The sequence below is a fragment of the Euprymna scolopes genome, chromosome 7 (assembly GCF_053919585.1).
Source record: "Euprymna scolopes isolate OS-2025 chromosome 7, ASM5391958v1, whole genome shotgun sequence".
Taxonomy (NCBI): domain Eukaryota; kingdom Metazoa; phylum Mollusca; class Cephalopoda; order Sepiida; family Sepiolidae; genus Euprymna; species Euprymna scolopes.
The window spans coordinates 105,339,424-105,483,602 of NC_136488.1; the positions used below are offsets into that span (position 1 = coordinate 105,339,424).

At 35.5% G+C, this 144,179-nt stretch overlaps 2 protein-coding genes and 1 long non-coding RNA gene across 3 annotated transcripts in view; 1 reads left to right on the top strand and 2 right to left on the bottom strand.

Annotated features, from left to right (window-relative positions):
* Positions 1 to 16,062: 16,062 nt before the first annotated feature.
* On the bottom strand, positions 16,063 to 36,577 carry LOC145279877 (uncharacterized). Its single transcript, XR_013868479.1, has 2 exons — positions 36,027 to 36,577; positions 16,063 to 16,558 (listed from the first exon to the last, which is right to left on the bottom strand). It is a non-coding gene; the product is annotated as an uncharacterized LOC145279877 (long non-coding RNA).
* LOC145279876 (solute carrier family 35 member E1 homolog) lies at positions 33,180 to 117,451 on the top strand. The gene is made up of 6 exons (XM_080131335.1): positions 33,180 to 33,676; positions 93,075 to 93,145; positions 94,110 to 94,247; positions 113,480 to 113,608; positions 115,055 to 115,300; positions 117,114 to 117,451. The coding sequence occupies exons 1-6, from the start codon at positions 33,349 to 33,351 to the stop codon at positions 117,372 to 117,374; spliced, it is 1,173 nt and encodes a 390-aa protein (XP_079987461.1). The 5' UTR covers positions 33,180 to 33,348; the 3' UTR covers positions 117,375 to 117,451.
* Positions 117,452 to 141,739: 24,288 nt separating this feature from the next.
* LOC145279879 (uncharacterized) overlaps positions 141,740 to 144,179 on the bottom strand; it is a 65,818-nt gene continuing 63,378 nt past the window's right edge. The window contains exon 2 of the mRNA XM_080131338.1: positions 141,740 to 142,753. Within this exon, the coding sequence (XP_079987464.1) occupies positions 142,086 to 142,753 (668 nt within the window). The 3' untranslated portion in view covers positions 141,740 to 142,085. The remainder of the gene's footprint in view (positions 142,754 to 144,179) is intronic.

The following is a 144,179-nucleotide window of genomic DNA, read 5'->3' on the forward strand; positions in this document are numbered from 1 at the left end:
TATTTTTTTTTATATATATATAAGAGGTAAATACTTCGTTTTTTTTTTTTTTACTGTAATTGGAAAATGTTATTTGTTCTCGATGTTATGACAGTTGTTTTTAATTCTCGCCAAAAAGCATGAGAGGAAAAAAATTGTAGTCGGAGGATTAAAATGTTGAACGTGGCATTGGACACAAGACAAGTGATAGATGCAAGAGAGATGCGACAGAAATATATATTCCGCTTTCTTTTTGTTTCTTTATATTTTTTTTTAAATTCATTGTTAGGTTGCATTCGGCAGTGTATAATTACTACAGTGTTCATTACGATGATAATCGAGCAATTGAACCGTCGGAGGTCACCAGTTGTAGAGGAATTGAAAAGTTGCTTTGTTCTCAAACAAAGAATAATTAAAACAGGTTTGCCGAATGATATGATACAACCAAATATACATTTATTTACAAGATCAACACAACAGTTAAAAACAATTCCATACTGTACAAGATGTAAGAAGATTACTTGTATGTGTGTAGTATGCAAGAGTCTTTGCAGCAAATGCAGGAACGTTATTTTTTTTTGTCCGCATTGTCCTATATCCAGGGAAGAACAGAGAGATAGAAGAAAAAGCAGAAACAACATAAAATGCTAATGCCCCTTGGGGCAAAAATTTTGTTGCTGGAATTAAGGACCGATAATTTATGTATTCCTTATTGTCACAGGTTTTGTGTCCGTGTGTTCGATGTATGTGAAATGCAATTCCCACAATATTGTCCGATTGACTACCATACAATCATTAACCCTTATCCTCAAGTGACCTCCAGGCCTTGATAAGTGGTGACTCCTTTGTAAAAAAAAAAAATCAAAGAGGGAAGATATAACATATGAGAAATATTTGGAATCAAGTCTCCCCTTACTGTTATTTCAGATCATTTGAAACCATAGCCGCAAGTTTTAGTCTCCACTCCATCAAGGCCAGAGTTTTGGGGGAAACGGCTTGAATTAAAGTTTAAAATGCAGAAGTCCAGTATCATGGTTCAATTGTGCTCTAAACAGAAACAATGCGGCCTGGTGTTATCAAAGAATCTACTGTCGATTTTATATGCTGGGCTCTTCTGCTTGTGCAGTAACAAAACTTCTCAAATGCAGTTTTGATGTTAGGCTATATACAGCCATTAACTTTAATCAAAATCGGACTATTTCTTCTTTAATCGGATGTTTTCATTTATCGATTTCCAATACTTATCAGATACATTCCAATACAAAAACTATTTAAGAACACTCTGCAATCAGCTTATCAAAAAGAACAGTAACAATCAAATTGAAGAACTGACAACAAATCCACACAATAAATACCTATCATATAGCAAAACTAGAGATCTCATGTCAAACTTTACAGATGTTCATAATGAACAAATCTCAACAATCGGTCTGACAGTGACTTCGTTGAGCTGAGATATGATTCTTTGCAGTTCTAAGAAGTCCATTCTCTCAGGGATTACTTTCTTTCTGAGAAGGGTTGATTGATACTTTTACACTTTGCGCATCTGATTAACATGATGTTGGCTCAGATTCGACTGGCAGATGACATAAACCACTAGAATATGCTGAACACCGATCAAATTTTAAAATGCTATGAAACAAAAGATAAAAACATTTGGCGGATGCTAATTACAATGAAAATAAAAAATGGAAGAATAATAAAATATAACAACAACAACAACAACAACAACAACAACAACAACCTATTTTAAGTTTTATGAATAAATATTTATTTATTTTCAATAAATAGAAATATATTTTTTGTTTTTTTCTTTTCAAAGAATTTAAAGAAAAAATTTGAATTTGTAAATTTAAAAAATTTCTTTTTATGTTTTTTTCGTTTATGTTTCTTTTTGTTTATGTTTTTCTTTTCACGATAAGTTGTAAGAATTTTTAGGAAAACTGTTGACATTTTTTTAGGGATAAACTGATTAAATTTGTGTATGATTAAAAACTACATTTTTTATAGAGTTACTGTTTAGGTTACAGATGGACAGATTAAATTTGTACATGATTAAAAATTAACTTTGTTAGGATTAGGTTTAGAATTTAAGGTTGGGTTTAGTATTAGGGTTAAACTGATGAAATTTGTGCATGATTAAAAACTAAATTTTTTTTCTTTCAAGTTATTAAAAGTCGTCTGCTTTGCTTTTTATTGGCTAAGTGCATTTGTTATTACTCAGTATATTCTGGTGGCTTATGTCAGCTGCTGATTGAGCCTATTGCGGGGCCGATTATCCGGAGACAATCGACCCAACAACTAACAAGGTAGACACGGGCAAAAAGTAAACAGCAAAAAGGCAAAGAAGAATGACAGACACAGGTTGTTTGATTAAAGACGAGGGTTCACCTTTTATTTACAAAGGAAGCGAAAAATCGTATGATCTGGATGCTGGTTGTCCAGAAGTTCACACGTCACTGAAGGCTAAGGTCTGGAGGTCTGGAACAAGTACTCTAGATGTAGCATGGTTCAGGGTTGCTCACTGGGTCTGGAACGATCGGCTGGACGTCAGGGTGATCCTGAACGGACGGTGGACACTGAGAATGTGGAGGTCAGTGTTAAGGAATGGACGACACTGAGAACGTAGGAGTCAGTGTTAAGGAATGGACGACACTGAAAATGGAGGATCAGTGTTAAGGAATGGACAACATTGAGAACAGAGGATCAGTGTTAAGGAATGGACGGTCGGTAGGGAGCCAGGTGCAAGCGAGATTGCAGACTGGAGGAGTGAGGTGCAGGTGAGGTTGCAGGCAAGAGGAGCAAGGTGCAAGTGAGGTTGCAGACCAAAGAAACACGGTGCATGCGAGGTTGCAGTCCGGAGGAGCGAGGTGCAAGCGAGGTTGCAGGTCGGAGGAGCAAGGTTGCAGGTCGGAGGAGCGAGGTTGCAGGTTGGAGGAACGAGGTGCAAGTGAAGTTGCTGGAAAGCTGCTGGAGTGAGCTGGGAGCACCAAGGGTTGGAAGGCTTCAGGAGTGAGCTGGAGGCGCTGGAGTGAGCTGGAGGCACCAAGGGCTGGAAAGGCTGCAGGAATGAGCAGGAAGCCGCTGGAAGTGCTGGAGACTGGAAGTGAAGTTCGCTGCTGGTGGGTCTCAGAAGGCAAGCAGTAGTGAATTGCATTAACAGAAAAACTTATTAGCCTTAATAAGGGCTGGTTGTTTAGCTGTGATAAGGGCTGTCTGAACTGCTGCTGAGAGGCTGGTTTTGCTGGGAATCCTTCGGCTGGTGGAGTCGGTCAACATGACTGGTAGCGTCAGTCATCGATTTGGGAGCCTCCCCTCCCGGCCGGGACTGGCGCACGGCCGAAACTGTGTATTTATTTGCTTCCCCACTGAGCAAATTTGGCACAAGGCCGTTTTTTAATATGGAGAGATTGGGGAAATGGGGACCAACTCCCAAGGAGTAGGGGAGCTGGATAGTGACAATTGGTATGAAGGGTTGCCCCTACATTGACCAAGGTCTTATCTGTGGGGTTGCCCCCACATAGGGCCTTTGCTTGCAGTATCTGCCGGAACAGATACTACACTGTGATCTTGTCACCTGGGCCATGGAGGGCCGGGAATACTGATGGACCGGGCGAAACTGTCTGGATTTATTTGCTTCCCACTGAGCAAATTAGGCACAAGGCCGTTTTTTAATGTGGAGAGTGAAGGGGAAATGGGGACCAGCTCCCCATGGAGTAGGGGAGCTGGATAGTGACAATTGGTATGAAGGGTTTCCCTACATTGACCAATAACTGATTGCTACAAGAGCAATGGTCTTATATGTAGGGTCGCCCCCACATATGGTCTTTGAGATTCATGCCCAGCCCAACAGGGGCAGGGCGAAACTATCTGGTTGGGTCAAGGCTGGCTGTATTCATTTGGCCAGCATGATGTTAGAGGCATCGATCCCAATAAGACAAACAAACGACTCTAATTAATTCCAGCTCGAAATTTATGCAATCAAAAGTAGCTTGGGAGTTTGTTCATTCTATTTAAATTAATTTTGTCTAAAAGTAAAAGTCCATTGTCTGAATTATTAGCATTTTGTTTGATATATTTGAATTCTAACGTGCGTAGCGAAGTTGATGATGAAAAGAAAGGGAAAGTGAATGTATTTACTGAACCCGGATATATTCATACGTTTAGCCTACCGGGTCCTTTGTTAAAGGTGAAGAGAAACAATGGGGGTGGAGAAAGAAAGAAAAATGGAGTCTGTGATTTTGAAACCGTGACAAGCTCAAACCAACATTTACAGAAATCTGGTGTGCATAGTGCAAAAGTACTGATTAGTTTATTGCTAATCGCCTGCATCACCCTTCCAGAGGATGCTGATGGGAGTGCTCAAGTATGTTTTGTAGATCAGAATATGTGTATCCTAGTGTGCTGGATTTCCAAATTCACAATTACTGATAATGTGAAAATGTAAATCTATTTTTACATAAATCTCCACACATCCTTGCTCTTTGCAAGACTAATCTAGATGCTTGTTTTTTTCTGTTGCTAACAATGAATCTATATGGTAATGCCTATTTGGCCCCTTGTCTGCTTAGATTCTTCCACACATTTAGATTATCTTGCTCTTTTTTTTTTTTTACCAGGATCTTCCTATTGCACGTATCTCCAGTTTTGAATCCTTTTTTTATTTGTCTGAAGTTGTTTTTGCTACACCCTACTGAAATGTTGAAAAGCCCTGGCTAGTGGGTGTAAGGTTGCAAGAAAAGAGAACAGAATACAGATAGGTATTAACAGTGACACTTCATAACGGCGTTTCTTTTGGTTGTTATTCAACTTGTGGGTAATCCATTTATCAAGTTTTTTGTGTTTTCAATCTCTCTTAAGTGGGTGGAAATCGTTGTATATGTTACATCTAATTCAGAAGCAAGTTTTCGAACAGTGGTGCATCGATTGGCTTTGACTAAGGGTTTTACGAGGGGCGTGCAATAAGTAATGCCCCTGACCCACTTCCAGTTGTCTGATCTAGCTGAAATTTTGCATGTGCAATGATTTATATCTCTACGGGTTATGTAGCAAATTACAGCTCTAAACTAATTGTGGTTTCTGTTTTACAGGTGTTTGAACTGAGTTAGGTGTAAAATGGAGCCTGTTGAATGTCGAGCAGTGATTCGGTTTTTGTATTTGAAAGGACGTACGACACAGGAGACTTTTGATGAAATGAAAGAACTTATGGTGATAATGCCCCATCATATAACCTTGTAAAACGCTGGTATCGTGAATTCAAACATGGCCGGAAGTCTGTGGAAACAGCTCTCAGACCTGGTCGCCCCCTCCCCCTTCTGCCATTGATGAGGCATCTGTCCGTCAAGTTGAGGCTGCCATTTTGGAAGATCGGCGTATTACTATTCGCCAAATAGCCTAAGATGTCAAGATTAGTACAGGGTCCGTGGAAACTATCATTCATGACCATTTGCATATGCATAAGGTGTCTGCCAGATGGATTCCCAGGTTGCTCACACCATTCCAGAAGCGAAAATGTGTCAAGTGCTTGAGTATGAATTTGGAGATGTACCAAGAAGATGAGTCAAAGTTTTTCAAAAGACTGATTACATAGGATGAAACCTGGGTCCATTACTATGATCCAGAGACCAAAGTCCAGTCAATGCAGTGGAAGCACTTGGACTCACCACCTCCAAAGAAGGCAAGGGTGCAGCCCTCCACTGGCAAGGTCATGCTCACAGTCTTCTGGGACCAGGACTGAATAGTGATGACAAATTTCCTGGCAAAGGGTACCACAATTACAGGAGCCTATTATGCTTCACTTTTGAGGAAATTAAGGGAAGCTATGAAAATCAAGAGGCGGGGCAAGATCAGCAAAGGTACCCTCCTCCTGCAGGACAATGCTCGGGTCCACAACTCACATGTCGCCAGATCAGAAGCACGGGCGTGTGGTTATGAAATCCTTCCCCATCCTCCCTACTCTCCTGACCTTGCACCCTCTGACTTTCACCTCTTCCAGCCATGAAGTTGTTTTTGAAAGGAAAGCGTTTCCCAGATGATGCAGCCTTGATTTCTGCAGTCATGTCGTGGTTGGAGGACCAACTTGGGGTGTTCTACAAAAACGGTCTCCAGAGCTGCATCAAACGATGGGAGACATGTATAACTCTGGGTGGTTCCTATATAGAAAAAGACTAATAACTGTGTCAAGTTTCGTTGCTCTACTACTATGGGAAGTGGGTCAGGGGCATTACTTATTGCACGCCCCTCGTAATTGATCGTTGTCAGCAGACTTGAAGAGATGAAGAATGACATGAAGTATGATAAAGCATTTGAAGTGGTTTTAAAGGGCGTTTTTCGCTCTATCTAATCGTTTTAATGAAAATTGTTTTAATTAAAATCGTTTTAATTAAAATCGTTTTCATTAAAATCGTTTTAATTAAAATCATCTTAAAGCAATTATGTATTCATTTCAGAACATTAAATACAAGATGGAAAAAAAAGCAAATTCATACAATTTTCTTATTTTAATTCAAGCTAGGCCAAAAAGCTGCTGAAACAGCTCGCAATATTAATGAAGTGTTTGGCCCAGGAACCACTACTTAATGCACAGTACAATAGTGGTTTAAGAAATTTTGTGGCAGCGACGAGAGTTTTGAAGATGATGAGTGTAGTGGTCGGCCATCGAATGTTGACAACAATATTTCCTAAAGTTCATACATTAGTTGACTTGGTTTCGGTTGTGGATTGCGTACAAAATGGCCTGTTAAGACTCAGCTCGTATCTTTGAATTGTAGCCATGTTCCTTTTTTGCTGAAACTTCTTGATCTTTCTTTTTCATCAAATTTTTCCTGGAGTTTATATATTAAATCCCTTGCTCTTTCTTCTAATGCAGTTTTTTTTGCTTCAAATGCTTTATCATACTTCATGCTATTCTTCTTCAAGTCTTTTATCAGATCTTGTATGGAGTACTGCTATTATGGTTTAATTTGAGGGTTCATTTGAGGGTTCTGTATAAGGTTCAAATGTGTATCTGTAATTTGGTTGGACATGGCCTTTCTTATTCTCTGCCCCCCTCCTCTCTCTCTCTCTCTCTCACACACACACACACACACACACACACACACACACACACTTATTTCTTTCTGTCATGAGTATCACATTTATACATTAATTCTGTATACTCATTATTCCGTAGGTAGCTATAACATATACTGACCGAACGGGTCACGGATAGTCTAGGATGTATATATTATAATACTAACCGTGAGTTAATCAACGTTTATTTTTCCTACAGCATTTTTCCTATATTAATATGAAATAAATGATAAAAAAAACCTTAGTTCTGCGTTTAAGTTATGTTTGAAAATAGATCTGTTGTAATTGTTCTAATTAGAGATAATTTATAATTAACTGAATAAGTCACTTATATCTCACTTAACTATTTAGGTAATTCTTTGAACCCTCTCATTCAATGTTGATTCAACCCCTCTCTAATATTTCTTAATATCTATATGAGTATATGAGTTGTTTGGAGGTATAGGATAGACTCACGGCAGAGTCACCACTTATAGGATGTGAGGTCGGTAGGATAACCAATTTTTATCAATTTTGTGAACCGTGGTTGCATGTGTCACAATCTATTGATGTCAAATGTAGGAGTGTATCCATGGGACCATTAAAGGTAAATTTAACGGGATTGCCGATTAATAGAAAGGTTTTATCAATCCACATCCTTACATAAAAACAATAAAATTGAATACCGGAAAAGTATTTCTACGCGAGAAAGCATAACATAGTTCTTTTTTTTTATGTGTGTGCGGTGGTCGCATCACAACGTTGTGTTCTTATGCATTCTTCATATGTGTGGGCATTGAAACGGTGATCACTATGCCGGAGATTTGTTCCAGCTGGGCATAGCGGTTGCTGCAGGGTTAAAATAATTAGCTCTTTCAGCTCTACATCCAGAAAAGAATTTTTCTCTTTATTTTGGATGGAGGATTTTAGATATTATTAGGTATAAAAAAAAAAAAAAAAAAAAAAAAACATGTACATATAGCCAATAATAGGCCTTGTATTTTTCAAACGCATTCAGCAAAGAAAAATGAAAATTTAAACCTACAAAAAGAATGAAAAATAAGATGTCATCGGGAAATTTAGACAGAAAATTAAAATTAAGTACTTTACAATGCTTGATAAACAAAGAATTCAAGAAAATCAAACTTACCTTTTACAAGAGATTCTGACACTATTTTGGGTTCAGCTTTTGGTCAGCATATATGTGGGCGAGTGAAAATGATAATCTCCTTTGTCGTTTAACCATCGCTCAGTGTTTAAATATCTTAGCAGGAAGGGACGGGGCACTTTTAGTGGAATTACAGACTTATTATTTTTTGTTATGCAAAAACGATGTCTTAACAGATATGTCATTGTCACAGTTATGAAGTTTCAAATAAAATCAAGTGGAATAAAATCAGATTATGAAACAGATCAAATTCTCTTAAATATTTCCTCAAAACATTCACTAAAAGGCAATTATTACTTTATTCTTTTGCAATCGGTTCTAAATTTGAGTATATTGAAGTAATTGGCTCCAAAAATAACTACCAAATTTTATAGACTAGTTTTGTCTGTTTGTGATAGTGCTTACAGAACAAATTAATTATAATTAACTTGTTTTCTGGGTAGGGGGCAGATTATTTACAACTATTAATTGTTTTCTGATTTTTGTGGATTTTTATTTTATTTTACAAATATTAATTTGTTTTGGATTTTCTTATATTTTTTTTATTTTACAAATATTAATTTGTTTTTGGATTTTCTTATATTTTTTTATTTTACAAATATTAATTTGTTTTCTGATTTTTGTGGATTTTATTTTACAATTATTAAGTGTTTTCTGATTTTTGTGTTTTTTATTTTATTTTATATTTTACAAATATTAATTTGTTTTTTGATTTGCTTATAGTTTTTTATTTTACAAACATTAATTTGTTTTCAGATTTTCTTGGATTTCTTTTTTTATTTTACAAATATTAATTTGTTTCGGATTTTCTTAGATTTCTTTTTTACTTTATAAATATTAATTTGTTTTTTTTTAATTTTTTTGGAGTTCTTTTTTATTTAACGAATATTAATTTGTTTTTTTTATTTTTAAATTTCAGTATTTACCGTGTAGTGTTCTTTGCATGGTTTTGTATGAAAGACAATTTCTTTAGAATTATTTTATATTGGATACACTATTATTATGATGTTAGATTTGTAATATATTTCAATTTCATTTTAATAAACATTTTTTGATTTAATAGTTCTTTCTTACAAAAGAAAGCATACCTTACCACCAATCCCAAGTTTACATAGCAGCAAATGAATATTTGTGAAACAATTTAATATTTATTTGCAAAATAATTCGTAAAAATCAGAAAACAAATTAATATTTATAAAATAAAAATAAATAAATCCATAAAAATTAATGTTTGCGCAGATTTGTACACTGGATTAATTTAGTCTGTCATCACCGTGAAAAACAGGCAAAACTAATTGATAAAATTTAGCAGTCATCTTGGGAGCTAACCGCTTTAATATACCTCTAAATTCATTTAGTTTATTCTTTACGATTTCTACACGCATACTACTTTCTTGATGCAATAATGAATTCCAAAAACATTTTATTCTATTAGAAAAAGAAAACAAAATTGATTGAAAATGCAAATTCCTACTTTAGCTAACAAATTCATTCTGACCTCATTAAAAACTATTTTCATATAAGAATAACACCAATGCCATGCACACACATAGTAAGTAGAAAGAAAAACAAATTTGTTTAGGACAACAGCAAAACCAGGTCATAAAATCAGCTGTTCCAAAGAAACAGTTGATTATATAACATAGAAGTTATCTATACTCCTATAATTTTTTTTGTATATTTATATTCATATTAAAAACGCTTTCTTCTATTTATTTAAAAAGAAAATACAGTTTTGTAATATATGGGTCGTAGAATTGCATTCATCTGCAAAAGATCTAGCTAATTTGCATATTCTTTTAAATATTCATTTTAATTAATTCCCTATTAGAAAGTACTTAAATATAAAAATAAATCGGCAGACCGTAAAATTGTTACTCGATTCAGAAAGTGATATCTCTGTAATAAATGAACAAACTTGGAAAAATAGGTTTTCCACGGTTAATGAACACAGAAAAGATTGCCAGAGGGTGCATCAGGTACAAGATTAAAGTTCAGAGGAGAACTAAATTGTAACATTTCGTTCATGGGGAAAAACTCATAAATCGAAATGTACTTTCTCGTTCAGAAAATCTTTTTGGTCTAGACTGGATTGTACTGTTTAAGTTATGGGAATTAATGATTACTTCCTTCAGTAACAAAGTTAAAGTCATAGAGAAAAATAAGTCGAAGCAAACATGTTTTATTTTTACCAAATGAAAATGGTATATTGTATGGCGATGAATATCAGGATCATCCAGAGTGAGAGCAGGCGTTTCGTAGGGTTAGGAATCTTGCATCCCTGTGGTAGGGTGACATGCCTCAGGTTGATCTGAATCATACAGATGGGCTCTGATGCTAGAAACTGGTAGCTAAACATTGACGGGGTATTGTACATCGACAAGTGTTGGGACTGATAGCTGGACATCAGTGGACACTGTGACGGGACACCGGACGATGCCGGGTGTCCCCGTTCAGCTAGGTGAAGATAAGAATGCTTATGGCCGGGGGGGGGGGGCGTGCTGATACTGTGTCAAAGATTAAGACAAGCGTTTATGAGATCCTCGGGAGACATATCTGTTTTAATGGCGGAAAAAAAAGGAGATTATTTTTATAGTTGGATCTGGCGAGACTGAGTTTTAACTAACGTAATTGATTCAGACAGTCTTGAGAATTGGGTTCCAAAATGTCTGCTTGGAGTCGGGGACCCGTGGTGCTTTAACTCAGAGACCACCAAGCTAGTTTGACAGATATGTTCGCAAAACAATAGAGAAAAGGAAAAGAATAAGAAAATAGGGGGGATAGAGAAAGAAACTCACAAGAGAAGAAAGAGGGGGGGAATAGAAGATAATGGAGAAAAGGAAGGAAGATGTTTGATATAAACAACGATTGTCTACTCGAAAAAAGGAGATATAGAAGGGTTTTTGGCAGTCTTTGGCTAGCGAGCGAAGCGTACACATCGGCTCTCGCCCCGCCTGGAGTGAGAGGCAGGGGCAGAAATATCAGTAAGGACGAACTTAAAAAGATCTTGTTCTTAGCTAGAGAATTAACCTGATATCTCAAGTATACAACCTGCATCACGAAGCGCGGATAACGAAAACACGACGTTAAACAAATGTAGAATGATTGCAAATAATTATTTTATTTGGTTTAAACGAAAATGACCTCAGAGTTTTTTCTTTGTTTTTCGATTGCCGGCATAAGTGAAGATGCAGTTTATTTCAGGTATGCCCTGACGCCAGACGACGAAGACGCAGACATAAAACTAGAGTGACGGCCGAAGAAGACAATGTTGCCACACGGACTTGGGGTCATGCACGTTTAACGTGTCTGGAGCAGCGGAGGCATGTTTTCCAGGGACCAGTACGAGTTTGGTCACGCTGGAGGGGTCCACCACTGGACGACGCAGGCCCGGGACATCGTTCTCGTTACAACGTGATGCACGCGTGACGCGTCCGTTACAGCGTGGTGCCGATGACTTAGGACCATCACATCTGGAATGTGCACGAACGAGTTGCCACGAACACAGTTTGAAGCGTTTGGAACTCAGTTCTCTTGAAAAAAAAAATATATATAAAGGAAATGGAAAATAGCACGGAAAAATGTTTAGAAAAAAAAGAGAAAGAAAAAAAAATAGGAGAAAAAGAACGATTGAAAAGAAAACTTATCGAAGAGAAAAGAAAGACTGACATTGAACGTACCGAAGGGAAAAGAAAGAGTGAAATTGAACTTTGAGGGCATAAATAGCCGTCAGAATGCAGAAAAAAAATGTGCAGCGAGACAGGGAGTGGAGATATGGAAAGAAAGGAAGCAGACGAGAAAGGTAGGGGCAGATTTTTATTGGTTCCTATTTGCTTCGCCCAGATTTTTTTTTTAGGCGCTGTTGTCAGGGTGCTTTTCGTTGGTTACGTATTCTGTAAAGATTTTTTTTTTTTTCTTAATATTGCAAAGTATTGTTGATTTTTTTTTTGTCACCCCCAAAGAAAAAAAGTGAAAATGAAATATGTATTTGTTTAAACGGGTTGATACGTTATTGTATTGGGGTATTAAGAACAGTCGCGCATATGTTATCACTGATATGAGAGAGAGAGAGAGAGAGAGAGAGAGAGAGAGAGAGAGAGAGAGAGAGAGAAACCGGCAGTCGGGCAGTACCGATGCCATTCTAAGACCGTTAAATAGACGGTGGGTGGGAGAATTTTATTAAAACTAGAGAAAAGAAAGAGAAAGAAAAAAAAATTTAATTTGTTGACAATTAATTCCATTATTGAAATTTAGTTTTAAGTGTTTAAACTGCCGTATAGGAGTAGATTTGATCCAAGTATGTAGGTATGTGCAGGCGTGTGCGTGTGTATGCGCGTGTACGGGTGTATAGGTGTGGTTACCTAGATAGATAAATAAATAAAGAAATAAAAGGGAGGAAGAAAGAAAGAAAAAAAAAAAAAAGAAGAGACGCCATTTAGAGGCATATCAAACGGGTAGCAATAAAAACCAGACAACCCCTGATCATAAAGATGAGAATAGCCACGGTTAGGCACGCGTAGAGGCCAAGGAAAAGAAAGGAAGATAAGAAACAAAAAAAGGGGGAAAATAAAAAAAGAAGAGACGCTAATTAGAAACATATCAAACGGGTAGAAAAAAACAAACAAAAAAAAAAAACAAGATAGACAAGCAAACAGAGGAAGTCATAAATTATGAGACACGCGCCAGATGAAGGGAGAGAGGCGAACAGAATAAAACAGAATTGTAGCACCCTATTTTTATTGATTGATGTATATCCTGAATCGTTTATTTTTGAAAATCTATTCTTGCCCTAGTCAGGTATTCAAATCTTAAATTAGTCATTAAAAAAAATAAAAATAAATAAATAAAAATAAAATAATAATAATGATAATTATTATTGTAGTTAAGAAGAAGAAAAAAAAACAGCTTAATGATTGAGGGATGTCCTGTGTTTAAGGGTTTCTATTGGTCGCTCCGCGGCGAACTCCATTGCTCTTACGAAAAAAAATGGGCTTTAAGACATCTTAGTACCGAAGGGAACGGGTGGTTGGAAGACGTAAACCCAGTGCACGGTTTGCAAAATTATCAAAGGATGTGGCACGAGAAAACATAGTGTGAGGTTGTTGGAAAGTGTGCTGGTCGCGTGGGACGGCGTAAGTCCAGTGATGAAAAAAAAGGGGACCTGTGATTGTCAGGTATGGTAACACGAGGAAACATATTGTGAGATTATTGGAAAATATACTGGTCGCATAAGACGGCGTAAGTCCAGTGATGGGACACGAAAAAGGACCTGTGATTGTCAGGTGTGTTATACTAGGAGAAGGTAATTACTCCGTCAATTTTTTTTTTTTTCTGCCTCGTTGGAGGGCGAGGCTGAGTACCCTCCCTGGTATTCGAAGCAGTATACCAGCCGACCAGGAGCCTGGCGGAAAAGAAAATGCTTCACAAAGGGGGCATGGAGTTATTGTTCGCTGACGGCTGGGTGAGCACAGGATGCCTAGAAACGTTTGTTGTTACCAGTGAGAGTGAGAGAAGTAATAATCTAATTGATGGTAGTGTTAAATCATTGAAACTGTCGAGTAGAATATCTTAAAGAAACTAACGGTGCTGATATTGTGCTGTTTTGGAAAAGAGAAATTTAGAAATGCTCAGTCGAGAAGGATTTCTCCTTCACGGGACGGGGATTGAATACTGTTAGTGTAGCGTTGAAACAGTTGTTGCACTTGGTCTCTGACCAAAATGGCGCTGCTGGGACAAATTATGGGACTGAAGGGCAGGATTGCCTCGGTCGGGGAGGATCTCTCCTTCACTGGATGAGAATAGTGCATGTTGGGTGTGGCGTTAGGGCAGATGCTGTACCTTGTTCCGAGTGAGAGAATGCCTATGGGACAAGTGAAGGTAAAAAAAAAAAAAAAAAAGCTTGGGTATCGTAGAGTTTAATGAAAGCTGTACAGGAAAGTGCAACGTTGTGTAAGTATGGTTTGGAAAACGTATTAGCTGTGGAGGAAACTTAGTCTCCTTGCACCGGGGTACTTAGGAGAAACGATATGCACCCTCCCCAGCTGGCACACCTATGTTGTTTTATATTTGGGACCATGGGGAAGAAATTGAGATGAAAGATTTTGTTGCTGTCGGTTGGATCGATGCACTAGAAATGTACGTGTGTGTGTATCTGGTTGGTGTGCCTGGAAACTTTTGTTGATCTCGTAGGAGAAAGAATTAATTGTATTGGGAATTCTGTATTGTATTGTATTTGGGAAATTCTGGGAAAAAGAAAAAAAAAGAAACAGTTTAGTTGAGGACGGACTAGATTGGGAAAGGAAGGGGAGTGTCAGAAAAAAAAAGAAAAAAGAAGAAAAAAGAAAAATGGATATGTGGATAGGATTTGTTCAATGAGGTGTGAGAAAAAAAAATCTGGGGAGTGTTTTTTAATTTGCAGATAGCTGGATAAGGATGTGAGGGGGTCAATGATGAAGAGACCTCCCCAGTGTTAAGTGTAGGGAGAAATCAGGTGACCGTAAACCACTGACGGCAGCGCGCCTGGGCGGGGCAGGGATACCAATGAGTGCCCTCCACCAAAACCTGGATAGGGTGCATGGGCTGCAACTATCGACAAAACCCAAGGTTGCAGCACAGTCAATCCCTAAGCCATTATTAAAAAAAAAAAAAAGAAAAAAAAAGAATAGAAGAAAAAAACAAATATAAAAAGTGCAAATATTTTTCTGATTGTTTTATGAATTATGAGAAAGAGAAAATGAACAAGTAGTTAAAGGGTATATGAGCCCTCTTTTGATAGTGAACTGAGCATGGTTAGCTTTCCTCAGTTGCATGCACATAGATTAAGGCATAGAGAAGGACCGAATATTGAAAAAAAAAAAATGAAAAGAAAAGAGAAACTGTTTTGCATGTACATGGGTTAGTCACCTTAAAAGGACTAGTAGAGAAAAAAAAAATGAGAGTTTAACAATCGAAAAAAAAATATATGCATGTATACAATCTCATACACCGGGACAAGCAGAACCATTAGAGCGGAACATTTTTGCATACCAACCGGACCATTGATACAGGAACATTTTTGCATGCCGAATGGACAATTTTTGTTAGTTGTTGTTAATTGACCTAGACTGTAGAATTACTAGTTTCGGATCCGGCTTCTGATGCAGGTCGCGTATATGCCAATTATGGCTAATTGACAGGTGTAAGGGGAGGGCAGATGTGACGGGACACCGGACGATGCCGGGTGTCCCGTTCAGCTAGGTGAAGATAAGAATGCTTATAGCCGGGGGGGGGGGGGGCGTGCTGATACTGTGTCAAAGATTAAGACAAGCGTTTATGAGATCCTCGGGAGACATATCTGTTTTAATGGCGGAAAAAAAAGGAGATTATTTTTATAGTTGGATCTGGCGAGAATGAGTTTTAACTAACGTAATTGATTCGGACAGTCTTGAGAATTGGGTTCCAAAATGTCTACTCGGAGTCGGGGACCCATGGTGCTTTAACTCAGAGACCACCAAGCTAGTTTGACAGATATGTTCACAAAACAATAGAGAAATAAGAAAATAGAGGGATAGAAAAAGAAATTCACAAGAGAAGAAAGAGGGGGGAATAGAAGATAATGGAGAAAAGCAAGGAAGATGCTTTTGATATAAACAACGATTGTCTACTCGGAAAAAGGAGAGTTAGAAGGGTTTTGGCAGTCTTTGGTCAGCGAGCGAAGCGTACACATCGGCTCTCGCCCCGCCTGGGGTGAGAGGCAGGGGCAGAAATCTCAATAAGGACGAACTTGAAAAGAACTTGTTCTTAGCTAGAGAATTAACCTGATATCTCAAATATACAACCTGCATCACGAAGCACGGATAATGAAAACACGACTTTAAACAAATGTAGAATGATTGCAAATAATTATTTTATTTGGTTTAAACGAAAATGACCTCAGAGTTTTTTCTTTGTTTTTCGATTGCCGGCATAAGTGAAGATGCAGTTTATTTCAGGTATGCCCTGACGCCAGACGACGAAGACGCAGACATAAAACCAGAGTGACGGCCGAAGAGGACAATGTTACCACACGGACTTGGGGTCATGCACGTTTAACGTGCCTTGAGCAGCGGAGGTATGTTTTCCAGGGACCAGTACGAGTCTGGTCACGCTGGAGGGGTCCACCACTAGACGACGCATGCCCGGGACATCGTTCTCGTTACAACGTGATGCGTGTGAGATGTCCCGTTACAGACACTGAAAACTGATACCTTGTTAGTGGGCACTGAAAACTGATAGCTGGACTTCAGTGGACATTGAAACGGGTAGCTGGACGTCAGTGAGCACTGGAAAGGGTAGCCAAATACCAGTGAGCACTGGAAACAGGTAGCTGGACGTCAGTGGATACTGGAACGAGAAAGAAGCAGAACATTGATTAAAGTCATGCATTCTGATTCATGCAGAGGTTTTCTCACCATTCAGACCAGCCCTCATAATCACAATTCTTCATTTAATTTTTTATCAGCAACTATTTTAATTAACCATCACTGCAGTGTGTGTGTGTGTGTGTGTGTGTGTGTGTGTGTGTGTGTGTGTGTGTGTGTGTGTGGTCCTTTCAACTTTCTTGAAAACAATTCACCTACTTGATTTGCTTAAGAATTTGCCTAGTAACGTTAACAGTGCCCATAACTCATTATGCCAATAATTTGTGTCTGAATAACAGTCCGCTATTGTTTATCCTTGGTTTGATGACATCAGTCAAGGATCTAATGTTCCTGGTTTGGACACGGCTCTTATGACAGGACCACCTTGCCTAAACAAGAGCCATTATTCCATCACCAATCCTTGAAAGTGATTTTACTACCAAAGAATAAACTTTCACAAATCGTTGCCAAATTCCATTCCTCAAGTGACAATATTTCTCTCCTTCTTTTTATGATCAACAAGGCCACTTTGAGGAAGAAACAAGACATTTCGCTATGAATCATGTGGGGGTATGATTTCTATGAGTTTCTATTTTCTCTTTCCTTTCCATTTCTCTTTCTTCCTTTTCTTTCCTTTCTTTTCCACGGTGTAAATTTCGACATTTGTCTCTATCGCATATCAACCCCTTTTTTTTAACTTGCCAATATCGGCACATTAGTTTTTATTTGTCTCTGCTTCACCATCAAATGAGAACTTTATGGCCTGCATGCTCATAATTAAAGCATATTTTATCCTTAAAGAAACATGCTTTCCACCACATGCATTGCATATAAGATTTTTTCTTTATTAGGATTCAGATTTTGCCTTACAGTTTGTATCTGCGATATGCTTTTCTTTTCAATATGATTATTATCTTTTTAATATGATTATTATCTTTTCAATATGATTATTATCTTTTTAATATGATTATTATCTTTTCAATATGATTGTTATCTTTTTAATATGATTATTATCTTTTCAATATGATTATTATCTTTTTAATATGATTATTATCTTTTCAATATGATTATTATCTTTTTAATATGATTATTATCTTTTCAATATGATTATTATCTTTTTAATATGATTATTATCTTTTTAATATTTATTAGATGCTTGCATTCGTCTGTTACTTTTTACAGCATAACTTTTGGGTCCTGTTCCATAATACTAAGAATTCTTGATCTCATTTCTTCATCCTTCAGTGTCATTAGACCTTGGATAAAAATTAGATATTTAAACATGTCGCCTAATAATTTAAATGCCTCAAACTGTGTGTTAATCAATCATACCTGTATATATGACAAAACCATCATCCTCCTATTTTACGATATATAAACATTTGTATCGTGTATGAAGCAAACTATCTTTTTTATCAAAAAGTTTTGACAAAATTTCTATTGTTTCACTAAATGATATAATCCTCGTTTTTTTTTTTTGTTTTTTGAAAGGATTAAATTCGCGTAGTTAGTATTTTTTTTCTGTTCCCAACTTTTTGTAACAATAGTGTGATTGTTTTCGTTATCAAGACTATTGCTTGCATCTTTTCATAAATATTATTTCAAACCTATAAAAATAAGTTGGAAACCTTGAACCAAGATCCAGGTTGCATTTAAATTCCAAGAGTGAATTTGAAATTCCTTCAATTGAAAAATTCTCGAATCTGGTGATTTTGTGGTCTTAGATAATATGTCTTCCAAAAGCGATTTATTTTCTTTTGCCTGTTGTTTGAATAACTTTTCAAACATCTCCTGTTGTTAGAATTGCTTTGTTGTTCCAATTATTGTTGTTGTTGTTGTTGGAATTGTTTTTGTTATTCCAATTGTTGTTGTTATTTATGTTGGAATTGCTTTTTTAAAGTGGCTTGTAGCACTTTAGTTAATTTCAAAACCTGTTTCATTTTTTTAATGTATCCATGAAAAAATTTTTTCTCCTATTTATGTACATAATAACTTTTCTAAGTACAAACCACAGGAAGAGGTAAGTTCATTTTTTATATAAAAACTGAATGAAAAATATTTTTTATATAAAAATTGAATGAAAAATATTTTTTATATAAAAATTGAATGAAAAATATTTTATATAAAAACTGAATGAAAAATATTTTTTATATAAAAATTGAATGAAAAATATTTTTTATATAAAAATTGAATGAAACATATTTTTATATAAAAATTGAATGAAAAATATTTTTATATAAAAATTGAATGAAAAATATTTTTTATATAAAAATTGAATGAAAAATATTTTTATATAAAAACTGAATGAAAAATATTTTTTATATAAAAATTGAATGAAAAATATTTTTATATAAAAATCGAATGAAAAATATTTTTTATATAAAAATTGAATGAAAAATATTTTTATATAAAAATTGAATGAAAAATATTTTATATACATTCCTTGTTAAGTTAAAAAACTGAAGAGACAAAAAAGTTTACTCATTTTCTGTAAGTAGCGATAAGTCTTTTTAACATTCTCCATTAGTTTTTAGTTTTTTTTCAACTTGTGAGATCGTTTTAATTAGATCGTCATTAGACTTATTTTTTCTAAACTTGTGAGTTCCTTTCAAATCCTAAGTTGTCACTGATATGTCCCATAAAAGGTATATATATCGTTTAAAATAGTCGATCAGTTTTACTTTGGTTCAACTAATAATCTGGTAAGTTGCTGCAGGTATTTTTAGCATGAGACTTGTGGACCTTTCAACATCTCTCCTCCGGTGGCTCCACCAGTCAGTACTTATGGCTTAACTAGCCAATCACAATCTTGCAAGGAGGAAAGATCCGGATGTACTCATATTCATCACCTGAAAAACTAACTAATGATAAGTGTTATATTCCGATACAGAAAACAATTTCAAATGGAAAGCTATGTCAATATTATGCCCTTGAAAGCTCTTTATAACACTGCAAAAAAAATAGAAAATTAGAAAACATTTATTATTTGATATCTAATCCATGTTATATTAAAATTTCACCAAAACTGAAAGCATCTGGATTTCCGTGAAGAGCTTTCATACCTGCTTTATCCCCTTCACATAAAATGAAAATTATACTAAATTTATCTCACATTTGAACCCCTTACGACCAATAGTTGTGTTCCTAAATTTATAATGATCAGTCAATTAGTTTAGAAGTAGATCGTGTACATACAAATATATAAGCATACCTATCTTTATTATTGTCAATAATCCTACATATCCCAGAAGACAAGAAAAGGTTTAAGGCTCAAAAAATCATACTAATCTCACATGGATAAAGTACTAAGTATTAATCAGTTTTAAACTTCAGTTTCCTTCAAAGTTCAATCCTCAGTATAGGCGATACTAATTGAAAATAAAATAAAAATCACTTAAGACTTTCACCTGGTCCTGGTCGATGAAACAAGAACACTCTATTCGGGATCAATTAAACAGTTCAGTTTGAAATTCCAAAGCGATTTCTGAGTTCAACATAAATTTTGATAAGAAGCACCTGAAGAATTGAGAATAACATCCAAGATGAGAACAGTAGTCAGAATAAAACATTTTTTTAATTTACATAACAATAATTATTACTTTTGATGAAATTTGTACCACGTTGAACACAGGTTTTTGTCAGTTCATAAAAGTTAAGCAGTCTTAAGTCTGATCACCATTTAGATACAGGACTGTGGAGTAGTAGTCAGAATCGTATAGTTACAGTAACAAGCAATTAAAAAGTCATTGGAATCCGTGTCAAACTCGCTGGAATTATATCAATACCGGCACTAGTTAAATGTGCATTTTATAATGGCTCCTGTTTATTGATTTTTGGTGTAAACCAGTTTTACCGATAATAAACCGACTATGTATAGGCTTTATACGATTTGTAGATTTTAATTAGATAAAAAGGAGTCAGAGATGCCAAAATAAAGGAATCAAAGTCAAAGGCTTTGTGTTTTGACTCCCCGCCTTGTCTTGTCAGAAAGGAAATGATAAAAGACCAACTCAAACTTGGAGTGAATGGATAGACTTTGTAGGTTGTGGCGAATTACAAGAATAAAGAATACCTTTAGGAGATTTAGGTTTTATTCGACTAGAAGAACACACAATACATATACAAGATGGCGACTCGGTATATCAAATAAAGGGAGACAATTTCCTAGAAAGGGGCAGACTACTCTCAAGTGATTATTATTTTACCACAATCAAAAAGAAGTAAGGTGCAATGCAATGTCATTAAAATTACTAAACAAATGAATTGGTGTCTTTACAAGTCTAACCGATTAGAGGGGTTTATGACGTGAGTGGAACGACACAGGATTTGTGGGCTAGTTTTGTGTTTTTTCACAGTCGTTCACAGTTCTTTTAGGGGTGGTTCATGATTCTCCTTAGAGGACTAACTTCCTGGCTGAGCTGGTGTTGGCAAATCCACAGTAATGTGCATTTCCTGATCATTGTCTCTAGGGGGTAGACTTCCAGGCTGGGTTAATGTAGGTACATCCCTGGGAATATTCTCTTGTTGTGATTTATTATGGCCTCTGCCCTTGGGGGCTAGATGCTTAAGTAAAACAGTTACCTCACTACCATCTGATTTTCTAATATGGGCATATTGTGGATTTGCTTCTATCAGTTCGACCTCATTGATCAGTGGTTCATGTTTGTTGTTCCTGGGGTACCGTTTCATCAGTACTTTCACAGGGTGACTTAGCCAAACAGGTAAGGTGATCTCAGTGGTTGAGTGTCTGTTAAATTTGAATAGTCGTTCATGTGGTGTAGCGTTGGTTGATGTACACAGCAATGAATGACTAGCATGCAAAGCTTCAGCCAGGACTTCTTCCCAGCGTGACTCTGGTAGACCTTTAGTTTTTAAAGCTAGAAGGATTGACTGCCAGATAATGCCATTGTACCTTTCCACTTGGCCATTGCCTTCCGGATTATATGGAGTTGTTCTACTTGTGACAACTCCATGATTGTGTAGTAAAGTTCTTGTTTCTTGGGAAAAGAATGAAGATCCTCTGTCGCTGTGTATGTATGCCGGCATGCCAAAGATAGAGAATAGATTGGATAGGCAGCTGTTGACAGTTTTGGCTTCCATGTTTGAGCAGGTATAAGCAAAGGTAAACCTGGAAAATTCATCTCCAAGGGTTAGTAAATATCTGTTCCGAGATGAAGAAGGTAGTGGTCCCTTAAAGTCAATGCTTAGGCGATCAAATGGCTGAGTTGCTTTGTGGAAATTCGGTTTGATAATGTTGCATGTTTGGCAATTAGCTGTCACTGCGTGGATTTCTTCAACTAAGTATGGCAAGTTTCTACTTTGAATAAAGTGTGTCATTCTGGTTACACCTGGGTGACATAAGGATTTGTGTAATGCTAACAGTTTGTTGTCCATAAGTATAGCACAACTTGTTCACGTGAGAATGTCTGCTGCCACATTCTCTTTTCCCTCTTGGTACTGGATGTCAAAACTAAAAGATGCAAGATTGATTCTCCAGTGCAGTATCTTTTCATTTTTTATTTTGCCATGATTTTGTGTATCAAACATGAATCGGACAGATTTTTGGTCTGTTTTTAGAATGAAGTGCCTACCAATTAAGAAGTGTCTCCATTTCTCGACAGCATCAACTATTGCAAGAGCCTTTCTCTACTGATGCATAGTTTAATTCACTGCCTTGTAAAGATTTTGAGTGAAAGGCAACTGGTCGATTGTTCTTACTAAGTACGGTGGATATAGATTTGTGGGATGCATCGGTTTCCACGGCAAACATTAGATCATCGCTAATTACAGTTCGGCTGGTATTTATTATGGTCAGTTTTCAGTGTCTGGAAGGATGTTAAAGCCTCGCCTTATAATGGAAAGATTTTTGTGGATTTCAGATTTTTAATTTTGTCCAAAAACCTACTTATCAATTTTGCATAATATGTAAACATTCCAACCACACATTCCAACGACTTTGTATTTTGGGGTGCTGGTAATTCTACAAGTATGTGTAGACGTTCTGGGTCAGGCTTGATGGTTCCCTCAGATATCCGGTATCCCAACTGATCAATTGTTTGGATAGAGAATTTCCACTTCTCCTCATTGTAGGTCCAGTTATCCAGTCTGGCAGCCCTATGAAAATGCTGAAGATTGATCTTGTGTTTTCCAAGGTAGTGCCACAGATGATCAAATTGTCAACATATGCATAAGTTTCCTGTAAATAATGTTTTCCAATGAATTCATCCATTTTCCTTTGGAAACAAGCAGTCCCATTAGTCACTCCAAAAGGCATCCTAGTAAACTGGTACAGTTGACCCCCAGACTGGAAAGCAGTATAAGGCCTGTCATTGGGATGTAAGGGGATTTGGTGGTATGCACTTTTCAGATCTATTGTACTGAAGTATTTATACTGTGCAAGTTGGTTCACAGTGCTTACAATGTTGGCCATGGGGTATGCATCTAGCAGTGTATATTTATTGACTGTTTGCAAATAGTCAATAACCATTCTTTTTTTATGGTTACCATCCTCTTTCACGACCAATGGTTGTGCCCTCCATAATATAATCCCCTCCTTCAATAACCGTTGTGTCTCTGAGTCAATGAACTGCTGGTCTGGCTTTGAGAATCTACACGGTTTGGTTGCAATAGATTTGCAATTTTGGGATAAGTTAGCAAATAGGGTTGGAGGTTCAACATTGATAGTCGTGAGGGAACAGAATGTTAATGTTGGTTTGCTGCCACCATATTTGATGACAACACTTTCATGTTGTTCTTGGAAATCAGTACCAAGGATCACATCAGTACACAAATCATTAATTACATTTAAATTAAATTTCCTGTACTCACATCCAAGAAGGCTGAAGTCCACAACACAATATCCTGTAATTTTTGTGGTCTGTGCTCCTGCAGTCATGCGAATTGATCCTGTGTTGCTTCAGCTTAAATCTTTTGGCAACATTGTGGCTTATAAAGCTTCTATCAGTACTTCCACTGTCGATTAAGGCTTTCAGTTCATGTCCTTTCAGAAACAAATTAGTGGATACTTTAAACCCCGACTCAGTAGCAGCAGAAAAGATGGCTGAAAGTGCAGGGCCGTTACTATTTGATATTGACTGAATAGCATCGACAATTGCAGCTGAATGAATGCTGGAATTGCCTGAATGGCACAATTTTGAAAAATGTCCGATTTTTTAACATTTATGGCAAGTTACTTGCCTTGCTGGACACTTACTTTGTGGGTGGCATAGATTGCCACAAAACCAGCATCGTGATTTTGTAGCAGCAAACGTGGTTTCCATAGATGTCCCCTCTTCTCTAGCAGCAGCAGTCATAGTAGGTGCGAAAGAATCTTGCTGGACAAAGGCATTCTTTTGAGCAAGATCAAGAGACCGAGCCTGACTGTAAAAGTTCTGTAGGTCTAGTGTTCTATTCTCCAATAGCCTCTGTCTAATAAGATTGGACTACAGACCATTGATGAATTCATCCCAAATAGTCTCTTCTTTATAAACTTTAGCTGTGACTGGTTTGTAGTTATAGTCTTTAGACGATTCGCGCAGGGTTTGTAGGAATTGGTTGATAGACTCATCCGGTTTCTGGCGCCGACTAGACAGGAGATGATATGCAAATATTTCGTTTGTAGGCTTAACGTAAACATTCTCCAGTGTCCGTATAGCCTCTTCATATGTGTTACAATGTTCTATGTAATCATACACAGTCCTGTCTATGTTGCCTAACAAGACATTCAATTTATCCAGCGGTAATCCAAGCATTTGAATAACGTCCAAGTAATTGTTGAATGTCCGGTACCAAAATTTCCACTCTTTAGCGGTGACTGGTGAATTAGCGTACTGGCTGAATTGTTCTGGTTTCAATACCTTTTCCATTTGGGTAAATTTGTTTTGAATAAGTTTTGAATGAGTTTTGAATAACTTCTAGTCGAATAAATTGTGGCGAATTACAAGAATAAAGAATACCTTTAGGAGATTTAGGTTTTATTCGACTAGAAGAACACATGATACATATACAAGATGACGACTTCCTAGAAAGGGGCAGACTACTCTCAAGTGATTATTATTTTACCACATGGGTCATAATCATTTGATTATATAAAACAAAGTCTGACTGGAAATGTAAAATGTTGGTTGGAAACCAAGTTCGTGTCATTTTTCAAATTTAATTTAAAAAATCTAATAAATTCTAACAACAATAATGTATTCTCTCTTCTTGTTTGCAGTTTCTTTGTAATGTACATCAAGATTTTCAATACCTCGTTGGTAGAAATAATAAATAAACAAAAAGAAAGTGTTCAAAAACTTTATTAACTTAATCAACTCGAGAAAAACAAGATTATAAAATGATTACAAAATAGAATTATTGAAAAAGATAAACGATTAAAAAAAAGAAAAAAAAAAGATGAAAAAAAGATAAAAAAAATCTGAAAACACAATCGATTCCAAAACTAAAAAGGATAGTGGGAACTTAGTTAACAACCCAATATATAGAAGGCGGCCACCAAGTTCGATAACTCTAACTTTAACATTGCTGGTGTCTTCTGGTGGCAAGTGTAAGTCAAAGTTCCAACAAAAGAAAAACAAACAAACAAACAAACAAAAACAAAATCGCTTATTAACACAAGTCTTTTAGAATTTTAGTAGAGGCTCCCATCTTTGCCAAACAGTTTGCAATCTGTCCCTGTCCCTTGATCCCTCCAATTTGGATTTCTTCCTTTACCAACATTTCCTTTACTCTGGCCACATCAACTCTCAAACGTCTGTCACTTGTAAGATTTAATGATTTTAAGGTCTCTACCAACGATGCATTGTCTGGTTTGCATAATACTTAAGGCAATTTGGGTAGTCTGAAGATTTTTTGCAGCGTGACAGCTATCAATACACCTGCATTAGCAGCTTCACTGAGTGGGCTCTTTGTTACTTGATCAAGTTTATTTGATGACCAGCAAATAGAGCCAGTCTTTTCATCTTACCATAAACAAAAATGATAAATCCACCCTGTGAGAAACCATCCTCCAAGTTGGCATACATAGCATCCGAATAGCAAACCTGAAAGATTTCCCAGCTGTGGAAACGATATGGAACCTGTCTTTGATTTTAGCTTTAATAGTGACTTGTTGACTTCAAAAGTAACTTCACTTTCGGAGATTTTCCGGTATTACTCATCCTACACACATCAAATGATACATCAGGTCAAGACTAGATAAATGCCCACATCATTTGACATCATTTAGTCTTTTTAAATCTGTCTTCTCTTCACTCAGCTCATCATTTTTCCTTAAGGATCTTCCTTTCTTTATATCTATTGGAGAAATTAATGACACATAATTGTTTTGGTTTATAATGATCCTATCTTCCATTTGTCTAATGCACAATCCCAGAAATTTGAAGGTTCCATGTTCATGCATTCCAACCTTGAATATTTTCTTTAATTCTGAAATCACATTTTTTTAAATAATCATTTCCACAAAATATAAAGTCATCTACATGCATTGCCAGAATACCCATCAAGTTCTCAAATAAATCATACCAAAGAATACGGTGCATTGTCATATGCATTTACCATTACTTTTAGTTTAGTTCATTCCTGAGTCTTGTACCATGAATGAGGGTGCATCATTCAATCCATAAATACATTTTTTAGCTTCCACAATTGTGACTCTGAACATGCCTCAGATAGTTGTCTGAGAAATACTTCTCTCTCTAGCATATCGCCTTGCAAAAATGATGAGGTGAAATCAAGGGTCTCCACCTGTCAATTTTTAATGGAGGCTGTTAACATTACAAGACACATCGCTTCACGGCTGCATGTTGGAGAGTCTGTTTTTAGGTTATGTGAATTTTCTTCATAGCCACATGCTACAAGATGAGCTTTCATTATCTTTTTGTTATCCTTAACTTTCTCTGTTATCACCCATCTTGTTTATATGCATTTTTGACCTATGCTAGGGAAACATTCATACACTTTATGAGTTTTTATGTTTTTTATTTCTTTCTCCTTTGCATCAATCACATCTTTTGCTTGTTCTTGTTCAGTTGTGAGGAAAACAACATGTTCTTCATGATTTATTTCTGTTACTTTAAAAAGTTCTCGCCATCAATCTTATCTCGATTGATACACACTGGACATTCATTTTCTGTCCCTGATTCTATATTTCACAAATGGCCATAATTTCCAGTTGATTTTGATTGTGTATTCATAATCTTTCGTTTTTTTTTCTACTCATTATTTCCAATAATTTTATATTCCATTGTTTTCCCTTTATTCGGTCTTGTAGTATTGTCTTTCAGTTTCTCCCTGTTACTATTAGAATTTTCATCATGTTGATCTTCGACTTCCTCTTCCAAGACTTCATTCATCTCATTTAAGGGAATTGTATTTTCTTTATTCCTAGGCATTCCAAGGTCTTTGTTCATCTTCATCAAGTGACATGGATACATCCTGTAGAATGCTCCTCCACATCGGATCAATACACATTGACCCTCTTTACCCAAAACTTTGGCAGGGCCATGCCATCCTTTATAGTTTTGTCTTTTATAATAAACTCTGTTCCCTGTCACAAATTGTTCATCTGCATAATGTCTTGTATTAAATCGCAGTGCTCTCCGAATTTTTTCACTTGATTCAGCTTCCATGAACTTTTTTCTGTCAATTAAGTGTAAAATCCAGCATTGGTTATGTCTGAATTCTTTTAAATCCACACATACAGTATCATTAAACCAATTTCCAAGAGCCAATCCCACCACCAGACGAAGAGGGGGTCTTCTAAGCCTTAAACAAACTGAACACAAACCACAAACATCTTTAATAAGAGGCAAAAACTCCTTATCCTTAAAGGACCTACTGCCTCTCACCAATGATACCAATTTCTCTTTTGACGCATGAGCAAACTGTTTATGTAGTTTCTCAGCCTTCATTTATTTCTCAATTCTAGAGCATTTTTTTAAAGCTTCACAATGTAACACAAAGTTTGGTGACTTTTCAGTCTGTAAAAGCATATTTGTCAATGGAAGACTATAATGTTCACAAGTCGTTTTTTGCAATTTAATATATCTGCCTAAAATCTTACAGCTGTCACTTTTAAAATCTAGTATCATGCCAGCAGTTTTCATTGATTTATGATTTAGTAACGAGAGTAAATCATTTTTGACAATGTCAGCCTCTATGTATGCTCTGACATCTTTTACATATATCCTAAAGTTACCAGAAATTTAACTGCTTTAATCGCTTTTACCTCCTCTCCATCACCAAAACAAAATGTCCTGTTGGATTTAAAAGTCTTTACTAACTGCTTATCTAGATCATTTAATAAAAAGTACATCAAACCAAAGTTCTTCACTAACAATTCTGCAACAAAATCTAACACTACCCAGTATCTCTTTTACCTTTTTATATTGGAATCATTTGTCAACATTCAATGACAGGACTCGGAATTAATTAAGAGCTATACATGATTTGAATCCATAACCATGTTAATATTTCTAGGACTAAAACCAGTACAGTCTCTGGCAAAATGCCTAATAGAACCACATTTGAAACAATGCATTGTCCTACCTTGTCTGTCTGTTGGATTTGTTTTGTTTCCTCTAGAATTTTTGTTCCTTTTTACTTCCGTTCCGATTGAAATCTACATTTTCAATTTCTTCCTTGATAGCAGGAACTGTTTTGCATTCCAATGAAGAAATATCAAAATTATTTTTTAAAAGTATCCTTCATTACTGCGTAAAGTTAAACTTCCACACGTTGTCCTCGCTAATTTTTCATTTTCTTCCGATACATTCATTGCATTTAAAACAAAAAATGCTTGAACTCCTTCCGGCAGAGAAATTCCTTATTTACATAATTTCTGGTACAAGACTTCATAACGCACAAAAAAGTCATTTATTTTTTATTCTAGCAGCTCTTTTGTAAGAGTAAAATTCCTTGAATGACATGTATGCCATCGTGTTTTCATCCCTTAAATATATCTCGTCCAACTTGTTTGTAATTATTTTTAATCTATCAGTTCGGCTGATATCTGTGATGTCTAAGTGTCAAATGCATTCTTGTATGTTTTGTGGCAATGTCAAAAATACTGCTGGACCCTGTTTTTCCTTAGGTAAATCCATAAAGATAGACCGTATAATTATGTCTTGTTTCCATTCGATGTACATTTCTTCACTCTGCAAAATAGGTGGCTGTTTCGTAAATGACGCCATCTTTCTTTCAATTGTGTTTCAACGTAAGTTGAACAGATATATCTGTTACATGAAAAAAAAAAAACTAGATTCTACTACCAATTTTAGTTCACTTAGTACATCCCACAACGTTGGATGAACACGTGTTACTGACTCCATATTGAATATCCACTGGAGAGAAGGGAAATAACCAAATATATAGAAGAAGGCCTCTAACTTTAACATCTATAACTTTCTGTCAACAAGCTTATAAATGCCTTGTTTTTAAAATTCTTTAGGTTTGTATGTGACATATGAATCTAACTTCTGTTCAATCTCTACTCATGATGTTGACCTTAGATCATTTAAATGGTTTTGTAATCCTTGAAATAAGCGAGAGTCCGAGGGAACTAGGTCAGGAGAATATGCAGGATATATCAAGATTTTCCAACCAAATTCTCTCAGGAAATCTTTGGTCAGTGGTGCTCTGTGAGGACAAGTATTATCATAATGGAAGATAAATCCGTTTCTGTTGAGTTATGAACGTCATTATCGAATCCACATATTGCCGAAAAATATGAATAGTGATTTAATAATCTGAAAGAAAAAGTTATAAATTAATCATGTTGATATGTTGAAGTTATAACAATATGCATAAAATAATTTATAATGGGTTAAAATGGTTGTACTTTCAGGTTTCTGTCTGAAAACAATTACAGGTGCTAAAAGTTCTGGAAGATTTCCTTAAGAGAAAGGACAAGTCTTTTAATGCCCCATTGAAATTCAGCATATTTTTGTTTTATCTCCTTGAATTAAAGAGCAAGAAATGCCTTACTAAAAACAGAAATTATTTGTTCTAGATATTTCAATCTGACGAATGTTTGTATTTTTTGAACTCTGTAAGGAATATTCATTCCCCAAAGCAAGGAAGTTTTCACAGAAACGTGTGAACTCTAAACATTTCCCAACCAATGAAAATCGTTTCGCACTCCAGAAAGTAGCAGAACTATGTAAAAGTAGTAAGCCAGTAAGAATTTAGAAACTCCTATAAGATCAACAAAAAACAGATCATGTTTGGTCACCAGTTTGTGGCATGGTACCTGGCCTTGGTGGTTCTTAGCTATCCCCAAAGATGCAATCATCAAAATAGCTTCTACCAAGACCAGGGACCACGCCACAAACTAATATATAATGATAAGTACTAATATTACATATCTACACAAGATTAGGTTTAAAGTTTTCAAAATTTCACACCTATCATGTAGCAGTTCAAGACATTGATTAAAAATCAGTCTTCTGGAGATTGATGGTTTAATACTTCTCCCTAGTCAAGATTGACAAAACAAGAACAATCTGCCTCTATGCAATGAATACAGAGTTCAGTATGAAATTCTGTATTGGTCCAGAACTTGACATTCTAAAGTTTAAAATGATGCATTTGAAGAAGATTGATTATATCACTCGCAATGAGATAACAAACAAAATGTAACTAATTAAAAAGTTGTTTAAATAAAACAAGTTTTTGTGCTTGTTCTCTCGTCAAATCAGAGAATTTGAAGATATGAAATTTGACACACAAGCTTAGCTTTTTCAATCTATTCAATGTTAGATTGACTGGACTCCATTTCATCATTTTTTTTTTCAACACAAAGATAGCTTGTAGTAATAAAGTTTAAACATGATCCTATTCGTATTTTAATTTTTGTATTTTCAATTCATGTAAAATATAATTAGTCATTCAATGACACTACCTTAAACAAAACGCCTGTTATCATTAAATCTATCTCCACTGAATGACCTGGATGCTAGAAACATGTTGTTAAATTTCACATAAGATTGTTACTCTTGGAGTTTGAAATAATTTTTATTGGTTGAAAAATAGTTTCAGTTTATGCGTTCTGGTAAAAGTCGGCTTGCTTTTGAAGTGATGAAGAGAGTGAATGTCAACCAAAAGGAAAAAGGGTAGCAATTAAAGCCACTTGTCTTTTTGCATTCTTTCAGAATCGCATCTTGATTTAAAAATCTGATGATGAAAGAAAAGAAGATGAAAGATTAAGCTGAACAAACAAAGAAGAAAAAAAAGGGTTGCTTATTACATTGTTTGTCTCACACATCGATTTGTAATCTACCACATCTTCACTCAAAGATATATTGCTCCAAGAAGACTTTTAGCAGTCAATTAAATTTTTTATTACTTTTTTTACTGTTTAAGGTTTGACAATCTACACCCAACGGTGTATGTCACTTAAATAAATAAATATAAATAAATATCGCTTGTTGTTTATAGAAGGGCTGTGTTTTTTTTGTTTTGCTTTCATTTGTTGACCTTTTTTGCTACAAGATATTATATAGGAATTGGTTTTGTAGCCTATCATAAGATCAAACCTCTATTAGTGCACTAGTTTTTCTATCCCCCCCCTGACCTTTTGTCTTACCCTCTTGCAAAGGAGGTAAATAAATATAAACACACTGTCGAATTTTCCCATCAATGATGCTGCCATCAAAAGTTCCAATCAAGGGTTTTTAAAAACAATAAAAATAAAAAAATGTTCATTCAAAAGAATGGTTCACGAATAAACGTTAATGAAATTGTTACAGTCTAGAGAAAAAGCAAAAGTATAAGCAGAAACAATGCATCATAGTAGAGGCTCTGCCCACCGATTGAAAAGGACAAGGTTTGTGAGTATCCTTCTTTTTAACAGGGTATGGGAAGCTCCTCCCGTGGCACTTTGACTGGGTGCAAAAATAGCCGAGAACAAATCTTTGGCATTTCCTAGTAAGGGCATCCCAAGATACTGACAATTAACTCCTCCTCTCAAAGGCGGAAATAATGCCTGGAATACTGCACATCCTAGAGTTGAGCAAAGCCATATCTCATATCGGCATGTAGGGAAGCCGTTTGGTTATAGACCATGGCAACCATATCGGTTTCATGTGGTGAAAACCTAGCTTCGATGTGAAAATGTTCTGATTACCAAAACGCTCCCGGTGGAGCTGGGGTGCCAGGCACAGGAATAATGAACAACTCCAAATTTTCCCTGACTTGGTGACTGTCCTGAAACGTGTTGCTCCTCAACACTATACAACACTGTGCCAAACTAGTGAGTTTGCTTGAGTGCCCCCGCTACGGGACCTGAGTAGAAAATCACCGGAGCAAGGTTTCTTTGATTGCAGTGAACTCCGTCGGTAGTGAACGTATGTCAACGAGGTGTCGGCTAGCATCGATCCCGAGCATCCTCGCCCACTGAATGTGTCCCTGGTCGTGCACAATGCCAGGTCACTGTGAAACAGGGAGAAATAAATTCGTAGCCAGAATGATTGTGTGGATGTAAAAACTGAATGAGAAGCATGGGATTGAATCTTCGGCAGATAAGGATCTGATCGCATTCTTCAAACACCAATTGAAGGTCAAGATCAGGACTGATAACAAAAGATTATCTCCTGCGGCTTTCAAAAGACGATGGATTAATGCAGTGGGCTTGTACGTACAAAGAGGAGACAAGTTAGAGTATGTGTTCCCTGTCTCGGCATAGTGCGTTCGGCTTTTAGTCTTACCGGACCTCAGTTCCAGTAAGGTAAGCTTTGTTTCCCTTAGCTAACCAAGTGAATGGTCCCGCTCTCCTTTACCAATAGAGAACTCCAAGTTGCCCGCCCCCACCTATTCTTTTTTCGCCCCCCCCCCGGCTCTTTTTGCCCAAACTTGGAGTGCACCCCTCTCCACTAACTCTGTCATCTTTTATTTTGTCCCAAACTTTCAAACCCTGGATCGGCCTGCTTGTTTTTGGCCTTCATCTAGCCGTAAAACAGTGGGTGTTCTGCCATTTAGCGAGGGTGGGGAGGGCTCTACTAACAACTTTTTTTTAGATTGTTTTTCCCCACTCCCCCTCTGATGAAATTTTTCCCTATTCCTGTTGAATTTGTTTGCTAATAAAAAACGATCAGTCTTTTCTGGTATATGAGAAAAAAGATGATGATCTGGGAACAGTAAGAAGAACAGCCCTTAGAGGGATTGTTGTGAGTGAGAACTTTAACTAGGGAAAAACACCTTAGACAAGTATAAAGGTACAGTGACATTTTTTGAGTTGGCCTTGTGCCTAATTAACTTTATTGTTAACATTTTTAATTTTACATTTGCAGAAAATAATAAAAACCTCACAGTATTTGTTCTGATGCTACACTTCACCTTTTCTGTTCACGGTCAGTGAAGAAGAAATCCTTCATGACTGAGACAATTTTAATTTTTATTCCTATCCGGAGTGCTCCTTTTTGAGGAGCTGGATTTTCCTCAAATTAAAAACTGACCTTGTGTCTAACTCTGTCCTCGTGGAGAGGCAAGTAAATAGGAACAATAACAACATTGAAAGTAATTTTTCTATGGAAACAGATAACAACAAAACAAAAATAAAACGTGGAATTCTTTGAAAGCGGAAAAGATTCACTAACGGGAGACAACTCGCAACATATTATTTTTTATTTTTTTTGACAATCCCTTCTAGAACGTGTCTACATCGTAAAGCTGGTTGACAGTTGACAACGGCTGTTGTGGATCCACGTAAAATAAAATAATAATAATAAAAAAAAATGGACACGTTCTCATCTTATTGATCACACCCGTATATCACCAATGCCGGATGAAAATACATTTTTCGACGCTGTTAAAATCGTTGGATTATGTATCATGTGGTATGCTTCCAGCGCCAGCGGCAATATTGTTGGCAAACTCCTTCTCACGGACTTTCCGTATCCGATGACTGTCACGATGGTCCAACTTCTATCCATTTCTTTATATCTGGCACCGATGTTACGATGCCAGTCATCCACAATACGAACTGCGAATATTCCAAGAGCTTATTACCTCTCCGTCATAATACCGCTTGCCCTGGGTAAATTCTTAGCATCCGTGTCATCACACATTAGTATATGGAAAGTGTCCGTCTCTTACGCACACACAGGTTTGTTTTTACAAAGTTTGCATTTATTTATAACAAATCTCTTTAGCGTAAACTTTAATTCAAATCCAGAAATTACTTTCTTAATCGGCAGTTTTAAAAGCTTCAAAATGACTTTCAAGTTTCGAAGTGCCGTAATATAGTAAACAAATAAGTCATTTTAATTTATTTGAAAAGGACATTTAGTGAAACTTCGTAATTTGAAAATACTTGTGAAGCCGTTAATTAAATTGAGAAAGTAATTTAAATGGAGATTTAAAGTGGAAAAGTCAAGTACGTTTGTTTATTTGTGTTTCAGAAAACGAAATGAAAAATACTCGTTTTTCGTATGCGCACAATCAATTTTTACACTAAAAAATTACTTTTTCGTTTTTCAATATTTTCCAAGAGAAAAGTTGCGTTTTTCTAATATATATATATATATATATATATATATATATATATATATATATATATATATATATATATATATATATATATTAGAAACACAACTTTCAGATTTTTCTCTCCTCCAAAAAATAATTTTTAACGATTTATTTATTTTTTAACAAAATTCATAAATAAACATACACTGTCTTCCTGTTGCTTTTTTTTTCATAGAATATTTTTTCTCTTATAATAAAAAAAAAAAAAAAAAATTCATTTTATCTTTGAAATTTAGTCTTAATTTCTACAAATTTTAATTTCACTTAAATAGGATCCTTGGTGCTTCTACAGAATTTGAACAGAGCCAAATCAACTTTCATCGAAAGAAACCTAAAACTTGTGTTAGGATTAAGTTATCTTAGAGTTAGTTTAGGTTAGAATTAAGACAAAAAAAAAAAAAAAAAAGAAAAATGTTCGGTTTAAATTCTGCAGAAATACTGATTTTTTTAAAAAGTTATTTTTGGTACTCAGTTATGCAGTGCTGAAATAATAAGGTTATTATTTAAAAAGCCATTCTTAACATGTGGGAGGGGAGGGTGTTTTGTACCTATTCTGTACTTTAACCTTACAAATGAATAAAAAACATATCATGAAACTTTAATTAAACTTGGAAATACGATTTAAAAAAATAGCGCGGATCAGTAAGTGCATTGCATTAGCACCTTATTATTATCATCAATATTTGGGTACTAACGCACTTATTGATCCGTGCTGAAATAATAACATTATTATTTAGAAAACCATTCTTAACATGGGGAGGGTGTTTTGTACCTATTCTATACTTTAACCATACAATTTAATATAAACTGATATCATAAAACTTTAATTAAACTTGAAAATGCTATTTTATAAATAGCGCGGATCAATAAGTGCATTAGCATCAATATTTGTTTATATTTTTTACCCTTTGTTCCTATTTACAATGCCTCCCTACGGGACAGAGTTAGACACCAGGGTCGTTTTTTAACGTGGAGAAAAGGAACAAAAATAAAAATTGTCTCAGTCGTGAAGGATTTCTCCTCCACTGACAGAGAACAAGAAATTGAAGTGCAGCATCTGAAGAACAGCTCAGGTTGAAAACACAAATTTCTTTATTTTTTTTTTCTTTATTAAATTGTTACGTAAAACTAATACGAATATACAAGTTCGTGCATTGCGCAAATTATTATCATAATAATATAGGCACTCAGGCATATTTCAGCTACTCTAGCGTGGCCTACGTAAATAGAAGGCCATGCTAGAGTAAGTTAATGTGCGTGATCGCTATTATATAGGGTTATGCTTAACTGGGTAATGCAGCAGATTCACTCATTGTAATTAGCAAGAACTGAGGGAGGTCGTAATTATTGTTTGTTTCTTTTCAGTATTGACTTTAATGAATAAGAATATACGTTTATTTACTTTTATGAATATAATTTTTTGCAGATAAATATGTTGGTATTTATGTCACTGATATGCAGAAGTGCCATATTTTTTTTACATTAGGTCCACCTCCAAAATTTTCTTTAAAATTTTGACTTTTCCAGGTTTCCAACTCTACTGAATACGAAGATCTCATTTAAATTTTGCAGAGACAAATAGTTCTTATTTACTTTGCCTCCCAACGGGACAGTTAAACACCAGGGCCGTTTTTTAACTTGGAGAAAGAAACAAAAAATAAAAATTGTCTCAGTCGTAAAGGATTTCTCCTCCATTGACAGAACAAGAAATTGAAGTGCAGCACTGCAGCATCTGAAGAACAGATACTACACTTTCATCTAGCAGAGACAAGTAGTTATTGAGATATAAAGACCTGTATTAAGCACTGTAATTCTATGGCGGCCATGTTTTACGCACGTGCATGCACTGTCTATTGTAAAATATTCTCCCACCTCGGTTTGCCTTTGGTAGAATGAACGAAAACAATCAGAAATCACAACAGGCTCACCTTTAAATTTCAACGTAAATTGTATTAAAGTAAAAAAGATCCAAATTGCAAAAGATGTGTCATCTTTAGCTATCTGCTGAGCAGCAGGGCTGGTAACACCCAAAAAGGGTAGTAGTTCATGGTTTATCTTTGCATAACCAGAATACAATACTCTTTGCTGTTTGAAGAATAGCTGCAACAGGTCGATGAGTTAAGTGATCCTTTCCAAGATGGATGCTACGAGTCTGGTAGACTTCATGGAGTTCCCTATGCATAACTGTCCAAAAGGAGGACAAAGGACAGGTCAAAATCTAGACCTTAATTTCGTCTCTGAGAGACATTATAAATAATGATAAAAGTCAATCAGTTCACAGAGCACAACAGTGTTTCGCCCAACATAAGGGCATTGTTGTTTGCAAATGATAACATTTCGCCCCACCATAGGGCATTAATGCATCTCAATGAGACAAAGGGATTTTGAGGCTACAAGACTCGAGTGAGTTTTCGTACGTCCATTCAACCTGTTGTCTGTGTGAAGAACTGTCTGGCTGTAAAGATAAATTTAGCGCCAGAATACCCTCAGCAGTTAGTAAGAACAATCAATCTGATAGGTTCAAACAAAATCGTAGGTGGTCAAATCGACCAATGAGGAGCCTACTTATTTCTGCAGAATTTCTTACACTGCTTCGCAGAGAAGTAGACTTCTTGACGCTTCTATACTATCAGAACAAAATTTGGGAAATCGTAATACTGAATTTCACATGAAAACAATGGTATCTATGTATTCCTCTTATTTTTAAGATGATTATCTCCAAAAAATTATAAAAATCGATAAGAGAAAATAATTCATTTTATAGAATTTGAAGAAAACGATTGTATTTGCTTACGTAAGACACAAGAGAGTTCAAAAGGGAGGTCATTTTCCGTTTCGATTTATTTTATAAAAACAAGATGGCCGCAATTTTTCACTTGCTAACATTATTAAATTGGTTTTTTTTTTAATAATTCAATAATATTCAGGTAATTTCGAGTGCATAATTTGGAAGCTAACATTGTAATTTATTAGAATTGACAAAAAAATCAGTAGAAACCATTATTTTTTTTATCTGAAAACTCCATTTATTGACTACAAAATTTTTTTCTAATAGTGTAGAAATGTATATCGCAAGTGCACGCATGTAAAAGCATGGCAGCCAGAGAATTGCAGTGCATAATACAGGTCTTTATATCTCAATAACGACTTTCTACTAATTTTAAATGAGATTTTTGTATTTAACATGGAAACCGTCAAAAGTCGTCATTTTAAAGAAAATTGTGGAGGTGGACCTAATGTAAAAAAAATACCAATATTCAAATAAATATGTTGATTTTCACACAACTTTTAAAGTATATACTTTTTTTTTCATCAACATCATCTACTGGATTTGTAAGGAATCCAGTAAATACTATTTATTACGTAGTTGAAATTTCAAATATTCATATTTTTGAAACTCTTAACCATTCATTTATTTCTGTGAAAATATTTTGAAATATATTTTTTAAAATATGTAAACAAACACATTTATTTAAACAAAAAATAAACAATTACGTGTGATACATTCATAAAAGTAAATATTCTGATTTATTATATTTAATGTCAACACTAAAAAGAAACAAAGTATTCCTATATTTTAAGGCAATATATTTTTAAAATTGTGCGAAAATAAATGTGTTTCATAAGGAAAATTAGAAAATTCTCATTTATCAAAAGATTAAAAGATAAGTTATGCACATCCAATCATTTTATAAATTACCTTTAAAACAAAATTAGTTTTATAACAATTCTGGATGGTGATCTTGTAGAACTCATGGTAGAATGTGGTCCGGTAAGATAACCAATTTATATGACGTTTCTGAATTTTTGGGATGAGGATTGGTTATTTGTATTAGTATTCATCGGACTACTGTTCTTACCTTGAGTGTGATTCTCATAACGTTTCGGTCGATATAACCTCCGACCTTCTTCTGGTGTATTTTGTAAAACTCAGGAATGTTTCTGTCAAACTCTGGAATTTGGACAGAATTTCAAGCGGAACCACGGGGGCAGCGTGCTCTTGTTCCGTCAGCCATGACTGGATAGACGTCCTAAATAATTCACAAATATATTTTTAGGTCGCCCACACTGAGGATTGAACCTCCAACCTTCAGGAAAATATTTTACAATTAATTTTTCCCTGTACTCTAACTACTGCGCCATGAGTCCTTGCGCACAATTCTAGTACGAATTTTAGGAGCGTTAAATCTATTTTTATTTATAGTTGTAACTATCACTATTTATTTCCAATTATTACTATATATTTATGTATATCAATCTCTATACTTGTTACTTGTAAATATTAATGTTTTTACTTATTACTTGTATATATTATCTATTGTTTATAATTACTGGTTCCCATATCATATTGAATTCTATGCTAGGCCTACTTAGCAGTTGGTTATTCCCCAGCATATGTGCTGCTTCTTTCACTCGTTTTCTTCTCCACCGTTCCTCTTTGTCTATAATTTTTACTTTGTCCAATAATGGTAGATGGTTTCCCTTTGGTGATACATTTGGCACTAAACTTCTAATACCTGGAACTAAGATAATAAACCATGTAACTATTCTCTAAAACACCAGCTTAGACACCCACCCTTTTTATACTTAAACTTAAGGGAACTACTAGGACTCCGGACTCGTTATAACTTAGCCCTTACCTTCATAACGTCTAACTTTTAAGCCTTCAGGCTCCTTATATCGGTCCAACCACTTTTAAACTCCCAAATATTCTACTAACCATATAACTAGGGATATAGCCTAACCTACTTGTAAATACTCTAGCCTAATTAATAACTTTTACTTATTTATATTTCTTATGCGTATTATCTATTAAACTACTTATCGAATTATAATGGATCCCTATACTTATTTACATCTTTACTACTTTTTGTTTTATACTTATTTTTATTTTCACCTTTATAACCATTTACTATTGACTCAGTATGTCCATATATATGTAAGCATATATATGCTTACATATATATGTAAGCATATATATGTAAGCATATATATGCATACTTGTGCTTTATGTGAATGTGCACACTTATACCAATTTCTAACTCTAGTAACTCATATACATTTGACCCCTAATATCAAGCACCTCGAACTAGAGTATTAAACCAGGTAATTACCCCTAACACATTATCTTAGACCCCCCCCCATTTTCTCTTTCTTTATCTAAACTTATCTGAACTTTTTAGGATTTCTGAGCCATTATAACTTAACCCCTACCCAATGAACTCTTCTATCCATCTACCCCATAGAGACTCAATATTATTAAACCAACCACATGTTCAGGAACATAATTTATCATACATCTGCCTAACCTTGCCTAATTTATTATACTTATTCATATATCCTACTTCTATTTCATTTTTTATTTTTTATTTTTCATTTTTTATTTTTTTAGTTTATTTCTATATCCTATACCCACTGTATTTATCCTTTACTATCATTTTCTTTTTATCCTTATTATTTTATTACTATTATTATTACTTATTATTATTACTATTTTATTTACATGCTTCTACATGCATATGTTTATGGTTCCATATTCTTTTATATTCAATCCATATCTGGCAATTTTTAATCTTAATTTACTTAATTTTTTAGAGACCTTTTATAGTCAATGCATCTAAATACATAAATGTACTTAAGTTGGGTGTAATTAAGCTCGTTTTCAGAGGATGCATTTTAGTGATTGCAAACAACGTCCCGCCTCCCAAACTGCATAGATCTTTAAATTGTCAAACTCCATATGACGTGTATCCACCAACTAACCACGATGGTCCACAAGTTAACGCCACATCCTTAACTGCTTGTCTTTCTTGTTCTCCTTTAGTTTTTATCCCTCTCTTTCTCTCCCTCTACCTCCACCTTCAAAGTATTACCCATCTTACGCCCTTCTTTTCCTTCTTTTCTCTCTCTCTTCCCCTCCTTCTATTCCTATCCGTGTCTAGTTGAATATTTTTAACTCCTCCTTGCCCCTTACCACCTTCGAATGTTTTAAATCTTAAAACTTAACTGTTGTTGAATTATAATTGACCCGCCTCCCTTTTTTTTTACATGCTTCTTCTAATATCGTTTTTCTAATCATAGTAACCATTTCTGTAAAGTCTGAAGTTACTGGGTCGTTGATATGGTAACTGAAACATGTGTAACTAAGCAGATAAAACGGTAATAAAAAACTATACATATATTTGCTCTGCAATAGTATTGAGCACTTTCTTCAGGTTTTTATTAATTACCATTTTTTCTAAATATATATATACATATATATATATACACACTACTCATCAACATTTTACTGGGTGGTGAAAAGTCTCCAGTGTGTGTTTCATGTCAGGAATCATATACAGTTAAGTATGATTTCAACAAAGCTGAAGAAAATATTACAACCCAAATAGCCTGAAAGACTTGTTTAAAAACACTAACCTGAATAACATTCAGTAAAGAACTTGAAGTCTTCAATAAAATCTGGTAAAATAAAAAAAAAAATAATTGTTGCATTCATAGAATTCTAATCCAAGGATTTAATTCATATGAAATAATCCGTTGATGATTGGTATGCCATAAAACAAACAAAATGGGGTTTTGTTGATATTAAGAAGTTTTTAATTCATTTTTAAGATAAATTTTTTACTAAAGTAAAATAAAGAAATGCTTAATGTATGGTCACTTCTAATGGGTTTCGGCAAGATTTCGTTTTTATTCTATTTTTACTTAAAAGCATGTTTTTGTACAAAATAGCATTAAAAACAATGGTGACATGACAGAATAATTAACAAAAATGGTATGAAAAATATGTTAAGAATGAGTTTCTAAATTATTAATTAGAAATTCATTCTTAACATGGGGATCTTGGTTATCTTCACCATAATATATAGTAAGTTATAGTAAATTTAATTATATACCTAAAACATAGACCAAAACGTCGACTGTAAAAGAAACATAGCCAACATACGTAAATTTAAAAATCTTTTTGCATTAAATGTTTTCATTGTTGCAAGTTCGTAATCCTGCATTTCACTAGAAAATGTTATCATTTAAAAGTGGTAATAGTTATCTCCAGGGTTGCGGAGTTGGATGATGACAGTCCGACTCCTTTGATATTTTAAACTCTGACTCCTTGACCTCTATGTGGAAATCTATTCTGCAGATCCATATACCAGCATCCCACATCTATTCAGTATTTTATAATTACTTTTCATGTATATCATTTTTTATGTTTAACATTCACTTTTATGATAAATATACTCACATATACACTATAACAGCTTTATTTATTTATTTATTTTACTCACGTTAACTCCTAACAAGGTATATCACCGCTTGGACGAAAAGGCTACTTTTTGGAACCATGTCTAGGAAAGATTAGCAAGATATCGGCTTATATTACATTTAAACTTTTGCATATCAGTACGGCCAGGAAAGCTAGTAGCAGGAAGGGAATTCCAAAGTCTAGCTGTTCAAGAGAAGAGACTATTAGAATAGAAAGCTTTTTGGCATCTAGGGACCTCAACAGTAAAGGAGTGACATCTTATTGTTAAACGGGTTTGTCGTGGATATGTACGGGGTACAGGTGCAACGAGTTCATCAAAACGCATTCCATTAAAACATTCACAGAGATGCAACATTGTGACGATGGGACAAGAGCTGGAGCTTAGTTGATAAAGTGGGAACGATTAGATTGCCAACTCTTTTTTGGAACCTATCCAAGATGGAGAGGCTAGTGGTAGATGCACCAGCCTGGATGTGGCAACAATACTCCATGCATGAGCAAATGGTGGCCTTGTAGATGTACGGGATACTCTCAGGTGTGAGTAGTCTTTTAGCTCGATAGAGGGAACCCACCATCTTTGCAGCAGTCTTTGCAATGTCCTCTATGTATTTGTTCCAATTCATATTGCTCACAAAGTAAAATATGGTAAAATAGCTCCAAGGATCGACCCCTGAGACACTCCCGCATTAAAGTTATGCTGATTGGATATATGTCCATCAATGACAACCTGTATGCTTCTATTGTCTAAGATGGATCTAATTATATTTAGTATACGTCCAGTTATACTGTAGGATTTAATTTTCATTAGCAGCCCTTTGTGCCAGACTTTGTCAAAGGCCTTGGATGTATCAAGGGCTACAGCTGTGGCTCCACCTGCTTTATCCAATACATGGTAAATGCATTAACAGATGAATGTTAAAATATATGCAGTAGAACGACATTGCCTGAATCCATACTGTTTGTCAGAGAGAAGATTTGCTTTTGTGAGGTGGTGAACTAGTGTTTGATTAATTAAGGTCTCAAAGATTTTAGTGAAGAGGAAGAAGAGATTAATGGGGCGATAATTGAGAAGGTCTGTTCTTTCATCAGAATTCCTGTATGTTGGTATCACAGAGGGCATCTTCCAGCTATTAGGGAAGCAAGATTCAGCAAGGCATTTATTGTAGAGCTTTGAAAGTATAGGGGCTAGCTCAGTTAAACATTTCTTAATTAGTATAGCAGAGATGAGATCAGGCCCACACGCTTTTGAAGTTTTTTATGATATCACGGACATGAGAAGGGGTGATTTTTACATCATCTAATGTGACTTTAGTCCGCACAGGGAAATTTGGGAGGGAGTTGTTTGTTGGGTCTAAGGTGGAGTTAGAGACAATCGCCAGGACAGCAGTTCTGTCTTCTCCGTTACCGTGCATGCAACCTTCTGGTTGTTGCTCAGTAGAGGAATTACTGATTGTCCTTTATTCACTACACTATTATAGATTTTTCAGAAATCGCGAGTTCCTATCTTTGGCAATTCTATGTGTTCCCTGATTATTTCTTTCTTACAATGATTTCTAACATCTATGAATTTTGCCTATTTGTATTTGACTTATGACGTACAAACTGGCGGAATGCATTCTGTCTTTGTGCCATAGCAGCTGAACAATCTGTAGTGAACCATGGGGGTGAGTGGGGTTTGCTATAATACTTTGGTGTGGGAACATGTGCTTCAATTCCTGCTTTGCACCATTCAGTTGGCACACTGTTCAGCAGGAAGAGAGAAGATATTGGTCCATGGGGCATCTCGGATGTGTTCTCTAATGGTTTCCCAGCAAGCCCTGTTGTAGTACCTTGTGGTTTTGAGCAATGATTCCTCACCTTGAGGTTGGGATTTAAATGTGATGTCAACTGATACCACTAGGTGGTCTGCATTTCTAAGTTGACTGTGGGCATTAGTCACACAATCCTCAGGTACTGTGGTGAGGAATAGGTCTAGAAGTGAAGCCTGCTGAAGTTCACGATATGGTAGGCGAGTTGGAAACATTACTGTCTGTCTGAGGGAATGGGCTAAAGAGAAGCTATAAGTGGAGCGTCCAGCTGCATCTGTGTAACCTGAGAAACCAAGTCAATTTTTATGGTAGACATTAAAGTCACTAAACGCATATATTTGGGCATTACTATCCAAGGAGAGTGCTGCATCTATACTATCAGAGACATGATCGATTAGGGTACAATCGGAAAAACGGCAGAGAAAATATAAGTAACTAATGCAGTGATGAAATGTTAGTCGAAAGCACATAAAAGCCTGGTCATCCGATTCAAGATTTTTCTCTCTAGTTCAGGGGAGGGTGCTACGAATATAAACTCTAAGCATGTGCATACATCTATCCAAGTCCTTACGGCAAAGAGGGGGAGGTATCCTGTCATGTTAAAGTAGTTGGAGGGGATTGAAGAGTCTAAGTTTGTTTCACTTAATGCTAAGATATCCGGGAAGTTTACTAAAAGGTAAGACTCTATATCATCTAGATTATCTCTAAGCCCATGGATATTTGTGAAAGCGAGCCTCAAGGGCAGAGGCGAATGGGTTTTGTTTGGGTGGTTGTCTGCTTTATCATGATATTTGTTTGGGTTGTCATTTAATTATGTTTTTATTTAATGTTAGGTATGGGGAAGAGTGTTGAGCAAAGTGGGCCTGTTTTGATGCCAAATATATACACACACAGGGGTCCATTAGCCGAGTCCAGTCTAGAATGTGTGGTCTCATGAAAGTCAACCAGATATAGCAGCAGGGTTCTTTTCCATGTGCAACATTGCACTACAACTATCCTGATGATAGAGCAGCCAGTGTAAGTGTTACTAAAGAGTTAGGGCTCCTGTACTGTCAGTCGGAAACAGCAGCAAGACAAACTCTCAATCAATTACCCTCAATCTCTCAGACAAGACCCGCCCAAACAAGTCTAGTGAGCACAAGTGGCATGCAAGCAAATTTTCTCATTTTTTGAGAGAAAAAGAGAAATTTAAAATAGGGAATAGGGGAATGGAGTTCAATATCCTAGTCAGGAAATAAGGCCAAGCACAGGGTGACTCTGGTGAGTCCCTGGTATTGTACCTCTGGCCTGGCTAATAGGCAAAGAAGAAGTGTGAAAGCTGGCGATAGGAAGAGCCTATCTACTCCTTAAGCAAGTTGCGTTTGCAACCCGGGAATTTTTCGAGTCACCAGCTCCAGGAAGGTTGTCAACCACGACTGAGGAGCCCTCCCTCTCTCAGTTTTGTTATCAGAGTTTTCTTTCTCTTAGATGGATGATCTGACAAGATCTACAGGTCTATCACACCGAGAGGGTTAGCCGTGCGCCTAGTTTCTACACCAGGTATTTCTGTGCCTCCACATGGATGAAGATATTGAGTATCTTACTTTAAAGTTTTTCTCTATTCTACATAAATAAGAGCAGGATTAGAGATAGAATCCCCTCTAACATTTACAAGAAATTTTATCTTTCAAGTACTGTGATAAAACCAATCTGCTCTAGCAACTAATTTGTTTTAAAATAAATGAATAGGATATTAATAATTATTTGAATATGTAAGAGAATATAAAGCAAAGATAACAAAAGAAATGGTGGGACTAGATCTACATAAAGAGGTTCCACACAACACAGATATATAGATGCATTTAACTTGATGTTCTTCAAGTGACCCATGTTGACACGCATGCGCTTCACTGGAAGGTCGGTTCTCATCTTACTCTGGGCGAGAGTGGCGCTCACATCTTGCCCCTATTTCCGTTTTCTGGACATTGTGACGCAACGTGTCCCTCTTTTTGGCATTGATAGCATCGAATGCATGGTGTACGGCGCTGCCTCGATCATTTGAGCTGACTGTGCCTAACAAGATGGTTGGCTCCAGAGCAATTGAAACACTGTAGTGAGGTTTCAGAGGGCTTGTGTAGAGACACTTTTTCCGTGTCTGACCTGTCGACAGCAGCTGCAACCCGTTCGTTATTTACCACGGACCTTACTCGGTTGAGCATACTTTTTGTTGGGATCTGGTTGATGTCAGCAGATGCACGTAGCAATTCCTGGGTATGGGCAGGCAGTCCAGCCATGAATGCATACTTCAGCATCTGGAGAACTTTTTTAACGCAGCGTAGAACTCATCTACTGATTCGTCCGAGTGTAAGGTGCATCTTGCAAACTGCTTGTATGCCTCACATGGGTCAAGAGCAAAGGCCCTGTGCAGTGCATCTTTCACCCGTGTTACATTATTCTTCTCTGCATCTGACAGCTGTTGGTAGATGTTGAAAGCTCTTCCAGCTAGTCGCAAGGGGATGACTTGTTCAACTCTGTCAACTCCCGAGAGCTTGCAGATAAGGTCCACTCTCTCTAAGTCTACAATAGATGTTGTGCCATAATATTCCGGTACTAATTTTAGGTTGAACCTTCCTTCAGTCATAATGTTGAGATAACTTGAATCAGTTCTATTTGCAGTTCTCGCTGTCCCTTCCTGTCCTCGATTTGAGACGAACAGCACGAAATCTCTTTCACCAAGCAAATGATAGAATGCTATGCACACACAAAAGTCCGACATCTTTTATCACCGTGGGGGCGCCAACTCCTGCAAATCAGTACTAACCGGATTTCCCGTCCCATTAGGCAGGCGCATCTTCCTCTCAGTACAGACTAATAAATATCCTGTGCGTCATGAGTAAGTTGCTGGAATCCGTGTTAAATGGAGAAGTAGTAAACCATCTCAGCAAAAGTAACCTTCTTAGTGACATGCAATATGGTTTCCATTCGGTTAGATCTACAACAGATGTGGTAATGGTTATATCTCATAGGATTAGCGAATCTCTCAATGGAGGCTTCCTTTCTAGGGCAATTGCTCTTGACATATCAAAAACCTTTGATAGGGTATGGCATTAAGGCCTACTTCACATGATCTCCAGATACAGTATAGCTGGAAATGTTTTCTCAATTATTAAATCATTTCTGTCTGATAGGTTCACAAGAGTAGTGGTTGATGGGCAGAAATCAGAAGCTCACAGTATTAATGCTAGAGTGCTTCAGGGGCCCATCTTTGGCCCAACTCTCTTACTGATCTACATTAATGATCTTCCAGGAGCATGTGATACAATGGAGAAAGAAGTGGCTGGTTAATTTTAATGCATCTAAAACCAAGCTTCTATTTTTATATCATCAACACTCTGATCTCCTATCTGGCCTCAATTGAAATGAATGGCTCTCGTCTTGAGGAGGCTCCATGTTTTTACACTGGAAAAATGGTGGGATCGTTCTAGCGCTCCAGTAGATATCTCACTGTTCACAGGAAACATGAGTTGGAACAATTACATCGAGGGTATTGCCAGGGCTGCTGCAAGGAAGATGGGCTCTCTCTACTGTGCTAGAAAACTACTAACACCCGAAAGTATCCTGTACCTCTATAAGGCAACCATTCGCCCATGTATGAAGTATTGCTGTCATATTTGCACTGGTGCATCGGCTACTAGTCTCTCGCTCCTTGGCAAGGTTCAAAAGAGAGTCGCAAATCTGATAGGCCCTGAACTGGCATCTAAGCTTCAGCCTCTGTCCCATCGATGAAACGTTGCATCCCTCTGCCTGTTCTACAAGTATTTTAGTGGTGAATGCTCTGATGAACTGCAAGCACTTGTGCCCCCATGACGTGAACACGCTCGACAGACCCGACAGGCTGCAAAATCCCACCCCCACACTGTAGAGATCCCTAGATGTAAAAGATCTTTCTACTCCAGTAGTTTCTTCCCCAGAACCGCTAGACTTTGGAATTCCATTCCAGGTCACTACTTCCCCAACTGTACTGACGTGCAGAAGTTCAAGTGCAACGTGAACCAACATCTTGCTGCCCAAATCCCTACATAGTACCCCAGTAGTTGTTGCAACCTCTTTCCCACAAAAGAGACGTTACGAGCATGTCTTTACTCTATCACTATTTTCATGGCAGGTGCCTGTCTGAGCTCCAATCTATTGTCCCCCTCACCAAACTTTCATGAAGAACACTTGTCTAGCTGAAACCACTATCAATAATTTCCCCCACTGTTTTTCTGTGCCTAATCCTAAACGTAGATTCCATGAACAAAGCTTCTTTCTTAGAACTGCACGCCTATGGAACTGTCTTCCATTTGCCTGCTTTCCAGCTGACAATTTGATCATATTCAAGTCCAACATAAACAAATTCTTGATGAGCCATCCCCTCAAGTAATCCAATTTACCAAATTTCCACTACTAACGATTACTAGGATCTTGTGCCATTGACCTCTGTACACTTATTAACCATTATCCTCGAGTGATCTTTGGGCCTTGATAAGTGATGACTCCAATGTAAAAAAAGGAAAGGAAAAAGCTATAAAGGTCTATAGTGCCATGGGTTGCTTCTTATTGATTTATGCGCATTATTTTTTTGGGGGTAGGGGAGATAAAATTGTAATTCCGGATCGATCCTGGACTAATCCAATTGCCAAATTCCATTTGATTCAGTAACTGGACAACTTTCAGATTACAATCCGATTGTTATCCAATGTAATCCACAGTGATCCCACTCAAAGACAGAATTTTCATTGATCCTGTGTGACATCACAACCAAAATGAATACAGCTGTCCAGACAGGATTTGCGGTGATCCGACAGACCAAAATATCTTGATGAAGTAGAAGCATTACAGTACACAATATGAGATATCTCCAAAAATAAAAGCAAAGCCACACAAAAACTGCTAAATTGTGCAAACCACTGCTTAGGAAGTAATTAAGTTATCGCTTATTCACCAAACCCGTTTTCCAGCTCTTATTTACTGATACTGCTTCCCTCTTTTTGGAAATCATAATTTATCATTCTATGACTAAGTGTAATCTTTAAATATAAGGCCTATACTGGTCACATGTATATTGTTACTGATGTATGTTACTAAAATAACTAGCACAAATGTTATTTTTAAATGTCTGCTTTAAAGGGATAATGCTTTGCCTCCAAGACGCCTTCCTGTCTGTTTTGCATGATAAACATTAAAAATCTTAACTGGATCATACACTCATAGACATACAATTACCTTTCCACTTCCCAATTCAAAAATAATAATTTCTCCCTACTAACATTCCAGCTATTCTCATTGGCTGAGAACATAATAATCTGTTATTCCAGAATAAACACCTTCTTACAAAAGACGAACACATCAGACCTTTACAAATATGGCCGCTCTCTCTACATGAAGCAATAGTTTTATGAATATTAAACCAAATACAAAATTATTAAACATTCACAATTATAAAATTACATACTTATATTCTCACATTTACACGCAACTGCCTCCCTACAAAAAAAATCAATCCGTGAAACAAAATACATACAATTTATGGATATCATTGTGTTTTTCTTTTTTCACTCACGATTATACTGAGGAAACCGACTTGCTTTATTTTATTACGGGTCGTTTCCTTCTTCATACGTTTTTATTTGTTTGCATTTTTTCGATACCTATGCACACATTAACATCACGCATACTCCCCCCCCCCAAAGAAAAACAAGCAAAACAACCCTGAAACATTTTATGTACGGTCACCATTGTTTACTTTGCGTTTCCTGCATTAGCAGCTTAGACCCAATATCGTATGCATGTGTTTGTTTATAGACAAATTAGAGACACACTTTCCTTTAATACGACGACATTTTTTCCTTTTGTTAATTAGTATTTGCAAGTTGGGGTCCTGACAGCAATTATCAAGGTTCATTATGGAGCAAATATTTTGACCCCCCCCCCGTCCGTTCCCCACTCACAGGATGGGGTATCTATTCCAAGAGCCGCTCTTAATATGGGAATGTGCAGGTGAGAGAGGAGGTTGGGAGTGTCCGTTCCAAAAGCCGTTCTTAACATGAGGAGGTTGGACAACAACAACCGTACTTTATTGTTTTTATGAGGGCGGGACTGTTTGACCATTTTCTTTTTTTTTTTTAAAGATAAATCTTTATCTTAGATCCACCACACACTTCCTTTAAAATGACGATTTTTACAAGTTTTCCACTATGCTGATTCAGAAAATCTCATTAGAGATACAAGTAGTTTTGAACAAATCTAATTATATCCGACCGATACTGCCACATCCAAATTTCTTTGTTGGTTCATAGTATTTGGACGTGGGGATTTTGACCGATTATCAAGGTTAAATTTGTGGCAAATCACCCTCATTACCAAAATGGGGTGTTTATTCCGAAAGTCATTCTTAACATGGGGATATTGCTAGTGACCATTCTGAAAGCTGTTCTTAACGTGCGAAGGCTGGGGGGTGTCTATTCCGAAAGCAGTTCTTAACATGAGGAGGTTGAATGTCTGGCAACAACAACAACAATCATGATTTTTCTATGAGAGGAGAGGAACATGCTTCCACCAGGCAATGTCGGTTAATGGGTTCTGCTGGTTTAAAATACAATGGACACAATTTTCATATAAATAGTAATAAACTCGTATTTGCTGTGTATTATTGGTTTTTATGCCCCCCAAAATATTTTTTGTGCTATCCGGAATATAAGCTTTAGCAAAACATATTTGTTGATTAAATATATATCTCATTCCGTGGAATTTCCATGGGTCCTGCTAGTGTCAAATAATCTGTTTATACAATATATTTCCAGTTTCCTTAAAAAATGACTTGCAAAGCTAAAAGTGAGTTTTATTTCCATCTCATAAGTCAACCAGAGGTGTTGTCATTTTATTTTAACTTTTTGTTTTATTTACCAAATTATTATTGAACTTTTTATGTAAAATCATAATTGTTAGTGCCATAAATTATTTTAAAGGTTGGAAAAATTAGTCAAAAATAATTTTGTTTTTTTACTTACTCATTTGTGACGTATTTGCATTAAAATTAAAAAAAATTTATTGCAAATAAAATGTAAGTTCTATAATTATTGGTTATTAATAAAGTAATAAGGAGTCAGACATTTTGTTTTTAAGAGGAAGTAAAGTACCAGACCCTTTATTACTTTAAAATATTTATACCTTCTTTAATATTTTGTTGACATTATTTAGAAATTTGAATTTGTGCTTCATTTGTTGATGAAATGTGCAATTTTATGGGGTTTACAATATGCTGAAGATTTATATTGCATTGTGAATGATTGTGTTTTCAAGTTTTTGTTTTTCCAGTGCAAAATTGTTTTGCAGTTGAGTTGCCAGAGGGTAATTCAGTTTTGATTCTATTGTTCATTCAAGTATGGAGTCAGTTTTTTTTTTTTTTTTGTAATGTTCTTTAAAATGGTATGATTGAATAATCATAATTTGTTGAAATATAATAGCGATCTAGAGGGTAGTCTCTTTGATAGCATTCATTTTAATTTTGTTTTTGCATCTGTTCTCTGTTCAGCACTATTTTTTGTTTGTGTCAGATGGCGCCATTTGATGGAATTTTTTCACCTACATGTTCACAAAAAGAGGTGACATCATATGATTGGTTTCCCTTTTGTTTATTTTTTTCCCTACATGGTTAAAGAAAAGGGATATTAATATTAATGGATTTTCTTAGTATATTTTCCACTATGTGTCTTCCAATACTCAAGTAATGTGGAACAATAATGGTATCCGAATGTTATGCTGATTGAAAGTTGGATTTGTTTTTAAAATGTATTTCTGTTCATTTGAAAACATGATTTTTTTTTTTCTCATCTAGCTGTGCCGAAAATGTTGCTTGACATAATTTCTGGAGAAGTAATTTTGTAGAAGAATGCACAAGTGGAAGTATGTATGATGAAGATTCCATAACTGGAAAGCTTTCATGCCTGTCATTGTAGTTCTTTAACATTCAAACAGCACCAGTATAGAAATGAAAATGATTCAAAATCAGATGCACTGGTCTGGACACCTGGTAAAGATGAACTCCCTAAACAATTGTTTTATGGCGAGATGGATAGAGGTAAAAGACCAAAACCTAAACCAAGAAAAAGGTTTATGTATGCTCTGAAAAACAACCTTTAACTACTTGAGATGAATGGAAATAACAGAGAAGCCTATTCGAAAGATCAATCACTATTAAGGAAAAACATTAGAGAGAGATGTAAAGATTTTGAAGAGCAGTGTGTAGATCTTGCTGCCTTAAAGCATGTTTTAAGAAAGCAGGAATATATATATACATATATATATATATATAATGTCAGAGAATATACAACTGGAATTAAAGTGCACTGTATGTGATCTGTTCCTATTTGGTAAAAGCTGGATTTGTAAGTCATCAAAATCACATAATCAAAGATAGTTTTATGAGGAGACTATAACCGCACAACCTCCAAGACTAAGTTGTCATATTTGTGGTCTAATCTGCAAATCTAAAAGTGACAAGGATTCATAGTGTTAACATACAGGCACCCTTATAATAAGGAAAGATTTTATTTCACATATGTGAATGTTCTGAAGCTGGGTTAAAAAGCCACCTATGTATACACGGTCACTAAGCAGTGGACTGAAGAGATGACAAACTTCTGTCAAGAAGAAGCAATCATCATGTATGTATATGTATTGCAGGAAGAAATATTTTCTAGTTTTCTTTAAGCTGCGTAGAATCCAAGTTAGGATGTAGAGTGATTCTTGTAGTCGTGATTTACCAATGTGGTAGTGGTCTCAATGTAAATCCACAAGTGTTAAGAAGAAAATTGTTTAATAGAGTTGTCAGAAGGCCGTGTCCGTTTTTTTTTGGGGGGGGGGGTCACTAGCGTAGGAAAAGAAAGAATGACAAAATCGATCCACACAAAATATTTTTTTTTTTTGACAATAAAAGATAAGAGTTTGTTGAATAAGGAGTTCAAAAAGTCCGTTCTGGTGGAAGAGGAGTTATTTTGTCTGTAACGAGAAATTGATTATATATGTCTGTTTCAGCTGGCACCATGCCCATTTATGTACACGTAAATGAATAGACATTAAGATATATGTGTGTTTATATTAGTGTGCCTTTGTTGTGTTAATGAGAGAATATGTTTATGGACTTACATCTGCATTCATTGAGTGGGGTGTGTGTATGTGTCTGTGGATGTCACTGGCGTACAGAAGTTTGTAAAAGTCTGTCACCATGTGTGTTTAAAATTTTATAGTTGCTTGAGAATATTTTTTTTTCTTTTAAATCATATAATGATTTTCTTTTCTAACTCTTTAATTTAAAAGCCAAAGGTTTCAGGCTGATAGAGAGAAGAGGGGCCAAATATGTATGAATGCAAGGAGGAGAAAACTAATATAGTAGGTATGATATTTAGTGTTCAGAATGAAACCTACAGAAAATGTGATTTGTACGACATTATGCATCATTTGTGGATTGGGATTAATGTATTTAATTTTACTTTCAGTTGACAAATGTAATAGTAATTTTTTTTTTAAGAAAAAGCTGCCAAATCAGCACGCAGGTTGAGGGAGTGCTGATTAAGTAACAGAGGTTGGTAGGAGGGAATCTGTACATCTGGTGCTACATCATCGAATTTTTTTAAAAAACTTTTATGAAATTCAACTTTTATATTGAGACATTTAAGTAGATACATATTTAATTTTTACCAATTAACGATTATTATTTTAAGTTTTAATGGAAATTAAAAAAAGAAAAGTTCATGCAGGGGTGTAACAAATTTTCCGGTACTGTTGGTTCCAGAGCTTTACTAAATTTACCAGATATTCTGATTTCATCATCATTCATCAACACAACCCTGACCACCAGAGATTGCTATAAAGTTAAACTTTAAATGTAATTGAATAAATGAAATTTTAGACCAGTGTTTAAAACTACAATTGTGACTTGAATTTGCCTGTGGAACTATAAGATTAAATTTGAGCAAAATAAAATATAATCTCAAAATAAAGGGAGACTGTCACCAGCAGGTGCAATGTAAGCAAATAAATTGATGATGTGCTACACACAAATAATTCTGTTAACTGTCCTGTAAACTAGTGTGAAGATCACATGTCCTAGTATCTATAAGTTCATTCCCAACTATATTCAATCTAATTCTTCAAAAAATCAAAACCTTATTTCTCCTGTTTATTTTTCTCCCCAAAATTCGCCAACTGCAATCCCATGAACGGGAGTAAACTTTCCCTATCCCCAAAACTGGGTCACCTACAGACCATGGGTGGCAGCCGGTGATGCATTAGGCCGAGATCCAAGTGGCTGAGTCATTCTTCCACTTTGGCCTTTATTTTGGCTAGACGAGAGATTCGAGAGGCCTGATCCGATCAATGTGCTGGTTCATGATGCTCTAGTATCAATAAATTCATCTCCAACCGTATTATTCAATCTGATTCTTCAAAAATTAAACCCTTATTTTTCCTTTGCATGTTTTCTCTTAATAGATATTAGAAAAGCTATGGTTGAGGGTCAATCATGTTGAAAACAAAGAGTACCAATGCCAAGGAGTAATTTTTTCAGAGAAATTAGTGTCACTGGTGGAGTGTCTACTTGGGATCCTCCATTTTCCTGTTCTTGAATAATGATGGTACCCTTTGTGAAATTTCCTTCTAAAGGTATTGTTTTCCAAAACTAATGCAGTGTTTTTCAAGAATAAGTCTGCGTTTTCCAAGAGTAGTGTAATGCTTTCGGAGAGCAAAGTATCTATGAATAGAAATAATTATTCTACCCAAAGAATAATATATATGACAACTTTATTCAACATAAAATAGTCTTGTAGCACAGGATAGTCAAGATTCCTCTCAAATTAGAAAGGTGCTGGATTATCAGTTTCTGAAAAATCAGTGTTACACCTGTGTTTTAATCTTTTTAAAGATTTCCAAATTTTTATAATTTTCAGACATATAAGTTTATAAGGTAACCATTTTGACTGTCCTAAATATTTGTACATGAGACAAAGCTAAATTTAAGGTTTCAATCATCATTGCTGACTTGGGGGGGGGGGGTCAATGAAAGTCATGTTTTAATTTCAAAGAAAATTTCACAAACTTGAAAAACTACAATCTTTGTTTATGATAAGCTCACCATGGAAAAAAAAAATCGAATCTGTTGCTCAGGTTACTGGAAAAATGGTTAGATCATTCTATGGCACCAGAAATTACTTGATTACAAACATGATTACCGATATAAGAGTCAGATACGTCCTAAGGTGGAGTATTGTTGTTACCTTTGAGGCGGTGCCACTTAGAGCACTATTTGTTGCTTAGACAGAGGTCAAAATGAACTTTGAAATTTAGTGAGGGATAATCTATTCCGTTTCTTACAGTCCTTTTGTTCCATACGTTGCTAGTCTCTTTCTATCAACATTTCCATGGAAGGTGCTCGACCTGGCTCCAATCTCTATTCCTTTTTATATTATGGGACATTCACAGTAAGAACTCGCCTTGCTACCACCACCATTGCAAGAACTGTTCTTTGTTTCTTTGTCTACCTAACATGAAGCAGAATTTCCATGAACATTGCTTTTTTTGCAACGATTTCTCATCTGAAAAACACTTATTTCTCCTTTGTATTTTTACTTTTGAACTAGGTGAATGCCTCTTACAGTATGGTTGACTTCAAATCCAATCTCTACAGATTCCTGTTATAGATCATCTTCATAAGTAATCAATCTTAGTTCATTCCATCAATGAATCCATATGATTCTTTTTTTTTTTTAACTAATTATCATTTCGTCTCATTACACCCTCTATTTCTAGTGGCTTTTGGCCTTGATAAGTGGTATTATTGGTCAAAAGAAAAAGAAGTTATGTTTTTTTTTTATAATTCAATTTTATGTCATGGATGCTCCAATAGTCCTAAACTCTGAAAATCCTGGTGCATTTTGATAATAAAGTAGTTTTTATCAATTATTATGTTAATCGACATTTCTTTCCTCAGAGCTTTTTTCCTATATATCTTAATCACAAAATGTTGAAATATTCTTCAATTCTTTGAATTTTGAAAAACCTATGTTAATTTCTCTAATTAATCATAATTTGCATTCAACTCACCAAGTGATCTTTTATTTTTAAGTGATCTTTTATTTTTCGTCTGTTACTCTCCCTCATTGTCTATTGTTTGATCCCCTCATTCTTATTTTATACGTTGTTTATCCATTCTTGCTTCTCTCACCTTGTTTCTCTGTTAACAATCTTAAAGTTAATCACTTCCCATCCATCGTCACTTCTTTTACCTTCCTTCTCATTTCTTTTTCTATATCGACAAACATTAATTTGTTATAAACTTTTAAAAAATTAGAACAGTAGTTAACTATTTAACATGTAGCTTTTTGTGGAGCTGGTCACTAATTGTAGGCTTAAAAGATTATTAAAAACCAGGCTTATTCTAATTCGACTGGCAACCAACCAGACTTAGGGTTAGTGGTATAGTAAGGGTTTTTCTTTTTACTATCTTTTAAATTTCAGATTAGTGATCATCTAAAAAGTAACCACCATCTTTAATTGACTAGTGATTGGCTAAGTGAAGGTAACAAAACAAATTTTGAAATAACAAAGCTTAAAAACAGTTTCAGAACTTTAAAACTATGCAGGATAGTAGAAAATTAGATTTTACTGTGTTTGCTAAAAGTTACTTGACAATTTTGTTTGTTTTCAACTTTTTGGCTGTTATGGTCCTATCAGATCAGGCTTTCTGAAGATATTGATTTCCTGACTGAAATGCACTGTACATCAAAGTTTTTGTCTTTTTATTTCTTTGCAAAACTTAATATGTTCTGCAAAGCCACAAACAAAAACGATCTACTTTACAAAACAAGCAGACCAAATACTGTGGATGAGTGTTTGAGGACATAAGGACCTTGAAGTATAAAAACTTTCACCAAAATGATTGGACTCTGCATTGAGTGGCTCAGAAGGAGTCGATATGGCATAAAACAAAATAATCAAGCCATACACTATGAGCAAATGTTTGAACTTGAAGAATTTTTACCAAAATGGATGACCTGAAAATGGAAATAGGTGTATTGGGTAAGAAAGTTATAGATATATCGTAGGCTCTGTCAGTGGGGCTTTGAAATACTCTGACTGCCTCTCCGCAGAAGGTAAAAGTCTCTCAATGGGGATGTCTGTTTGCATTTTGGGACCAGACCAATTTTCAGTTTTGTAAATCCTCTTTATCTGGCCCAAAATATACCCCTATTTTCTGAGATGCAACCACAAATCGTACTCTACATGAATCCTCGATGTAGTACCGAAATACCAGGAATCCTGATAAACAACAACTATATATTCACCAGTTGATGGTAATTTTCGTCATTTCTCTTTTGTTGTTTTACTGAAAATTCAGCTATGTAAACAAACGGTAATTTAAAATGATTACTTTTACAGGTTTTAGGGTATGCTGAAAACGAATATTGCATTTAAACTTTCTGCAAATAAGTAGTTTTCCGTGTATTAAGCAATGCCATTTCTTATGTTATTGCTGATGGTCATCTTGGAGTGCGCAAACGCAACCCCAAGAAACTATGCACAAACACATGTACCAAGATGGCCACCAACAATAATGTAAGAAATGACATTGCTTAATATCTGGAAAGCTACTTATTTGCAGAAAATTTAAATGCGTTATTCATTTTCAACATACCAAAAACCTTTTAGAGATAGTCATTTTAAAGAAAAATGTTAAGGTGGAAACAAGGTGAAAATTTACAAATTGCATCACAATGAAATTCTTTATCGAACCACCTAATTATTATTGTTGTTGTTATTATTTAGACATCCCCAGTTAAAAAAAAACGGTTTTGTTTTACAGATTCTAAAAATGGTCTTGACAAGGAGTTAAAAATAAAAAAATTATACAAAATACTATTAGAAACCCACCCAGTAAATGTCACAAGGACAATTACTGGTTGGGTTTCTAAAAGTCATTGTCAAAATTTCAAAGACATGAGATACCACGTGGCTATTTTTCTTGTGCTTGTGTAACGCTCGACACTAATTGTCGAAATAAACAAACATTTTACATTAAATAAATACACTAAAAACTTATCCAACTGGATAGAAGAGTAACTTATCTTGCCATTGATAATATTTATTTGGGTGCTTATGCACTTATGTTACCATGCTATTTTTTTTCAAATAGTATTTTCAACTTAAATTCAAGTTTCACAATGTCTTTTTTTATTTAAATGTTAGGTGAAAGTACAACAAAACACCCTTCCCTCCTCTTGTTAAGAATAGGTTTCTAAATAATAACTTTATTATTTCAGCATAGTAGCATAAGTGCACAAGTACTTTTTTATTTATTTATTTATTTTTTTCTTACCACTAAAAAACAAAATTCTACCTTAAATGGAATACGTACATCAAATCTGTTGCCAAGGCCATTGGAAAAATGGTCGGATCCTTCTATCGATCCAGTAGATATCTCACTGCTGATGCAATTCTCTATCTATATAAGAGCCAGATACGTCCAAGGATGGAATACTGTTGCCACATGGGCAGGAGCTGCTAGAAAAGACTTGTCCTGCCTTGATAGGGTTCAAAATAGACTTTGTGGCCTGGTGGGAGATGTCCTTTTCTCTTCGCTGCAACCTCTATCTCACAGAAGAGATGTTGCGAGTTTGTCTCTGCTTTATCGTTATTTTCATGGAAAGTGTTCAACTGAGCTTCAATCTATGGTCCCCCCTCGCCAAACTTTCAAAAGAAACACTCGACTAGCTGAAAACACTATTAATAATTCTCCCCACTCTTTATCTGTGCCTAAACCTAAACATAGATTCCATGATCAAAGCTTCTTTCTTAGAACTGCATGCCTAAAATCTCTATCAGGTGGTTAACGTCAGCCCAGATGAAAACGTTTACCTCCAGCACCCTTACTAGTGACATGGCCGCAAGGATAGACATAGAGACAGAAAATTTCCGACATCTCAGACTACTGTTCACGAAGTACTACCGACCTGGGAAGCAGCTTTTTCTTCACCCTTTGTTAGAAACATCATCCATTAGAAATGAGGACTGAGGGACAAAAAAGGAGAAGCGAGAGTTACTGGAGCTGCCAATAACACATCCACTGCATTATCTACTCTCCATTAAAAAAACAAAAAAAATGGTAAGAGGGACTTATTTATATCTACTTAGTATAAGTCCTTTGCCCATTCCCAGTTTAGAATAGAATTTGACGATAGTCTCCCCCCCTCCATATTAATTCATGGAAGTTTTTTATTTTTTTTGCTTTAGGTACCTCACGATAGAACCTTCGAGATTAAACTTATAATTACGTTTCAATAATGCAACTTGTGAGGTCAACTTATGTTTTTAAATTGGGGGCATCTTATTTAAAGGCTAGTTTAGGGTAATACCAGGCGTATTTAACAAAAAAAGTTTAAAACACGAGTAATAAAACATGATAAGTAATGTTAAGGGGTTTCAATTTTTAGTAAGAGAATATAATATATATATATATTTTAATACACAAATATTGGCAAAATTAAGACAAAATACATTTCAACAGTTATGGATAAAGAGTTTAACTTGGCTCTGAAGGCACCAACCCTTTCTTCCGAGGTCATCTTGAAAACTGACTAGTAGCTAGCAGACCTGGGTGGTTCTGGTACTTAAGGGATGTGGTGGGTGTGGGGGTTAAATGCTTTTTAAGAGAATACAAATGAAACTCGTTAATATGCTGACTGTAGGCAGCTTAGTGCTGGTCAGTGCATTAGCGCATAGCGAGCAGTTTTCCCGTTAAATTCTATATTCTGTAATTTCTATAAAAGATAACATTTTAAAGAAATTTCCGTATAATTAATAATTATCAAATATTTATATATTATACATGAAAATAATTCTGAAACTATTATCTATGTGAAAATGGATGATATATACTGATTTATCTTATCAATTTTGAAATATTCTTTGTTAACTTTGCTCGGTTGTAACTTTACTTCCTGTGGTCGTAAAAATATAAATCAAAGTCCAGTAGAGATGGACTTCTATGTTTAAAATTTCAGCCATATCCAATCAAATTCAACCCCGTGCATGTGTATCCAAACGTAACGTATGAAATGTAAACATTGAAGAAACAGTTTCCCTTTTTGCTGTCGCAATTTTTTACTGTTTCTTTCATTTTTAACTTGGAGCATAAAAGAAAAATAAATTAATATGATGGAACGCTTATTCTCTTCTCTTTAATGTAATTCTTTTAAAAATTGACCCACATATAAAAGATATGACTTGTTGAAGCACACTAGGTATGTAATATTGCCGATGTCCACGAAAATATAGTATACGCTTGTAATGCTACTAATAACAGTAAACTCCCCACAAAATGAGAAATTCCAATACACCACCACACAAAAAAAAAATACTGTATTTGAAGGCAATGGTAAGGGTCAATCAAATAGTGAACCCAAATGCTGCTGACAATAAACTCTCTTATTAAGCCTTACCGGGGTCAAGGAAATAAAGGAAACAGTCATATGCCTCTACACCCACTGTCTAAGTGTATCATCCTTGTACCCCTGAGATGCTTGGGCGAATGGATTTTCCTCTGACCATCTCTCACTATAGAGCTTTGAGGAGGGTGGGGTACCATGATAATGAAACAATATAATACATATGTCTTTAAACAAAAACAACAAAAACAAAGATCCCATTCAAAATCAAATACAAAAAGCTATAAAGATGAAAAAACAAATTTCCCTGAATATATAATTTTGGAATCTTTAGACAACAAGCAAATAACAAAACTGTTCCCCATTCTTAATTGAAAAAATTATAAACAAAAACCTAAGTACATAGCAAATTTTAAAAAATAAAAATATTGAACCTTACTTGTACAAGTATCTTCAAAAGACAAAACAGAAAATCTTTTAACAGGGATAATGTTCTATAATATAAATATTAAAGTCCACCTCACAAATCTCTCAAGTCATTAAATGTGCATAATTCGACAATTACTTCCAAGAGAGAAAAGAAAAAGTCCTTGATGGCAAAAGAATTACAATAAAAAGAAATGAGCACACAATAAATACACATATTAACCTTCAACACTCCCACCCCATCAACTGAAATCAAAATTAGATATATTAATATAAAAGTAAAAATGTATATCCCCAGACCATTTTGCAGATTAAACTGCTAAAACTTTGGCCATTACCAAGAATACTGCATCAGAAAAGCAGTATGCTCAAAATGTGGCAACAGTGAACACCAGGAAGTGGAATGCTAAAGAAACACAAAATGTGAAAACCACTCAGTATACTTATCTCTCTGCTAAAACTAGATCAAAGAAAAAAGAATAAATGAAATAAAATATAAAAACTACTGAAAACAGAAAGATCATTGAATCAGTCTTCATAACAAACTTGATTAAATTATATACAAATACAACAACAAAAAAAGCAATAAAAAATAGAAAACACAGAAGTTAAAGAAATCACAACCCTAATAAAGATTCTCCAAGAACTAGTTGAAACATTTAGAACCACCTTATAAAAACTACCATCAACTTGAACAGCATTTGAAAACAACACACAAACAATCAAAAGTAAAACTTTATCAGATCTTAAAAACTGAACTCAACTCCCAAATAAAAGCATCACAGGAACTAACAATATCCCAAAATCTAATGAATAATAATAAGGAAAGAAAAGAACTAAACCCATCACCAACCAAATTAAAAACAAAAAAGACACACCAAGTTCTACAGACTAGAACAAATTTAAAACTTTAGAGACAATGAAGACATGAGAAAACTCTGATCATACAAATGACTAAAAATATGAAAGTGCAGAGGTGTAAAAATATACAATGGAAGTGCAGAGGTGTAAAAACAAACCATGAAGAAATAAAATATATGATAGCAAAATATAACCCCAATATAATTGACTTACAAGAAACCCTGCTAATAGAAACTGACAATAGAACCCTCAAGGTATACCACATCTACAACTGCACAAATTATAATTCAATAACTTGAGTGTTATTTCTTCCACCCGTCACACCAATAATTTCCTGGGTAAGGTTGACACTGTTGTCCAAACTTCCAACTTCCAAACACGTAACGCACCTTCTCTCAACTCCAAACGAACTTCTGCTAATTCAACTTATTTCTTCGAAATCCAACTTCAAAATAAACATCCCTCTAAAAAATCAACCCTCTTTTATCTCCAACCAGGAGCATCTCATTTGCATATTGGGTGGTCACATTGCAGGCATATAAAGAGATAAGGCAGCCATTTTTGTTTCTTTCTTCTTCATTCATTTCATTCCACGACCAACCCGTTGAACTATGCACACGTGCTAGTCAGGTAAGTCGCATGTTTCCCTACCCCCCTCCCCCCGATCTCATGATCACACACAGGACAGGGGGGCAGTCGTCTTTTTCGGATACTTCTTTGAAGAATCGGGGAAGCACTTCCTCATTGCCATCTTCCTCATTACCACCATTATTGCCACCAGTCTGTTCTATTATCCCCTCTTGTGGTTCCCTATGCGGTGTTTCACAATCAGGGCAAGGGGGCAGTATCCGTCTTTGTCGGGTACTCCTTCGAAGAATCGGAGGCATCACTTCCTCGGTTCCATCTTCCTCAGTATGTTCCATCATCCCCTCTCATGGTGCTATAGGCGGTGTTTCACAATCACGGCGGGTGGGCAGTATTCGTCTTTCTCGGGTACTTTGATGAGGAACTGGTAGTATTACTTCCTCATGTCCATTGTCCTCATCACTATTGCCACTAGTATGTTCCATCATTCCCTCATCTGGTTCTGTAGGTAGTGTTTCTATGCTCACCTGTAGGGGCAGTACGCGATCAGGATCACCCCTGAACTGTATGTGATCTTCTGCATTATCCTCAGAATCAGAAGAGGTATAACAGGGGTGGATATCTTTTACATGACGTGGTACACCATTAATCAACATGGTCTGAGGACTTATGATTTTATCTATTTTTCCTCTGCAAAATTTTACAGTGCACCCAGCATTTGGGGGTTTTACCCAAACACAGTCTCCCACTTGATATGGTGTATTGACAACTCTAACCACTGATGGTGTGACATCAATTCCTTTTATACGCTGTTCATAGCGGTAAATCTCATTAGTTGGTGCAGTTTCTGGTGTTGCATCGTCCTTTGGTGTCACATTATACCAGTACACAGCTTCTGGAATAGAACACTGTGTCCTGGCCGCAATTCATTTAATGGTGCGGTGACACCGCTCCGCTATACCGTTACCTTCTGGAAGATATGCACATTGGTAACGCATTCTATTCCCCCATTCCTGTGTAAATTTCTGAAATTCTTGACATCGAAACGTAGTGGCGTTATCAGTCAGAATTTCCAGCGGGGCACCACGTTCAAAAAAGACAGCTCTCAACTGTCGTATAATGCTAGATGCATCCTGTCGTGTTAACAGGTGCCATATCGTGAAGCGTGTTGGACCACAATCTGTTAAGGTCCAAAAATGCTTGCCCTCGTAATGCGTTACATCCATTCCTATTCGATACCAGTTGTCCTCCACCTCAAGCTTCCCTTTTTGCCATTGGGATGGTGCCGGATCAATTCGCTGACACTCTTCACACGAGCGTATAGCTGCTTTGATTGATGCTCTTGTAGTGTACATAATTTACTGCAAATAGAAAACACAATGCATCTTGTCAATACACTGGGTAACTCTGGAATCGCGCTCCTCGCTTCCAGCGCAAAGTATTGCCCTTCTTATAGATGTCTAGGCCTAACACGGGCACCCCGTCCTTTAGGCGCTTAAGGTCTTTGCTTATTAACCCAAACGATTCCTGTTTTGCTTGAACCACATCTGCAGACATTATATCCTCATTAACGTAGATGTCATCAATGTAAGTTGAAGCAGCTTTTGCTGTGGTCTCATCCTGCATCAAAACAGTTTTAATAATAGTTGTCATTATTAAGGGTGCTACGTTTAGGCCAAAACCTAAACGTGTCAAACAATATCGTTTTCCCTTGATTATCACTGTCTGAAATGGCCATAATGACTCATGGACACGTATCTGCAGGTAGGCTCTCTTTAAATCCAGCAGTGGTACATTACTCCCTTTCTGACGCCACTCTCTTAGTTTAGCAGCGCACACATCTGTGTTTTCAGTGAAAGCATCAACATGTTGATTCAATTCTCGGTAATCCATTACGGGCCGAATTTTGTCTTTAAGTAGGTTGTTCAACAGCCTTGAGCGGAATTAATCCTTTGGGTGGTCCCATACGTTCCTGTGGGTATGGTATTAACCATCCGTTATCAATCCACAGCTGAAGTTCTTCTTCATATGCGGCCCTATTCTTTGTGGAAACTGCATACTCTGGAATGGTGTTGCACAGCCGATCTGGTGCCTGGCTCATAGTCCATTTCCACTTTGCAGTCCACGCCTTTTTGTTGTCGTCAAATGTAGCACAGAAGTCCTTTTCTTCAATAGACATGCCTGCACAGACTTCTTTCCTTCTCCAAGCATTACACCTCCAGTCGCTGTGATTATGGCGCCTCCTAGTGCTTGTATTGCATCAATTCCAATCAACATGTCATAGCCAGGGGGTTTTTCTTGCATCACCAGAACATCAACTTTGGCTGTGTCACCCTTCTCAGTACAGATGTGACTGTCCCTTCACCACAACATGCTCGGGATAAACCATTGATCGTCATAATACCGACTGATTGTTCCCGCCACATCTGACAGTAATGTGCACTAACTATAGACCGAGAACACCACGTGTCTATGAGTGCTGAACACTGCACATTGTCAATTTTAACGCCAATGACCGGTAATCCTGTGTTTATTGGTTGGCAAGGGTGGCGATAGTACCTTGCCCCCAACGTCGTTTCCCGAACAGTTGTGAGATATGTGCCCATACTTGTTGCAGCGATAGCATTGTACTGTTCTCTGTGCTCGTGGATATACACACCTCCTATCACTCTGGCAATCCTTAGCAAAATGATTGGCCTCCCCACATTTATAGCACACTGGGCCTACACACTTATTACTACCTGGAAGAGAATCTACATTGCTTCCCGGCGGTTCGACTGTTGCATGTTGAATACTAGTTGCTGCTGCAATTGGCTCCTGTTCCTTACAGATGTTTCGAGCTCGGGCTAATAACTTGTCTGTTGTCAATTCATCAATTTGTGACGATGCCCGCAACAGTTTGCTGACCTCCTCAGGTAAGCCTACTAAAAAGACACATCTTAATATTTTATCGTTAACCCCACCAAATGGTACCGACAACTTTCGTAGGTCGGCTAGGTACACATAAACTGTTTCCTTAGGGTGAAGTTGCCGGCTCGTGAACTGTTGCCATGCAACAAATGGATCTGTACCAAATGCTGTATACAGGCTGTGTTTGATTGTATCCCATTCTGGTTCATCCCCAAGTTGCTGGTAGACTGCATAGGCCCCTCCGGTTAACCTCAAAGGAATGACTGCGGCTGGTTCTTTAATTCTGCACAATGTACAGATCTTCTCAGCCTTTTCCACCCATTCGACGACAGACGGTCCAGTGGTAGATCCATCAAACTCAGGTATCAAGCGAAAGTCGAATCTGTCCATTTTCTGCCTTTCGAGTCACCGCACACCGAGAGCCGAAATAGCTTATAATTCAATAACTTGAGTGTTATATCTTCCACCCGTCACACCAATAATTTCCTGGATAAGGTTGACACTGTTGTCCAAACTTCTAACTTCCGTGTACATAACACACCTTCTCTCAACTCCAAACGAACTTCTGCTAATTCAACTTATTTCTTCGAAATCCAACTTCAAAATGAACCTCCCTTTAAAAAATCAACCCTCTTTTATCTCCAACCAGGAGCATTTCATTTGCATATTGGGTGGTCACATTGCAAACATATAAAGAGATAAGGCAGCCATTTTTGTTTCTTTCTTCTTCATTCATTTCATTCCACGACCGACCTGTTGAACTATGCACACGTGCTAGTTAGGTAAGTCGCACGTTTCCCTACACAAATAAGTCAGAAAGAGATGAGGCACCTAAATTATTATAAAAAATCAGATACCACATATGGAACTACAATTTCAAACAACCTTTCAAGCAACAGCAATAAAAGCTTGACCACTAAATAACTATTTGTTCAGTCTATATTCCATTTAAATAAAAACTAAAACTGAAGTAGAAAACCTGATAGTACAACTCCCTACTCCTTTCATTTTAATGGAGGACTTCAATGTTCACAACAAAATGTGGAGATGCAAAAATATCAACCAAACTGGAAAATTTATTGGTTCACTATTGGAATCACCTGAAATATGTATACTCAGTGACAAAACACACATGTACCTTGACCTAGGCACAGGAACAATGTTAACTATTTATCAAACTCGATGCTCTCCCACAATATTTATGGACTTTCAGTAAGAGGTTCATAATAACTTCCTGACTTAACATTAACACCTTTTTGGTTTTTTTTTTTTAACTCTTTACACAACTAAATCAAAAACAACAGTCCTCCTCCTCCCCTCCCTCCCTTTTTCTTTTTTCACCCCCACTTCCCTACTGGCTTCCCAACTTAAAACAACCAAGAATATTATAAACCCTTTCCCTTTGCAGAGCTAAATCATGTTCTGCAGGGCTGGGAATAAAAACAACAAAATCCTCTACAGGTCTTTACCTTTATCTCTACCGTACTCTACAAAATATAGGAAAATTTAAACAACTTGAAGTATAAAACCTTTTTTTTTCACCCTGTTCGTAGGGCATCAGAATAAGCCAACTGCTCCCCTGCAGAGGGTAAAAATTCAATGAGGCAACCAGTTAGCCATGGGTTGTTACCCATAATGCTTTAGGACGTGATCCTGGTGATTGAGCTAACCTAGACCTGGGTATATAGAAGTCTAGGAACCACAACACATCACTTTGGCTCTTACTTTAGCTAGACGGGCAGTCGGAGAGGCCTGATCGAATTAATTGGCCAGTCACTTCCAAAATGCCAACTACCCCAACAAAGAACAAAACTCAAAGGTACTTCAACATCCTTTTTCTTCACTACCAAAAATAGGCAAATCAAGTAAGTTCTAGAAGGCGGAGGCGAGGGCCAATCAATTGGAAATACCAGAACTCAACACTCGATCTGAACATATGTATTTTTGAGGACATAATGAACATGAAATAGGATGTGCTCTAGTACTCTTTACCAAAAGAGTATATCCTCCATGTAACCCCAATATGGTCAAGGTAAATGGGTTTTCTCCTTACTATATCCCAATTTTGGACTCCGAGGTGAGTAGGTTGATGAAAAATAAACCCCAAAATACATGGCTGAAATAAACAAATACTTCCCCCTGAAAACCCTTAAAAGAAACCATTCTAGTAACTCTGACCCCTCTAGCTCAGATGATGGGAAAAGATCCAAAACTAGGAAAACCTACCATCTCTAGGTGAAGGAAACTTTGCAAGACTATTAGTTATCGAGTTAATAGAAAAGAAAGAAATTGGAAACTTATCACCTTTTCTAACAGAAAAGATATTACCAACAAAAAATAAACCAAAAACAATTAAAAAGAAAAGACAGAAACCTACTAGTCAAAGTAACCAATCATAAAGATGCCCAATTTCTACTTAAAATGAAGAATTTCCATGAGTATAAGTGCAAAGTCTTTCTCCATGAAAGATTAAACACTTCAAAAGGGTTAATTCGAAGCTACAAGCTATCATTTGCAACAGAGAAAGAAATAAACACCGAATTGGAAAAACAAGGAATGATCAACCACATCTGTATAAACATAAAAAGACACAATAAAATAACTACTAACATATACATATTCACTTTCAACCAACAATACCCAAAGAAATCAAGATCGGCTAACATAAAAGTAGAACAATACATTCCAGCTCCTTTAAGGTGTTTCAACTGCCAAAAATATGAACATCATAAAGAAGTCTGTAAAGGAAAAAGAATATGTGGAAAATGTGGCAACAAGAAGCCAGACCACACCGAAGAAGAATGCATAAATGAATTGAAATGCGTTAACTGCAGAGAAGATCACTTGATCTTCTCTAAAATATGTAAAACATATAAAAAAGAAATAATGTAAATACAGTACAAAAAGCATAACTTTCACAGAAGCCAGAAAAATGGTTGAGACATACATGAAAGACAACACATACGCTGAGACAACAAAAAAGACAAACCATGCCAACATAATGAAATAGATGATCAATATAAGGAACTGGTAAACAAACTGATTACATTAAACATTAAAGAATGGCCAGAATTTCAAAATAACCTAAAAGAAAAATACTCAAATCTGGAAAACAAAACAATAGAAATAACAAATCCAAACAAAGTAAGAAAGATCCCATCTACAATAGAAACATTAAAAAAATATCACAGAAACCAACAAAATAACCACCAGAAATTAATAAAAATATAAGCAATGATAAAACAGCAAATAAAGAACACTCCATAAAAGAAGAAAATCAAACAATAAACACTCAAAACAGATTTCAAACACTAGAAAAACATGGAAACTGAAAACACCCTGGATAAAAAAAAAAGAAAACGAACACAAGTAATCAAGATGGAAAAAATGAACAGGAAGACAAAACAATAACATCCTAAGCAAGACCCAGATCGACATCCAGATCGAAACAAAAAGAAAAAAACTCAGCAAAACACTTCACTAAAGACAAACCCTCTACCTCTAAAGAGATGAAAATAGAGGAAAATTAAATAACCTCATGGATACTCTAATCATCCCTAAAAAGCTTATAAATACACAAACACGAAGAGGAATAAAAGCAAACCTCAACAAACTACAGCTGCTAATAACAAAATTGAACCCAGCCATTATCTTTTCTCAAAGATGACCAAAAAATAAACATTAAAAAATATCAAGAATATAACTACATCTTCAGGAGGCACATCGATCATAGTCTAGAATGATGTACTTCATAGCCACATAGAACTTGAAACAAACCTGCAGGCGTCAGCTGTAAAAATTAAATAAACAAATAAACATTTGTTCTATATACATCACTTCCAGTGAGTAAATAATAGAAAATGAATTGCAAAATATAATTAAACAACTCCCACACCATTATAATACTTGGAGACTTTAACTGCCATAAATCAAAAAGGCAGAAACATGGAAAGCTTTATAAACAAAAATGATCTTTGTCAATATAGCAACCAACCTCCAATATACATGTGCACATACTCATGAAAATATTATGCAGTAGATCTGACCTTATGTGATCCAACCATATTTTTGGATTTCTCCTGGTCAACATACAACAATACTTGTGGAAGTGACCACTTCCCCATTATTCTTGAAAGTCTAAGCTCTAACCATGAAAATAAAATTCCTAACTGGAACCTAAACAAAGCAAATTGGCAAAAAATGTAAATCAATCCGTCTCATAGAACTAAACTTCAAACATAAACATAAATAAAGAAGACCAAATCTCTCACTTCACCAAAACAATAACTTTCATAGCAGAGAGATGCATCCCAAAATACACCGAAAACACTAAACACAACTATCTCTGGTTCAATGAAAAATGCAAAAAAGCAATACAATTGCACAAAATTGCCTTACGCAAATTCAATATGCACCCAACATCAGAAAACTTCAATTCCTTCAAAATATTCAGGGCCAAAGTGCGGCAAATCATCAAACAATCAAAATGTACTTCATGAAGAGAATTTATATCCAAGATTAAAACTAAAACAAAAGCTGTATGGAACATGATTAGAAAGATCTCAAAAAAAAAAAAAAAAAAAAAAAAAAAAAAAAACAAACAAACATCCCTCTCAAGCATCTATCCAACAACAATGGAAAAATATCTGACCCTAAAGAAATAACTAACACATTTGCCCAAATTTTCGCCTAAAACTCCTCTGTAACAAACCACAACCAAAAATGTCAGAGCATCAAAATAAAAGATGAAGAACCAAATCTCGATTTTCACTCCAACAACACAAGCATACAATTTACCTTTTACTCTTCTTGAATTGTTGGACTCCCTCAGCCAGTCTCACAACACTGCAGTAAAATCTGACAATATATGCTATGAATTCCTTAAACAACTACCAGATCCTTCAAATAAACATTACCTTTTGCTAGATACCCAGCCATGTTGGACTAATAGGAAACAAAAAGGTAGACACAGCAGCAAAACAATCAAAATGAACTCGAGCAATACAAAAGTACCCTACACTCACTAAAAAATCAATAACTTTTTTTATATCCACATGCCAAGAGCTATGGAACTCCTGCAAAAACAGCAAACTTTACCAAATCAAACCCATCCTCAAAGAAAATTAGTCTTCAACAGGAAAATGACAAGAAAAGAAGTAATAACAGCAAAACACCAAATAAGACATACCGCTTCCACCCATTCATATCTACTAAAAGGTGAAAAAAGCACCAGGCTGTACCCGCTGTCATGAATCCTATACAGTGAAACATATCCTAACCAACTGCATAGATTTCAATCAAATAAAATACTATCAAGAAAACAATCTGAAAGACATTTTTTACAAAGTTGATCCCAAAAATATTAGAATTTCTAAAAGAAACAAAGTTGTACAACAAAATAGAGTTAAAAAGCAAACAAAAAACACACTCAAAATATATAACCAGTGCTCACCAAAAAGCATTACTTTTACTTAAGTTTCAGTATCAACAAAATCTAGAAAAATAACAAACAGTAAATAAGCAAAACAAAACCAATTCTTAAGCATTAAATAACTCAAAAGGGTTGATATACTGGTAAACCAACTAAACCAAACCAAAACTACTCCCCTAAATTCCAAAAATATAAAAATAAGACTCAATTTCACATTCAACATCTCCTCATTTACTATAACAGAGCTTAAAATCTCAATACATAAAAGCAATGACACAGCTACTGGACCAGATGATATTTATTATTAATTTCTGAAACTCAATATTCTTCTACAAATTATTAACAACATATGATGATCCAAGAATCTCCCCAAACATGGCTTGAAACCGATATCATCCACAGGAAAGGAACAATCTAACCCTATCAATTATCACCCTATCACGCTAACAAGTTGTATCTGTAAAACAATGGAAAGGATGGTCAATACACGACTGATATGGCATCTAGAAAAATAACATTCTATCCAGACACCAAAGCAGATTTAGACAAAACCAAGGCACAAACTACTAACATCTCACTAGAAACATTCATCCATAATGGTTTAATAAAAAACCACGATCTCAATCTTTGTTTTTGCAATAGCATACACAGAGATTCAGGATCCTGAAAGATATTCAGAATATGGGAATCAGAGGAAACCTAACAATGTTTATGCAAGAATTCATTTCTTACAGTATTTATAACATATACTTGAGAAACACAATATCAACAAAAATGAATTGTTTGTTTATTTTAAACATGTTTATAACATTTCTGCTGGCCTGTTTGGGTCATACAAGTTAAATTTATGCATTTTAAGCATCATTCTGTTTCATCAATTTTTAAATATTTAAATTAAATTTTTTTTATTTTGAGGATGTTGATTTCATTTCACAGAGTCCAACAGAAATCTCTTTGTATCCAGTCATATTATCTCCATTGGATTTGTTTCTTTTTTTTTTTTTTTTATTTCCTCCAATCCTCTTCCCCTATATTAGTTCTGACCACTTTAAACATTGAGAATGCAAGTCTGATATTGTTGGCGAGTGATGGTGTCATGATAAAAACATTGGTTTTTATTCAAACATGTAAAACATTTTGTCAGCTAGTTTAATAACCCCTCCCCTTCCTATTAGGCTCTTGAAGGGCTTATCCTTTTACTTAGTCTGTTTGGAACCAGGAAATTGAATACTTTGTCTTGAAGTGATTTTACCTTTTTCTCTTTTTTTTTAATTTATTATTTTATTATACCTTTTCCACAACATCTTACTATTTCCAATATTAACAGCAGAAGTTTTTGGTCAAACTTTCTTGATGCTTACTCCTTGCTCTTTGTGTGACTAATCTAGATTCTTCTATTGATAGCAACGGATAGTTATTTGCATCTTGTCTGCTTAGACTGTTCCACACATTTGCATGGTCTTGCTCTTTTTCTTTGTAAAAATCTCCACATTGTAATTGTTCTCAGTCTTGAATCTCATGAGTGTCCCCTTCTGACAATAACTACTCTGTTGTTCTTATTATATCCAGCAGTATTGATAATCCATTGCAACTTCATCTATCAAGATTTTTGGTGACTTTTTCTCATTTCTCTTCCTGAATCATGTTCTATTTCTTATTCTCCTCCATTGCATTCTTCTGATGCTGCTGTTGATGATGTTGAGGTTGATTTTTCTGTGAAGTCCTTTGTTGATCGTCGCTTTCATAGGAAAACTTGTTACTACAGGAAGGCTGATTGGGATGGGTTTTGCAGTTTCCTATGTGACATTCCATGAGGTTCTATCTTTAGTATGCCCCTGAATGCTGCTGCTAAGGAGGTTACTGACTGATTTCTTGTTGGACACCTTCATTCCTCATAAGTTTCAAACCAAACCTCATTCTCCCGGGTTTTCATCTGTTTGTACTTCTGCTCATCAAAACCATTGCAGTAATATCATGATGGTTCTAAGTCTTCTAGATGAAGAGGTTAGCAATGCCTGTAAAAGATCAATCTCTGAAGCTAAATCCAAGTATTCTCAAAGAATTCATGACAGTATCTCATCTCAAAAGGTTGGCTCTCATGATTTTTGGATGATCTATAGTAGTAGTATTAATAGTGGCAAGTCTACCATTCCTCCTCTTTTTAATGGTCTTCAGGTTATTTCATCTCCTAAGCATAAGATTGATCTTTTTGCTCATCTTTTTGCTGATAATTCTTTTCCTGATGATTCTGGTGCTGTTCTACTAGATTTTCCTTTGAAAACTGGTCATTCTATTGATTCTGTGATTATCACTCCAAAAATGGTTGCTAGGGTTCTTTCTGGTTTTGACTTTCATTCCTGTTATTTTCAAACGTTGTGCTCTTAAACTTTCTTCTATCCTTTCGAAATTATTCATTCTATGTTTGTTACAGTCCTGTTTCCTTTCTTGTTGGAAGGCGCCCTCTGTTATCCCTATCTTTAAAAGTGCTGGTGATCGGTCTGACTTAACTAAGTATCATTATGCTGGTCTTCTTTCTGTTATTAGCAAAGTTTTTGAAAGGTTGGTCAATGGCAAGCTTGTTCATTTTCTGGAAAGTCTGGTCTTCTTTAGGAATGTTCAGTATGACTTTTGTGGTTTGCATAGTTTTCGTTTAACAGCTGATGTAACTAAGCGAATCTGCCGGTTTATGGATAATTCAGGACAGGGCAGGGTCATTGCACTTGACATTTTAAAGGTGTTCAACTGAGTGTGGCATTCTGGTTTTGACATAAACTTTAGGTTATGATGTTATGATGTTGATGGTAAAATTCTTGACATTATGAAGTCTTTTCTTTCTGATGAAAGCTTTCAAGTAATTCTGGATGGTGTCTCTTCATTTTTTTTCCATATCAATACTGGTGTTTCACAGAGCCTAGTCCTAACACTGTTTCTTCTTTATATAAATCTAGAGAGTATTATTCAGAAAATTAACATCCATATAATGAAAGCCTTCTCTATTCTGGTGTTGCTTTTCACTTATCTCCCTCGGATCAGTTGAAATATGCAGCTGATCTAGAAGTTGATTTGTTATGGATTGGTGTAAGAAATGGTTTCATTTGATCCTGTTAAGACTCAGCTTGCATCTTTCAATCATAGGTATATCCTTTTTCTTTTCAAGATTCTTATGTATGGCTCTGCTCTCGATGAGAAATTGACTCTAAAACTTCTTGGTCTTTTTTGCTTATCAATTTTTTTTTGAAGTTAAGACCTCATAAAATGTTGAGAATAACATCCAAGATGAGAACAATGGTCCAAATAACCCCAAAAATACAAATTATCAATCCTTATCCAAAAATTTCTAAAACAAAAGATTTGAAATGCTTTCCTTCCACAATTATGTAAAACATGTTGAAATCAAAACATGCCTATTCAATAAAAAGGCAACATTTCACATTTAAGTGACAATTTCATAATTTTAAAATACTTAAATGAGTTGTTAAATTGTTTTGAAATTGTTGTTTCACAAATTGAAAAACAGTTTTGTTGCATGATCGACTGATAAGTGAATACCAAGGCGAGGCAATACCATATATAATTACTTCATTTCCTCATGGTAAAATGTTTGCTTTTTTTCCTTAAGATTATTTTTTCTTTTCAAAAGAATATGTCTCTCCAAGTTTTTTTTCTAATTAACCTACTTTGTGATCGCCTGTGCATTATTATCTATCTAGGCAGCACAATATATCCATTTTCAACAGTCGAGGCTGTTGACCCTAACATGCCATCCTACATATTTCTTTAGGTTTTCTTTCAAGAACACCAAGACATTTTAATTCCACGTTCCCAATCTTCATCAAATAGAGAAAATCTGTTTGGATTTTTTCTTTTTTCTTTTAATTTTGTAGTGACTATGCATATTATTTAGGTGCAAAGTATAGTATTTCTTTTTTAATTGCATTTCCAATTATTAGAATAGAAGGCTTTCTGGCATCTGGGGATCTCGGTCTGCTCTGATACTAAATTGCATCTTTTCTGTCCTTAATCACTGAAGAAAAAATCTTTTTAGACAGTCTCCATCCAGTGCCTTTTTTTGGAAGTTAGATTTTTCCCACATTAAGAATTCGACCTAGTGTATTTTTCCTTGTTGGGAAGCAAGTAAGCAGGGGGAACACATTGAATTATTTTTCTGACTCATCAAGTTAAATGTAGGTGTTCTCTTGTGAAGAACTAGTTGTGTCTTTCATCCATATAACTGTTTGTCAATAAAACAAAAATAGCTAATAAAGCGTGAGTTGTCTTCCCTTGCAATCACAAATACTTGTCTAATTTCTACTATTATATATTAAAGTCACTTTGTGTTTGTGCGTGTGTGACTTCCATCCTCATAAGTTCTGAAACGATTGAGCCTATCTTTTGTAAATTTCACACAAAAGTAATTTATGTCTGGCAGTGGTCTTAAATATGTTTTGTGCAGAAATTCATCCAATAAGTATTGAAAATTGGAAAAATTTGATTCTAAAAATAGTCTATCTTTCTTATAGATAAAAAGAATTTTTACTGGGGAAATGTTACACCGGCAAAGGGAGATGATAAAATATCAGCAAATCATTTCTTCTTAAAAAAAACAAAAACAGAATTATTGTCATCTGGAGACATAGCTCTGTAGTAGAGCATTCAACAACAGGTTCCCATGTTTAAGCCCGGATGTACCTCACCATTTTATTTTAATTTTTCTTATTAATGAGTTCAATTTATGATTTTCTTATTAATGAGTTCAATTTATGATAAAAGAAGAGGTACCATTTAAAATTGCTGCAAATCATTTCTTTGTTTGCATATTTTAAAACTAAACATTAATCAGAAGTGAATTTTCCAGGGCATTCATCGTGAAGCCGAAATATCAGCTGACATGATATTGTAAACAAACACAGATGGAACTTGATGAATGACATTATTATTTTTTTTTTTTAATTCTGTTGCGGATTAGTCCACTGGGTAAATTATTCCTTATATTCAATAAAGGATTAATTCAATAAAGGATTAATTCTATAATAATGTATACACAATCTGTATAAATTAAAATATTGTGTTTAAGCGTATTGTATGACTGAGCAATGCCAGGCATCCAACTTGTGTAAAAAGTAAAAAAGTATTATAACTTCTGTTGGATTTGGGTAGAAAATAAGTAATGAGTTTACTTTTACTTTTTTTTTTTCTAATACTAATGCATACTAATATTTACCCGAAACAAGGCACATTGCAACTTAGATATAAAGGAGCCACTATGAATTAAGACGTGTGTAAAGGGAGCCCACCTTCTTTGCAGCAGACTTGGCAATGTCTTCTATTATTCCAGTTTATGTTACCTGTTAATGTTAGGCTGAGGAGTTTGAATGATGAACTCTCAGCTAGTGTTATTTATCCATGAGACTCGGTGGCTGAAAAGATTCTTTGTAATTGTAGAAGGAAAGGAGCTTTGTTTTAGTAGCATTAAATGTCACCATCCTTTTACAGACTACAGGTCATTTTTTAAGGTTTCAGACATTGCTTTGAATATGTGTACATTTCCCATATGTCTGGTATAAAACATATTGTCATCAGCAAACATACCCATCTTGGACACAATTTAATCAGGAAGATCATTTATGAATATCAGAAACAAAGGTCCAAAGTTCAATCCCTGGGGCACAGCCGCATTAATGTCATGCTGTTTGAATATACGATCATTGACTTCAACCTGGATTTTTCTCTCGTCTAAGAAGGACCCGGTTTGGCACTTTAGAACGAATGTTTTTTGTTTTTTTCTCCTTTGAAGACTGTGTACTGTTTTGCTGAGGGCCACTAGTATAGAGTGACCTCTCTCGAAAATGCCACACATAGAATTCATAATAAAATTCACAATCCTTTCTGCATTCCAACTTCAGACTATATCTGACTTATTACTAATTTTAGTCATGAATTTCCAATAGTTTTATTTTATCACTGTTCAATGATATGCGAGGACACTTTGATGATCGTCTCATTAGTAGATGTGATCCTAAATGAGCTTCACACTCACTGCACCTGTGGGTTTATTTCAAAAATAAATTATCAAAGCAATCCTCAAACTATTCCTGCACTGATGAGAACAATCACAACCGAAATCATCAGGGCTTTTCCAAGAGAAAAGTATGAGTCAGAGTTGTTGATGATTATCCAAATGTGCTTGTTAAACAGTGATAAAACGAAGACTGTTGGACTTCATGAATTGAATCTTGGTGGACAAGTCTGGTATAGAGTGGAGGTTATTTGTGTCATGAGTAGCATTTTAAGAGGATCACTATATTACATTTAATATTGTTTCTCCAGAACATTGTTAAAACTATCTGTACTGCCCCCCCCCTTCTTGAGTCATTTGGAGTGAAGGGACAGGGTAGGATCCAGAGATAGATAACACCAGATCTGTGTTAATGTAAGCCAGGTTTTTCATGTCAAATTTTATTTATAGTTGCTGGTCTGTAATCGGTTAATTAGGTGCAATGTCATCTCGGTGGTTACATTTTTATCAGATAACTAAAAGAATGTTCATCTGCTTTTGGAAAATGTCTAAAATTGAAGGTTCTTAAGGGGCTTGAGGGTTCTTTGAGAAGAAATTAAAATTGATTCATTGGATGAAATTCAATGCAAATTTGAAATATTTGAATTTTAAAATAGGAGATTGTGCCCATATTATACTTTCCGAAAAAAAAAAAAAAAAAACTTTAAAAAATATTCAAAGAAACAAAAATTTTGAGAATACTTATTTATGGATATCTAATCTGTAGTGTTAAAATTTCACAAAAATATAAGCCAAATTTTTATGAAAAACTCTTTTTACCTTTTATTTGCATAAAACTAAATTTAAATATACCCCATATGACTCGTCCTTATGCCTAGCAAGTGTGTTCAGTTAGTTTAGGGGTGAATATGTTATGATGAAAGCCCTCAAGTTACGACAAAAAAAAATGAATAAATATGAAAGTTTTTTTTTCATTTATCACCCTTATTATCATAATCATTACTATCCAAACAGGTTTACTGTTATTTCAATCAATAATACAAAACAAAACATTTTGAAATACTTTATAGAATCAGAATACGAAGTTAACATAACTATTTTTTAAACAGTTCATAAAAAAATAATGTTTGGTGGTGTTTGTAATTTTTAGCCTATCTATATGCAATAATTTTGTTGCTATTAACAGTAATTAACTAAAATGGTTTAATAACAAAATTAACTTTCAAAATCTTTTTCTTTAACGTTGCTCCCTAGAATACTTAACAAAAGTGAGAAAAGGAGAGAGGGCGAATGACTGTCTTACTAGCTGTCTATTCTCCCCCTCCCCCCCCCACCCCCGACATCATATTTTTCTCAAGCAAATTAACTTTCTTTTACTTTTCTTTAGGGACTTATTTAAAATATAAATAAATTTGTATTAACAGTTTGGTAAGATTTAGAAAGATATTAATATTTATTTATTTGAAGAAATCAAGTTTTACTCTCGTTTTCAAGAAACTTATGAATGAAATGTTTATTATATATTATTTTTTAAAAAGAATATATTTACTAGTGAACTTTTTAAACTGATATTAGTTGGCAAAGCCAGCTAATAAGTACATAAGATGAGAATGCTATTTTAATTGTACATACATAGGTAGGAGTATTGAGTTAGTTTATGAGATTTGCATCTCATGCTACCACACCAGGCTGTCTGAAAATACTGGCTTCTTCACCTAAAATGCATTAAGTATCAATGTTATTATTTTTTCCTTTTCCTTTGCAAAACTCAATCATGTTCTGCAAAGTCAAAAACAACAATTTTGTCTCTACAAAACAAACAAGCCAAACACCATGAATAAATATCTGAAGGCATGAAGAACTTGAAGCATAATTTTTTTTCCAAAATTACTGGCTTCAGCATTAAATAAACCAAATGGGTTGATATTAGTGATGGGACAATGCCAATATTTTTTATGATACAATTACTGATTCAAATTCTTTTTAAATTTCTAAATATAGAATGTTTTTGACATAGGGAGGATTGAATTACCATAAAAATTAGGTATAAGCAATAATGGTGGAAAAAGGATGGGGGGTGACATAGTTTTGAAAGCCAATTTATCATAATTTTTTGTGGGTTTCTGACAACTTTTTGATTGTATTTCAAAGATTTCAAAGACTAAAATTAATTTTCAAAATGAAAAAATATTTGTACACGTGAAAAAAAAAAGTTATAATGAAAAGTTTTCATGGCAACATTCAGAAACTGACACGTTCTTGAAGTTAAATAAATCCATTCTAAAAATCCCTTGAAAGATAAATATTAGTTTTATGGGTTTATTTCAAAGATAATTAGTAATGTAAAGTCGTAAGATATCAAATTAAATAAAAAAAATCTTATTTGTACAAAAAAATAGCTCAATTTGCCCTCAAAAGCGAGAGATTCTGGCTTTGCACAAACAAAAACAAACTAAATCTTCTAAGCCCATCATCTACAGAAGCCCAAAATGTCAGAAAGTAAAAAAGCTATCTGAAAATTATGTCAGGCAGTTGGCAGGAGGTAGAGTACTGGTTTTCTTTCTTTTTTTTTTTTTCCTCATCCATGTATCCATACATTCCTATCATGAATGTTTGTATAATTTTTACCAGTTTTTAATTTAATTATTTTTCTGTGTTCTTGCTTTTAAATTAAAATTTTTTTTTTTTCAAAATTATATAAAAATCATGTTACTCTGAAAGTTACACGTTCATTCAAGCAAGGAAAATATTAGAATCTTACATATAAAAATTATGCAAAACATGTAATCTAAAAAAAGAATAGAAATACTTTTTGCAATTATAATTTTTTTATGTGAAAATATTAAATAATGTTTGATTCAATGATAATATCGGGAATTTGATGAATTAATTTTTTTTCAAGTTATATTGAATTAATTAATATGGACTTTAGGGGCTTTTTTCATAATGTTTCTGAAAAAAATAATTTTTCTTTTTTATTGTTACAATTTACGATGCTTTATTTTCATAAAAAAAGCAAAAATAAATTCATTCATTTTTTTTTTACTACTGACAACTTTAACTTTAGTAAAGGTGTTTTTTGTTTAAACAAAATAATACATTTCCACAAAGATTCAAATAAAAATAATGAGTTTATTATATTCTGTGGTCATTATTTAATAAATACTGAAAATTTCATTAAAATTGGTTAATTTCCTGATGTTTGGTGAATTTTGGAGTAAAGGAAGGGGGGGGGGTCAAAATGTTTATATATTTTGAGCATTAGCTATTCATTTTGCACATACCTAGTAAAAACTTATGTAATGTGTTCAATATATTTTTGCAAACGTACAAATACACTTGCGCTATGATCAATAGATTTTAGTTTTACTTCTAGCTTAAAATCAATACCTATACATAATTAATAGAAGTCATGAAAAGCTCTTTTTGTTATTATTAAACCCATATGCCAAAGTGTCACAATCTTTTTAAGTTAAGTTGATATGTCGATACCCCAGTAGTTGGATGCTATGTTGTGTTTTGCTTGCACCCGAAATAATGAGTTTGGTTGTCATTCAGAAACTAGAGTTCATTAGACGAATTGGCCTTCCTGATGCCTAACTGCTACAAAAGTATTAATATAGTATTTTAAATAAAATCTGAGAATAGGTGCCTGACTCCAGGTGAGATTATTTCTGATTGGTTATATGCTGATATAGGGAACCAATCGAAGTTAAGTATTTTATCCGATCAGTATGAAGCATTTAAATTAAACAAAAATCAAATGATTTTCAACATCATTATTTTGTGTTTGTTGTTATAATGACTTATAATCAGTCAGAGCTTTTCATTACTAAAAAAAAGTGTTATTTCCACAAATAAATTCTTGTAGACCACACATGTAATGAGAATGTGGAATTGTTTTGATTCTTGTATTTAAAATTTTTTTTTTTTTTCAAACAATTATAAAAATGATTTTTATTTGAGGAAAAATTGTTTATCTTTTCAAAGAATTCAAGAATGTGGAAGAATGTCTTATTGACAACATGTTCGTGTATAGTGACAACATGTTCGTGTATAGTATTTGTGTAATTTACTAAATTCATAAAAAGAGCACGATATTTTAATAATAGCAATTAAGTTCCAGAATTTTGTTAAACAACAAAAACAACAACTGACTCACTTGGGGAGGGGGGGGGGCTGGGTTGTTTCTTTCATTAAAAAGAAAAAAAGATTTGTCCCGGAAAAATATATGTAAACAAATTGAGTAACATAATGTTTTCTACTGTTTGTGGTTCAGAAATTCAATCGCTATTATTATTGTATTGTATTACATTGTGATAGCAACATTTAAACGTTTCTAGTTGCATGTGCAATCAATTTTAAATGTAAAAGTATATTCGATCTGTGTTATTATCAAATTATCAGCTTTAAATGGTATGCATCAATATTTGAAATTCAGTTTTAAATAAAAGTACAGTTCTAAATTTTAAAAACAATGGAAAAAAGTTCATGATGTGCTGATAAAGAATTGCTTTCTGTTCTAGCAAAGCAGTTGCTTGATGTTTTTTGAAAATTTGTCAATAAAAAAGCTGTTTTCAAAGTGAGTGCCACTTTTACTCACAGTCAAACAAAAACATCAATACTTCAACAATTTAGAGCAATGTTTGTAACTATTTCAACACAACAAAAGGAAGTTTTGCTTCACTCTGGAGTCAAATCGACAGTCAGCTGTGGATAGCAGCAAATTCAAACTGTCCAAAGTGATCAAAGATACACAAATTAGTAGGCAAGGTGTGCATATTTTTGCATGTGCAACATATTTTGTTCATCAAAGAATCATTAATAGCATAATTTGTGTCACCAAAACAGTTACAAAGGTAGAAGTACACTTCCATAAAGACTAGCGAGGGGGGAGGGCTACCCGGCGTTGCCCGAGTGTTTGTAGGTGTGGGGGGTGGGGGGTGGTGGGTAAGTAATAACCCTGCTTAAATATTATAAAAAAGGCGATGTTAAAAAAATCGGAAAAACCAAAACTAAAATGGCATAAATAAACCTGTCGGATCGAATCTGTGTGTATGGTGGGGGTGGGGGGTGGGGGGTAAACTAAAGAATAAGCGAAATAATAAAAAAAACGTTGCCCGGGTGTTTAAAGGTGTAAAAGAAAAAAAAAAAGTTTTGGTCGGGAGGCGGGATTGAACCCGGAAGCCTTGACGCGGAGATGGAAACAAAAGCCAACTACTTAACCGTTTCGACCACGAGTGAAAGTAATTGATTAGCATGTTAAGTTAAGGCTTATAAAGTGAGTGAAAGAGGTTTGATTGACAGAAAGACGCTAAATGAAGTCATCATGGGATCATTACAATGACGTGGCAGTATTTTTAGTTTTCGCTTCCCCAGATGATGGTGGGGAAGAGGAAAGCAGCTCCCCATAAAGGGGATTGTCCAAATCAAATAGCAATTGTCCGATATAAGGAGACACTCCACATTGATCAAAAGCTGATTGCTTTCTGGGCGTTTCGGCATGAAAGCTGAGAATTATTTAGCCTTTTGGCCCCGGCCCCGGCCTTGGCATTATCTACTGCCAAGGTCTCATTTGGGGTCCGAAAGAACTTAGGCACCAGGGCCAGTAAGGGGGGGTAAAAGCCGGGTCTTTGCTAAAACTATGCTAGACTTGCTTGAAAGCAAGTACTTTATTAGGAAAAAAACTGCACTAGAATCTCTATCATTCTGTAAACAACCGCCTACATTCTTACCAGGACCTACTTAAAACAACAGCTCCCCAGCTTATGGGATGGCGGGCGACATTCTTTCTGTTTAAAAGAGAAAATTCCTATTTATGAAAAACAAAACAAAACTTAATATATACAAAACAAGGTTTTTTTTTTGTTTTTTTTTATATTAATGGGGATGAGATGATGGGGAGGGGGGCAAACTAATAAACACCCAAAAAAAGAAAAAGAAAATAAATAAACAAAATGCTTATGGAAGGGGGGGAGGTTAGTAAGGGGACCCTCCCTTCCTACATTGCTAATCATCAAATGGAACGCCCACTGTCTTTCGGTCCCCTCCCCAAAGGGAGAGGTGAAAGCAAGCAGGTCGTTCCCTAATAGGGAGTGGGGGATCTAAAGGACAGCACTTCCACGAAAATAACTTAGGGTTGAGGTCATCAGGGATGGACGGCGTCTTCCAAGATATAGTACATAATGGGCAAAAACAGACCGGGATAAAACAAACAGGTGGACTAGGCATCTTTGGAAGCTCTCCTAGTGCCTGCTACAAAAAAATAAAAAGGCTCGGGAACGGGATGGATACTCATACGTACCCTAGTCTAGTCCCTAATAAAGTACATCTTTTCCACTCTTGGTGGTTACAAAGCCTAACTATCTAACGTCTACCCATGGTCCAAAGTGAACTTTGTTTAACCAAAGGGCTGGGTTCCAAGAAAGAAAAAAAAACAGCACCTCAGGACCAATACCACTAGGGTGGAAACACAAACTCGAACCTAGTGCCTCGTTGGATGCACAAGTTAGCGTTGTGCACCCATCTCCTATCAAAGTCTATACGGTGCAATCTTTCCCAATCGCATCTGACCTTCATTTTAAGTTGATGCTTAAAATAAAGAACCAGATCTTGATCCGAAACAGATTGCCCCTCACAGACAATGCCCAGACGTGAAACCCACGTCACTAATTTAGCTACAGCTAGGATCACTAGAAACACTGCCCGTTTCTCCCTGGCAAACGGCGGGTCCACATTGTCGACAACGTACGCTAAATCAAGTGGCACCAACTGCTCGGGGTCGATGCGAGCCGTTACCTCTCCGACATACTCCCAGAGACTCTGCACACCCCGCTGCAATGAAAGAATGCATGTTCTCTCATCTCCTCCTCTTCGTCGTTGCAGCGTGGGCACGGGTGAAAATAGTAATCTTTGTCCCTGAAATCCCCGGCTAGTTTACCAAAGAGTGGCAGCGCGCCCCAGACTAGCCTCCACGTGATGGAAAACTCAGAATTATTCAGATAGCTACTGGCAGGCGCCCAACTCCAAAGTGAGAGAACTTCCCCCCTCGACAGATGCAGCTGCTCCACCAGCGGATCTTTCGTAGTACCCACCACTAATTCCTCATATAGCCTCCTCCTAAACCGTGCAAGGTCACTGGACTCCGGCAATGCCCTAAAGGCGGCTCGGCATTCGGTAACGAAACACGATTCCCCCACTGGTTTTCTTCTTTGACCTTCAGCAGCGGGGGTCGGATATGAGCCATGGAAAAGCTTGCTCTGCGACTGGTACTCAATGCGTTTCCTCTATCAGTGTCCAACTCAGGAACGCCAATCTTTCGGCACGCTTATGACTGTAGGTCAGGCAATCCTAATCCACCCTTGCCAAGTTTCTGCGTACAGACCTGTCTACAGACATACGGCTTTCCTCCCTTCCACAGAAGTTTAAATAGGAGGTGCTCTAAAGCCTTACAGCAGTCTGCAGGCAGGGGAAGAACAGACAAGTGGTAAAGGATCAGCGGAAGCACATACGTTGCACATGCCTCGGCACAACCCTTCAAGGACAATTTCCTCCGAATCCAAGTCCCTACTGACGACTCAACCTTCGTGTGTACCTCCAACCAATTCTTGTCCAGCTGGAGTCCAGGCTCGAACCACACTTCAAGGATCTTAACCGGGCCATCCGTCCAGCCAAACGAACCTGGAAGCGAGTTTACCCCGGTCCAGGCGCCCAACCGCAGGCCAATGGACTTACTGCGATTGATCACGGCCCCTGTGACAACTTCGTACTCAGTGATCGCCTCTATCACCACTTCAATATCACTAAACTGTGCAGCGAACACGGTGACGTCATCTGCGTACGCGGACACCCTGGCAAATTTGCCGCCAGGTAGCGCTATGCCGCGCAGGACTGGTCTCGCCGCCTCATCCCTTAATTTGCGAAGGAAGGGCTCCAACGCTAGGACAGAGGCGACAGCGGGCAACCCTGCTGCACCGACTGAGAGACCCCAAAGGACTCTGACAACCTACCATTGACTTGCACCACTACCGCGGGATCATGATACAGAGCAGGGACCCACTTGCGGAAGTCCGGACCAAAGCCGACGGTTTCTACAACAGCTCTCAAGAACCCATGGTCGACCCTATCGAACGCGTTGGACTGATCTAAATTGATCAGCACGGCTTCCGTGTCAGCTTCTAAGCCCTCTATGATCGTGCGAACCAAGTGCAAATTGTCCTGAATCGATCGATCCTTCACAGCGTAGTTCTGATCCGGCTCAACCAAGTCACTGATAATAACCTGAAGTCTGCGTTAAGCAGAGTTATGGGTCTATAGTCGTCTAGATTCCCCCCTCCATGCCGTTCCCCCTTCTTCAGAAGCGTGACCACTCTCTTGGTAACCTGCCTCAGGATCGAGCCCTGGGCAAACCAGTGGTTAAACACGCCCGTCAGAAGGGGCACAAACATGGGCGACAGCCTTAAGAACAGTTCGTAGGGCAAACCATCAAGCCCCAGAGATTTGTTGTGGCCAACCTGCTTCAAGGCAGTAATGACTTCACGCTCCGTAACCATCCCCTCACAGCTAGCTGCTCGGGCCGCAGTAAGGCAGGGCCAGCCAGCTAAATAGCTGCCAAACTCCTGGCCTCGGAGTCTGAGTAGTTGGGTGAAGCGTTCCTTCAAATGTTGACAAAACCCATTGCAGATCTCCCGTGCGGATACGAGAGAGCGCCCTTCCAGGTTTTTCACCTCCCGAATGTATCCATCCGAGCCGCGTCTTAGAGCGGCCTTACGCTCAACCGTGTCAACATTCACTGTTTCATTGGAGACTCTTTTTAACCTAGCTCTAAATACCTGACCTGCATATCTCTCGCTAGCCAAGCGACTCCGGTCCTCCTTAACTAGAGCTAGTTCTAGGGAATCCCTCCCTGCTACCACCCCGGGTCAGTCTATCATCTAGGTGCCTTTTGGTCCATGCCCTAATTAATGCGAGGCGTTGGCTATATTGTACACAAAAGAGCCTAATGGTGGCCTTAACCTTAACACACCAGCTACTCCCTCTGAATTAGTGACGTTAGCTGCTCCCGGAAGTCGGCCAACTCCAACAAGGAGGCGCTCAACTTCCAATAGCCAGCCAACCTAGGCCTATTACCTAATTTCAAACGAGCCAACATGAGTTTGTGGTCCGAATGACCTAGCCAGTGGAACGTGGGACAAGATAGGAAATCTATGGCGCCCCTTCTAATTAACATTCTTCCAAGACAGACAGGGTGCGACCAACTAGAACGGAAACCCCACAGCTACGGGGATTGCCATATGCTGAGTAAATGTCAAAGTCGTTTACCAGCACATCGCAATCCCCGGCCCCAACAAAGTGGGTCTCCTGCAGTGCAGCTACATCTACCTCAAAGTCCACGAGATCCCTCAGCACGCGGGCAGCCTTGCTTCAGGATCTCATGCCCCTCACATTTAAACTAGCTAGGTTCAACCTATTTGCCCCAGCGATGGGTGCTTCCCATTGACCAGTTTTAAACCCTTGAAGGTTGTTTTTCCTGCCTCCAACATCCTCCACAAGGCTTTGGCCCTCCCTCCTCTGTTTGGACGCACGAAAGTGATTAGTTGCGGTGCTTCTGCAAAATTGCGAGGATCAGCGACCTTCTTCCCGTCAACCTTGGAGAGGCTGACGAGGCTTTTCATGAACTTTCTTTGCCGGCCGTTGAGGTCGCCGGTCGTCTTGTCTGCACTTACTTCACAGAGTCGCTCCCTCGGCCAGAAAGGAAATTTCCTTGTTTTTCCCTCTCTGGGGGGGGCGCCTCTTGTTGATCTATTTGGTCTTTCTTCTTGCATCTCTACCTCGGATGAGGCTGGAACATCTTTGCTCTGAGCTTCACTTTGCTCCTCAGGGGGTTATTATTAGGGGAGGGGTGGGCTGAGCTTCCTCGTGGAGGATCGATGTTGGAGGCTCAGTGTCTTTGTCTTTTCTTTCTCTCTTTTCTGCTGGCTTCATTTTTGTTGCTTCCTCTTCTCCCTCCAACTCTGAAGAGCTCACCCGGAGTTTTCTTTTGCCCGTCCCCGTCGCTCCTCTTATTGTTGTTCGTGGGGCCAGATCTTTCTGCTTGTTCCTTTTTTGGCTGAACCTTGCTCCAGGTAGCTCCTTCACGTCTTTCTAGCTCTTTCTGTTTTTCCTCCGTCTCCTCTGGTGTCTTCTTCCCGACTTCCTCTGTCTTCTCTGGTGTTTTCCTCTTGGGGCAAAAGCGGGATATATGCTTCGGTTTGTGACATTGCCAGCAGTGCAGCTGTCGTTCCTCTACAATCACTGTCATCTGCCAGCCCTCACACATCAGCTGGGAAGGGATGGTGTAAAATCCTTTTCTATCTACCCGCATCTCGATCTTGTATTCTCCGGATCTGATGTTTTAGGGGCACTATTACTGCCTGTACTTTTTCAACATCTCCAAATTGGGCTAATGTTGCACCCAGCTGATCCTCTTCAACGAAGCTCGGCATGCCCATTATAGTCACATTGGTTCTTCTCTTGGACAGGTATTCGGTCTAAGTTATAATTTTTCCATGTGAGGTCTCCCCTTGCCAACCTCTCTGCTTCCTCCTTTGTAGGTAAAAGGTAAAAGGAGCTCCCACATGGCATGATACCTCCTGACCGCATACTGGGCGGGGATCTTCAGCTCACCTAAAATCTCCAGCATTTTCTCCTTGAGGATTCCGGTTAAACCTTTTTCTTTTATGCTGAACTTTACCAGGGAGATTGATCGCCGTCTTATATCCTCCAATCTTCTTGGCCTCACCTTGAGCACATTCCCTTTGACCTAGTCCTGGAACTTATTATTAAAAAGATCATAGTAATATTTTGCGTTCTTTTTCTGGCCTTCCTGGGATCCCTAAGCTGTCGCCACCTTGACGGGTTCACTGGGCGTACTGACTGCCGACTGACTCCGGGTGGGTGTCTTCTGTCCTGGTGGAATTGGCGAGCAATCACTCGTTGAGAGAGCTGGCCAATCAGCCGCACTGCCTGGCGTTGCACTGGTAACCCCCCCCCCCTCGCCAGGGGAGCACCCATCTACAATGATCACATCCGCAGATTTTGCTTTTCTAAGCCCCTCTCCCGATGGTTTTCTCAGATTGGGTCTGCCTTGTTGGCGCCGTCGATGCATCATCGTTCAAAACCCACCAACGCTTGACCAGACGCCTGTTCTTCTTTTTGGCCGCCTTTTTGTACTCCTCTTTCTCTTGGTCGGCCTCCGGGGTTGTTGCGACCAATTTTTTCCACATTTCCAATTCCTATTCTTGACTTAAGATCACCATGTCCGCTGACGCTCTCCATGGAGTCACTCCCACCATGTCTAGCATTGAGAAGGGGCCCGCTTCCTCATTTGTGGTGACCTCCACCACTACTACACTCTCTGCTTAATCCTGGGTGACCTCCATCATCGTACCTTCACCTTGGGTGGTGTTTATGGCTGCCACCTTCTTCGCTTCGTCTCGGGTGACATCTACGACTTCCACATTCTCTCTTGAACCTCTGGGGGTGGCGTCCCTCGAGACCTTCCTGGAGCGGCCTTTTGGGATGGCATCCCCGGAAATCGACCGCAACCTCGTGTTTGAACTGGGGTTGCCCTTTGGGATGGCAACCTCTGTGACCGTCACACCCTACCAGCCGCTGCTTCACTCGTACCCGAATGCACCGCACTTTGGGGCGGCAACTCCTGACACCGAACCGACCAAACTGGAAACCCTTCTTGTACTGGGGGTGCCTTTTGGGACAGCACCCCCCGAACCGTTCATGAGCACTACACCCGGGGCATCCCCCAGGGTAGCTGGAGCAGAGGCCTGCTCCATCTATGTTGTTGGCCCAGAGCCCAACTAGTGCCCGCCGATTTGGTAACCAAAGGGATCTTCGCCTAAAAAGGCACGTCGGTTTCCCTCGGCCCTGCCGGCTACTTAAGCGCTAGCTAGACCCCGGACCATCTGGAAAAGAAAGAAAGCAAAACAATTAGTGAGTTGCCCCAAAAAGGGGGCAAAAAAGTGCTGGTTCAGTCCCCCAAAGAAAGGAGTCGGTCCAAGAAAGAAACCTTAAATGGCCAAAAAGCTGGTCAAGTGGGTGGTCGTTGCTCTAGGCACGAAAGCTGAGAACACGACCCGTTTGAATTTAATTTCACTGTATTTATACTAAAAAGCAGGACAAACGGAACAGAGCGAAATAGTGCGAATCTCATAAAAGTCAACGTAAATAAATCTAGAGGCGACGCATGTTCCCAAATCGTAGATATTATTATGTAGGGGATATACAAAAATATACAAAAAATGCGCGCGTGCATTTGCCTTTTATATATATAGAAGACTAGCGGGGGTACCCGGCGTTGCCCGGGTGTTTAGAGGTGTGTGTGCTCGGGGGGGGGGGGTAAATCAAAACAAAAAAATAAGCAAAGTAATCACCCTGTTTAAATATTATTTTAAAAAAATGTTAAAACTTCAAAAAATCGAAAAAAATACTAAAAAATCTAACGTAAGGCAAACGAACGATGTTAAAATTTCTTAAAATCGGAAAAACAAAAACAAAAAAGAAAACGCGAATGTGATGGATAAAAAAAACAGAAAAGCGAACGTTAAAACTTATTTAAAAAATTTGAAAAAAAAAAAACATCGAACGTGAAAAAAAAGCTTAAATAACCCTGTGTCAATATTAAACCTTTAAAAATCGAAAAAAAAAAAAAATAAAAAGACATCTCACACCACAATTCGAACTCACAACCTTTAGATAAAGTGTGCAAAAAAATCTGACGCGTTACCCGCTCGGCCAATAAAGAACAACTGAAACATGTTTGAATTTATTTAAGTATTAAAAACAGAATTGACACATGCTCGCAATAAAAGTTAACTCGGCTACTTCTATTTGACCTCATTAATGAGGTCAAATAGAAGTAGTGGAGTTAACTTTTGCTGCGGGACAGCTTTTGGGTTTGTTTACCCAACTTTGGCTGGTTGTTTCCCCAAGATGTTGGAGAGGGGGAAACCAGCCACCCATTGTCCAGATTGAATAGCAATTGTCTGATATAAGGAGTTTGGCCCCACATTGATCAAAGCTGATTGCTTCTGGACGTTCCCTGGTGCCGGGAACAATTCTTAGCTTTGAATTAGTTTCGGTTTTATACAAAAAAGCTGAACGAACATAAGACGGGCTGAAATAGCAATAATTTTGTAAAAATCGATGTAAATAAATCTAGACGCAACGCGCATTCGCAAATCGTACATATTATGATCTAGGGGCTATATAAATAGTTCTAAGTGATAGTTACCCCCCCCCAGGAAACGGTGAAAAAAGCCTTTTTGAGACATACAAAAGAATCGCGCGCATTTGCTTTTTATATAGATAATAATTTTTTATATATATAGATAATAATCATTTTTTATATAAATAGATAATAATCATTTTTTATATAAATAGATAATAATAATAATAATGATAATAATAATATACAGTGTCACAATTCGATTGCAACGATGACAAAACTACATGAATTGCTTTTGCATCTACCCTTTTCTCCAGATCTGCTGTTTGCCGATCTCAAAAGAATGTTCTAGGAAAAGAGATTTTGCTCCAGTAAAGAAATGATATCAGAAAGTGAGTTGTATTTTGAGGCCAAATCTTTCTACACCAAAAAGCATCAAATTGTTACAGAAGTGTTGGAATCAGTTTTTCACCCTACAAAAGAGACTGTGTTAATGAATAAAGTCAAATGTTGCCGAAAAAATTGTTTTGTTAGTTAGGGTCATGGCATATTGAGTGGCGTGTTTAACAATGTTAAAAATATGTGCCACAAACGTTTTTGATTCTTTGTCAAATTAACTTTAGTTGACAAAGATGAATGAGAATGCGTACTTCAAGTCAGATGACAAAAGGATGGACTCTCACAGTTATAGGAAAGATGTTAATACTTCAAATTCCGGGACTTCAGAATTAGTGTCACAGTGTAAAATTACATACAGCATTTTAAAATGTTAACAATTTCATATATAATGATATTAATTCTGAGCTGCTAAGTTAAAAAAAAAATTAAATGTACTCTTATCTTCATTAAAAACCAGCAATCTACAATTAATTTAAGAGCATTAGATATAGAATCGGAAATGTGATACAAATGAATACATTCTTTTTTTTATTTTTTATTTTAACACAAAATGATCATTAGAAAAGTTGCAAAAATGAAAAAAAGGTATAATTAAGATGGAGGATTCTGTTATTTTTAACAGTGTTTGCTTATAGATGCATGGCTTACCTAACTAATATTTGTTTGAATTAAAGAATGCTGCCTTAATACACACAATATTTCCCCTATTACGTTTCATTTATGTATTTGATTTTATTGCTCTATATGTTATTTGAAGTGGATTGGAATTATCATATGCTAACCCTCTCTCTGTCTAACAAAGAATTATATACACTCTTGATGTTATGTTTTAACTTCAAAGTTACCTTGTGTTGATAAAGAGACTTGATATCATTAAAAATCCATATCATCTCAGAAACGCTCATACATGAAACTATTGTTTACATTGTATTCCTGGAATACATGTTATAAATTTATTTACCTTGCAATATATATATATATATATATATATATATATATATATATATATATATATATATATATATATATATATATATTAGGTGTACTCTATGGGGAAGATGCTCTATTTGTGATTAGATCGACTAATAGAAAATATATGAAAAAGCTAGAAAGAGGTGACTAACATAATGGCATAATTTTGTTTACTTCAATTGACTTTACACATAAGTATTAAAGTAAATATGAATCTTTACTTATTTTCATACTCCAGAGAACTTTGTCACATGCTTGAAAACAAAATTCTGCCATTTATTATGGTTAGGAGTGGCATGCCAGTCTTGACTTATCTTTTTGGCAATCATCCTCTTTATCTTTTTTGAATTAAATCTTCTTTATATAATTTGTTTACATAGTTGGAGTTTGGTAGCTGGGAAACCTATTCAAACCACATTAATCTCTGTTTTTCAAACCATATTCGTAGATCTGTTAAAATTAAGCCTTTTTGTGATATCTGCATTTCTGCATCTATCTCACGTTACTTCAATGATAGTCCTTAAACATTTCAGTTCAAAGATATTCAGCTTACTTTCATACTATGTTAGTTTAGTTTTATATTTCACTTTCATATACAGCAATAGGAACAGCCAATGCATTTGCATTGGAAAATCTGAACTTCAGAAACATTGATACGCCTTTACATATCTTTTCTGTTAGACATCCTACTCCATATCTTTTTTTTTTTCTTTTAGACGCCCAAATGTAAAAGTTGCTATTTCTATTCTTCTCTCAGGTGATTCTAGGACCACTGCGACAAGAAATACAGAATCACACACTTTTCAGTTCTTTCTAATATTAATGAATAATGATTATAAACTGTTATTGTTGAATGGCTAGATATGAAAATACTATTTATTTGGAAATGTTACTAAACAGACCCTGTATTAGTTATATTTTCATTCTTTCTGTAAACAAAGTGTCAATAATCCCAAATAATTTCTTTGGAAAAATTATATTTGAAGACTAATTCTTTCTTTGGTCATTGAAACATATTCAACCAGTATATATGCTCTGTAGCCAGAAATATAATTTCATTAAGTTTGTTATATAAAACAATTTGAACTATATTATGAGAGAGATATACCTTAAAATATATTTTGATGTAAACTGTATGATGTGCAAACTTTGACAAACATGTTAAAAAAAATTATACTTCGCCAGTGTTCACATTCATTACCTATTTCAATAAAGAACGTATAAAATCATAGAATTCTATCAAAAATTAAATTTTATCATATTCAAATTATCATTTCTGATGACCTACAGAAGAAAAAAAAAATCATCCCTGGTAAAGTTTATAAAAATGTGCCCACATTACACACTATGTTGCCTAGAAAAAAAATAAATGAAAGTTGAAAAATAAATTACAAGGGATACAAATGTTCAGCTTATGCCCAACTAGTTAACCAAGTTTGTTTCATTTTCTATTGCCCCTTTCATTCCTCTTCTAGGCCATATTTACTCAGTCTAATTATGAAAAAACTAAAATTATAATTAAGCTGTAATATCTTTAAGACAGATAAAATCCTTTTTGACTTCAAAGTATCATTTTTGTTTTTTTTGGGGGGGGAGCAGGATACCTTTCACACCTCGTCTAAATTTGCCCTCATGAGGAGACAAATAAATGCATTGAGAAACCTATAATTTGATACATATTCTGAGGATTTAATGAGAAATGCTGTCCTTTTTCTAACTATCATTTTTTATTGATTTTTTTTTTTCTGCATCTCTCGTTTTGCCCACTAATATTGTCTGAAGAAACTGAAATTTTGCAAAAATCTCTGAATTAATGTCCTCTACATTTGGTATGAATTTCATTGAAATCAGATATACATATTTGAAGTTTTAAAGAGGTTCTGCCCTCATGGCTCCCTTAAAGAGAAGATTCAGTTCACTGAGAAGCATGTAGAGATTCTGGACCACATTTTTTCTTCTTCCCCAGTAAATTGTATACATATGATTTAAATTTCATCATGATAGGATATATTTGAAGCATTAAAAATTGTTTCTATTGTTACCTTCGGAATACGCTTAAATATTCAGGAATACTTCCATTGTCTTCCTTGCAAAATATACACTTTTTCATGTTATTTGGATTCTTCAGACGACTGTTCTCATTTTGAATGTTATTTTCATGTTTTGGTTGATGTAACACTCGACCTTTCAGTGTATCCGATCGAACTCGGGAATCAGCCTGGAATTTTGAATAGAAGCCTTTATTTAATCTCCAGGGGTAGCATGCTCTCGTTTTATCAGTCATGACTGGGTAGAAGTCCTAAATAATTTGCAATTATATTTTTGAGTGTCACCTGATCCTTTAACCCTCAGAAGAATGTAACTTACAATTGAATTTTACCAAATACCTTATCTGCTACAACTACTATGGGTCCTTGCAGAGTCCGAAAAAGTCCAACTAATACCAATAATCAGATAATACTGATAATCAAATAATACCAATAATACCAATAATCACTCCTCATCTCAAAAATTGAGAACCAAAATACACTTTTTGTTTTATGTACATTTTCTACACATTAACATTTTTATATGTAAGATATATGTTGTGACTATATAACTAAAGTTCTTTTTTTTTTATTTCAGTTAAAGCAACATTGCCATTATTTACAGTAGTTTTATCGAGAATATTATTGGGAGTAAAACAGTCGGTGAGAGTAAGTATATTCAAATTATTTTAAAGATTCTTAACTGTAGCTAACTAGACATCATTGGCAGGAAGGTGATGATGGCTCAGTGGTTAACAACGTGGGTTGACCACCTAGACATGTCAAGTTTGTACCCAGTTCATTCCACAGAAACGCTTTCACTTAGGAATTTTGTCAATCTTCATGTAGTCTCTCATAAATACCTGATATTCTTGTAGAATGAATTCTTAAGACAAACATGTTGAAAAAAACTTTTAAAGTTTTAGAAAGATATCGCAAATGAATGCCAACAAAAATCATCATGAATGATGATCAACAAACAAACATCGTTGGCAGTTTTACGTTCCCCACCCCCTGCCAAATTTTACTTTTTTATTTTCGTTATACATTTTTAAGTTTGATGTTAAAAGAAAATGTAATTACAATTAACTGTACCTATCTGCCATTGCCCAGGAGCAAAAAGCGAAATGACTGAGTGAGTAAGAAGCAGAAATTAATTTTGATGACTTGAAATTCTTAATCAAATTTGTAAAAAAATTTGTATTTGTGGTAATTAATACTAAAACTTCTTTTTAATGTTAAAAAAATATAAACATGCTTTTTAGATATTTATTTTTTTGAAGGAACTAGGGAAATTACATCTTTACTTCTGTTTAATGTTATTCAGCAAGTAAGGAAAAATATCTCCACTCTAAGTTTTCTTAACTGGAATAAGTATTTTCATAAAAAAGTCTTAATTAAAATAAAATATATTTGTGCCAATAAAGGGATAAAACAAAATAATAGATTAGTCTGAAATTAAGTATTGATATGACAGATGAATTGCTGTTTGGGTCTGACTTTGAAAATCCAGCAAGATAACTTTGTAGATTTTTCAAAAGAATATCTTAACTTTTCTAAAACTGATCACACCATATTTCTTAAAAACATGTTTTTTTTTTATTGTTTTCTGTTTTTTTTTATTACCTTTCAGATCTACCTGTCATTGCTGCCTATCATTGGAGGAGTTATCATAGCAACAGTTACAGAATTATCATTTGATATCGTAGGCCTTTTGAGTGCCCTCTTATCTACCATGGGCTTTTCTTTGATGACAATTTATTCAAAAAAGGTAAGAGTTTATCAAAATTGAAGTTAGAAATTGACTATGTATTATTACTGAAAATGTAAAAATAAAAAATTCTATCTCAGTTAAAAATGATCACCTGAGAGTGGTTGATGGCTTGTTAATAGAATTTATTAGTTTTATTGACAAAAAGAAATATTCCTATGAAATTCAAATTCCTGGGATCTGAGGATAAATTATATTATATTGGTCAAAATCACTGTTTTGACCATAATTCGGCAAAGAAATATAGTCTAAAAGTGGTTGAAATGGAATTTAATCACAGATAAAATGTTTAAAAAATTTCCAAATCTCAGACTGTGAGGGCTTTCTTGTTTTTTGAGCCTCAAATGTTTTTTTTTACATAGTAAAAAATTGGAATTCCTACAATTGTTTTTTTTTTTATCTAGTAAAAAAAAATTGGAATTCCTACAATTTAGACAAGGGAATAACCCAATTTATATGACACTGTCTGGAATAAATTTGATAATTTTTAATATTTAATTTGGAACCTTTTGAAGTATTTAACAATGGTAACATGTAGTGGATAGCTGTTTCTGTGTATTATTGGTGGGTTTGAGAGCCAGCAAGCATGGACAACTAGAAAGCACTAGGGTTTTGGATGAGAGCATCATGATGGTTCGTACTTAGTTGCAGTTTAGTGTTTCTTGAATACTTTGTGTAAGATATGACTATATGATGAAAATTGTGATGCAAAGCAAGATTGTTAAATCGAGAGTTGAAAAAGTAAATGGAGCAATGGATGAGAAGATGGACTGTTGATGTTCAGTCAAGTACAGCAGGTCACTTGCTGTAAACATAGACACATGACAATACGAGATGTATGTGTTTATATAATTAACAAAAAGAAATGTTTTTTTAAAACCAGAAGAAAAGCTTTATCATGATCAGAAATTATCAACCAAGAAACAACAATGGATGAACAACTACATACAGACAGTTCAATGGGTTTGAAACACTACACATTCAAAACATTACCAAGCAAACAATATGAAAGAGCTTTTTCACAGGACTGACCCAAATAGCTTAATCTTTCTTGAAGAAACAGTTTACATAAAAACATTTAAAATAAAATAAAAAAATATTCATAAAATTCTGAATAAACAAAAGAATTTTATGCTTCAAATAATCTCAAACATAAAAGGAAATATCTTTTATGCAAAAGAAAATTGCCTGTCTGTGTGTCTGTCCAGCTAAAAAACAATAGTCTACAAAGCTGATGTATATTTTTTTTTGCCTTGTCTCTGACAAAATAAAGGCACATTTTTACTATTAGTCATTCTTTTTTGGGGTCAGAAATTAGTCAGTTGGGTAGACATTTTGGATAATGAGTATGTGCAACCAGTTTAATATTATAAATACTATGAAAGATTTATTTTTAATACTTTAATTAATTTATCTACATTATTATTATTATTATTATTATTATTATTATGATGATGATGATGGTGATGTCGTCGTCTTTCTTTCTTTCTTTAATATGCCTTTTAGGGTGAATCTCCACTTTTTTTTTTTACTAGGAGGTCACCATTTATCAAAGCCCAATGGCCAATCAAAGATAAGGATTAATGAGTGTTGGGCAAAATGTGAAACAACATTGTGATGATCAGTAATGGTGAAACTAGCATAGGATTTGATTATTTAAGAGGATGGCTCAACAAGAACTTTTCCAACTATCTTCTTAATTCAACCTTAAAAAAACATTTCACTGAACATTTACACTTTGAATATCAATCAAATTTTATTAAATATTTCATCCGATAGTCCCCAAAATTCCCTCTTGATTTCTTTTTTACTATTTTTTTCTGAATAATTAAATTTCATCTTAAAATGTTATATTCCCTTATTCTTTATCTGATATGACAGCTTGTCTCTATTAATAAAAAAGTCAATAGAACTTTGCAAATCGAACAAGTATATTAAAATAATCTGTCATAGTTATAAAGTTTCAATTAAATCGTTTTTCATCTTTCTTTGTAGTAAAGTAGCTTATCCTAATTTCTAAACCTTTCCTCCAAATGAAATCTTTTATTATTATTATTATTATTATTATTATTATTATTATTATTATTAACTTGCTCATTCTTCTTATGAGTTCTAATCTCTCTCCCTCTAACTGTAATCTTTTACTCTTTTTATTAGTTTCTGCACAAACTAGATGCAAATGAGTGGTTGGTGAAAGTTGTTCAAGTGACATACATAGAAATGCTCAAGTTATGTTAGAATTAACAGCACCAATATTGATAGCTTTAATGTTAAACTAGGAGTTCATCATTGTTCTGTACTGAGTTTGTTGTTTTTCAAGCATTTTCCAGGGAATTTCATAGATTGTCCAGAAGAGATGCTGCATGCTGATGGTTTAGTACTTGTTTATGAAACAATGAAAGAGCTACTTATTAAAGACTTGAAGGAATGCTACGAAAATGAAAGGTTTGAAAATGAATGTTACTATAAACAAAGTGATGATCAGTAGTTGTAGTGTTGGAAAGCTCCTCAAAAGCCGAAAGTTTCCTGGTTCAGTTTGTGGAAAGGGAGTTAAAAGCCATTCAGTTTTTTGTGGTAACTATACATTGGATATAAGAAATGCAGTGGAATTAATGGTTTGTTGAATGAGAATAACCAGTTTGTGTACAAGAAATGTAAGACAATGGAGATTAAAAATTCAGATATGGATAAAGTATATTTGAATGTGGCAAAGCTATTGAAGTTGAAACTTTTGTTACTTTGGCATTAGAATTGGAACATAGGGTAGAATAAGTGCTAGTGTGGTTACAAGAGTTCAGAGTGGATGGAGTAAGTTCAAAGAACTGTTATCATTTCTAATCAAGTGAGCATTATGATTGTTAACCAAAAGAAGAATCTATCCGGCATGTATATGAAGTGTGATGATGTATGCAAATGGAACTTGAACCAATGAGAGTTAAGGACATGCATTACATGTAAACAATGATAGATTTAGATTTGGTGCCTCCGAGGATGATTAAATCTGGAGAGTATAGAAAGATGTGTGCACAACAAGAAACTTCATTGATATGATTGTGATGAAAGAATTGTCGAAGTTCTTTAGTAGATGTAGTAAGTATATTTAAAATATATATATAAGTACAAGTATATTTAATATATAATAGTAATATATATATATATAAGTACATATAATATAAATATATTGAAAATAAACTTTAGCAAAATATGTTCTTATATTGCCCATAACAAGGTACAACAATTGCAAATGAAAATTGGCTAGTCAGAAGTTAAGTTTGATTTGTCAGCTTAAATGCTACTTGGGTCTGACTTTGAAATTCTGACAAGATAACTATAAAGTAATTGTCTGTATTTTTGAAATGTGGTGTTTTCATTGATTGAGATTGTCGGACTGACTTCCTCATCTTGGTTGTTATAGACACAACGTTTCGCCCTGCCAACCATGTCTGGATGGAGAGGGGGGATCATCGCTTCTATGGGATGAAGTAAAAATAATGGTCAGAGAGACCCACTGGAAAGTGGGAGAACTTGAGGAAACAGCTCGCATGCTTGGACATAGCAGCCTGCTGAGCAAACCAAGCATAGAGCTGAATGCAATTTGGACACCTCTGATAGAGAGAGAAAGCCTTGAGTAGCGGCATGGGTTTAACATTAACAAAAACCAACTGAGAATTGTCCTGGTGACATATGGCCGGGTGGTTCTAGACGTTGTGTCGGAGTTTACAGTTACCTAAAGGTGCTGAGTTCAATCCTGAGTGGGGGCGGTGAAAGGTAACATTTAGGACAGAGAATCAGCAGCTGTGTCCCAGAGCCTGGCTGGGGTCCGAACACGGTGCCCTCATGGTGGTAGTAAAGGGTTGGGTTCGATACAGGGGTTCGATACAAGGCACCTGGTGAAGGCCGGAGGGCAGGGCGGCCGAAACATTGTGTCTATAACAACCAAGATGAAGAAGTCAGTCCGACAATCTCAATCAATAACTATAAAGATTAGAAGATTTTTAAATTTTCTATAAACTATTATAAAGTTATAGTATTTTAGGAATTTGTTTGTATACAAATAGAAATGTGATTGATAAGAAAGGAATGGACAGAATACATTTTACGAAAGCAATAATTTTAAAGATATCAGTATCTGAGTTTAAAATCTCATGTAAATCTAAAGGATTTTTTTAGATTGAATATGTGTTTTATAAATTTATAAAAATTACTTTAATAGCACAAAAAACATTGCATGAATCTATATAATACTAAAACTCTATGGATCTTGTATGTTTGCAATCAGATTTCCGGTTTTCAACATCCGGTTGCGCATGCGTAAATAGCAACGTCTTCAATCCGTTATTCCAATTCCGGAATTTTTATATCGCTTTTAATACAAACAATTTCATTTAATTTGATCAAATAGTTTTTTGTTTTTTTTTAACGGCTAAAAACATTCAACTTCGTAAAGTCTGTCGCAGTTTCAAAAAAACTTCTCCCTTTTAAAAAACAAAAGTAAACAAACAAGAAAAACAACACTCATTATTAATAGAAGCAGCGGCGGTGAAAGAAAACACCTCTCACTTTCCCTCTAATAGATTTCAACACTCCTACTCCCTTTGTTTTCGTTACGTACGCGAGAAATCTTTAATTCATGTCATTATAAATAAATAATTTTATAACATCAACCGTAGTTTTTTTTTTTTTTTTAACGGCTAAAAACATTCAACTTCGTAAAGTCTGTCGCAGTTTCAAAAAAACTTCTCCCTTTTAAAAAACAAAAGTAAACAAACAAGAAAAACAACACTCATTATTAATAGAAGCAGCGGCGGTGAAAGAAAACACCTCTCACTTTCCCTCTAATAGATTTCAACACTCCTACTCCCTCTGTTTTCGTTACGTACGCGAGAAATCTTTAATTCATGTCATTATAAATAAATAATTTTATAAAATCAACCATAGTTTTTTTTTTTTTTTTAACGGCTAAAAACATTCAACTTCGTAAAGTCTGTCGCAGTTTCAAAAAAACTTCTCCCTTTAAAAAAACAAAAGTAAACAAACAAGAAAAACAACACTCATTATTAATAGAAGCAGCGGCGGTGAAAGAAAACACCTCTCACTTTCACTCTCATAGATTTCAACACTCCTACTCCCTCTGTTTTCGTTACGTACGCGAGAAATAGTTACGTGTATGTGTGAGAGAGAGAAAAAGGGAGCGATGTAAAACTGGATAGAGTTATCCCCCTTAACTAATGCAGACCTTTTTACTAGAGGGCGTTATTACAAAAAAATTTCTTTTTCTTCTTCCCATGTTTTTTAAAGTCGTCTGCTTACATTTTCAAACGGAAAGCTGAATCGGTAAATGCACACATTTCTATTACATTAAATAGTGTTTTCCTTTGTTGTTTTTAAACAGCAAATACTTGAATCATATGTTTTATACATATTAAATCCATTTTTTAAATCCAATATTTTAAATTCATCAGAAGTTTTTACACAAAAACGGAAAGCCGCATTGCTAAATGCACACGTTTCTATTACATTAAATAGTGTTTCCTTTTGTTGTTTTTTTAACAACAAATACTTGAATCATATGTTTTACACATATTACATCCATTTTTTAACACATTTAATATTTTAAATTTTTCAGAAGTTGTTACACAAAGCTGTAACAAATTATTTTACATTCTTTGTAGAACTTTACTAATATGTCACACAACCAAATAAAAAGTAAAAAACCCAAAATCAACGACGAAACCAATGTGGATCAGCAACAAGCTGGTCCCTCTGGCATGCCACAACTTACTGAAACTGAACAACAAAGACGAACTCGACTGATTCGTTCTAGAGAAACGTATAAACTTCAAAGAGCTTCTGAAACAAGTGAACAAAGAGAAATTCGCTTGAAAAAACAAAGGGAAAAATATTATAGATATCGAAATTTAGAAACGCCGCAGCGAAGAGAATACCGACTGAGCATGCAAAGAATGCGAACACAAGAGACAAGAAATAATGAAACAACAAAGAGGAGAGAAGAGAGACTGAACAGGCAGAGAATTAGAGCTGAGCAAAGACGAGCTAGCGAGACAGCACAACAAAGAGAAGAGAGACTGAGTAGCCAAAGAATAAGAGATGAACGAAACCGAGGTGACGAGAATGTTGTGGAAATAAACAACATACTTGCTTTGCGAAATAGTCAATATAATTTACAGCGCAGAGCAAACTTACAGGGAAATGTTGGAAATTTGAATAAGCTATGTTCTCATTGTAAAGCAAAACTTTTTGTTGGAGAAACTGCACATTTTTGTTGCATGAATGGCAAGGTTAGATTGCCAAAGTTGCACAAGTTGCCACATGAACTCTATTATTTGTATGCTGATCAAGGTGAAGAAGCTCGCCACTTCAGAAGACACCTGAGACAATATAATAGCCTGTTTCAAATGACATCTTTTGGTTGCAAAGAAATCAAGCCACAACACGGATGGAATCCATCTATAGTTATTCAAGGGCAGATTCATCACTATATTGGATCATTATTACCTGAGCCAGACAATCAAGCTCAGTTTATTCAGATATACTTTCTTGACAAAGAATATAGTATTGATGTTCGGATGAATATGTACCCGAACATTGAGTTACGTCGGAATATCATAGAAAATATTGAGTATATTCTAAGACGTGCTAATATCTATGTGACTGCATTTCAACAAACTAAGGACATGATATACAACATACCTAATGCAGTTATTGTTATAGATCCTACGAGGAAACCGATTAATGAGTATGAAAGGCGATACAATAATCAGATTTATATATATAAATTTATATATATAAATTAAATGAAAAAAGTTACATTTTATTTTCATTTTCTATTTAAAAAGCCATTATTAACATGTGGAGAGTGTTTTTTTTATTATTCTGTACTTTCAACTAACAATTTCATTTAAAAGATGATATATCAAAATTTGAATTTAACTATAATAAGGATTATGATACCTGTTCAGTGCATATTTACCTATAAGTATGACCAACCACTTATAATTCAGTAACTGTAATTTAAAAAAAAATAACAATTATAATAAACAGAACGACTCATAGAAATCTATCTATATTCTTTTTTCATTTTAATATACTTTCATAGAAATGCTTCTGTTATGTAAAAAAAAACTATTTTCTTTATGCCACAAGTGTCACGCTCATACATGAATTCCATAGCTAATATAACGTACTGACCCAACGGGTCACGGGTGGTCTAGTATCTTATAAAATTAAGTTAACTCTTTTATAATTTATAAAAAAAAAGTAAATAAAGGGTATTCAAGATTAGTTCAAAGTGAATTATTTTCTTATATAAAAGGAGCTTTGTATGTGAGTTTGTTCTCTATGAACTTGAAAACAGCTCGGCCAATTTTTATGAAATTTCACACAAAGGTACTTTATGTAACTGACAGTGTTTTTAGATAGTTATTTTTATCAGAATGGCTTTGATAAGTATCGATAATCAGAATAATCCGATTAAATAAAGAATGGGCGATTTTGACCAAAATTAACACCTTACACAGCCCAACATTACAAGTGCATTTGAGAAGTTTTATTAACACATAAGCGGAAAGGCTCGATATATAAAATTGACAGTAGGTTCTTTGATATGACAAGGGTGCGTTCGAAATGAATGTTTCTGTTTAAAGCACAATTGCATCATGATACTTAATTTTTTCATTTGAAACTTAAATTCAAACCATTATCACCGCACAAGCAGTAATGCCAGGCATATAAAATCAAATCGGTTCTTTGATATGACAAGGGCACATTCAAAATGAATGTTTCTATTTAGAGCACAATTGAAGTATGACTTTTGCATTTTAAACTTTAATTCAAGCCATTATATATAAAAATATTTTTATAAAATCAACAGTAGGTTCTCTACAGTGCAATATAAATTACAATGTATTGTGAACTAAGCCATTGCAAAAGGAATGTGGAGTTTGCTCGCAGTGCACTGTGATGGGTCCCCAACTAGAGCAAGTTATCGATTTCACTGAAAAATGGGTGATTTCATCGATTTCAATGACAATAAAAATATATAAGTGTGAGATATTTGTTGATCATAATTCAATCCTGGGCAATGCGAGATAACCTGCTAGTTTTTGTATAAAAACATAATTTCTAATGCTTTTTTTTTTGTAAATAAAAGCAATACATAAATATCTTCATCATAGTTACTTACTCTCTCAAGCAAATCTAATATATAAAAGGTTATATATCTGTCTCCATATTTTCAAACTCTATCTTCTCCGAAACTAAAAGTCACAGAATGGCATTAGGGACCTCAAATGACTGGATTTTTTACAGACCGTTCTTTTATGGGTCATTAGCCGGTTAAAATAGTTTTTAAGGGGTCAAAAATGGGTCAAAATTTAAAAAAATTATTATACATTTTGTAAATTTATCTTAGTTCATTTTTAATTTTTAATCAGTTCATATGCGTATCACATTGGTATAGTTTCGGTTTTGATTCTAACTTTTTTTTTTTACTTTTAGAATCACGACTCTATACAAAATCTGGACAAATTAAAATATCATATTTAAGCGTATTTTATGCACAGGCAAAGCTGCCACCGACTTCTCCACTAGTCTAATTTATAAAACTCACTATGGCTGTCTGTCTCTATATTTTCAAACTCTATCTCTTCCGAAATTAAAAGTCACAGAGCAGCGCTAGAGGCCTCAAATGATTGGATTTTTTATGGCTCATTCTTTTATGGGTCTTTAGCCGGTTAAAATAATTTTTAGGGTGAAAAATGAGCCAAAATTGAAAAACTCCTTATACATTTTGTACATTCATCTTAGTTTATTTTTAATCAGTTCATATATTGCATATATGCAAAATCTGGACAAATTAAAATATATTTAAGCGTATTTTATGACCAGGGAAAGCCCCCCTCCCTCCCCTGCTAGTACTAAATATATTTTTTCACAAAATTTGACAAATACATTTTTTTTTATATATATATATATAAAGCGTTAGAATCTAACTAAAGATGATACTGTACAAACATTGTTCAAGGAGTTGTTATAGACTAATAATATTTTAATGTTCCAGACTGTTTTCTTTATATTGGTTATTTCCATGTTCACAACTGTAAGTACAATGCAGTAGTGCTACCAAGACAAACTGTCAGAAGATACTGACTTCCTGACCTAAAATAAATCAAACATTGATGTTATTGTTTTGTTCCTTTCCTTTCACAAAACTCAATCATATTCTGCAAAGTCAAAACAACTTTTTCCAAAATTAATGGATTTGACATTAACCTGAAAAGGGTTGATATTCTTTAAAACAAAGCAACCAACTGAAAATGTAGTACATCGGTTGTAAAAATGGCAATAAAATGCAGAATCAGTATGAAAACAATAATTAAAACCATTGGGTAATGTTCTTGTTTATTAGCATTGTTTGTTTATATATATATATATATATATATATATATATATATATATATATATATATATAATAAAATGGAAGAAATTATTCCCCTTCAGAAAAAAAAACAGTTCTTGTTCATAAGCAGTGTTGATATATATATATATATATATATATATATATATATATATATATATATATATATATATACACATAAATTGAATTATTGAAAAATAATAAAACTGTTAGAAGACATACAATACAATTTTTACTTATGTGGCTTTTTAATGGTTTTATTATTTTCAATAAAAAAAATAATTTTTAATGGTTTTATTATTTTCAATAAAAAAAATAATTTTTAATGGTTTTATTATTTTCAATAAAAAAACATAATTTTCTACTTGAGCAAATTAATTTCAAAACGGTTTCAAAATTATCAATTTTTCATGATTTGCCACGGACTTAAAATGCAGCAATCAGTTTATGCATTATTTGTTGGAATATTTGTTCAAAAGTTCCCAACAAAGTCTTTTAAGTTTTGTTTAGCCCGATAAGGCGAGAAGATGTAATTATGTAGGAAACAAAACTTTAGACCTTGGAGAAATGAAAAAAGAAAAGTCTTTTGTTCTCGATTATTATGTTGTGGTTATATAAAAGAAATCTGTTGCAATGCCACGTCATCTTTTCATTAATGAGGTTCTAACGAAAAGTGTCAAATGTGACAGATGGTATTTTGTCGACAAGTTAACATCTAGGTACATTATTGACATACGGATTTTATGTCACTTTTTGTTTTTAATGTCCTTATCTTTTCCATTTTTATTTTATGTTACATTTTGTTGATTTTCAAATCAATATGCACTTTTATTTTATTAAACTCTACCATGGTGCATTTGAAGGCCTTCTGTCTCAATTTTTTTAGCAGTATGTTTGCTTACTATAGATCTCATTTACATGATGAGAATTGCTATAATAAAGTAAGGATTTATTTTATACAACATTTTTCATTTTCTTAACAGCAATTTCCAAATCTTGTGTTTTTGCTATCAGGGCTGTCAATCCATGGCCAGTTATTTGCTTTAGGAATGATTTGCTGTGTGTGCCAGTCTGTTTGTTGCTATCAGTATCAGAATGTTGTTGTTGCTATCAGAACCTGGGCTAACTGGCTGTCTGAAGCAGGGTCTATCCATAACTCTCTATCACTCAGAATCAATTGCTTGCTGTTGAAATAAAGTAAATTCCTGGCTGTCTGCATTGTTGTTACAATGACATTCATCCTGTTTAGATTGAGCCGGCTTCTTGTTTGGCTTTACAGTCATGACAGTTGTGGCAAGGCTGCACAGAAGTGCTAGCCAATCAAAATTCTACTGTTAAAAGACTAACCACACATGAACCTGGGAGTTTGACCAAGTCTTCTTTACTATCAGTTTTGCAAATACTTGTTTCGACATTGCTAACTTAAATTTGTATTTTATATTCTACATTTATATCATCATTATTACTTCTGATTTAGTATTATTCTGAAGAAACTAAATGATTGTAGTGATATATTAAACTAGGTTAATGTTCAGAAGAGATGGAGACAGGTTATAAGTCATTTGAATCATCTGTAACTATAAGTCTGATTTTCATAAATTGGTACTTGTACAGTTTAATCAAGGCATTAAAAAATGAAGATATTGAAAAAAAAGTTTATATTGTACGTATCCGTTTTGGACTGAAGATCTCCGAAAAAATGTCACTTAATTTGATCGAGTATTTTTTTTTTTTACAGCGGAAAAACACATTTTTATGAGAATGCAATGAAGGTAGCCAGCTTTGAATTTTTTTAACTCACCACGGGGAGATAACTCAGTTTAAAGCGCCGACACTCCCTCCCCATTTTTAATACTAGTTTTTCTTCCTAAAAATCGAACATGACAACCTTTTGCTCGGTATCATAACAAATTGTTTTTTCGCTGTAAAAAAAAAACTACTTGATCAAATTAAGTGAAATTTTTTTTCTGAAACTTCATTCCATAACGGATACATACAATATAACCTTTTTTCGATATTTTTATTTTTTAATGTCTTGATTAAACTGTGCCAGTACCCATAAATCTTTTAGTTATCGTGTTGGCTATGAGTTGACAGTTTATCTTTTTCTTTTTTTTGGCTTCATTATTAAAAAGAAATTATGACATTTAAAGGGCAACATAATGGGGTGGGGGGAGTACTTGCTCCCCAGGAGAACAAAATTAATACAATACCTGCTTAAAATAGAGAATAGAAGCATATTACAATGAGCAGGACAGACACAAAATACATCTTGTCACTATTTTTATCTTTTGACGTGTGCATTTTATCTCACCTGGCAACCACCTGTGTGTGAAAGCTGTACCTGAGAATGTGAAAAACTAAGATATAAAATATTCTTTAGTTTTACAGTGTTTTTACAAAGATGGCTGATGAGCAGAGCTTTATCACTGTTGACTTATTAATTAGGTATGCACAGTATAATGCTGTATTGAAGTGAAATCTGACTAGTGATGGTTGTTGCATGAAGAGAAATAATATGATAGATATGTAATGCAAGTCTTGAAGACAGGCTTAGATCTGATCTTAAAGTAAGATGAAATCTGTATAATATCGGAAGATATGTTGCAGAACAAGACTCTGTTTGGTCACTTTTAAAGAATGGATGAGAAATGGATGTAGAACAGTTGAGGTAGTAGGGTCAGTTAGGGAGATAAAGGAAAACTTAGGAGGAAGTAATAAGGAAAGATAGATTTGTGAGAAAGAGGATAAAGACCTGGTGAGAAATACATTATTCTAGAAGTCAATTTCTAAAAGGCATCTGACACATGGCAGTTTGCAAAATAGACATGCCAACTGAATATGATGATCGGAAGGCCATGGTGGCAGAAATCAATAAATAATCAGGAGATATGTTCATATTTCTGAACATCTTTCTTTTTGTCTGATTATTACTCAATGGGTGACAATGTACGGCAAGGAGCAGTAAGAGGACAGGAATAGAATGGAGCAGTGATGTTTTAAACATATTGCATAAACAGAAGTCTGAGTTCAATCCCAATTCAGGACACTACATTTTCACTTTTTATTTCAATCACACTCAAAAATAGACTTCACTAAACAATATCCAAAAATAAATGAATAATGTAAATATTTTATTATGATGTAAAACAAAAAAATGAAGAAATGTAATATATTTCTTAATTTTTTTTTTTTTTTTTTTACAGAACGGATAATCTTGTTTATTTTTTTTTTTAATATTTTTACGGCCTAACCTTGCATAGTTTTACCTCCTAAAAATAAATCAAAATCTACATTTTTGGTGCTAATGCTTTTCAACGGTCTTTAAAGATAATATAAAAGAAGGAATTTTTTAAAAATAATAAAAAATTATTTTATCTTGGAAGATCACTTTCCTGTATAAATTTAATGTAAAATGAGAATCCACTTCTTCATGGCCATGCAGTGGTCAATGAGACATGTTATCATAAGCATTTTATCAAGCTTGGTGGTGGGGAGGGGGGCTAGAGAATGAGAGGGGGTCGCAAGTTCCAAACATTTTAAAAAGATGTAGAAATACTTCAAACATTTGAAGTGAGGGTGGGGGTTGGCTTAAAATTTATAACTCCACAGTTTCTACTTTTTTTCTTTTTTCTTTTTTAATAACATTTGCCTTGGCAAAAGGTCTCACCATTAAATATTATTTCCAGATATTTTTATGGCTGTTAACACACAAAAAAAAATCCAGGGTGGACCTATACATTGCCCCTCCCCCTTAGTTTTCAATAGATTATCCATTGGACACTAACCAACCTTATTATCAAAAAAAAAAAATTTCAATATTTTTAAGCAGATGCTCAGTTTTCTCTGTGTTGGAACCACTCGACGAGAACATGCACACTTCTCTTATATAAAGGATTTTTCATTTAATCTAAAGACAATGATGTTAAAACTTTATTGTCCAATGCATTCTGTATTGTTTTTACTGGTCACCATATTTGTTTTCGTGCGCGCATTCAGTTTTTGTGTGCACAAAAACAAACATGGCGACCAGTGAAAACAATACGGAATACATTGGATAATAGTTTTAACATCATTGCCTTTAGATTAATAAATGAAAAATACTTTAGTTTGTGTTTGTGTGTGTGTGTGTTAACAGCCCTAAAAATATCAGGAAATTATTAATATTCAACAGTGAGACCTTTTCAAAGCAAATCTTTAAAAGAAAAAAATGAAAAGCCTATCCCCAACCACCCACACAGACACACACGTTTTAGAAGTATTTCTAAGTGTTTTTAAAATGTTTGAAACTTATGAACCCCTACCCCACCTCATTCTCTTTTTTTGTCTCTCCCTGCCCCCAAACTGGAAAAAATGCTAATGATTGCATGTCTAGTTCAATGCTACATGGCTGAGAAGTGGGTGCCCATTTTATGTTAAATTTATATAGAAAAGTGATCCCCCATGTAAAATATTGAATTTTTATTATTTTAAAATATTCCTTCTTTTATATTATCTTTAAAGGCAGTTGAAACGTATTAGCCAAAAAAACAGATTTTGATTTCTTTTTAGGAAGTTAGCCAGCTGGGTTAGGTCATAAAAAAATACTTTTTTTGTGCACTTGTGAATGTAGATGGTATGGCGGTTACCATAGATTTTAACGACGTTTGAAAAAAGGGCCACCATTTCGGTCAGTCCCCTTTTTGGGGCACCTCCGAAATTAGAGAGAGAACAAGAGTGCTGAAAAAGAACGGTTGTGGAAAAGAAAACATTGGGTTATAATTAAGTGCGACAAGACTTTAGGATGGATGATTTTTTATAAAGGTTTCCAAGATATAGGGGTACAAAGAGGATAGTACATTTTTTTTGATAAAAGTCTTTACCCAGGGAAACTGGTCCGTCGCATGTTGATGCTTCTATTGTTTCCGCATGTCTGAGGCAGATTTCTTCTTTGTATCTCCCTTCAAGACAGTCCTCTATTCTGATTGGCTAAAACCTCTGCTGACGTTGAGAGAAGAAAGGAAGGGAAAAGTAGAAGAGTAGGGAGAAAGAGAGAAATAAGAGAAGCATACCGTAGCAGCATCATAGTAGTAGTTCACTACAATGGCACTCCATTTGATGTTGAAGTTACTTGAGGGGCAAATGATGAATGCTGGTACTTCTTACTGCTGTGTTGATTTGAAATGGTTCAGGCAATTGCTGCCAATCCTTACATTTAGATTCAGGGCAAAGTCTTTTCAACTTGTGTTTGCTTGACCACCTTGTCTTGCATGGCAGTGGGATAGAGAGCCTAAATGCTTCATATCTGCAACAGCTTCGGCATGATGATGATGCCATGATCAGATAGATGTGGTAGCAGTTGCAAACTGGAGGGAAGCATTTCTTCATGCTTTAACAGAAATTTGGTAGAATTTATGAATGCTTTACATGCTTGGTGTTTCAGGTTATTCAACCATAGTGTGCTACCGCTTGCATTAAGTCTAATTATGATGTTTCATTTTCTAAATTTAATTTTGTATTAAACTGTGTTCTGACTAATCCTACTAAACAAAAAGTTATGAACTACAAGAATTTTATCTACCTTTACTCATGAATGCTTATAATTCAGTTTTTGTTAAGTGTTCCATAATTGTCACAGTTGAATGACATTGGAATGCTTTGTTACCTTTATTCATAAAACGAGTGGACAGGAAATTACCTTTTAATTCAAATTTTCCTTGTGTCGCATTATTCTCGTATTATTAATGTCTGTGTATTCTTTGCTGATTAGTCCTCCCCAAAGCAACAACTATATTTTATATAATCGTAACAAACAAATAATTCATGTCAGCATGTATGCAAAAACTATCTCTTAAAACCCATTAATATTATTTTTATGGCATTTTGAACAATGATTTTCTGCAGAAATGGGAGTAATTTATGCTATATACACACATTTCAACATAACGGTGATATTTGTACTGTAGTTTTGCATTTCATATTTAGTTGATAAACAGGTAGGATCCTTGAAAATTCTTACTCTTCCCTGGGAAAAGAAAAAAACCCACTGGTTAGTAATGTATTAATCATGCTTTGTAAAATGTCTGACCAATGCCAGATGTATTTAATAAAACAGCAAGTTATGATTATCTGTAATTTGTTTTTGTTATTTTCATCAATTAGAAGATTTTTTGTTTTACTTTAATTCAAAATAAAATGCTGAAAAATACTTTAATAAAAAACGTTTACAAATAAGCAAGTGCAGTATTCAGGTTTATATTAAAAACAAAACAAGGTCAATACATCTTTTCTCAACAAATTCACTGAACTTTCCATGCAAGTTTCCAACCTTTAAACTACAGAGCCTGAAATTCAGCCAATTTTCTTGGGAAACTATTTCCTTATTTGAGACGAGATTTTTATAGGCTGGATATTTTTCCTACTCAGTGAGATAATGTTTTGATTTTTCTTTTTTTTTCTTTTTACAAAGGGATCACCACATATCAAGACCCGGAAGCCACTCAAGGATAAGGGTTAATGTGTATATTATAGTCATTGAGACAGTTGCATAATAATCATTTGTAGAAGGAATTTGGTATAATTAGGTCATTTACGAGAACAGCTGAACAAGAATTTTTTACATTGGACTTGAAGATAATAATATTGTAGTTAGCTGGAAAGCAGACCAGTGCAACAGAGTTCCACAGGCAGACAGTTTTAGGGAAGAAGCTTTGTTCATGGAATACATGTTTAGGTTTAGGCAACGATAGAGAGTGGGGGAATGTTTTGATAGTGATTTTGGCTAGATGAGTGTGTTTGTGAAGGATTGGTGAGGGAGGACAATAGATTAGAGCTCAGTCGAACACTTGCCATGAAAATAGTGATAAAGCAGGGACAGGCTTGTAACATCTCTTTCGTGGGAAAGAGGCCGCAGGCAGGAGAAAAGGGCATCACCTATTAGATTATAAAGTCTGTTTTGAACTTTGTTAAGGCGGGATAGATTGTTTCAAGCAGCTCCTGCCCAGATGTGGCAATAGTATTCAATCCTAGGATGCACTTGGCTCTTATCCAGGTAGAGAATTGCTTCAGTAGTGAGATATCTATTGGAGCGGTAGAAGTAGAATTATTCTCTGGTTCTGTGCTCTGCCATCCACCACAGTCTGTTAGTAATATACCAAGGGTGAATTCCAATTCCTTTTGGTTGAGACTGGGGATAAATAACCAGTGTACTTGCATGAAGTACAGTTTTGAGTTGCTACTAATTTAAGAATTATTACGAGGGGCGTGCAATAAGTAATGCCCCTGACCCACTTCCAGTTGTCTGATCTAGCTGAAATTTTGCATGTGCAATGATTTATATGTCTACGGGTTATGTGGCAAATTACAGCTCTGAACTAATTGTGGTTTCTGTGTTACAGGTGTTTGAACTGAGTCAGGTGTGAAATGGAGCCTGTTGAATGCCGAGCAGTGATCCGGTTTTTGTATTTGAAAGGACGCACACCACAGAGACTTTTGGTGAAATGAAAGAAATTTATGGTGATAATGCCTCATCATATGATCTTGTAAAACGCTGGCATTGTGAATTCAAATATGGCCGGAAGTCTGTGGAAACAGCTCCCAGACCTGGTCGCCCCCTCCCCCTCTTCTGCCATTGATGAGGCATCTGTCCATGAAGTTGAGGCTGCCATTTTGGAAGATCAGTGCATTACTATTCGCCAAATAGCTCAAGATGTCAAGATTAGTACAGGGTCTGTGGAAACTATCATTCATGACCATTTGCATATGCATAAGGTGTCTGCTAGATAGATTCCCAGAATGCGTCGAGTGCTCGAGGATGAATTTGGAGATGTGCCAAGAAGATGAGTCAAAGTTTTTCAAAAGACTGATTACACAGGATGAAACCTGGGTCCATCACTATAATCCAGAGACCAAAGCCCAGTCAATGCAGTGGAAGCACTTGGACTCACCACCTCCAAAGAAGGCAAGGGTGCAGCCCTCCGCTGGCAAGGTCATGCTCACAGTCTTCTGGGACCAGGACGGAGTAGTGATGACAGATTTCCTGGTAAAGGGTACCACAATTACAGGAGCCTATTATGCTTCACTTTTTAGAAAATTAAGGTAAGCTATCAAAATCAAGAGGTGGGGCAAGATCAGCAAAGGTACCCTCCTCCTGCAGGATAAGGCTTCAGTCCACAACTCGCATGTCGCCAGATCAGAAGCACGGGCGTGTGGTTATGAAATCCTACCCTATCCTCCCTACTCTCCTGACCTTGCACCCTCTGACTTTCACCTCTTCCCAGCCATGAAATTGTTTTTGAAAGGAAAGCGTTTCCCAGATGATGCAGCCTTGATTTCTGAAGTCACGTCCTGGTTGGAGGACCCATCTGGGATATTCTACAAAAACGGTTTCCAGAGCTGCATCAAATGATGGGAGAAGTGCATAACTCTGGGTGGTTCCTATGTAGAGAAAGACTAATAACTGTGCCAAGTTTCGTTGCTCTACTGCTATGGGAAGTGGGTCAGGGGCATTACTTATTGCATACCCTTCGTAACATGAATTAGTGATTAAGCCTTTGTTTTCTTGACCCTTAGCCACTGCGTTCTTGTCAAAGAAGGAAAATTGATTTTTATTCAGACTGTTGGTATTGCATTGCTCTTGCTGGCAGCGAGAAGGTTGAGCTGCTCCTTATTTTTCATTTACGATTGATTTAGAACTCATTTTCTTTGCATCTCATCACATCAGATGAACTGCATTTTCAAATCAAATAAAATTTATTGGCAAAAAATAAAGTGCAACAAGCCATGTAAATGGACAGTTAAAAATTGTGTACATCTGTATACTGTCTGAATGTTGTGTTCAAGGCAACTTAAATTCTGCCTATGGTAGACGCCATTATTACATCTAGCTGTTCCACAAAGCAGGAACACTGGGAATGCTGATGAGATGAAAATAACTGTGGTACATCCTTTGCTGGGTTCCATAGAGACTATGACTTGGATCTGGGGGGAAAAATTTCTCGAAAGATAGATTTAAATTCTGGTTGATGTTTTATGCGAGACAAAAAATATATGGATATGCCAAATGAAATCAGGAGATGACACTTTGATGGCATATTTAGGAACGGATTGTGCCAGAAAAAGCAGTTGGAAGATATCTGCTGTCACGGTGGCAAAGGAACAGTAAACACAGGCCTTATTTGTCACCTGAATGCATTTGGCAGTGTTAGTAAAGAAAAAATCTACCATAACTTATCTCAAGTCCTTGAACTGTGTTTCTTTGTTTAGCATTAATTGGCCAGGTTTAAAATCCAATAGCATGTCGGGTGAAGAACTGACATTTAAACTATCTTATCTGATATAATTTCCTACAATGACCTCAAAGGTCAGCAGTTAGATCCATTGCTTACTTTTTCTTAATGAATCCTTAAACTGATAACTACTTGATGTACCTTCAATACAGCACAATCACATTGACACAACGGTTCCTGTTGGATCATCAGAGTTAAGCAAGGTTGAGCCTAGTCAATACAAGAGAGGTGAACATTTCTGAATACCAGGTGCTCTATGTAGGAGGATGTCGGCACCTCCCTGTAAGAACTGTAAAAACCTAACGGTGTCATCTTCCCTGATATATACAAATAACTAGGGACCATATGTGAATTTCATATTCCCATGATAGAAATTGATTCAACCCACATACATACATACTCTCAATGTTTGTTCGTAAAATGTATAAAAGATGGTAAAATATATTATGCTTTGTGTAAAGATATTGAAACAAAAAATATTTAAAACAAAGGAATGTGGCTTCTATTAATTGCTGCTCTTTATCTTTCAGTGTTTAAAAGATACCGGTGTTCATCATATACGCCTTTTGGTGATGCTGGCACAGTGGGCAGCCCTTTGCTTTTTCCCAGTTTGGTTTTTATATGATCTGAGAAGAATAATTACAAATATTGATACCGTCGTAAGTATTTATCATTCTTTTTTTTTATTATGATTTCTTTATTTTTTTTATAGTCACTGTTTATCAAGGCTAAAAATCACTCAAGGATAAGGAATAGCGAGATAGATAAACTGCCTATTGAATAATGACGAATATTATAAGAATATTATAAGAGGAATTGAAAATGATGAATGAAAAAACATTTCATTACTTAAGAGGACTGTTTATGACAAATATATGTTGACATTAAATTTGAAGACTATCATGTTGTAGTCTGCAAGGAAATAGTCTTGTGGTGATGTGTTCTATACGTGAAAAGGTTTTGGAAAAAAAATTCTATTCTTGGAAATTATGTTTCATGTTAGGCACATGGAGAGATAAAAGAATGATCTTTGCAGTTGTGGTAGAAAAATGTGTTCTTGCTGTGAATGCCTTAGAAGGAGGAAACACAGATTGAAGCTCAGTTGAATGTCTTTCATGAAAATAACAATAGAGTAGAGAGAGACTAACAAGTTCACTTTTGTAAGAAAAACGATGTCAGACAACAAAAGAAATCATTCTCCACTAGATTGTGAAGTTGATTTTATATTCTATTGGAATAAGAAAGAGATTTTTGAGCAGCATGTCTTCAGATGAAATATTCCATCTTAAGTTGCATCTGACTCTCATATAAGTAGATGAGTGTATCAAGAGTCAGGTACTTTCTGGAACAGTAAGATGATCCAAACAATTTGCACCAATCTTACCAACAGATTGAATATATGTCTTCCATTTGAGATCTGAAGTGAAAGTCAGTCATAGGAGCTTATGAAAAAAAGTCATTTTAACTGGAGTAAAACAAGAGTCTGAGCATTGGTTGTAAAAGGAGAAAAGTTTTGTTTAAGAGGTGTTAAATATAACAAGTCATTTTTCCTCATTGGACCACATGCTCCAGATCATGAAAGAAAAAGAATCAACAAGATCTTGATCATCAATAGTCTTTGAAGTGTTGTGATAAACAGTTGTTAGCACTAATACTGTTAAATAATACTGTTAAATAATACACCCTCAATATTCCCCCTTAGCTACTGGCAAACTAGTAACATGTTTAATTAATTGTACATATGTTGCTGGTAAAGTAACAAACTACATATGCTAGTGTACATCTCCGCAATAGTGCATGTTGCACATATGTCTCACCAGTGCATATATAGAAGCATCAACATTTTTATTTACGATTTGTTTTCATTTCTTTTTTTCTTTACATTCTTATGTAGAAAACTACATGCAATTGTAACATTATGAGTCTTACTTTCCAGAAAGTAGAAGAAAGGAAGATGTTCTCCAAAAACATGTGTGCCCTGCAGATCTAAAGAGACCTGACTAATCCTTTTTGTCATGCAGTTCTTTTCTATCTCATTATCAGTGAGCGACTACTACTGCTTTTTAAGTCCATCCCATTAAATTACATCATTTTTTCTCTTTCAGACAGTGAACATAAAATTGACCACCGTAATTGCACTGTTATTGCTTGATGGTCTTTTCAACACTCTGCAGAATCTCATAGCTTTTACAATTTTGGCATTGGTTACTCCTCTGAGCTACGCTGTAGCCAATGCCATGAAAAGAATCGTTATCATCACTGCGTCTATAATCATGTTGCAGAATCCTGTCACTCCAATCAACTGTTTAGGGATGCTGATTGCAATTTTGGGAGTCTTCTTCTATAATAAGGTGCGTTCAATAATGCATTCATTTTACAATATTTGTTTTGATATTCTATTTCTTTTCTGTGGAACATGATTGACTCTTAAGTGGAGAAGAACACTTTATTCTTGATATTAAAAAGGATGAACTAGTAAGGAATATCTACAACTTATTCGTACTGTAATGCAACACAGATGATGGTGATCAGTGATCAAGTGTACTATGGTTACGCAACTAATAAGCCATAAATACTTGTCAAAAAAGCATATGCTGATAAAACAACAAATGAAATATAAACAATGACTGTTACGATAACATTTTATTGAGTGAAAGAAATATGTTAGCAAGTGTAAACATAGTTTATTTAGAATATGTGTTGCATTGTGTTAATGTGAGAGTTCATGTATTGCCAATGCTGATGATATGGTTCATTGTAGTTGTTGTGTCTATGCTGATGATATGGTTCATTGTAGTTGTTGTGTCTATGCTGATGATATGGTTCATTGTAGTTGTTGTGTCTATGCTGATGATATGGTTCATTGTAGTTGTTGTGTCTATGCTGATGATATGGTTCATTGTAGTTGTTGTGTCTATGCTGATGATATGGTTCATTGTAGTTGTTGTGTCTATGCTGATGATATGGTTCATTGTAGTTGTTGTGTCTATGCTGATGATATGGTTCATTGTAGTTGTTGTGTCTATGCTGATATGGTTCATTGTAGTTGTTGTGTCTATGCTGATGATATGGTTCATTGTAGTTGTTGTGTCTATGCTGATGATATGGTTCATTGTAGTTGTTGTGTCTATGCCGATGATCTCTACAAGATGCTTATCATGGCAACATGAAGTAGTAATTTCTCAAAGATTTGCTGTGGCCATTTGATCATTGCGCTGCATGTTTGTTAAGAGGAATGTATGCTTAACTACATCATGAAACCTTGTTTTCTTGTTGATGATACTCTATTGTTACATGAAGGTATAGCATGACTTACTTAGCTGCTAATGTCTTTTGACTTTTATGGAAAAGTTTGTAGAAACTTTTAGATTAAACGTTTCCTTGGTACACACACATTTGATTATTCAATTTCTGTGTAAGTTGAGCATGTGAACTTCATTTTGTGTTTTCTTGTTAAGCTGACAGAACACAAAGAGAAAAAAAAGATTCTGATTGAAGAGATATAACATCAATAAATTTATGAACCTTAAAAACGTTCTGATTTCCTGATAATCTTTTGTGTGATTTCTATAAATGAATTGAAGTTATTCAGCAGTTCTGATTTATTAACTGTGAACTGAAGAATGCAATAGAAAGGTTTTGGTGTTGGTGCGATAACAAAACTAAGAATTGGATGGAGTAAGTTCAAAGAATTTCTATCATTACTAACCAGGAGAGTGTTATGCTTTTAACCAACAGAAGTGTTTATCAGGCATGGGTACACAGTGTGAAACCTGGAAATTGAGGGTTGAGGACATGCATTGCATGGAAAGAAATGATATGATGAATGTGTAGTATGAGTTTTAAAGACAGGCTTAGATCTGCTGATTAAATTTAGACAGTATAAAGAAATGTGAGCAGTGCAGGAGATTTTGATGATGTGACCAGATTGAAAGGATGGAAGTGCTTGATTTGGTAGATGTAGAAAAATTGAGGTAGAAGTGTCAGTTGTAATCTGAATAAGACTGAGGAAAATATGGGAACAATTGATAAGGATGAATTTCAGAGAAAGAAAGATAAAAATCTGACAAAAAATCTGTCAATTTCTAAAAGGAGTCCAACAGCTGATTATGATGAATCTACTTACAAATAAAAATTTTAATCAAGTTTTTGTTTTCGTTTCAGGCTAAATATGACCAGAATTGTGCATTATTGAAAGAAATGATCCTTCCCACAGTTCGGAATGACACCAACCTTTTGCTTCACAACTCTTCAATGGAACACTATCAAAATGATGGAAGGCTTCAGAACGGTATTTTACTAAGCAATGCTAAACCTGATGTCAAAATCCTCCCATCGGAGCCTTGGACAAGTACTAAAACTCTTGAAAGTCGACCCCATATGGAAAGTAAAGCACGAGATTCCAGAAATTTTCATTTTGTTTAGGTGCAATTTTTATTATAGAATTTACATCTTATTTATTTTGTTATCTTTTAATTAAAGGTGTATTTCTGGCTTTATAACCTTTTGTTGTTTTTTTTTTTTTATTCTTTGTCTATTGATAAAAAACAAAACAAAAACTGAATTCATAATTTTTAGGTTTTGAAGGTTGGAACAATACAATGCAAAATTATGAGCAGCGGGGAACTTGAAAGAGTGTATGGGTGAGAAACAAAATTATAATAGATGCAAAGATACAATACATATATTTAGTTCTTATTTTCAATTAATGTCCCAGATTTTCTGATATTTCAAGGTAAATTACCCCCTTTTCAAAGTAGTCCATATAAAATCCATGTGTATGTTGTCATCTGGCCAACATATGGCACACAAATGTTCATATGTTGTGAAAATAACATCTAACATAATAATAATAATATATATATATATATATATATATATATATATATATATATATTGTTACATGTGCGATAAAAGGTGGGGATTTAAGCAACAAATAACGTAGGGGTATGATAAGAAATTTCTGAGAAGAATGAAAACTGTTTATCTTTGTAACACGTTGCTCAAAAGGGGGGGTATAAGGGAATTTACGGGAAAGCAAAAAAACCAAGTATTTTCTCTTTATCGCACATGTGACACAGCAAAAATAAAATAATAAAGCAAGTGGCTGGACACGCAAGGACGAACATAATAAAATATGCGAGAAAATAATGAAATAACAAACACTTTTCCAAACGATACAAAAGTAGAGTTATTTAAGAAAAAAAAGAAGAGTTTAACAAAAGAAAAAGAAATGTATTCAAAGTTATGGAATCTGGAATATGCCTACGCGTATGGAAATGAACGAAAGTCCGGGGGGGGGGGGTAATCAAAGTCTTTGCACTTACAGGTTTCTTTAGTTTTCCCTTTTTTTTTTTTTGTTTCTTTTGCTGGGGTGTTTCACAACTCGACGACGTTAATCCAAGATATTTCCTTCGGTGTGGAAAAAGTTCGCATAGCCATCTCACGCGTTTTCTTTTCTTGCTTGCACGTTATATATCTGTCTCTTTCGTGAGGGATAAGTTTTCACATCGTGCGTTCGGTACATCCATGTCTCTTTCGCATGATGGGAAAAGAGACCTCTAACAGGTCGGCGACCCAAACCGAAAAGAGTGACTCACAATCCAGTATAAAAATAGACTTGACGAAATCTCCATCCGATAAAGTCTCTGCAAGTTTTAAAGGGTGGGGGTACATTAGTAGATCTTCGCTCAGTTCCAAAACGACTACTGCACTAGCCTACCTCATGGGAATCATGTTTTATTTTACTTCGGTGACAAAATATAAAAAACAAAAATGATATCTCGTCAGCCTAAAATTAAGTATTTAAATTTTGATTTAAATACATAGTCCAATTTAAAGATTATGTCAATATATATATATATATATATTTTTTTTTTTTAAATTTCAGTCTTTAGAATAAGTGTTTAGTCACTATTTACTTGTTGTTCTATGAGGACAAAATTAGACACAAAGTTGTTTTTATGTAGGTATATCCAGGTCCCCAATAACAGTCATCTGGATGGGACAAAAATAAAAATCACCCAAGTCAAGAAATTTTCTCCTCCTCTGACTGAAACAGTACTGATATTACAACTTTATCCTAACCCCATGACCAGGAATAATAAGTACAAAAAAAATCTTATTTTACTTTAAAATTTTTTAGTAAATATATAATTTTTTTCTTCTCTTGTGTCTTTTTTAGTATTTAAAATAATCAGTAATTTATTTTTTAATTTTTTTTTTTATATATGATCTAGATTATTATTTTTTTCTCGTTTATTGCAATAAAATACTTTTATTAAAGTAGAATTTAAAAATACTTTTATTAAAGTAGAATTTAAAAATTCACAATTTAATTGCCCAGTCTGTTAAATCCAAGGTAGCTGATCAGCGGCTTGGTTCCCACCAATTTTGGCAAATAACAAATAGGATCCTGAACAGAAGTGTGTGTTCTATCCCAACCATTATCAATGGACCAGAGGTCATCTCGTCAGCATCAGACAAGGCCAAACTATTTGCAAAGAACTTTGCAGCTAATTCTACCCTATACGACGAAGGCCATCAACTCCCCATATTTCCTCCTATAACACAGAACACGCTACGGAACATACAAATATCCGTGCATGAGGTCGCCAAGCTAATCAAGAACCTTGATTCTAGTAAAGCAACTGGCCCTGACGGCATCCCAATTATAGTGTTAAAAAAGCTTCAACCAGAACTTGCTCCCATACTTACAAAACTGTTTAAGCGCTGCCTTAAGGAGAAGTGCTTTCCGGCTCCCTGGAAGACCTCATCAGTTTGCCCTGTATTTAAGAATTCAGGTGATAAGTCATCTCCCTCTCAGTACAGACCAATAAGTCTCCTGTGTGTTATGAGTAAGTTGCTGGAATCCATATTAAATAGAGAAATAGTCAACCACCTCAGCATAAACAACCTTCTTAGTGACACACAATATGGTTTCCGCTCTGCAAGATCTACTGCAGATGTGCTGACGGTTATATCTCACAGGATTAGCGAATCTCTCGACAAAGGCTTCCTTTCTAGGGCAATTGCTCTTGACATATCAAAAGCCTTCGACAAGGTATGGCATAAGGGTCTACTTCACAAGATTTCCAGCTACGGTATAACTGGAAATGTTTTCTCAATCATTAAATCATTTCTCTCCGATAGGCTCATAAGAGTAGTGGTCGATGGACAAAAATCAGAGGCCTGCAGTATTAATGCTGGAGTCCCTCAAGGGTCAATCTTGGGCCCAACTCTCTTCCTGATCTACATCAATGACCTCCCTAAACACATACTTAAATCATTCGTTGACATCTATGCTGATGACACGACCATCTACGGCAACACATCAAAGGCTGTAAATGACAAAGTTCTCTCTGATTCTCTCTCCTCTGATCTCGAGCGCGTGGTTCAGTGGGGGAAGACGTGGCTGGTTACCTTTAATGCATCTAAAACCAAACTCCTATCCTTACATCATCAACGCTCTGATCCCCATCTGGCATCAATTGTGATGGATGGCTCTCGTCTGGGAGAGGCCCCATGTTTTGACAAGCTTCTGGTTTGACCTTTACTCCTGATCTGAAATGGAACACGTACATCAAGTCTGTTGCCAAGGTCGCTGGAAAGATGGTGGGATCCTTCTACCGCTCCAGAAGATATCTCACTACTGATGCAATTCTCTATCTATATAAAAGCCAAGTACGTCCAAGGATGGAATACTGCTGCCATATCTGGGCAGGAGCTGCTAAAAACAGCCTATCCTGCCTTGACAGAGTACAAAATAGACTTCGTGGCTTAGTGGGGGATGCCCTTTTCTCTACCTTGCAGCCTCTCTCCCACAGAAGAGACGTTGCGAGCCTATCCTTGTTTTATCGTTATTTCCATGGCAGGTGCTCGTCTGAACTTCAATCTCTGGTCCCCCCCCCCTCGCCAATCTTTCACGAAAAACACCCGTCTAACGGAATCCACTGTGAAAAATTTCCCCCACTCTTTATCTGTGCCTAAATCAAAACGTGGATTCCATAAACAAAGCTTCTTTCTTAGAACTGCGCGCCTGTGGAACTCTGTTCCGTCTGCCTGCATCCCACCTGACTACAACTTTGTGTTCAAGTCCAACGTTAACAAATTCCTAATGAACCGCCCCCTTAAATAAACACTTCATCAAATCTCCACACTAACGTAATGTACTTGCAATAACCCTTATCCCTGAGTGGCTTCCGGGCCTTGATAAGTGATGACCACTGTGTAAAAAAAAAAAAAAAAAAAAAAAAATTCACAAGCTTAGGTTAAATATAGATTGTTGTGGCATGATCCCTGGCTTTGTGTTTGAACCACACTGACAATATAAATTGAAGTATGAAAATTATTGATTTCGGGAAGGAAGACAATGAATATATATACATGTATGCATGAGTGCATAAAGAAATATAAAGAAAATAGAAGAGCCACTAATTAACAAGTGATCACTAAAACATAAACATAGTTTTATAAATGAAAAATTCAAGAAAAACGAAGTGTTATAACAAAATATTTTTATAGGAGACTGGCGAGGGGTACCCGGCGTTGCCCGTGTGTTTGTAGGTGTGTGTGGTGTTAAATAAAAAAGAAACCGGGGGGGGGGGTCGAACTCGAAGCCCTGAGGCGAAGTTTGAAAATAAAATCGGCCAGCCAGAATGAGTTAGTGAAAGATGTTTGAAAGTCGTCGAGCGTGATGACGACGACGATGACGATGTAAGCATTGTTATAAGCGAAGTAAGAAAAGAAAACAACATTAAGCGGGGGGGGGGGGAATCGGCCAGCCAGAATGAGTTCGTGAAAGATGTTTGAAAGTCGTCAAGCGAAGTAAGAAAAGAAAACAACGTTTTAATTAAGCGGGGCGGGAAGGGGGGGGGTAATCAAAACACAAAAAAATCTAACGCAAGGCAAACGAACGATGAAAACAGAAAAACGAGCACGTGAAAAATGGCTTAAATAAGCCTGTTTCGATATTAAAATTTAAAAAATCGGTGGATACCCGGGTGTCGCTAAGAATAAGCAAAGTAAAAAAAAAAACAGGAAAACGAACGTTACGTGAAAAATGGCTTAAATAACACAGAGTTCAATATTTAAATTTAAAAAATCGAAAAAAAAACAAAACATCTCACACCATGATTCGAACCCAAAACGTTTAGATAGTGAACAAATGCATTAACCAACTGCGCTAAAACACCGGTGATAAAATGTGCTAGGTTTTTCAACTATTTAAAGTAAATCAGGTCATGACGTCATCTGACGCATGCGTAGAATCGGTCATCGTTACGAGAAACCCGTTTTTGTTGACCCCCCCCCCTTTTGGAAAATTGTCGATTTCGGGGTGAAAAAGTTAACATTTTTGGCCAATTTTTCGATATTTTTCAAGCGAAGGATGGGGCTTCGATATGATACTGAGTTTGTGAATTTTCGTCTCATGTGTCGAAAGTTTTTAGCAGACACACAAACATACACACATACATACACACAAACAAACATACATACATTTTCGCTTTTATATATATAGATAAGAATATGTTATTTTCAGTCATTTATACAAACGTGTTTGGTGAAAAACGTTGGGTTAGTAGTTACAAGTCAAAATGTTAATAGTGTGAATATATGCGTGTGTAAGCAATATAGTATGTGAGTATTTGCCAGTATGCATTGCGTATGTGTGTGCATTGGTTTACCTTGTTTTTGTTAGTGCATGTGTGGCTGTGAGTAACAGTTCATTTCTTTTTACCTTATTTTAGCTGATATGTATGACTATGCACGTAAGATTAATAAGCTTGTATGTGAGTCATAGTCCTTTCCACACAAGAATTCTGGAAAGAACTGATTTTATTAATCAAGTCTTATTAAAATTTCTAATTTCCACATATATGTGTTACTTTGTGAGGTTTGGAATGATTTTCATTGGTTGGAAATATTTTAAGTTCACACATTTCTATGAAAACTTCCTTGGGAAAGAAAACGAATTCCAACAAAGCAGAGAAGAAAAGAGTGTAGCAATTAGAGCCAGTTGCTTTTTAGTGTTCATAAGAATCACTTCACATAATGTTACCACACAACTTTTTGATTATGAAAGGTATATGCATTGTATAAACCGAATAAAATATTTGAGAAACGAGAGATTAAAAGACATGTTATAATTTTCTTTTTATTGCTTACTATTTATTCAACAATCAGTAGCATGTTACGCTATCTTAAATATTTGGCTCTTTTTTTATGTTGTTTGATGCTGGCAAAGTAAGGGATATAAATTGTAAAATCTTGTAAAAGATTTTTTGAGAGACTATTGAAGTGGAAATGAGGAAAAACATTTTTATTGACAAGATAATGGACTAGATTATTGGCTAGAATGAAAACATTTTGAACAATTTCTTTTCATGTGATTATAAACGTTCATTGAAAATTGAAACATATGTTTGATAATTTATCAAACATTTTGACACTTCTTCCTTACTCACCACCCCATATCACCACCATCATGTGATTGGGTCACATCAAATCTATACAGGAAATAATACTCCTACCCCATTAAAATTTAAAATATCTATTTTTTAAATAATGAAAATACTGGAATACACTAATAACATGATATAATTTTGAAAAAAATATTGCTGTTAGTGAATAAGCGTCCATTTTCTTTTCCAGTATTCTAAAATATTAAGTGTGACAATTAGATTTACGATTTTTTATCTCTTTTTAAACCTGTTTCAATAATTAACATGGAAAATTATTATTTAACAATGTAGAAATATATCTAAAGCATTTTTATTAACTGGAGATAACTTTTTCACTAACGTCGACATGAATATTTTTAAAAAATACCTTTTATGTAAAATTTGTTTAATTTTCATTCATTACTGATTACTTATTAATATTATCACTTTTTTTTCAAAGCTGATATGTTTTTCATCTTTTAAGGAAAGACATATAAAGTCTATAACGATATACATGACAACTATTATTACTACTAGTAACATAGCATGACATAAAAAATGCCACCATATATTTTATCATGTCTAAAGATTTTATGGCTCATCAACTGCTGTTGGGTCATTGAAGATTTTATTTGTGATATTTATTTTGGTGATTGCGTTTTTGAAGTGTGGAATTTTGTTATTCACAATTTGTGAGTGATTTTCGTAGACAATTTCCATTTGGACTTCTTCATGATGTTTGCTTGGTAATTGATGTTTTTTGCAAGTTAGGTTGGGTTAATTTTTAAGCAAATAAATTGGTTGCTTGTTTTATCTTATGTTACATCAACTCCTTCCGGGCTGCTCAGTGCTAAACTTGGTCGTCCCTATAAATGCTTTTATACTTCAAGTTCCAAATATCTGAAAATATTCAAAAATTAATTTGCTTTGCATTTTATTAAGTAAACAATCTGTGAATGACAGATTTTATTCAATTCACTTTTCAGGTATGTCATTCTTCCTATTCCAGTAACTTCTTTCCAAGAACTGCAGGATTGTGGGAGTCTGACTGTTATCTCTTACTTATGGCTCAATCTTTTCAAGATTAAGGCTAAGAGGCATCTCCTGCCTTTGTGTTAATGACCTTTGTTCTTTTTAGCTCCTTACATCAAATGGCTTTATGCCTTGTCAGGGGCGATTCCCATAAAAAGCAACAAAAGAAAAAAAACATAGATGGGAACCAGACAGATAATATCACTCTGTGTCGGACTGAACTCCAAGAGCAATGGTAATTATGTGGTGACTCTACATTTCCCGATGTCCCCAAAATTAGGCCTCACTACGGGATGCAGCTTCATGTCATATCTAAGACATTTTTCTTGAAGAGTCTAAATAGTTGTATTAACAGATTGACTGCTAATGAAGTTGATATCAAATTAGAATATTTCATGTTCCAATTTATCATTTTAGTGGCTTACATGTTGGAGTTTTTGGATAATGAGTCACCATCTACAAAGGCTAAACACCAATCAAAAATAGGGGTTGGCAGTTGAATGATGAAGAATATTATGAGAGGATTGCAAATGGTGAATAGAATGAACAAAATTCAATGACTTTATTTATTGTCATTGAATTTGAAGACAACCATGTTGTAGTCTGCAAGAAAGCAATCACATAGCAATGTTTCATTGATTGGAAGTTCCTGAAAAGAAATACTATTCATGGAAATTCCATTTAATATTAGGCACACAGAGGAATAAAAAAGTTTTTTGCAGTTGTGGTAGACGAGTTTTTGCTGTGAATGTCTTACAAGGAGGAAACTGAGATTGGAGCTCAGGTGAGCACCTTCCATGGAAATAGCAATAGACTGTGAGAAATGTAGCTGTAAAGAACAGAAGAGATCATTTCCCACTAGATTATGAAATTGATTTTGTACTCTGTCAAAGCAAGAAGGAAGGCTTTGAGTTCTACTCCCCAATGTGGGAGTAATATTCCTTATTAGGATGTTGTATGTGAATCTAATATTGTTAGAAAATTGTACTAAGAGTTAAGTACTTTCTAGAGTGATAGAATGAGCCAACCCTTGTTTTAGCAATCTTGGTCAAAGATTGGATATAAATATTCTATTTTAAATCTGAATTGAAAATCGATCCTAGGAGCTTATCAAAATGAGGGACTTCAAAGAGAGATCAATTTTTTTCAACTAAATCAAGAGAAAAATATTGGTATTGAGGGAGGGGAGGCTAAAGGAGAAAACCTTTATTTTAAAGGTGTTAAAAATAACAAGCTACTTTTTCCCACATGGCCCAGATCATAAGCGAGAGGATCAGCAAGATGACAAAGCCACATGTGCTTCTCCACTTGATGAAATCACCATTGACTTTAATGTTGCGTGCTTTGTCTTCTCTTCTCACCATATCGTCGTCTCACATTGGTGACTGCTGAGGTGCACACAGGTTCACAAACATAAAATTAAAATAAAACACAAAATAAAATGCAGATTACATATAAATATTCACTGCATTCTGAGTGTGTGTGTGTGTACACCATTATGGGAAACTACCTTCTATGCGCTAACGTCCATATCTTAGGTTTTCTGTTGAGGCCATGTTTGACAATTTCTTGTCAAAAAGTTAGCTCATTTCGATTTCTAAAAGTTCTCCCGACCTGGTCCAAGCCATGATCTGCTTTCCTTTCCACCAACCCTATTTGTTATATCTTTGTTACCTGGAAATTTATTTCTTCCTTTTTATTTTTAAATACTTTTTCCTCTTTCCTTTTTTTCTTCCTAACCTATGCAACCAGGGGGCAATGTTAATATTATCATAAAAGTGCTGTTACCAACCCTTGTGTTGTCTGCATAAATGGCAACAAATGGTTTCGGGTATAATTTGAAAAATCATTAGTAAAAATCAGGTTAGGGTTAGATCCTTATCAACTACATGCTTTAAACTTCTGTTTATCTTGTACATGACAGCAGCCATCTTGTGTGTTCTTGAGTAAAAGTATTTTGATTTCCCAGAATATTGATTATCAAAATGATTCATATCTTCTCTGCTAATCATTTTCACAAGTTACATAAGAGTTCAATCATTTTCTGGATATATGAATGGATCGCTAGATATGTTTTCTGGGATGGTGAATGTAAACTAAAGCAAGTCTGTTATAAAAAAAATTAGAATATAGGGTTTTCATCAAAAATAGTGGAATACTATCTGATATTTGTCAAAAAATGCAATTAAATACAAAAACAAATGTTCATATTAAAATGTCCATCTTTCAGCTTCTCTCTCTCTTTCTCCATGTTGTTTAACAACTCTGCTCTTACTTTAGACATTATCTATCATTCTCACTTCTATATACAAATGTTCATAATCATATCTGCTGGCTTCTTTTCTGTGGTTCTTCCAAACTGAATGAACACTGTCTGCAAATAAATTTTTACATACCTTGAAAAAGAACCAGAAGATAGATTAACTTATTTTGATCTTCCTAAATCACTGACCAGTGGGTAAGATAATCTATAAATATAAAAATGAAAATGTATGTATGTTTGTATGCGTGTTCGCGTTTTCTGTATGCCTAAAAAAGGCTTTTTTCAAAGAAGCGGTCGGTTGCCTAACAACTTTTTATATCACATATAAATCGTAATATCTCACAGTTAACAACAAAGCTCGCCTGTCTATTTAATTTGCTCGACTTTGGGAGGATAAATATTCAACATTTGTCGCTCGCCGCATGTGGGTTAGTCTTTTTCCTATAACATCTTGGGAAGCGTTCCTGCAGTAAATGGAATACTATTCCGCAGTCAAACTTGACCTCATTAACTCATTAAAACGGGCACCTGCCAAATCCAAGTAATTAAATAAATTCAAACGTGTTTCCATAAGCATCTCGCGGTGGGGCGATGGTTAACTTTACATGTTTTTTTTTTCACACTTTAATTTACAACTTTGCCTCAAGGGTTTGGGTTCGATCCTCATACTTACCTACCAAAACATTTTTTTAACCCCCCCCCTCCCCGGAGTTTCCACACACACCTCCAAACACCCGGGCAACGCCGGGTACTCCTCGCTAGTCATTTTATAAAAGGAGGTGAAAAATCATGAACGTAGTTACTAATGAAAATGCCTATTTTAAAATGTTCCAAATGTAATTAAAAGAACATGTACTGTCAGGGCAAACAGTTTATAGAGAAGCATGAGCATTGTGGAAATAAATGCGGATGACTTTGATGATACGTGGGACAAGTAAAGAATAGCCATGATTGAATATCTAGAAACAATAGCTACAACCAGTAGAAAATACCATAGTTGAATGTATTTATGGAATGATAGCTGTAACCCTTAAAGAGGGGCAATGTCTGATGGGAAATGCATCATAGTCGCAGAAAACATGCTAAGATGAAGCACCGATCAAACATGTCACTCTGGTTTCAAACCTAAAGTTAGAAAGAGGAAAAGCTTCATTCTGAATCTTGCATATACGAAACAAGATAGACAAGCGCCCTCTCAAGTTGACAAGTAATAAACAATTTATGTGGAACAAATAGAATATGATTCAAGGGAAATAACTTCTAAATATTTGGAGGTAATACATCAAAAAGAATAAATTAAATTAGATTGTTTAACCTTCAATAATATTATTAAATAATATAATAATAATAGTCTGCATATAAAAATGTTTGCTTTTCCTATGTATAATTAATACATATTTAAAATTTAAATAATCGATCCAGTTATGTATTTGTTTACTACGAAAGTGATTATATCCCAAACGTACAAATTACATTCCAAATATACAAATACTTAATATTATTTCCTGAAGTGCACAAGTAAAAAATATAGTTTTACTTTTAATGTTGAACGAAGGTGACACTTCCTGACTTTTATCTTTTGATTGTATAACTTCTTCATCAGTGTTATGATGTTGGCAAACAGCATTGTATAAATATTAGCTTTGAACGTTTCCTTATCATTCCAAGAGTTGAAACTGTATCAGGTATTGACTTATATTCTTCCACTCCATATGTTTTTATGTACAAAAATGTCTAATCTACTGAATCAGATCATATCAAATTCCAAACGGCAAAATTTTAGAAAATTAAAATTAATTCTTTATATATTTATATACGCATGTACAACACCTTTTCTTGCACATCACACACCAAATAAATGTTGATTTCGTTAACCATGTTTCAATCGTCAGACAATTTTTTCCTTTCAGCTTCTCTCAGTTGCTTGCTGCTAATATAATTATACATTTATATAAGCAGAAGATGACGATTTGTTCTTCTTCAAATCCTGGATGATAAGCAACCAACTGAACATTGAAATAAAAAAAAATGTGATTTGTATTGGCATATTATGACATTTTTAATCAGCACAATTCTGTGGCCAATATTCATCTTCCCAATTATTTTCTAGAATCTGGTACATATTGAAGAGATCATGTGAAGATTGCCAACCTCGATACTAACAAATTTAGCTAAGGAATCAGTAGGATTCGAACTTGACACATCAGAGTTATCAGTTCATATTAATATCCACCCTACGACTGCCATCTCCCACAATCATTACTCAAAAAGTAGAAATAATGTTTCTTAACTAATTTTTGCTATAGTGGCAGGTTTTTGATTTTTTTAAAACATATTTTGATCTCCAAGCATAAAATCTTTTACCAAAATTATTTGATTTGGCATTAAATAACCTGGAATGGGTTGATATGCCATAATAAACAAATAACCTGAAATATGTACTTCACTAAATAAAATGCGATACTTTTTTTTCATTCATCATGTCATCCAAAAACCTAATCATGTTAATTTTTTAAAATCTATTCACGTATTTAGTCTTGACTAGTGTTTGTTTAACTTGAACTTCAAGTGTGAATTTAACTTCACAATCAGATACTTTCACAGTTTGTTCAATGGTTCCAATGCTTTTATTTTCTAAGAAAATTTTAGAATTTCATCTTTTCCAACATAGTTAGCATCATCATCACCATATATAGATTATTATGTATATTATTATAGCATCTGTTTTACATACTGGCATATTTCAAACAGATCTCCAGAAAGTGCTAAAATGCTTAGCCAATGAAAATTGCAGCAGCTGACAATTAGCAAATTATTGTATTCTGAGTATCGCCTGCACCGAGGATTGAACCTTCAACCTCCAGATAGTGTCACTTACAATTGAATTTTGCCAAGTACTTTATCTGTTATGCTATGAGTCTTTGTAGTTCACAATGTTGTGAAAATAGCACTCAAGATTAGAATAGTAGTTAAAATAATCCAAATAATATAAATTATCAACTTTCATCTAAAAAAATTTAGGGCCAATTCTTGGTTATTTGGATACCTGACCAGAGTTTCCTCTCGTGTAAGTTAGTTTCCTTACCTCCAGCCTTGTGCAGTGGAAAACGGTTAAATCAACATCTTGGAAATAAAAATTAAATTAAAATTTTTTTTAAAAAAGATAAAATCAAACTTTAGTTGTGTTCACTTTACTATATATATATATATATATATATATATATATATATATATATATATATATATATATATATATATATATATATATATATATATATTTATATATATATATTTATATATTCTTGAACACATAATGTTAGCCAGAATGAATAAGCACTTTTTCTATCTCTAAAATGGTTACTCGTTCTGTCCTATCCTATGTGGCCAAGAAATGGGTGATCATTTCATAGTAAGTTTATATAGAAAATGAATTGCTGTTTTAAAGACTGAAATATTTTATTTATTTAAAAAATTTCCAGATATGGCCATAGGTAATCTACGTAAGTGCCACTTATTTTTCTAAATAATAATTTATTAAATAAACAAGTTTGACAAAAGTTTTTAGCATGATTCTTTAATTAAAAAAAACAAACTTTTACTCATCTTTTTTCATTTTCTTTCATTTTCACTTTTTAGAACAGTTTAAGACTTTTTATTTAGTCATATTTTATATGGAAAAACGTTCAAATATCAGCTTCTTTTTTTTTGTTTGTTTCTTTTAAATAAAAATTAAAATGATTCTATTTTAATTTTTATTTAAAAGAAACAAACAAAAAAAAGAAGCTGATATTGGAACGTTTTTCAATGCAAACATTTGTATTAATCTTCCAAATATCAGCTTCTTTTCTGTCATTAAATGTTTTTGTAATGTTTTAAAAGACAAGTCTTTAGTTCATTCTCTGGAGCACTTTTACCTAATGTTATAAACTTTTTTTTTTAAATAAAAATTTTAAAACAATTCCAACTTGCAATCGAAAATACAAATAAAATTCATAAAATGCCAATGAAAAAAGCAGAAAGGATTTAGTTTTGTTTTTTATTTTAATATTTTAAATGCAAAAAGAATTTTATGGCTTTTTATTTAATTATTACACATGCACAGACTTTTTTAAACCAGAAGTTGTAGACTGGACACACGGCTTCAACAGCCAAGCAAGATGATTATAAAATAAGAATTGGTTTTTAATTGCTTTAAAGTCTGTTTTACATGTCTTTAAAAACTTGACTTCTAAACTAATCTATTTTTGTCCGAGTCTTTATTCCTTTTTAAAATCCTTCATTGTCACTTCCCCCCATTTTTTCTTTGGTCATCTACTATAAACTGAACCTGCTATCTCGGCTATTCTACTAACATAAATACTTTTATCTATTTTTTCAATGTGACCAAAACAACAAAGTCTCTTGTTTTACTCACATCTATAATATCCAGATTTAAACTTTCTCTGATGTCATCAGATCTAAACTTGTCCTTAGGTCTCACATTATACATTTTTTTATTTTTTTTTATTCAATTTTCACCCCAAACAAGGCACAGTGCCACTTTGAAGCAGGGGGCTACTATTAGGGACTTAATTAGCGGGGTCATTATGAAGGGAGAAGAATAGAAAGATGTTTGTTAACATTACACTTGAACTTCTGCATATCATTGCAGTTGGGAAAGCAGAATCCCGGAAGGGAGTTCCAAAGACCCGCAGTTCTGGGGAAGAAACTATTGGAGTAAAAGGCTTTCTTGCACCTAGGGATCTCTACTGTAAAGGGATGAGACTTAGTAGCTTGTCGGGTTTGTCGGGGGTAGTCACGTCGGGGAGGTACAAGTGTTTGCAGTTCGTCAGAGCATTCACCATTAAAGTATTTGTAGAACAGGCAGAGGGATGCAACATCTCGTCGATGGGACAGAGGTTGAAGCCTAGATGACAGTTCAGGACCTATCAGGTTGGCGACTCTCTTTTGAACCCTGTCCAGGAGCGAGAGACAAGCAGCAGATGCACCAGCCCAGATGTGACAACAGTACTCCATACATGGGCGAATGGTTGCCTTATAGAGGTATAGGATACTGTCAGGCGTAAGTAGTTTTCTAGCACGGTAGAGGGAGCCAGCCTTCCTTGCAGCAGCCTTGGCAATGCTCTCAATGTATCTATTCCAGTTCATATTCCCTGTAAACGTTAGGCCGAGGAGTTTAAAAGAAGTACTTTCAGGCAATGTATTCTTGGCCATTGCTATTGGTGGTAGAGAAGGTTTCTTGTAGTTATTGAAGGAAACAAGCTTAGTCTTAGCAGCATTGAATGTGACCAACCATTTTTGTCCCCATTCCACTACGGATTGGAGGTCATCCTCTAGTGTTTCTGCCATTTCCTTGGATATGTGTTCATTTGTTTTCCCCTCATATCTGTTATAGAGAGTGGTGTCATCGGCAAATATACCCATCTCCAAAACAATTTTATCAGGGAGGTCGTTTATGAATATCAGGAATAATAGAGGTCCAAGGATAGACCCCTGAGGTACTCCCGCATTTATGTCATATTGTTTGGATGTGCGACCGTCGAGGACAACTTTGATTTTTCTATTACTTAAGAAGGATTTAATTACATTATGAATTCTTCCAGTGATTCCATATGATCTAATTTTCCTTAGAAGACCATCGTGCCATACCCTGTCAAAAGCCTTAGATATATCAAGGGCCACCGCTCTACCCTCCCCTGTTTTATCCAATGAATAGTATATACGTTCAGAAACTATAGTTAAGATATCTGCTGTTGAACGGGCTTGCCTGAATCCATATTGTTTGTCAGTCAGGAGTTTAGCAGCTGTTAGGTGCTGAACTAGGGCTTGATTAACTAAGAACTCAAATATTTTGGCGAAAAGCGGGAGGAGGCTAATGGGGCGATAATTTAGTGGATCAGTTCTTTCACCAGAATTCTTGAAGACTGGTACCACAGAGGCGGTTTTCCAGCAGTCGGGAAAACAAGATTCGTTAAGGCATTTATTGTAAAGTTTGGACAGAACTGGAGCAACCTCGGCAGAGCATTTTTTTAATAGCACAGCCGGGATGAGATCTGGTCCACATGCTTTTGAGGTGTCTAGGTTTTTTATAATAGCATGTACCTGAGAAGGGGTGATTTTCAAATCGTCAAATGTGGCGTCTGTTCGCAGAGGAAAATCAGGGAGTGAGTGGTGTACCGAGTTCAGTGTGGAGTTTGAGGCAAACCGACTTGGCAAGCAGATTAGCCTTGTCAGTTGCCGTGCAAGCAACCTCATGATTGTTTGTTAGTGGGGGAATAGTTGACTGTCCATTATTAACTATGCTGTTGTAGATTTTCCAAAAATCCCGGGTTCCTAATTTCTGTGCTTCGATGTGCTTTCTGGTGGTTTCAGAGTAATCTGTCTTAGCTGTCTCTATCACTCTCTTACAATTATTTCTAGCTTCTATAAACTTCTGTTTATTTGAGCTGGACTTATGTCGGTTGAATCTGCGGAACGCATGCTGCCTTTGACAAATGGCAGCTGCACAAGCAGAAGTAAACCATTGGGGAGAGTGGGGCTTGCTATAGTATTTCCGTGCGGGAACATGTGCTTCAATAGCAGTTTTGAACCATTCAGTTGTCTCATTTGCACACTGTTCCGCTGGAAGAGTAAAGATATTTTGCCATGGGGCATCTCTGATAAGCTCCCTGATGGCTTCCCAATCAGCCTTTTTGTAATATCTCGTTGTTTTGAGTAGTGGGTCTTCAGTTTTAGGGCGAGAATTTAGGCTGATTTCTACCATTATCACAGTGTGATCAGCATTCCCGAGTGGGCTGTGGGCATTTGTTGTACAGTCATTGGGAACCGTTGTCAGAAAGAGATCTAGAAGTGAGGCATGTTGATCGTGCTGGTCTGGGAAACATGTCGGAAATGTAACCAACTGAGATAGGGAATGGGATATAGAGAAGCTATGTGTTGCACTACCAGCTACGTCTGTGTGATTAGAGAATCCTAGCCAGTTACTGTGGTGGACATTGAAGTCACCAAATACATGTATTTGTGCGCTAGTATCAAGGGAGAGTGCTATATCTATTCTGTCTGAGATTTTGTTTATTAGGGTACAGTCTTGGTTTGAGGGAGAGCGGTAGAGAAAATACAAGTAGCTAATATTGTGTTGCATATTTAGTCTTGAAGCACATAAAGGCCTGGTCCTCCGATTCTAGTTTTATTTCTCTAGTCAGGGGGAGGGTGTTTCGAATATAGACTCCAAGTCCATGCATATGTCTGTCCGAGTCCTTACGGTAGAGTGGGAAATAACCAGGCATGTTAAAGTGGTTAGAGGGAATGGAGGAGTGAAGGTTAGTTTCACTTAATGCTAAGATATCCGGGGTGTTTACAAGGAGAAATGACTCAACATCATCTAAGTTAGTTCTAAGCCCGCGGATATTAGTAAATGCAAGCCTCAAGGGAGGAGGCAGGTTGGTTTTCTTTGAGTTTTGTCCTGGTTTAAACGTAACTTTTGCTTGAGCTGTCATTTCATTTTATTTTATTTAAAAGTTTCAGTTAGGGTGGGTGAGTGAGGGGATGCTGGACAAGTAGTTGTGCAGAATACCAGACATGCAATACAAGTAGACTATCAGCTGTCCTCACCCACAGGATTGTGGCCTCAGGAAAGCCCACCGGTGATGAGTGCAGGGTCCCTTTCCATGTGCGACATGGCACTACAAACATCCCGATATTTTACAACTGTTGATGGAGCAGCCGCTCTAAGCGCTACCAAAGAGTTAGGGCTCCTGTACTATCAGTCGGAAACAGCAGCCAGGAACTGTCAATCTGGTACCCTCAATCCATTAGGCAAAGCCAGCCCAGTCCAACTGCACCGACATATATGGCACTGAAGCACCCCACTGTGTCCAGTTTAGGGGGATGGGATGTGGCGGGAGTGGGGAAAAGCGGCGTTCATTGCCCTAGTCAGGAAACAAGGTCAACCACTGGGCGATTCAGACGAGTCCCTGTGATAGTACCTCTACGCCTGGCCAATAGGCAAAGAAGGAGTATAAAAGCTGGGCGATAGACAGAGTCTATCTCCTCCTTAAGCAGTTTAGGTTTGCCAACTGGTGATTTGTTTGAGTCACCAGCTCTAGGAAGGTTGTCGTCCAGGACTGAAGAGGCCTCCCTCCCCTAGGTTTAGTTTCAGAGTTTTCCTTCTCCTAGACGGATGACCTGGGAAGACCTACGGGTCCATCAGCTCCGAGGGGGTTCGCCCCGCGCCTGGGTCCTAATCCAGGTATTTCTGCGACCCCGCATAGGTAGTTAATATTTATTGGTTATTTAGGTTAATATCTCCTGAAAAAATCGGGCATTTAGGTTAGCTTCTACAGAAAATTTTCACTCCTCAAACGTGGTTAAAAAAGGGCATTATTATGCTTTCCATTTTCATTTTTACTGGGAGAGGGTATAGGTAAAAATTCATGCAGTGGAAGCAGCTAAATTTGCTACAGTATTGGATCGAGAGAGACGAGTTAATGTATGGTTAGATATAGTTTTGTAAGTTTAGGAATGTATTTATCATATCATTCTCATATTTAGTAACTTGTCGATCTGTAGCAAAATTGGATGCGGAGGGGTTAAAAATGGGGTTTTCCATGATTAAGTAAGAAAATAGAAATTTCTATTAAAGGTTAAACTGACGTGTACAGGAAATTATATCATGGCAGGAAGTGACATGACAAAGAATCTAGATCAGAGTTTTCCAAACTTTTTCAGCAAAGGACCCCCCCCCCCCAAACCTTAGATATCTACTACCTACATGCATCCTTACACAATCACGTGGTAATACATAATTTTTTATATTTATTATTGTGTGACACACATTTTATTAACATAAATACAAATAGTAACATAAATATAAAGGATTCTACATCAATGCTGAATATGAAAACTTGTAACTTTCTTTATCAATATCGACAGTTTAAAACCTAAATTTTACTCATTTGCCTTTATGCATTGTGTATACCAAAAACAAAATTATCAAAAGTTGTATATCAAATTTCAAAATATAAATAAAATTTTCAACTATGTTTTAACAAAGTAAACAAAAGACAATTTTGTCAGCACTTTGGAAATAAATTCTGCTGTATTTTAACGTTATTCAAGATTGCTATTATCAACGTACACTCTTTGTACAGAAATCATAATAGGATAATAGATCGTAATCATGGTTTATGAGTTTAGTCATGTTGGCCACGACCCAGGAATCAATTAGATTCAGGAAACACTTAAGAAAGTTTGTCAACATTACAGGATGTGATTTTGGATTAATTTTTCCAATTAAAAATAAGTGTGATGCAATCAAGTTCCACATGAATTGTGAATCCCAAAGAAAATGGGTTAAGAAACTCTAATGTTACTCTAAGCTCTCAGTCTTTTACCAACCCCCAAAATGGATCTATAGCATAAGTTTAGCCACCACCCACATGAGGCTTTGTAAATGGACGGTACGGATCTGTTGGGAAACCCTGATCTAGATGGATCTTATTCAACGTCAAAATAAATGGATGTCTTTTTCAAGATTCTTCGATCATTCATATGGAATATGGCTAAAATGACATTAATGAATCTCAGCTGAGTACAACTTTTAATATCACATTAAGATGATCAAAGCTTATAAAAATTTACATAATCAGTTCATTTGAGTAAGAATTTTAATGACATGAGATTTAGAGAAGATGTCTGAAAGTTTAGGTTGATAATCATGAATATAAAGCCACATGTTTGACCACAAACAATAGATTGAGGTGGATCAAGGAGTAGGTCAAGGGGACATGTGAGCCCCTACCATCAATTTTACTTCATTAAAAACAAAAAATACTTTTTAGCAGTAAGCAAAAAATTTAAATAAAAATGAGAGTTTAACAAGTGACCTTTCCCTCAAATGCCATCCATGGAATCGGAAATATGATTCATAATCATAAAATCTGTTCGATACAAATAAATTTGAGTTGACTTGTCCACAAAATTTTACTCATTAATGCTGAACAATCTTTGTTTGATTGTCATTAATGATATGCGCAGACATTTTGGTGATTATCTGATCAGAAGGAAGTTTTTTTTTTTATTTTTTTTTTTTACAAAGGCATCACCACATTATCAAGGCCCAGAGGCCACTCAAGGATAAGGGTTAAAGAGTGTACAGTAGAAATTGGTCAATATAGTAATCATTAGTAATGAAAATTTGGTAAATTTAATAACTTATATGGAACGGCTCATCAAGAACTTATTTACTTTAGACTTGAACACAACCATATTGTAGTCAGCCGGAAAGCAGGAAAACGGAAGACAATTCCACAGGCGTGCAGTTCTAAGAAAGAAGCTTTGTTCATGGAATCTACGTTTAGGTTTAGGCACAGATAAAGAGTGGGGGAAATTATTGATAGTGTTTACAGCTAGACGAGTGTTTCTTGTGAAAGTTTGGCGAGGGGGGACCATAGATTGAAGCTCAGTTGAACACTTTCCATGAAAATAACGATACGTCAGAGACAAACTCGCAACATCTCTTCTGTGAGATAGAGGTTGCAAGGAGGAGAAAAGGACATCTTCTACGAGGCTACGAAGTCTATTTTGAACTCTATCAAGGCAGGACAAGTCCTTTCTAGCAGCTCCTGCCCAGATGTGGCAACAGTATTCCATCCTTGGACGTACCTGGCTCTTATATAGGTAGAGAATAGCATCAGCAGTGAGATATCTACTGGATCGATAGAAAGATCCCACCATTTTTCCAGCGGCCTTGGCAACAGATTTGATATACGTGTTCCATTTAAGATCAGGAGTAATGGTCAAGCCCAGAAGCTTGTCAAAACTTGAGGCCTCCTGAAGACGAGAGCCAGTCATTTCAATTGATGACAAATGTGAATTAGAATGATGATGTAAAGAGAGAAGCTTGGTTTTAGATGCATTAAAAGTAACCAGCCACTCCTTTCCCCATTGTACTACATGCTCAAGATCAGAGGAGAGAGAATTGGAGAGAACTTGGTCGTTTACTGTCTTAGATGTGCTACCATAAATGGTAGTGTCGTCAGCATAAATGTCTACAAATGATGTAAGGATATGATTTGGAAGATCATTAATGTAGATCAGGAAAAGAGTTGGGCCCAGGATGGATCCCTGAGGGACACCGGCATTAATACTGTGAGCTTCTGATTTTTGCCCCTCAACTACTACTCTTATGAACCTATCAGAAAGAAATGATTTAATAATTGAGAAGACTTTTCCAGCTATACCATAGCTAGCGATCTTATGAAGTAAACCTTTATGCCATACCCTATCAAAGGCTTTAGATATGTCAAGAGCAATTGCCCTAGAAAGATTGCCACCGTCGAGAGATTTGCTAATCCTATGCGATATAACTGTAAGGACATCTGCTGTAGATCTAGCAGAACGGAAACCATATTGAGTGTCACTAAGAAGGTTATTTTTGTTGAGATGTTTGATTACTTCTGTATTTAACACAGATTCTAGCAACTTACTCATGACGCACAGGAGACTTATTGGCCTGTACTGAGAGGGGGATGAGCGATCACCTGAATTCTTAAATACAGGGCATACTGATGAGATTTTCCAGGGAGATGGGAAACTATTCTCCTTAAGACAACGTTTAAACAGTTTTGTAAGTATGGGCGCTAATTCAGGTTGAAGTTTTTTGAGTACTATAATTGGAATACCATCAGGGCCAGTTGCTTTACTCGAATCAAGGTTTTTGATTAGTTTCGCAACATCACGTACAGATATACGTATATCACATAGCGTGTTTTCTGATACAGGAGGAAATATTGGGGGTTGGCGGTCTTGGTCGCAAAGGGTAGAATTAGCTGCAAAGTTCTTGACAAAGAGTTTGGCTTTGTCTGATGCTGACGAGATTACCTCAGGTCCATTGATAATAGTTGGGATGGAGCACACTCTTCTGTTCAGGATTCTGTTTGCTATTTGCCAAAACTGGTGGGAACCAAGCCGCTTCTCAGCTACTTTGGACTTAACAGATTGAGCATACAACTCTCTTGCGTTCCTTATTACTTTCTTACAATGGTTGCTGGCAGTCCTGAAAACGGCTTTAGTTTCCATACATCTATTACGTTTGAAGCAGTGGAAAAAGTGATTTCTGTGCGCAATGGCAGCAGCACATTCTGGAGAGAACCATGGCTGGCTGTTAGGTTTTTGCTGAAACTTTTTAGAGGGTATGAAATGGTCAATACCTACAATTAACCATTCAGTTAGGTCTAATACTATAGAGGACACATCCTTTTTAAACATGGAATGCAGAGGTAGATCAGATATAAATGTACGGAAGCTATCCCAGTCAGCCTTAGTGTATCGATATACTGTACGATGAAGAGGTACGTCTGGGGACTTATTACATTTCATTTTTATCTTAATTGATACAACAGAGTGGTCGGAAGATCCAAGAGGCGACAGAACAGAAACTGAACATAGTTCAGGGCAAGTTGTGAGAAAAAGGTCTAGTAGGCTCGCATACTGGCCGTCATTATCGGGCACACGGGTAGGTTCCTGAACAATCTGAGTGAGGTCATAGGCAATGGAAAAATCATGACAGAACCTCCCCTCATCATCGGTCTTGTTTGAGTGGGTCAACCATTCGACGTTGTGAACATTGAAGTCTCCACATACGTGAATGTTAGCTGAAGGATAAGTAGAAAGGACTTGGTCAATTTTCTCAGATATGCTTTGAAAGATAGTAACTCCGCTGTTGTGGGGGCGATAGAGAGTAAATATAAATGCAGTAGTGTGAGCTAAAGCAACCCGGAAGCACATATAGGGTAAGTTAGGATCTTCCCTGGAGATGTCCCTCCCACATGGAAAGCTATCTTTAATATAGGCACATATTCCATGCCCATGGCGATCTTGGGGGTCAGATTTAGAAGTTAAGTTAGAGTATTCTGAAATTGCAAACTCATCTAGGGAAATAGCCTGTCCAATGCCAGTTTCACTTAAAAATAAAAGGTCTGGTTTAGTCTCCTGTAATTGGGTTTCAACCTCTGGAAGGTTAGAACGAAGACCCCTGATGTTGGAGAAGAAGACATGGTAGTAGGGGTCTACGTTGGAAGTTGGAGAACCGGGTTTAATCGTGTATTTTTTCTTGAAACTTGTCATGATGAAATTTTGGAATTTGTGGACTAGGTCGACAGATTTACTTAGAGCAGGACAGAGAGGGGAAATTAAGAGAGAAAAAGAAACAAAGAATTTTTTTTTTTTTTATTTGTAGCTAATGATAAGGTAAAGCCGTAACAATTACCCACTAGTATGGCATCGAGAGGCCCCACCAGAAGCTACTGCATGGTCCAGAATCCATTCACCAAATGGCAATACAGCAGCCCCAGTACTTTGCACCTGCTGATAGGACAGCCTCCTTAGTGGTTAATCCAAGGTTCGGGTCCCTGACTATCAGGCGGATAACGTCAGCTCAGACAAAACGTTTACCTCCAGCACCCTTACTAGTGACATGGCTACAAGGATAGACATAGAAACAGAAAATTTCCGCCATCTCAGCCAACTGTTCGCAAAAATACTGCCAACCTAGAAAACAGCTTTTTCTTCACCCTTTGTCCGAAAAATCACTCATTTAAAAAATGAGGACTGAGGGACAAATAAGAAGAAGCGAGAGTAACAGGAGCTGCCGATAACGCATCCACAATGCGTTTTCTACTCTCCATTAAAAAAAAAACAAAAAAAAACTATTAAGTATTGTACTTAATACAAGTCCAACAGACGTGTTTAATCCTGAATAGTTTTCACACTTATCTGTGGTGTTAGCTTAACGATAATGTCTATCAGAACAATTTCCAGACTATTTCTGAAAATGAAGTAAGCAATCAGAGCTAAAATCAGAGCCAAGAGAGGATGTGTCAGAGTTATTGACAATTTTGCATGTTATATCCAAGTGTATTTATCATTAAATGGTGTTAAAACAAAGACTGATGGAATACTGTTGCCACATCTGGGCAGGAGCTGCTAGAAAGGACTTGTCCTGCCTTGATAGAGTTCAAAATAGACTTCGTAGCCTCGTAGGAGATGTCCTTTTCTCTTCCCTGCAACCTCTATCTCACAGAAGAGATGTTGTGAGTTTGTCTCTGACGTATCGTTATTTTCATGGAAAGTGTTCGACTGAGCTTCAGTCTATGGTCCCCCTTCGCAAAACTTTCACAAGAAACACTCGTCTAGTTGAAAACACTATCAATAATTCCCCCCACTCTTTATCTGTGCCTAAACCTAAGCATAGATTCCATGAACAGAGCTTCTTTCTTAGAACTGCACGTCTGTGGAATTGTCTTCCATTTTCCTGCTTTCCGGCTGACTACAATATGGTTGTGTTCACGTCTAACGTAAATAAGTTCTTGATGAGCCGTTCCATATAAGTTATCAAATTTATCGAATTTTCATTACTAATGATTACCATATTGTCCAATTTCTACTGTACGCTCTTTAATTCTTATCCTCGAGTGGCCTCTTGGCCTTTATAATGTGGTGATGCCTGTGTAAAAAAAAAAACATTCAGTAATGAAACTTGGTAGACAAGTGAAGCATGGACTGAATTTTATACTAAAATGGTTGGATTACAAGATTTATGATTTTTATTATTTGGGTGGTTTTTTTTTTGGGTCATCTTATTGCTTAGGTCAACCTGTATCTGTTTATTTTTCTCCATAATACACATTTTATATAAAATTATACTGAACCTGTTTAAACTACTCAATATTGTTAATAATGCTATTCTTATTATCACTAAAATATATTCCCTATGCTTATATATTTGTATATATATATATATATATATATATATATATATATATATGATGAATACGCATATACTACATTGACACCTCCCTAAGGAGGAAATAATACTTGGGAGGACGGTTTCATAACAACAGATATTACATTCCTAAAAGAAAATATAAAGTTCAGGAGAATGGTATCATGACAACAGAATAGATATACATTATCCCCACTTTTATCCAATATTAAAACAGTAATCTCCATTTGTAATAGATTTTTATCATTGAAAATATTGAAAACATAACACGTCAAAAGTATTGGATTTTATTAGTGAAATAATTTTAATTTAATTTTTTTTTTCAACAATTTGTTCAAGTTTTATAACATCTAGAATTAATGTAATAGTTGTACTTCAATCAACGAAAATATTTCCGCGTGGAATGATGTAAGAGATAAAGTTTCATAAAAACAATCATTTCACAAATAATTTGTCCTTCTCCTACATGGATTCGCTTCCTATTTAGTTTAATCAACACATTTTTATTGTTAACAAAACAAGAAATATAAGCATTTTTTGATTTCGTGTTTGAAAATTAATTAAAAATTAATTAAAAATTAATTAAGAATTAATTACAAATTTAATTTTTTTAAATATCAAAGAGAACATTTTGGATGTTTTCGAAACAAATGGTTCATAACGTGCCATTCATTGCCTTGCTTGTACCCGAAAACTTCTGCACAGAAAATGAAAAACAAACGCCAATTAAAAAGGTGTTGACTGGCCGACTTTCCATAAGCAGTTTCGAGTATTTCAACAACTCTATTTTTGTTCTGGTGTAGTTTCCTCAGCCAACATTCCAACGTCTTGGCGTAATGGCTTCCGTTGATGACCCACTGATCGACTGTCAACAAATCTCTTTGGAAATACAAGTACAAATCTGCTGATGGCATGATGCCGCCCGTGAAGAAATTCTTTGCCATCCATTCGCTATCGGAACCGCCTTTTGTGTTGAATGCATAAGGGAACTGTCTGTGACAGAACGTTTGGATGAATAAAAGGCCATCAGGTTGAAGCCAAGACGAGACCTTTTGCAACAAGGAGTTATAATTTTTCATATGTTCAAACATTTCAATGCTCAGGATTCTATCAAAACGGTCGCTTGTCGAAAATGTATTCACGTCAGCTGTAATGACTTTCAGTCGATATCGATTGGCACCAGATGCTTTTTCAATATATCTCTTTTGGGTGGCTGAATTTGAGACGCAGGTGACGGTGCATCTGGGATAATTCTCAAGTATGTACAGACCCAGGGATCCCCAACCTGCAAAATAAAATATTTAAATAATTAAAAAAAATAAAGATGAAGAAGCCAACATGGCTACAATGAATATAACACAGCACAATCAAATTGCCTTTATATTCAATACATTATAAGAGTTAAACACACCCACACACACACACACACCTCCACACACACACATATATATAATACACATATATACATATACAAGGTGGAATAATAAAATTGTTGCCCTAGAAAAGACAACATTATTCCATTTCTGTTTGATGAAAACCACCTTTCTTTTGTTGTTGCAGACCATCTACTAATTGACCAGTTGTGTACAAATCCCAGGAGTGATAAGAGCCTTTTATCATGTCTGAAAGTGACACAATGTTCAATGAGCGAGTTTGGAGGTGCGCCACTGTACAAATACTTTATACCAATCAAAGTTATGACAACAGAACTACTGCCAGCACACTCAAAATGTAAATCCAGACGATTCAACGCTTGAGGGCACAGCTCAACGCATTGGACGCCCCATGGTTATGGTCTTTGGTGTAGTTTCAAGTGAGGGCCACATTATGCTACCTCACATCTTCAAAATCGGCTTGAAAGTAAACACTAAAATCCTGTACCTGGATGTGCTGAAGAGTGCGGTGATTCCTTTGTGCAATCAGGTGGTTGCTAGCAAACTCTGGGTGTGGCAGCAGGACTCAGTCCTGACCCACAAGTCCAAAGAGACTCAGGCTTGACTTCAGAAGGAGTGTTACGACTTTGTACTCTTCTGTCACTGCCTCCCCTCCCCCAACCTGAACCTGCTAGACTACTTTGTTTGGTCATACGTCGAGAACATCACCAACATAACATCCCACAACACTAAAGTCAGCCTGATCGCCGCCATCCACCAAGTATTCACCAAGCTCCTGCTTACGCTTGTGGAAAAGGCATGCTCCCAGTGCCATACCCATATTGAGGTGGTAATTTAGGTTAAAGACGGCTACATTGAATAGATGTCAGTTGTACTACATAATTAAATCATCTGAATTGATTTTTTCAATAAAAGTTTTAAAATAAAATTGTAGTGTTTTTTTCTTTAAGGCAACACTTTTATTATTCCACCTTGTATGTGGCGATATTAAGCATTCTGAGTGAAGCTGCTGCTGATTGAACCTATGCAGCTATGATTCTCACAAATCATAATGACTAAGAAGAAAAAAAGCAGAATTGTAATTCTCAGAAAAGTAAGCTAAAAAATATCGGCTGACAAATCTCGGTGTTGACAAATAAATTGATTCTTGCAGTGAATTGTCAAATGAGGAAAAACAAATTGTTAAAAAGAGTTAGATGTGAAATTGGATTATACTCTCTGTCTGGAAAAGAAAAAAGAGAAAGAAAATTGCTTCACCACTCTTTCTGTTTTGAAGAGAAGAAAGAAAAAGTTAATAAAAAAGACAGATTAAGTCAC

Excerpts from the sequence above, each read along its gene's own strand:
- LOC145279876 (XM_080131335.1), top strand. The coding sequence starts at position 33,349 with ATGCCGGATGAAAATACATTTTTCGACGCTGTTAAAATCGTTGGATTA. Across the intron at positions 93,146-94,109 it reads GAGTAAAACAGTCGGTGAGA|ATCTACCTGTCATTGCTGCC; the intron begins GTAAGTATATTC and ends ATTACCTTTCAG. Across the intron at positions 115,301-117,113 it reads GAGTCTTCTTCTATAATAAG|GCTAAATATGACCAGAATTG; the intron begins GTGCGTTCAATA and ends TTTTCGTTTCAG.